Here is a 144,179-nt window from a genome sequence, read left to right on the forward strand (position 1 = left end):
CTGAGGGTCCCTAACAAAACAATGAACCAGAAAACAATAAATTAAACATCATCCTTTTCCAAAGTCTGAGTTAAATGGATGGCTTCAAACAACCCAGCCAGATGGGCCTTGAGCTGGTGACCCCTCCACCAGCCGGAGTGAGGATAGGTTTCCAATGCCCCCGCTGCACCCAGCTTCCAGCCTCCACGCCAGTAAGGACATCCACACATTTTCCAAGAGCGGGGAACAATTTTCAGAGACTCTGAACACGAAATCTTCTTTAAAGATGAAACATTTTCCTATAGAAAACAATTGAGAGCTGAAGTCCCACACGCGATGAAGACAGTTTCTTAGGTTATTGTGATGATACCGGAGCCACTTGGAAAGGTGGGCTCTGAATTTCTGCATTCTAGAATACTTGCTTTTCCTTTTTATAACCAAATATTCATCGTAGCGTCTTCCCAGAACAAAGGAATATTGACCCCAGAGGGGAATATTTGTCCCCCCCATTTTATAATATGTCAAACAAGGAAAGCTTTGAAAGTACCGGTATATTTTTTTCCCCAAGATTTGAAAGATCCCGAAACAAATTCTTTGTTAGGGCTCAAGGTCAAAGAGTTATGTTCCTTTCCCCTGGGAGTCTCTGCAAGAAGGTTGTTTTTCCCAAGCCTATGGCCTAAGGTGAGGAGCCTGCGTCAGATTCTGGTAGTTGGATTGCAGAGATCGGTGGTGGGAAAGGCATGGTGAGCCCCAGGCAAAGTCTCAAATATGGGCATTCCAGCAGCAGGTGCAGTGACCATGGGTCAGGGCCCCGACTCCAGTGCCACCTCCCCCAAGGGCTCTGGGAAGCTATCACCCCGAATCCCACTCCTTTTTCAGTCGTTGCCTATAGACATTACCTCCAGAGCTCTGGGGGGATGGGGGGACCTCTCTGTGTATCTGTGTCCACGTTCTCACTCTTCAGCTACAAAATCAGATATGGCAGGAACCACATTCCTGTCACCCCCTCTCTGTGCTGAGAATGTCACGTGCAGAGCCCTAGGATGTTAAACTAGAGGGGACATTAGAGTTCCTCAAATCCAACCTTGTGGTCCATTCAGATAAATGAATTGAGGTTCCGGAAGTAAACTTACGTTGCCAAGGTTGCGTTGCTGATTTATCCCAGAGCTGGGACATAACCGCGAGGGTCCTGCCTTCTTGTCAGAGGTTCTTCTCCTGTAGCCAGGTTTTTTGACGATGGCGATAGGATAAAAGATCGGGGGAAATCCTACGGATTTTATCATTCGGAAGAAGCCCCCTAAGTGTCTCCTGTGTTGTTGTACTAGGTGTGGGGAAGACAGGTATCAGTAAAATAAGATTCTGCTCTTAAAGTGCTCGTGGTCTGGTCCTTGAGGAAGAAGGTGATGGTGACTCAAAAAATAAAAGTGCCGTGACAAGACATCCCGGCACCAAAGAGAAGCACCTTCCCAAGCTGAAAAATACACTCCCATTCTGACTTTGACAACATCCAGAGAATTTAGAGCTTCCTGGCATACTTAAGGAATAATTCAGCTTTCGGGAAGCTGAAACACCACCTGCTTTTTTGGGTAACGCGGCGGTGATGGGCTGGGAGTTGGGGGGCGGGTTCCACTGCTCCCACTCCTTCAAGTGCTGAGTTTGTGCTTGTCCCAGCAGCCGTCAAGCGCACCAGGTGTGTTCAAGCCCAGTGACCTACACCCAGGCACTGTGCCAGCCTCGGGATGGACCTGCAGGTCTCCCCCTTTGCAAAGAACCTGTTTGTGCAGCTCCTGGTGGGGCAGCATCTCATGATAGCAGAAGCCAGGTGGTGCTTAGTAAGGTGACACTGCATTTTCGAGGCCCAGCCTTGGCACCAGGACACAGGCAGGTGAGGACTGCCCAACGCCTCTCCCGAGCGAGGGCCACAGGACACTCTTTTTTTTAATTGAAGTATAGTTGATTTACAATATTGTGCCAATCTCTGCTGTACAGAAAGCAACTAGAGATTATCATACTAAGTGAAGTAAATCAGAAAGAGAAGGACAAATACCATATGATATCACAGGGCACTCTTAACCCAGGCTTCCTGGGAGGCACATTCTTGAACTAAGGCCAGGCCAGTAGAGGAGCCAGGAGTCTGGCCAGGGAAGTCCCAGGCCAATCCACAATCCAGGTGCACCCTGCAGAGAAGACTCCACCCACACACTTGGTCAGCCAACCTCAAAGCCGTTTAGCTGCTCAGGGAGCTCTTTACCCTGAAATCAGCTCCCTAAAGAGAGTCCCTGGGTGCCTATGTGTGGCACCCACTGAGACAGATAATGGGAATGGGGGCCAACTGAGGGGAAAGGATACGAAAAGCACAGCACAGGGATGTTAAGAGCACAGCTCTGGGGCCGGATTGCCTGGGTTCAAACCCTGGCTTCAATTCCTGCCCCTGTAAACTTGTGTAGGTGGGTCAGTATCTGGGCTGTAGTCTTCTCATCTGTAAAATGGTGATAATAGAGGTAGCTACCTAATGGCATTGTTTTGAGTATTAAATGTATAAATACATGTACAGTGCCTGGTCCATAATAAGTACTCAATAACGTTAGCTATTATTAAAGCTTAAGACATAGTCCTTATTACCAAATTCCTTAAAGTCTAATGGGAAAGATGAGAAAACCGCCTGTGAAACAACAGCAAAAACATAAGACAGCATGTAATTCCGTTCTAAACTGTGTGGTTCAGACTCTACAATCAGTGAGAATTAGAACAGAATCCACCGTAGATCGTTTCTGGAGGAAGCCCACCTGTGCAAAGGGAGCGAATGGGGAAGCATTATGGCAGAGTGGGGACTTGAGGGACAGATAGCCCTGGGTTTGAAATCTGGCTCCACCAACTACCAGCTGGGAGATCTTGGGAAAGACGCTGTGATGGTTCATTTCTTGGGTCAACTTGACTGGACCACAGGGTGTCCAGATATTTGGTCAAAGATTATTCTGGGTGATTCTGTGAGAGTGTTTTTGGATGAGATTAACATTTAAAGCAGTTGACTGAGAAAAGCAGACTGCTCTCCCTATGTGGGTGGGCCTCATCCAATCAGTTGAAGTCCTAAATAGAACAAAAAGTCTGACTCTCCTCTCAGTAAGAGAGGCTTCTTCCACTTGACTGCCTTAGGCCTGGGGCATTAGCTTTTTTCCTGCCTTTAGGGTGAACTGAAACATTGGCTCTTCCAGGGCCTTGAGCCTGCCAGCCTTAGGACTGGAATGATCCCATTGGCTCTCCCATAAACCATGGATTTTGAGTGATTATGATTCAGACTCAGACTGGAACTAAACTGTTGGTTTCCTGGGTCTCCAGCTTGCCAACTGCGGATCTTGGGACTTCTCAGACTCCATAATCACATGAGCCAATATCTTCATAACAAATAATACGCCTTCTCTTTTTCTCTCTCCTGTCTCCCTCTCTCTCTTTTTGGTTCTGTTTCTCTGGAGGACCCTGAACAATAAGATGCTAATTCTAAGCCTCAGTTTTATCACCTGTAAAATGAGGATGAATAGTACCTACTCATTGAGCTGCTGCAAAGATTCAGTGGATTCTTGCCTCTGAGCATTGACATGGAGCCTGACACATTAGAGTTAATAAATGTTAAGTATCAGGGAGTATCAATGCCCTCCAGCCAGAGACCACCAGGAACACTCCGATAGTTGAACAAGTTGGGTTACTTACTCACTGCAGTGAAGGAGAAGACGCCACAGTTAACTGTGGACCACATCTGTAAGAGAGTGTTAGAAAAGGCACGGAAGACTTAAGTTTGTGTTAGATATTTTGGAGAGAGTTAGGAAAGTGAGGCTTTGCCCTGGACTGGATGCCGTAGGAAGCTGGAATAATTCTATGGTTAGGGATCTGTAGTGGGTTGAATTGCAGTCCCCCAAAAGGTAAGTCCAATTCCTAATACCCAGTATCTGTGAATGTTACCTTATTTGGGTAAAGGGTCTTTGCAGATATAATTAAACAAAAGGCTCTAGAGATGAGGTCATCCTGGATTAACCATGTGGGCCCTAAATCCAATGACAAGAATCCTTAAAGGAGAAAGGACACAGAGACGAAGAGGAGAAACATGGGGGAGAAGGCAATGTGACCATGGAGGCCGACACTGGAGTGATGTGTCTACAAGCCAAAGAGCACCAAGAACTACCAGCAGCCGCGAGAAGCCAGGAGGTAGGCATGGGATGGATTCTCCCTCGGAGCCTCCAGAGGGAACCCGTCCTGCCAACACCCTGACTTCAGACTTCCAGACTCTAGAACTGTGCGACAATAAATGTCTGTTGTTTAAGCAACCCCATTCGTGGTAATTTGTTATGGCAGCTCTGGAGAACTCGTACAGTATCTCAATATATCTTCTCTAGAGGGAGGGCAGACCAGAGCGAGGCTAAAGCTGTGATGGGTAAGGAAGCAGCAGCCACTCCTATCGGCCCGGAGAGGGAGGTGCTTGGTGTCTTGAACAATGTTCAAGTTCTGTCTGTGTCCAGACGTCATTATGAAGTGCGCTTGTCTCTGTCTTGATCCGTCAGGATCACAGAGTGGCCTTCTCTCATGTTGATGTTCTGTGAAATTGTTTATGTTCAGCGAGGGAACACGAAGACCCAGCTGTGAGTCTAGGCCAGCTCCAGGATGCCGGGGGGCTACTTTTCTCTTTCTCAGGAGCTTCTAAGAGAAATCAATAATTTTCTAAAAGCCCCTGTCATACCCAAATTGCCTTCTGTGGGTGGAGGGGTGCTATGAAAAGCCGTCAGTCTTCCATTTTAGCCTTCCTTTGCTACTTATTGAGGAGTTACTATTATCTGTCAGATGAGAAAATTTATGTTTACTTCATCCCAAGGAATACATCAGTACGTGGTTCAGAACACACAGGCAGCACGTTTATCCTGCCACAAATGAATTAAAGTGTGAGCAGTTCCAAGCGTCAAGAGCGTTTTCGTCATTCTGCTTGCTGTCAAAGGAGCTGCTGGCAGTGTGTTTCCACCACAAGCCAGGTGGTTGGTGCGTATCCAAGAGGCCTGTAGCTTTGGACCACTCTCTGGGGACCGCCAGCCCAAGCCAGAAAGTTCTCTCTGGCAGCCAGAGCTGTGTGCAGAGAAGTTCCTTTAGTATCCCATAGATGAACCATGGTCAATGTGCCTTCCTTCTGGGTCACCAGGACTGGGTGCTGCAATAATGGAGACCCTACTTTCCCCATTGGATTCCATCCCTGCTGAGGTACACACATGCATCTTCTTCCCAAATGCTGGGACAACCTCACTCTAGGCTTTCAGATAAAGATCTGAACCTTTGCATTTTCCTTCTGGGCTAAAAAAGCCTTGGAGAGAAACAACAGTGGCTTTTAGTCCTTGACTCCCTTATTTTGAGCTCTTCAAAACTGAGGTCAGTTCAGGTGCTCCTAAGGAGGCTTCCTTTGCTGTACTAACCAACATGGACTTCCCAAAGGCAGTTCACAGCTTAACACACGTGCCTGAAGCCTTACCCATCCAGAAGTATGCAATAGTTTTGTCTCCCCGATGCCAAAGGTGTTTTTCCCCTTTAGTACGCACTTAGTCATTTGTTATTTCTTATTCTTAACTAATATTAAGAATAATGACTTGCTATAAGTTGCAAGTAAGAGAAAATTCAACTGAAAGTGACTTGAACAAGGAAAGAAAAAATTCTTTCACATGACAAGAAGCACAGTTAGCCAAGTTCCAAGGTAGGTTAACTCAGCAGCTCATAATACAGTGAACGACACAGATTCTTTTCTCTCTGTGAAAAAACGCCCGTCAGCACGCTGACTTTCCCTTTGGACTGGCTCCCTTCATGGTGGACAAGATGGTGGCTGCAGGTATCACACCCTCACATAGTATCCAAACTACAGGACAGGAATGGAGAACACGTCTTCCTTGGAGGCCTATCAGAAAGACAGGAAACTTTTCCCAAAGTCCCACATCCGACTGCTGGCCCTCATGCACCAGAATTGTGTCACATACCAACTCTTGAACCAAATATTGACAAAAAGGATGAACTTTGATTCATTCACTTAATCAAGAGTCACCTCCTTGGGCCAAAGAACTGCCTGGTCTCCCAATGAAGGAGAGGATCACTAACTATTGATACATTAAAAAAAATCAGAGTCTCTTATGAAAGAAGTAAGGTGGGGAAGGACACCTGGGTAGGCTACAAATGGAACCTAGCGTACCTAGAGGTTTCCGGAAGAAAGCACAGGTCCACTAGTGGCTGCACACACGTCACAAAGCAATGTGACATAGGGCCCCCCTTGTGGAGTTACCTGCTTCCGTCTTAACTCACAAACACACAGATTTCGCCTGGAAGCTGCTTGCAAACCCAACACAAAGGATGCCAGAGACGAGACAAAACGAAACAGCAATCTTCTTTTTTTTTTTTTTTTTTTTTGTAGTGCAAGCTATAGAATGTGTTTCTGGAAGAAATATAAACTGGGCATTAAGTAAACATGGATTATTTGAATTGTGTTTCCTTGAGGATTTAGCATACAAGGCTATAGCATTTTAACTTTCTTGTAGTACATTATAGTTGATGTGCTTATTGTAGTGATATTTGATTGAAGTCTGATTTTTCCCAGGGTTCAAGGTACATACAATTTTGGAGGGAAATGAAAGAGTCATTGGAGGGAAAAAAATGTCTGGCTCCTCCATAGCCAGGAAGTAAAAGGATTCTAAGAATTGATTTCATTAGGTGTAGGGAGCTGAGAGCTGAAGATGGTGAAGGGATTTTATTAGTTTTGGTAATGATCCTGGGTCTTCTTTCTCCATGCCAGACTTCTCCTAGTGATGCTAGAAATCACTAGCATCTGACTGTGAGATCCTTTTCAATCTTGACTAGGTATAAGTTACCTCTTATTTGAAGGCTAGCTTTTCCAAGGGTGCTGAGTATGCCCAGAGCATCTACTCTGGGGTTCTTATCACCCAAAACTTTCTGCACTTACATAAAGCACTCACCATGGCTGCAACCAGATGCTTAGAAGCATTACGTGTATATGGGTCCTTGCCCTTTGTTCCAGTTATCTATGCCACACAACAAACCACCCCCAAATGCAGTGGCTTAAAACATAATTTTATCTCACTCACAGTTGTGTGCGTCAGGAATTCAGGAAGGGCTCAGCAAGGTGCGTAGTCTGTGGTCCACACAGCATCAGCTGGGGCAGTAGGGCTGAAGGATCCACCTTCAATATGGCTTCCTACTCATGAGTCTGGCACCTTGGTGTGTGTCTCTCTCTCTCTCTCTCTCTCTCTCTCTCTCTCTCTCTCTCTCTCTCTCTCTCTCTCTCTCTCTCTCTCTCTCTCTCTCTCTCTCTCTCTCTCTCTCTCTCCCCCCCTCTCTCCCCCTCCCTCCCTCCCTCCCTCCCTCCCTCCCTCCCTCCACACAGTACCTCATCCTCTAGGGCCTCTCCACATGGCTTTGGATTTCTCACAGAATGGTGGTCTGAATGTACTCCTATTTCTTAAATGCTGGCTGGCTTCTAAGAGGCAGGAAGCAGAAGCTGTCGAGCCAGTTAAGCGCTATGCCCAGAAGTGGCACAGCATCATTTATGCTGTATTCTGTTGGTCAAAATTAATCACTGGTCCCATCTAGATTCAAGGAAGTTGAGAGAGAGAATCCAAGTCTTGATGGGATTTGACAAGACAACACTGTATGAGAGCGTTTAGAAGATAGAGTTGTGGCCATCTTTAGAAAGTACAGTCTGCCACCTCCTCTTTGAAAAAAAAAATTGTGACATTTCTCTCTTCCTTAACTTCATAGGGCTCTCTTGAGGTTAAACCACATGTGTTGCACTTAATGAAAATCTCTAAATACACTGTGTCAGGTGTTACAAATAGTGAGTCCTCAGTAAGTCCCAACCAACTCAAAGGCTTGTAATCAAGTGATTAATTGATGAGTCAAAGAAGTTTTAATAATTGACTCTGATCCACAAAATATTCTTCAGTCCTTCCCACCCTTGCTGTTAGTATATAGCAAAACTACACTGCAAAGGCCTTCATTCCTTTTAGGACAAGGTAACTGCCAAGACTTGTGGGAGTTCATGTTGAGTACAAAATCTAGTCGGGGATGGACATGAAAAGGTCAAGGGGAGTGATAAGACAGAAGATAAGGAAGATGAGAGAAAGGAAGACACAAGAGGGTTTCCAGCTCAATGAATAATATATACATAAAATTTACAAAACAATACCTACCTTTTTACATGCAATGGAATCTGTATTCTCTATTCTCTTCCATTACAAAAAATGAATGCTGATTACAACCCACTAGCTGGATTTCATGCCTGTGAGGCTTTCCCTCCCTTTTCCCTGAGTTAACAGTGCCTTCGTATTGTCTGAATTCTGGGAGTCCTAATGAGTCATAAAGTGGGAACATAAATTAAAACTTTCTTAATTCACGCCCTTGTCATTTTGCAAACAAGGAAACTGAGGAACAAGAGATGTGGTGATTTGCCTTTGATTCCTTTTATCCTAAGAAGTTGTTTGGTAACAGCCATGCAAAGGTTGTAAAATAAAGTCATATTCTCCTCTCCTTAGACATTTGCCTTTTAAAGAGGTGACTTCTAGAGAAGAACAGTTTAAGCTCAAGAAAGCCTGCCTAAGGGTGGATTTCAGGCACAGCTGCATCTGAGTGAGGGAGCCAGACAAGGGCAAAACCTTGGACAGCATCTTCTCATCCGTCTGCACTGAATTGCATGTCTGAATATAAGATCACTGCTCTTCCCAGAATTGATATGCTGGTTACTTGTGGCCAATTTTTGTTTCCTTCTTGATGCTTGTGCCTAGTGTAAGAGCAGCTCTGTCTTTTGTTTTCTTGTATTGTCAGTAACTAGGAGCTGGAGTGATGCCCCAGAAGACAGGTCTTTTAGCCAGAAACGGTTGCATCCAAAAGTCAGGCAAGAGGCCGAATGGGTGAATGGGGACGCAAATCCCACCCTTCACTCTTCTGAAGTAGAAGCATTTGGAGTGAGTCTACCCAACCCTTAGCTTCCTGCATGCAGATTCTGCCCACAGGGACCCCTCAAAATATTGTAAGGAGATGTTACAATGGGCACTGATCAGCAAATGAGATGGCAGGTCATGGACAGCTCTGTGCAGACTGACCTTCTAATGGTCTGATCTATAGCTTTTTTCACTCTTGAAGGCAACTTGGCACCTCAGTGAAATGTGAGAAGTGAACAGCTTTTATCAGAAAAATTTTGTTTGCATGCCTCCTCTGATTGATTGCACTGAAGCAAAACAAAAACAAAAAATAGAAACAAAACACAAAACCTCGACCCTTAAAGGAAGTGTGATTCCACCTCAAAAATACCTAAAATACCTACCATTTGGCAAAATGGTGAATTAAGTTTCTAGTGAAGGTTTGGGTCTCTTCTGAATTAGCTAGACCAGAAGACACCTTCACTCTAGGACAATTTTCTTTCTTTAGAAGAGACGTCACGGTACAATGAAAAGAGTTAGTGCTTTGCGGTAGGTAGCAAGTCTGCATCTCCCTAGCCAAAATAAACTCTCAGAACCCAAGTTTCCTCATCTCTGATTAATGGAGCAATAATCTCTACCTTTCAGGTTTATTATGAGAATTAGAGATAACGTATGCAAGGTGCCAAGGCCAGTACCTGATAAGAAGTAGTAGCAATCCTCAATATTAAGGTATTTAGAAATATCTTACCTGTTCAATAAGATTCCTTCCGCTAAAACTGCAAGAAAAAGCGTCATAAAATGGAGAATTTGCTCTCTTGATATGAGGCTTAAATTCTGTCTCCCTTTTTCAGAGCACTGTCAAAAATAGCATTATGCTGATAATTTTCGTAACGTAAAAACACTCCAAATTTTAGATCATACCACACAATTGAGGAACCATCCCGTCTCAAAGCCAATTATGTCTGAGTAAGAGAACTCAGAAAAGTAGAGAGATTGTATATTTTATAGAACTGACTAGCTCTTTCCAGCCAGAGCTCGTATGCAATGCAAGTGTCCTATGATTATCCTAGCAATTCAGAGTGAAAATGAATAGAATGTTTAATGCCAAAAGTTTTGGTAAATTTTTAGTTTGTTTTTGCATTAGTCTACAGAGAAGGATATTTATTTTCCAGCTTGAAAGCTGATCTTTATCTTTCTTGGCCCTGGGTTCTTTCTTCCTTTAGGAAATTCAGACCTACTGTGCAGTGGGGGTGGAAGTGCTACACCCAGCTTCTCTTGGTTCTGGGCATCAGGAAAGGCTCTTGGGGGTAGTTCTAACCTTTATGAGCTGATATAGAACTGAAGACCGTTCAGGAAACTCCTGGAGATTTGCAAGTTCTGAAGGTCCTGCTGGCTCCAGAAAGGCCTAGACCTGAAGCTCCCCCAGGCATGCCCTGATGGAGTTGGAAATACAAGGGATATCTAAGCATTTGCCTTCCACTTGCATTCAACCTCGAATATTCCAGAGTCCCTCGAAGCCAGAGTAGAACTGGCCTCCCACTGCCTTGGCCTGCACACTGCCCTGTGTCCTAAGTGTGGTTCAGAAATGACTGTCCAAATATCTCCGTACCTTTTTCTAGCGGATGGAGGACCTGGCAAAGAGCCACGCCTGGGTGAGATGCCAGAGCTCTTGTTATGTAAGAAACCTGTTTGACGGGCTCACGCTAGAGTAGTGGTTTCAAAATGCTGTGTCATTCCCCTGTTATAAGTGACTTGTAATTTAGTGGTTTCTGAAAGTGAAATTAGAACATGCAGAAGACACAGTCTCAGATCTGCAGAGGTCATTTTCTTAGTTTCTTATCAACATGCTCTGGAACCCTGTCTTACACAAAGTGGCTACTCTGTCTCACTTTATGAGTGGCTGCCCTCAGGCTGGTTTACATTCCTCCATGGTGGACAGCATGACCAGTAAACCCGAACTGCTAAATATGACTCTTTTTTTTTTCAGATCAACCTTTTCATAGGGATATAGCGAACCCCCCAAACTCATTGAATTAATTGGAGTGAGCAGTGAATGGATGATAGCTAACAATAGAAACTAACATTTACTGAGCCCTGTATAGTGTCAGGCGCCGTTCTAAGTGCTTTACGTATTTATGCTCATTCAGCCTGGCAACCACTCATTAGACAGATATTATTACTACCCCCGTTTTAAGATGAGGATGCCGAAGTGTGGAGTGGTTAAGTCACGCATCCAAAATCATACAGCTGGGAAGTGGTCAGCTAGGAGTTGAACCCAAGAAGACTGTACTCAGAGTCTCTTAACCGTTACACCATACTGCCTATCCTAGAGTTAGGGACCTAGGATCCAGCCCCAGTTCTTGATATGTTTCTGAGATCAACAACCTAGGCAATCACCTAGTCATCCTAGCCAGAAACCTGAGGGTGGGACCAGATTCCACGCTCTCCTTCTCTCCCTCTCACCCTTCACAACCAATAAATCATCAAGTCCTGTTATTCTGGGTTCAAAAGGCACTTCCTGTCAGTGCCCATCTAGTCACACATCATTACAATCCATTGTCCAAGCTCTTTTCTAATATTCATATGGGTCAGGTTACTTCCTGTCTAATTAACTATAGAAGAAATTTGTCATTTTTGACTGAACCCCTTTCTGTGTTGAAGAAACTGCCATTGCTTGAGTCTTAGTGAGGGTCCATTTACTTGTTCTCTTGGTCCCCTGGATGCTAGGGCTTGGGTGCTAGACCTGGATTTGGCCCATCAGCTGCTTCTCCCTGAAACTGAGTTTAAATGGTACAAAGAAGTAGGGAATGTTTAGGATTTATACCTGTGGTAGGAGTGGCAGCCAGGCTCCGGGAGAGGTGGTGGTAGTACTTGTGTTAACATTGTAAACAGATTCTGCTTATCTCAGCTGCCCAGCCTCCATTCCTGTCCATTTTCTAAATCCAGTTCTCTGGTCTTCTCGTGATCTGTAGGAGCTAGCAAATATTCAACTAATAGAGCATTTTTCCTTTTAAATTAACCAGAGTGTGTTTCTGGGTTTTGCAACCAAGAACCCTGATGAAAGAACTTGGTTCCAGGAGTGGGTTGCAACCAACAAACATAGAATGTGAGACTGGTTCTCTGTCTTAGTTGTTGAAGACAACTACAGATCCCATCACTAACCAGAGATGGGTTAACTGGCAGCCTAGGTCATGTGGGAGAGGGGCTGCTAACTGAATTAATATCTGTGGTCACCAGGAGTCAAGTATCCATTGAAGGCAGAGCTTTGGGGAAACCAGATTGCTGCCATCATAAAATGGTTTGAAGGACATGAGAAATTTGAGGATGATGGAATCATTTAAGGACTGAGAAGCTTAAAGAAAGGGAATGACAAATGACTGAGTTCAGTTCAGTTCAGCTCATGCCTTGAACTGAAACTAGGGACTTTCTGTGACTGTGCAAAAAAGAAATTCTTATCCCTCGCAACTCTAGAGCAGAGGGAGCTGCAAACTAAAAGCATGATTTGATTCTCTGGATTGCCGAATTACCTTGCCATTTGAATTCGCAGCCTTGCCAGATCTTTTGTGTGAAATTTAGGGCATCAACTCTCATTTCTGTACCTGCAACACTTAGCAAGGAGCCTGGCCCTCACCCAATAAATCCTTGTGAAATGAACTAACAGATGATCAAATTTTTTAAAAAGGTACTGATGAACCTAGTGGCAGGGCAGGAATAAAGACGTAGACAAACATCTACAAATGGAGTTGAGGACTCGGTCGGGAGGGGGAAGCTGCGGCGAAGTGAGAGTGGCATGGACATGTATACACTACCGAATGTAAAATAGCTAGCTAGTGGGAAGCAGCCGCATAGCACAGGGAGATCAGCTGGGTGCTTTGCGATGACCTAGAGACGTGGGACAGGGAGGGTGGAGAGGGAGGCTCAAGAGGGAGGAGATATGGGGATATATGTATACATATGACTGATTTACTTTGTTGTACAACAGAAACTAATACAGTATTGTGAAGCAATTGTACTCCAATAAAGATCTATTAAGAAAAAAGGAAAAGAGCTTATGTTAACATTCTTCTTGCTTTTAAAATAGCAAAGCAGTAACGATGCAATTACTATTATGATCGTGCGCCGTATATTTTGCCTTCAGTGGCATTAAAAATTAGTGACTCTTCTGATCCCATTGCAGTTATCTCCAAAACAGAAAAAAAAAAAAAACTAGGGATGTGCCTTTTATTGTAGCCCCAAAGCAGAGCTCCATCCTGCTGCAGTTGTCTCCTCGTTGAGAATTGTAAGCGTTTAGTAAACTGTCACAGAATGATTTGGCCATGACTTTTAAGAAATGAACAGGGAGGGCTGCAACATTTCAGAAGACAGTGAGGTCTTCCTGTGGCTACATACAGAGGATGGCTTAGTAATCCCCAGAGTGGTGGTCTAGTCACGAACCCTCAGGGTATATGTCCTCCAAGATCCAGATGGGCAAACAATAGAGGGAAGGTCAGTCAAAAGGGCAGACCCTCTCTTTCTTTTCATTGATGGAAAAATGAGCCCAGTCTCTTCACTGGAACCTCACTTCCTGGCTCCTGACAGGTGACAAGAGTTTATGTGGCCCCTTTCCAGACTTGGAGTATCTGGGCAGGCACACCTTGGACACCTGTTCTTACTCTGAATGCTGGTGAGGCTCTGACCCCTTGCCCTTACCAGGTTGCTGTAGCGTTACTCCAGACCCCTCACTGTCAACGTCCCTGTCCTGTCCTAATCTGCAAGTCTGGGCATCTCATTCAGAACACACTTAGTAGTTGCTTTCCGTGCCAGGTCTGGATTAAATCCTAGACTGCCCATTTCGTAGCATGACCTAGTGTGACCATGGGCAAGTTACTTAACTTTTCTGTTCCTCTGGTTCGTCATCCATAAAACAGGCATAATGATACCTCCTGCTGGAAGTATGGTGAGAGTTCAATATTATAATTTATGGAAAGCATGTAGCGCAGTGTCTGGTTCATGGTCAGACCTCACCGTTATGATTTTTGATACTGATAAGGTGGTTTGACTACCTTCAGTCTTTGTTTTCACACCTCCACACTCCTCAGACCTCCCCTATATGCGGGAAAGCTGTGTGACCCTAAAGTTCTTTCATAGGGTGTGTGCTGTCAGGCTGGTGGATAGCAGAGATCTTCCCCCAGCCTGGGTTCTTTCCAGAAAACTGCAACTATTGTTCCTGAAGGATAGGAAAGGAGTCGGGTCTTCTCTCTTTATAACAGGTCGACTCTCACCTGAACTGATTGAGCTCTGCTTCTCTTTGGTGCTTATTCCACTGATTTCCCCAAAGACAGCTTTTCCTTTGAAGGTCTCTCCTTAAGGGTACATTAAATCCTGTGAATAATTGTTCCTTTCTTTGCTGTGGCTGCTGGAAAGAACAGGACCCTCTCTGACAAACAGAACTTAGGGGCTGTCTGCCTTTTGCTGAAAGATCTTACCCTTACACTGTTTCTAATTGAATGAGCAATTCCACTTCTAAAATTTATCCTACAGAAATATACACAAAACTGTAAAAATATACATGGGTGGGCTTCCCTGGTGGCGCAGTGGTTGGGAGTCCGCCTGCCGATGCAGGGTACACGGGTTCGTACCCCGGTCTGGGAGGATCCCACGTGCCGCGGAGCGGCTGGGCCCGTGAGCCATGGCCGCTGAGCCTGCGCGTCCGGAGCCTGTGCTCCGCAACGGGAGAGGCCACAACAGTGAGAGGCCAGCCTACAGCAAAAAAATAAAATAATAAAATAAAAAATATACATGGGTAAGACTGTTTCATTAGAGCACAGAATGAGTTGGGAATTATTTCCTCTTTACTTTTCTGGAAGAGCTTGAGTACAATTGATATTATTTCTTCATTAAATATTTGGTAGAATTAACCAGTGAAGACATGGGGTGCTGCAGTTTTCTTTGTTGGAATAGTTTAACTGCAAGGTCAATTTCTTTGACATAGATGGAGGTATTCAAGTTTTTCATTTCTTCTTAAGTGAACTTTGGTAGTGTGTCTATCAAAGAACTTGTCTGTTTCATTTAAGTTGTCAAATGTTTTGAGATAATGGATAATATTCCCTTTTTATCTTTTTGATAACTAGGATCTGTAGTTATGTTACCACTTTCATTCCCCATGTTGGTGATTTGTATCTTCACTTTTTCTTCTGATCAGTCTGTCTAGAAGTTTATCGACTTTATTGACCTTCTCTAAGAATATGCTTTTGGTTTCATTGATTATATCATACTATTTTTCTGTTTGCTAAGTCACTGATTAATTCTCTAATCATTTTTATTTCCTTTCTTCTGCTTACTTGAAGCTTAATCTGATCCTCTTCTAATGTCTTAAGGTTCAAGCTGAAGTCAGTGATTTGATTCCTTCTTTTCTAATATGGGTGTCTAGCCCTATAACTTTTACATTAAGTTCCGTTCAGATGCATCCCACAGATTTTGATATGCTGTATTTTCATCTTTATTCAGTTCAAAATTGTAATTTCACTTTTGATTTCTCCTTTGTCCCATGAGTTATGTAGTAGTGTGTCAGTTTTTAATATCTGGGGCTATTCCACATAGATTTCTAATGATTTCTAATTTAATTCCAGTGTGGTCAGAGTATATATTTAGTATAATTTGGATCATTTTAAACTTATGAAGACCTTTTTATGGCCTACAACTTGTTCTACCTTGATAAATTTTTTGTGTGTGTACTTGAAAAGAATGTGTAATCTGTTGTTGTGGGTGATGGTTTATAAAAAGATCAATTAGGTCAGTTGGGTGTTAGTGTTCTATCAGTTTTTTCAGGGGATTTTGAAATCTCTTGCTGTATTGTAAATTAGTCTGTTACTCCTTTCAGTTCTATCAGTTTTTGCTTTATGCATTTCTGAAGCTCTGTTTTAGGGTGCATAAGTATTTACAATTGTTATATCCTCTTGATAACCCTTTTATCATAGCCACTTTAATATAGCCACTTTAGCTTGAATTGAATTAATGTTAGTATGGTATATCTAATTCCATCCTTATACTTATAACCCATTTTATATTTTGAAGCTTAACATGGGTTTCCTCTAGGCAGCATATAGATGGATCTTGCTTTCATATCCAATCTGACAATCTCAGCCTTTTAATTAGAGTGTTTAGATCATTTACATTTAATTTGGTTATTGATATAACTGGGTTTAAATCTATCATCTTGCTATTTATTTCCAATTTTCCCATCTGTTCTTTATCCCCTTTTCCAATTTTTCTGTATTCTTTTAGATTGAGTATTTTTATGAATACATTCATCTCAGTTGTTGGTTTACTATCTATAATTACTTGTATTAATATTTTGTTGTTATTGTTTAAGGGTTTACAGTATCCATATTCAACTTCCTTCCACAGTCTACCTTCTAGTGATACTGCACCACTTCACTCACAATATGAGAACCTTTTAAGAGTTTCTATTTCTCCTCTCTTGGCTTTCTTGTTTTCGTCATACATTTACTTCTATATGTTAGAAACCCTATGATCTATTTTTATTATTTTTGCTTTAAGCAGTCAGCAACCTCCCAAACAAATTTAAATAATGAAAAGTCTTTTCTATTTATTCACCTAGTTACCATTTCCAGTGTTCACGATTTCTTGGTGTAGATCCAGATTTCCATTTGGCATTCTTGTCTTTTCTGCCTGAAGGACTTCCTTTAAGATATCTTCTAGTGAAACACTGTTGGAGATAAATTCTTCCAGCTTTTGTATATCTGAAGCAAAGGCTTTATTTTACCTTTTTAATTTTTGAAAGATCGTTTTGCTGAGTACAGAAGTCTAGCTTGTCAGGGTTTTTCTTTCAATACTTTAAAGGTACTGCTCCGTTGTCTTCTCCCATGCATTATTTCCAAGGCGTCTGCTGTCATTTTTAACCTCACTCCTATATATATATGTCTCTTGCTCTGGATGGCTTTAAGATTTTCTCTTTATCATGGGATTTAATGATACAAGGTTAAAATGCCTTGGTGTAATTTTCATCATGTTTCTTATACTTGAGGATCATGGAGCTTTTTGGATCCATGAATTTATAGTATTTATCAAATTTTGAAGGGCTTCCCTGGTGGCGCAGTGGTTGGGAGTCTGCCTGCCGATGCAGGGGGCGCGGGTTCGTGCCCTGGTCCGGGAGGATCCCGCGTGCCGCGGAGCGGCTGGGCCCGTGAGCCATGGCCGCTGAGCCTGCGCGTCCGGAGCCTGTGCTCCACAACAGGAGAGGTCACAATAGTGAGAGGCCCGTGTACCGCAAAAAAAAAAAAAAAAATTGAAAACATTTAACTGTATTTCCTCAAATATGGTTTCCTCAAATTTTCTTTTCTGCTCTCCCTCCTAAATCTGGGGACTCCAGTTACACTGATGTTAAGTCTACTGAAGTTTTCCCATTTCTCTGTTTATTCTTCTTTTCTTTGCATGTTTTATTTTGGATTGTTTATGAAGCTTTGTTTTTTTATAAATTTATAATTTTATTTTTGGCTGCATTGCTGCACGCAGGCTTTCTCTAGTTGCTGTGAGCAGGGGCTACTCTTCATTGCGGTGCACAGGCTTCTCATTGTGGTGGCTTCTCTTGTTGCAGAGCACGGGCTCTAGGTGCATGGGCTTCAGGAGTTGTGGCACGCAGGCTCAGTTGCTCCGAGGCATGTGGGATCTTCCCGGACCAGGGCTCAAACCCGTGTCCCCTGCATCGGCAGGCAGGTTCTTAACCACTGTGCCAACACGGAAGCCCTGTGAAGATTTGTTTTTAAACTTATTAGTCTTTTTCTCTGCAATGTCTAATCGGCTGTTAATTCCATCCTGTGCACTTTTAATCTCAGTCGTTGTAATTTTCATCATTTGAAGCTACATTTGGATTGTTTTATGTCTTATGTAATGTGTTTAATCATGCCTCTAGATTTGTGAATTTATAGAATATAGCTCTAATAGCTGTTTAAATATCCCACTCTACCAATTCTATCATCTGTATCAATTCTAAGTTGATTTCAGTCCATTGAATTTTCTCATCATTATGGGTCATATTTTTCTCATGCCTAGTGTAGCTGGCACAATTGTAAGATGACTCCAATGCCCCACACCATCTTATAATCCCCTTGCCTGATGAAAGAATATCACTCTTGTGATTACATTACATATTGACGGAGATGAAATTTAAGTCCCAAATCAGTTGAATTAACCGAGAGATAAATTGTCTTTTGTGGGCCTGACCTATTTAGGTGTGCCCTTAGAAGGAATCTAGAGGGCAGAGACAAAGGAAGTCAGAGAAGTGTTGTTTCTGATGGCCTTGAAGAAGTTGAAATCTCAATGAATTCTATAACTGCAAGGAAATGAATTCTGCCAGTAGACAAATGAATGTGAAAGAGGACCCTAAGCCCCACATGAGCCAACAGCCCTGGCCAACAAATTGCTAATTTGTAAGATGGTGAGCCAAGAAGTCAACTGAGCCCTGCCCAAACTTCTGACCTACATTACTGTGAGGTAATAAATGGGTGTTGTCTTAAGCCAGAAAGTTTGCAGTCATTTGCTGTGCAGCAATAGAAAATTAATACACCTGCCAGGTAATGTTAATTTTAACTTGTTTAATCTGTGTTCCTATAAATATTCTTGATCTTTGTTCTTAGACACAGTTTGGTTACTTGACAACAGTTTGATCCTTTCAGGGGTTGCTTTTAAGCTTTCTTAGGTGGAAGCAGAGCAGTGTTTAGTCCAGGACTGTTTTTTTCCTGACTTCTGAGGCAGATGTCTCCACTCTCCCGGCTCCGAGTTCTCAACTCAGGGAGCAGCTGGGTTCTTTCTGGCTTCTCTTTCACCGCACCATTGCCTAAAACTCTTTGACAGTTACCCGGGGTAATTGTATGGCTTATTTCATTTGTTTCCCATCTCTTAGAGGTGGGAACTGCCTTTTATTTTTTGATACCCGATGTCTTGATGTTACATTATATTTTTTTCTAGCTTTTTACTTTTTTTCAGGCATTATAATAATATTTTAGTAACTGCTCTAGGATTGCAGTATACATCCTTAAGTTCTCATAGCCCACTTGCATTAATATGGTACCACTCAAATAAAATACAGAAACCATGGAGCCATTAGTTCCATATGCCCTCCATGATTTATTATACATAACTATCATACATAATACATCTCCATTTGTTATAAATTACACAAGACACCATTCTCTTTTTTTCTTTAGTTAGGTGATTCATATAAACCAATTAATAGGAAAACAAAGAAAAATTATTCCTTTAAATTTACAGTTTTTATGTTATTCATTCTTTTGTGACTACCCTCAGCCTGAGGAACTTCCTTTAGCATGTGGAAATCTGCTGGTGATGATACTTTTAGTCTTAGTTCATCTAAAAATATCTTTATTCTTGAAAGGATATTTTCTCTGGTTATAGAATCTGAGCTGACAATTTTTTTCCTTTCAGTGCTTTAGAGATGTTGTTCCACTCTCTTCCATTCTCCATGGTTTCTGTTGAAGACTTAGCCATTAATTAAATTATTGATCCCTTGTAAAGAATGTGTTGTTTTTCTTTTGATGCTTTGAAGACTTGCTCTCCTATCTTTGGTTTTCACCACTTTGACCATGATATGCCGCAGTGTGGGATTGTTTATGCTTATTCCATTTATGCTTATTTATGCTTATTCCTCTGAGCATGTTCTATATATACATTTCTGCCTTTTATCAAACTGGGGGAAATTTTTTTGTCATTTTTATTGAACTTTTTTCTCTCTTCTTCTGGGATTCTTATTACACATATGTTGGAATACTTGATATTTATATAAAAGGTTCTGTTGTTTTTTTCCCAGTCTTTTTTCTTTCATTCTTCACGTTGGAAAATTGCTATTGTTCTTTGAGTTCACTTATTCTGTCATCTCCATCCAGCTGCCAAGACTGCTCAGTAAATTTTTTTTTCAAATATTGTATTTTTCAAAAAATACTGAATTTTTTCATTCAAATATTGTCCATTTGGTTTTGGGGTTTTGTTTTTCTTTTGCTTTTGAAATTTTCCATTTTTTTATTTATTGAGCTCATACTTTGTTTTATCTCATTGAAAATCATCATAATATCTGTTTAAAAGTCCTTGTCTGCTCACTGTAATATCTAGTTCCTCTCAAGTTCTGATTCAGTTGATTTTCTTTTCTCTTGAGGATGTATTCCATTTTCTTGGTTAGTTTTGTTGGGAAACTTTGGATTTACCCTGGACTTTGTGAATGGTTGTGTAAATTCTTGATTTTGTTGTTTTACTCTAATAAGTGGTTTTCTTTTGCTTATGGAACTCTGTTTCTTGAACAGCAACTCCAGACTCAGTTGGGATCATCTATCTTTAGCTAAGATACCTTGAGTCTGTTTCATGCGTCTGTGGTTCAGGAATTAGTCAGAGAAACTAGTAGAATTTGGGAAAGTCCTCTCTATCTCTTTTTCTTCAGGGAATCTCCGACTCTGTCCATCATCTGTGGATTACCCCATCAGAGAGACCATGGGTTTTCTCCTGACACCTTCACCAACATGTGCTGGCCATGCACCCAGGCTAAAAGCCACAGATACAAGGAGCTTACCATACAGCTCCCCTCTTCCAAGTATTTATTTCTCATCAGTTTCTGTATGCTTCTCTTCTCCCTCCAGTGCCTTCAGGTCATTGCTTTTTGCTTTATGTCCAAGTTTTATAGTTGTTTACTGCAGGGGAGTTTTCCAGGAGGGTCTTATTCCATCATTACGTGAATCCAAAATCCCTCTCAGTTACCTTTTAAATTCAAGCATCTTGTCATTTGAAGGCAAAACACTTTCTTACAGAAACTTGTTCAACTAGTCCACACGATGAAAAGTATCTGCTGAGAAGGCTACTTTCTGCAGCCCCTGTTCATCTTCAAAGCACTTAGTAAAATCTGGCCAATTTATCTTGAAAGCACTTCTAAATTTCACCTATCAGCTCAAGAACTCTACTGAAAACTCTTCCTCTGGTAAGCCACTAAATTTCTATGTATAGCAGAATATGTGGTCTTTGTCCAGATTTTCCCACAGTTTCAAATATTCTCAAGTTAATTAGCCTTTATATATCAAAGCCATCTTGTAGCATCATCCAAAACTTTCTTTCATTTTATCTCTAAGAGTGTTTGACAACAGTACTTCTCTGGGAAGAAGGCAGTGTGTTGTGACAATGCGAGGAAATTTTAACAAGATACCAGAGCGCTCATAAAACCATCCATTGAGGGGCTTCCCTTCCCTGGTGGTACAGTGGTTAGGAGTCCACCTGCCAGGGCAGGGGACACAGGTTCGAGCCCTGGTCCAGGAAGATTCCACATGCCGCGGAACAACTGAGTCCCTGTGCCACAACTACTGAAGCCCACGCGCCTAGAGCCTGTGCTCTGCAACAAGAGAAGCCACCACAATGAGAAGCCCGCGCACCGCAACGAAGAGGAGTCCCCACTTGCCACAACTAGAGAAAGCCCACAGGCAGCAATGAAGACCCAATGCAGCCAAAAATACATAAATAAATAAATTTATGAAAAAAAAAGATCAAAACCAACCATTGACAAGGCTCCATCAGTTCAGAAATCAACACTGTTCTTCCAAGACAGACCTTTTGTTTATAGATATGAAGGCCAAATATTATCTGTGTCCTGGCCTTTGATTTTTATGGGCAATTCTTTGTGTTCTTGAATTTCACAGTTATTTGTAAATCTTACCAAGGTTGCAGTATCACATTTATTGGTGAAATTTGCGGACTCAGTCTAGATAAAGAAGCCATGTGGTCTTTCAATTTGTTTCACGAAACCTCTTCAAGATCATGTAACATGTCATCAATACAGTCAGCCCTCCACATCTGTGGGTCCCACAGCTGTGGATTCAACCAACCGCAAATCAAGAACATTTGGAAAAATTTCCAGACAGTTCCAAAAAGCATAAATTCAATTTGTCACTTGCCAGCAGTTATTTGCATAGCATTAACATTGTATTTATAACTATTAACATAGCACTTCCTTTATATTAGGTATTATAAATAATCTAAAGACGATTTGAAGTATTTGGAAGGTTGTGCCTAGGTTGTATGCAAATATTACACCATTTTATATAAGGGACTTGAGCATTTGTGGATGTTGATATCCATGGGGAGGTCCTGGAACCAATCCCCCATGGATACCAAGGGACAACTGTACTTCAACTTATCACACTGTTTGACAGTGTGAAACCTTTTTAATTTCTCGTACTGCATTTTGTCCCAGCATTTTTCTTACAATAATTGTACCTGATTATATTATCAGGGTCTCACCAACTATGTAACTTCCTGTTTGGGGCAACAAGTTCTGCTGTGAAATAATTCATTTTCTGGTTCTTTTTACTGAATGTGCCTGCTTTTAGCAAGACGTTTAATGTTGATTTTGAGATTCTGATAGCTGTTTAATCAGCACCTTTGCTTCTCAAATGGCTGTGACTTGTATTTAAATGGTTTTTTTTTTTTCAATTTTGTTGGAGCTGTTGCTGCATTTGTAAGGTCTTTGATATAGCAGGGGTTCGCAAACTACAGTCCATGAGCCAAATCCCACTAGAGGCCAGCGTTTGTATGGCCCTCAGAGCTAAGACTGGTTCTTAAATTTTTAAAGAGTTGTAAACAAACAAAAACAAAGAAGAATATGTGACAGAGACTGTATGTGGCCTGCAAAGCCTAAAATATTGACTGTCTTTAGTTGGGATCTGTTTTGAACCACAGTAAGAATATGGAACTCTTCCTTCCATTTCCTCTACTGACTTTTTAAGACAGTTGGGAGGGTTAGGAGTATTGCCTGTGCCAATGCAGCAGAGTTTTTCTGTCTCACAGCAAATGAAAAGCATCACGGAAGTGAAAAGGGAATAAAGCCCATGGATCTCAGAGTGGTCAGGCTTGGCCAAATTCTCATTAATGTCTCATTTGGATAAGCAGAGAGCTTTGTATAACTTTTGTGTGGTGCTTCTGTAGAGTCAGAATGAAAAACTCTATGATATCCAGGCAAAAATCCCCTGACATCTGACATCACAAAAGGTGTCAGTTGAGTAAAGAGTTGATAAAACTAGAAAATAGCAAAGGGTTTCAAGGGTTGAAGACGTAAGTTTAAATTTTTGGATTCAGAGTTAGGAAATCCAGTTGATATTTGGGTTACATGGTTGAGGGTGCAGGCAGGAGCTGACTGCCAAGAGCTGGCTCTTTCAGCTTATGATGGCTTTAGTGTTTATTCTAGGTGGTTAAGCTAAGGGCAGGAGAATAAGAACGGAAGCAGGGATTCAGGACCTTTAAGTCTGCCTATGTATGATAGATGTTCTTGGTGACTTACTTAGATCCCATTTACTGGGCAAATGCACAATTTCCCCAGCTGCTGCATCCTTCTTCAGAGAACTGCTGTGGTACCCCCCGCACCCAGAAATGACTGAGAGGTCACGCGCTCCCTCGGGGTGATCCGCAGCCATTAACTGAGAGATACAGGGATACAACACCCACCCCCAGGCTCAGTGTTTGACAATTCTGTGGTGCTGCCCTCACTCCCATACAAACTTCACTAGAGGTCACTCCCTCAGTAAATCACTTGCGCACGAATCCCTCCTGAAGGCTCTGCTGTGAGGAAACCCAGCCTAAGAACCAGGTTTAAATAAAGTACAAATGCCAATAGCATCTATTGCTCTGCATTTTTCAGACACCATGCTGACCTCAGGTAGAGTGCAGGGGTAAGAACCCCACCAAGAACTGATTTATACCATGAATATTAAACATTAGAGTCTCTTAAACCTGAGAGAAAAATCTAGGAGAATTACGAGGATTTGGGGGCAAGTCCATAACAATTATAAAGACAAAGGGGGTGTGCCATGGTGATTATCTCCTACTTTTCAAGATTAGTTTCTGAAGGACTAATCCAGACCATTTTCAAACAAAATATTGATCTGTTTGCATTACTGGCCCTATGGGACAGTTTTATGGTTTTAGTATGTCTCAGTCCTATCCAGTTTTTTTAGAGTGTTAAGGAACACTGTATAATAAAATAGATACTGACACCTATGTTTGATGCTTCTGTCATAAAAGAAAATACATACAGGGCTATATAATGTCATCTGCCATGGAATACCCAAAGAGTTCCCAGGAAGCTTTAAAGTAAAGATTAAAATGAATCTAAGAAATTAAAAATCAATTATACTTCAATTTTTAAAAACCCAGAAACCAACACAACATTGTAAATCAACTATACTTCAACTTAAAAAAAAAAAAAAAAGCAAGAAATTCACACATTGGGAGGATGTCTATTCCTGGAGGAGAATATATCAAATCTGAAATCATAGCTTTTTAATCCTCTGCCCAAGCCAATAGCCAAGGAAAAAGAATCAATAGAAGAAGGATTTTTAAACTCTCTTGGAAAGAGCTTTGGGGATAACATTCCTCTGTTAATTATTAACTTTGATTCACTCCTCTTTGAGTGGCATGCCATCATTGCTTTGTAATTTTTCTCATCATTTTTTTAACCAGATGGGAATTTCTTCCATCTTTGGGTTCAAAGCATAGCAAGTGTAGGCAATTGCCTCAAACCCCAAGACTGACCCACTCAACAGCTTTTCCCACCGCCCACTTCTGGCAACTGGGCTGTCACTGGCCCTAGGGAAAAAAAAGAGGGTTCCACCAGTTGATAGTCTACACACACACACACACGCACGCACGCGCGCGCACACACACACACACACACACACACGATCATCATCAAGACAAAGCCAGCTGGGCTTCCAGTTCCATCATGTACCCATCTTCCATTTAATACGTATTCATCAGGTCTACCTTCAGCTGCATAGAAATGCTAGAGAGGTACAGAATCCATCACAGCTGCCGGCCCCAAACTAAACACCTCCCGAGGAGTGGCCCCAATCCTTGCCACTTACTACTAGCTTTTTATATTTTCCTTTTGGTAAGAACACTGAAGTCAGTAAACCTGGGTCTGGAGTTGCCACCAACTCTCTGTGAGCCAGGGCCCTTCACCTCTCTGTGCTTCAGTTTCCTCGGCTTCAAAAAAGAGAGATTGTTTTTGATTTTGATCAAAAACACTGTTTCTGCATCAAGAAACAATGGTTTAGGGGTCCCGTACAAGATGGTGGCATAGGAAGACCCTGGACTCACCTCCTCCCACAGACACACCAAATCTACACCTACATATAGAACAATTCCTCCTGAAAGAGAACTTATGGCTGATTGAATAGCTTCTGCACAACCGACAATAGAGGGACCACAGAGAGATGGGTAGGGTAGACAGAGGCATGGTATCTAGGGGAACCCCACCCCCAACTTGGACAGGTATTACTGAGGGACCCACGCACAGACCCACCCACCCTGAGGGTGAAAGCAAAATTACAGTAGTTTAAAGGGCACCTAGACTGTACGAGAATGAAATACATCTGCCAACAGGGCAGGGAACTGCTGGAACTCTCTCCAGGAGTGGAATCTGTAAATATATGGGATATAAAAAAACAAATCAAACAGAACAGAAACAGACTGATAGATACAGAGAACAAACTGGTGATCACTGGTTGAGGAGGCGTGGCGGTACAGGGGGAGATGGATAAAATAAGTGAAGATGATTAAGAGGTACAGACTTGCAGTTATAAATAAGTCGTGAGGATATAATGTATAGCATAGGGAATATAGTTAATAATATTTTAATAACTTTGTACAGTGACATGGTAACTAGAATTATCTCAGTGATCATCTCATAAAGTATAAAAATATCAAATTACTTGTCGTGTACCTAAAACTAATATTGTAAGTCAATTATGCTTCAATAAAAAGAAAGTAAGAAACACTGGTAGAGAGGAGACGACTTTCACACAAAAAGATTGTATGATTATAAAAATCAGAGATCACCACGAACTATAGCCCCCTACTTGAGGAATTCCCAGTATATTGAGCATAATAAAGGCTTTCATCGATAAATAAATATGTTTGAAATTGTTTAAACAAATAAGTGTTGACCGTGGAAACTTTTTGGGTGGAACACGTACTAAAAATTCCATGCAGGGCTTCCCTGGTGGCGCAGTGGTTGAGAGTCCGCCTGCCGATGCAGGGGACACGGGTTCGTGCCCCGGTCCGGGAAGATCCCAGATGCCATGGAGCGGCTTGGCCCGTAAGCCATGGCTGCTGAGCCTACGCGTCCGGAGCCTGTGCCCCGCAACGGGAGAGGCCACAACAGTGAGAAGCCCGCGTACCGCCAAAAAAAAAAAAAAAAAATTCCATTCAGTCTGTCTTTGGCAGAACTTATTCCTTTTCAACTTTCTGGGTCAGTGATTGTAGCTGGTCTGGTCAAACACCAGTCTGGTTGTTGCTCTAAAGTTATGTTTTTAGAAGTGATTAACATTTAAAGCAGGAGACCTTGCGCACAGCAGACTCCCTTGCCACAGTGCAGGGGAGCATCCTCCAGCCAGCTGGAGGCCATAAAAGAAAGGCTGAGCTTTCCAGAAGAAGGGGTTTAGCCTCAAGACTGCCAGTTGAAGCTTCTCTGAGTTTCCAGCCTGAGTGGCCTTCCCTGTATAGCTTATACTTAAAACTGTATCAGCTCCTACCTGAATTTCCAGACGGCCAGCTTGCCCTATGGATTTCAGACTTGCCAGCTCCCACAGTTGTGTGAGCCAATTCCTTAAAGCCAACCATTCAATTTCAATCTTAGTCTCTCTCTCTTTCTCTCTTTCTGTCTCCATATTTATATATATGTATATGTGTATATATGTATATATGTGTGTGTGTGTGTGTGTGCCTGTGTGTGTGTGTGTATATATATATGTGTGTGTGTGTGTGTGTGTGTGTGTATATGTGTGTATATTTCTATGTACATATTCCTATTGGACCTGTCTCTCTGGAGAAGCCTAATATGGGGGCATTGTGTTTTGATTAAACCAAATACCTGTATATAGTTGTATAAATTTCCATTTTCTGATTTTTGTTTTCTCGTGTAATCTGAACCCTCGCGAGAGTTTTTTAGAAAAGAAATAATTCGCTTCTGGAGGAAATGAGGAACAGTGTGATAGTGCAGCGAGAGTACCGTATTAAAAGACAAGATAAAGACAAAATAATTAAAAGGTCAAGGGGGGATAGTGACCCCTTGATCACTCAGGGCCTTGATTGTGCCACCGACAGCAGTATTACAGTGGTGCCCTGCTTGTCTGAGACAGTGACCTATTGAAGTGATTTGTGTTGGTCCTTTCAAGTTCTGAAAGCTGTGTTTTTCTGACTTAATGGCTAGTGTGCTCAAGAAATTAAATCTGGATGGTCTCCTGACAAGCCTTTTAACAGCTCCATCAGAACCAGGTCTGTTTAAAGGAGAGGATTCCATTGTTAACCCAAGTTCCTGGCACAGCTTCTGGTTCAAGTTGGCCCTCACTGAATGCCTTTCCACGCTAATGAACAGTTTATAAAAGCTACTTAATGGTGATCTTGGCTTCATATACTGTGTAGTTACTTTGGAATCCCTAGAGAACTCTTATTCTGGCATAGATATCCCATCTAAATAGTCTCTTGCCAGAAGCAATTGGTACAAATAGGATGGAATCCTTTATAATTCCTAAATGGGCAAGATGTTTATCCTCTCAAGGACTCAATTTTCCTGTCTATGAAATTTTAACGATAAGAATTTTTACCCTTTAAAATTATTATAAATTTTGAATATAATAATGAATTTTAAGTCCTTAGCACAATGCTTGACACAATAGAAGTGCTCACGAGTTATTATGAACAGAATAAGCAACAGTTTCTTAGATTTTCATTACAGATTTTAACTGAATATAGTTGTGTTTGCAAATACATTGTTTGCCCGAAATATAAAGTGATGTAATAACAGGTAGCCATGTATGAATCTCAGTCCAGAAATTCAAATGAGCACAAAATATACCTTCATTTTCTATATTGTTCCATTTAATTTCTCTTTCTGGCTTACATTCTGTAGATGGGGGAACCTTTCTCTTACCAATTGAGAGCCTCTATTCCCTAAGGTTTGTCTGAAGTTCCAGGGGCCTCCGATGGAGCCAAGGCATTGGGTGCGCTGGTGGAGGTGGTGGCATCTTGCCTGCCAGTCCTATCTCCACACACGTGCACAGAGACACCTGTAGTTACGGTCGTGGGCATGGCCTTCACAGGTCAGGGCTGAGATGCCCTGTTCCTGTCCTTACAGGCCCCTTTAGGTCCAGCTGTCTTCTGTTCTACTTCCTGACGTGAGTGGGGGACATTGGCATCTTTCTGCGCTTTCCTTGCCTCTCTGGGGCATGCAGATCTCAGCAAAGATGTCTATGGCTGCCTTTCTGCCCAGACACACCATTTCCACATTTTTCCTGGGGTCTTGCCACCTCTCAGGGGCTCTGCCTGGTAAATAAAGTTTCCTCTGCTTCTGGATCCCTCGGGGTGAGGTGGGGTATTCCTACTTAGCTTTGATACGTTTCCCCAGAAGCACTTAATATCACCTCCTTTATGGGTTCAGCTTTTTACATATGCAAGACACGTAGCTTTTGTCAGAATACTGCTGAGGTTTTGCTTGAATAGGAGAGGGGAAATACTTAGATTAAAAAAAAATAAAAATCCCAAACAAGTGTTTTCCTGCCACATAAGCAACATGTCAATGACAGTCAACTGTAATTCAACGTTTATGAAAGAAAAGTTATTTCAGGTAAATATTTCAGTTAGAAACATGATCTGAGGAGGTAAGTTTTTGCAAGAGTATAAATTTCTAACTGGCAGAGGGGATAAAATGCTTTATGTAGGGGATGGTGCTAGATCTCAAAGCCTTACCCACTAGAAAGCAGGGCTGGTTGGTGCTGTCACACCCCCTCAGCATTTGTTAGACTCCAGTTGCCAGTAACAGAAAGCCAACCTGAAATAGCTTATACCAAACGAAGGTTAAAATGTCTGCTGCAAAGCAAGGGCAGAAAGAGCTGGAGCCAGGGACAGGAATGCTTTCAGTATCTCTCCATCTCATCTGTTTCTTTCTTTCCTCTCTCTCTTCAGACCATCTACATCTATTTCTTCCATCCCTATAACAGCAAAAATAACCCACAGAATTTTACATGTTACTGGTAGGTTCAGCAATCTGGAAAGAGACTGATGTGAGTCTCAAACCAAAGTCTAAATTCCCTGGGATAAATGCTATCGACCCAGGCTGGATCTGCTGTCCACCTCTGGACCAATCAGTTGTAGCCAGTGTCTAAACTACACTTGAACTAACATGGCTACTCCGAAATCAACCATGTGTTTAAACAGGAAGAAGGGATAGCTTCTAGAAGGAGAAGGCAATACACAGAAAAGGAAGTGGGTGAGTTCTGGGCACACAAAATAATGGAATCTAGTCAATAAACCAGTGGTAAAATCCTTCTCTAAGTCCAACCTGCCTTCATATCCGCTCAAGGACTTTCTTCCATTGCTGGTGAAGACAAGTTGGGGAGAAATGAAAAGTAGAAAGTGTTCCTCATGAGAAAGTTTAGATCTGAAGCATTGTTTGGTAGTGAACTTTTGAAAGAGTAACATTCTTTCCCATAGTAGAGGAGAGAGGGAAACAAGAAAGAGATAGATCCCACCAACTTGAGTAAGGGACAAGCTAAAATTTTTCTCTCTTGATATGTTGTCAGAAAAACCTTTCACCATGGTGACTTTGAAGATTAATAATATTGGAGAGGGGGATGGAAAATAACTTGGAGAGTTCCTGACCCAGTACAGTAATATTTGCTTTATTGTTTCTTCATGAAAACACTGTTTGTTACATTGTGAGCTATGCTCCCTCGGGACAGAGGGATAAAGAACGCAATGGTAATGGATCACTGCCTGCTCAGGGCTAATTGTACAAGTCAGAATATGGGAGATCAAAGCAGAAAGGCATAAAAGGGAAGATAGGGCTATGTCCCTCCCCCCCCCCATAAACACAGAAAACAATGTTAGTAATCACCACATTCTTAGGAAAATGGAAATGAATTGAGATTTCATTGTTCATACTTACACAAAAGATTAAGAAAGGATAGAGGCGAAACAAATAATGCTGGTTGCCTGTGGGAAAACTGGATGGCCAGGCTACAGTGGGGAGAGGGAGACTTTTCATTGTATACTCATATTTTTTTACATTTTGACCCATATGATAACTAATAAAAAATAAAATGCATTAAATCATTTAAAATGGTAAAATCATTAATAGATAGCTGGAAAAAAGAATGAATGGGGAGGGCTTCCCTGGTGGCGCAGTGGTTAAGAATCCGCCTGCCAACGCAGGAGACCTGGGTTTGAGCCCTGGTCCGGGAGGATCCCACATGCCGTGGAGCAACTAAGCCCATGCGCCACAACTACTGAGCCTGTGCTCTAGAGCCTTTGAGCCACAGCTACTGAAGACTGTGCGGCTAGAGCCTGTGCTCCGCAACAAGAGAAGCCACCGCAATGAGAAGCCCACGCACTGCAGTGAAGAGTAGTTCCCGCTCGCCACAACTAGAGAAAGCCTGCGCACAGCAACGAAGACCCAATGCAGCCAAAAAAAAATAAATAAGTTTATATTAAAAGAAAAATGAATGAGTGGGGAACAAGTTTCTGGCCAGACTTTATGTAAATTTTATGATAAAAAGTTTTATAATAAAAATGAGGTTATTTTTCTATAAGGGAAAAGAATCTGAAAAAGAATTTATATATATATATATCAATATAGATATATATTTATATAGATATATATACCTATATTACTGAATCATTGTGCTGTACACCTGAAACTAATAGTTGATATTGTAAATCAACTATACTTCAATTTTTTTAAAAAAGAGCTTATTTTGAAAATGCAGAGTTTGAATATGAGAATAGTGCAAGTTAAAATCATAGTCCAAATGTATCTTTCCAGAAACACTTCCGGGAGGCATGTTAATAGTCAGTTGTGTGTTAAGGGCAATGGAATATGAACAGAAGTGATGCAGCTGTATCCAGCAGAGCCTTTCAAGAACACTGCAAAGTTCAATCACTATTCTTTTACTTCTGCAGTAAGATCAGTATGTCCAGAGAGGGCCCGTATCTTCCCCCCGGGGACCTGGAATGGATAAAATAAGAATCAGAGGAGGGGCTGACCCACCAAGGACAAGTAGCGCAAGAAAGAAGGAAACATGTTTCTGAAAGCCGCGGAGCCACTGAGGGGCTGCTTGGTGCTCTACAGCAGCTTAGCAACAGCTGACTAATAATACCCAAGACTGCTTTCCTCGCGTGTTGAGCAGCTCGCAACGGGCTGATTGAATTCTCTAGGTCTGGACAAGTGTACTGCTGACATCTGAGAGTCCTACAGAACGGTTTTGACCTGGAACATTTCAGGGCAGGTGTTGCCAGTCGGCTGTGCTACAAACGAACACGACTTCTGCCAAACGTGGTTTTGTGCAAGCTGGTCTCCTGGTTGGGGCCCCAGAAAAGGTGAGTTGCACGTTGTGCTCCCTGACAACCGAGTGAATTGGCTTGTTGGATGGAGTTATTTAGGCCAATCCATTTTGCTTTGTAGAGTTGCTGTCACCTATCCTTTGGGTGGCAGTTTTCCAATTTTAGTTGTTTCTAGATGCCCTTTGTGCCTGTAGTGATAAAGCTATGCCTTTATATGGAAAAAACAGTAGGTTCTGCCTTTCTCTTTGTAATGAGTACCATGTGAAAAGGAAAATGTCATTTCGAACGCTTCCCAGCTTCTGCACCCTGCCTGACTCCCATGTGGTTAGAACTGATGCCCGATGAAGGGAGCCATTAGCTGTGTGGTCATCAAGACAGGCCTCTCCATCCCCCCAACATGGAGAATCATCTTTGCTCATCCGTGCCACAGACACAGAAACATACACTACAGAATCAAAGATTTACAGACAGCCTTCTGTGTGCCAGGCACTGTACTATACGCCAGAGCACACAGATGAACAAAACACAGGGGAATAAAATGTAAGTTTCTCCCGAGGAAGGACATACTCTGTCAGGGCACGTAACAAATAGCCACGTTTTGGCACAGTGGTGCTAAAGCCTATTTATTTATGTTATTTGCTGTTTAAGATACTTATTCAAAAAGAAGAGCCTCAGGCTTCCCTGGTGACGCAGTGGTTGAGAGTCCACCTGCTGATGCAGGGGACGCGGGTTCGTGCCCTGGTCCGGGAAGATCCCACATGCCGGGGAGCGGCTGGGCCCGTGAGCCATGGCCGCTGAGCCTGCGCGTCCGGAGCCTTTGCTCCGCAACGGGAGAGGCCGCAACAGTGAGAGGCCCGCGTACCGCAAAAAAAATAAATAAATAAAATAAAAAATAAGAAAAGGAAGAGCCTCAGAAATAACCAAAGCTCAGTCATTTCCTTACCAAAAAAGAGATCTGTTCCTTAACACTACCAATTTCAAAATGAGAGCAAATTGCATTAGCATAGTTTGTTCTTTGGGGACTTTTTTATGATGCAAAAAACACTACTACAGCTTGTTTCCGTTTCAGAAGCAGAAACCCTACTGATCCTCTTTAATTTTCTCCTGATTTTTCATCTTCCGGTGTCAATCGTAATCACTTTATTTCCTTTTCATATTTGGCCCTTTCAGGTGGTCTTTCATCTTGTGTGAGCTTTCTACAGCCTTTCTTTTTTCCATGGATCAATCAAAGAAGGGAAGATTTATTTCCTTAATTTAATAGATTTCTTTTAAGGTGGCAGGGAATGGTAGCTGTCTTAAAAGATGTAAAACATTCTTATGTCAGAAGAAACATCACACAAGACACAGAAAACTGTGATCCGTGGGTGCAGTTATAGACAGGTAGATTTCAGCACAATATAAATGTCTAACCCTCCGGTCTACCTAGGATTGACACAGCTGCCTCGAAAAGTGTGGAGTTCCTCCTTGCTCTATGAGTCCACACAGAGACTGGATGCCCACTTCTCAGGAATATGAAAAGGAAGGGTTGCGACTCAGAGGACGGCCAGGGCAGGACCATTACATCATCTGTTGGGCCCAGTGCAACGTGAAGATATAGGACTCCTTGTCCAAAAGTTATTAAGAATGTCAAGATGGCGGCAATAGAGCATTAAACTAAGTGTAAGGCTCTTCTGAGCATGGGGCCATGTGTGATTGCACACGTAACACCTCAAGAAGCTGGCCCTGGGCTTCCCTGGTGGCGCAGTGGTTGAGAGTCCACCTGCCGATGCAGGGGACATGGGTTCGTGCCCCGGTCCGGGAGGATCCCACATGCCGCGGAGCGGCTGAGCCCGTGAGCCATGGCCGCTGAGCCTGCGCGTCTGGACCCTGTGCTCCATAACGGGAGAGGACACAACAGTGAGAGGCCCGTGTACCACAAAAAAAAAAAAAAAAAGCTGGCCCTGGGTCCAAGAATTGATGATGAACTCAAGGAGGATTAACAGTCTTTCCACAGCTGGGGAGGTATGAAAGTTGTATCAAAATCAAGTCTCCTCGACCACAGAACTTAGAGGAAGAAGACAGAGAAAGCCAGGCGTCCAGGAATTTTATACCTGGACTTAGAGGCCATAGCCCTGATATCATGTGGAAAATGTGCGTATCTGTGCATCTTCTCTGGGAAGAGCGTCCAGAACTCTTGTTTGATTATGAAAGAAGTCTGACAACCTCCCCACAAGAGTCAGGACCCTCTAACCCAACTCGCTCATATTGTCCACGAAGAAACTGACATTCAGAGGAGGCAAAATAACTTTTATCAAGTTGGAAAGCTAGTTCCTTTGGAATATTTTAGACTTCACATCTAAAGGGGATTTTTTTTTTATTACTATGACTTAGTTGATCAATTTAGTTGCAGGCTTTATCCATTTTATCCTTCTATTCTCCTAACCCTCTATTCTCATTCTTCAGCAATAATCTCATTCATATTTTATACAACATTGGCTCACACTTTGTAATTTTAATTTTACAGCTTACACTTCCAAAATACTTATATGATTTCTCAAAAAAAACATTGAAGATACATTTTTGGAATTCTGAAGTGTTGGCAATTGGTTCCAGTCATGGGATCAATAGAGTAAAGCTTCAGTCACAGGCATTTTGAACCAAGAGGAGAAGCTGGCACCATTTCCCACCCTCTCTTATTACTCAAGCATGAGTGCAAAAATAAGTAAATAAACAATTTTCATCAGAAATACTAGCATATGTGAAAAGAACAACGGATTTATGACATAAATGTTATTTTCACATTTCCTTTACCGAATTTCTGTGTATATTGCCCTTAAAGCTCAACATGGTAAAACTTGGGTAATTACTTTCTCCACCCATCTTCCTCTTCCATCTCTTCTCTCTAGCATCTTCCTGGCTTGGCCACAGAATTATTTCCAGTTCACACTGGTCTCCTCAGGGTCCCTCAGCTCATTCTGGTCTTCCGTTCTGTATTATATCTTTGTAATATAGTCTTTTGAAAAACTCCCCATTTAATCCTTACAAATACCCCACAAAGTGTGGCCAATGGTATTTTCAAAGACGGCCACACCAGTGTATCCCAACCACGTGTTCTTCTTACAGTATGATGTTGCCACTCCTCTGTCTGTGTTTGCTCCTCTTGAATCTGGGTGGGCCTTGGACTATGGTGGACGTGACTCTGCATGATGTATGAGGCTAGGCCGTAAAAAACGTTAGAGTTTCTCCCCAGCTCTTTCTCCCTTGGGGGTCTTCTGCTGCCATCTAAGAACTTCAGCTATCCTGAAGCTGCCATGCAGAGATTACATGGAGAGAGGGAGGGAGGGAGGGAAGCAGGGACAGAAGGAGAGAGACAGGGGAAGAGAGGAGGGAGGGGGGAGGGAAAGAGAATTAGAGAGAAAGGACTCCCAACTTCTCCAGTCCCAACTGTTTGAGCCTTCCCAGACCAAGCACCAGACATGTAAGTGAACAAGCTTTTAAATAATTCCAGCCTTCATTGTTCAAACCACCACAGCTGAATACCCAGTAGAGAAGAAATAAGCTACCACCTTCATTCCTTGCCCAGACCGTGGCAAAATAAATGTTTTCTTCTTTTGAACCATGAAATTTTCTTGTTTTAAACCATCCTGTTTGGGGGTCATTTGTTACACAGCCATAGAAACTAGCCAAGACATCATTCTACTTTTAGGATTCATTTCGGTACAGTTGAAAAGTCAGTTTATACTTGTTTAAGCTTAAAAACATATGTATCAACTTATATAACTGAAAGGTCCAGAGCTGTTGCTGATATGCTTTTAACAAGGACCATATATGATGTCCCCAAGGCCCAGATCCTCTGCATCTCTCTACTGTGTCCATCCTACCCATGCTTTCAGTCTGTGAATGTGCAATAAGGGTTGAGCAGCTCCAGATATTTACGCTGTCAGATTCAGTTTAGCAGCAGCAAAGAGAACTCCACTTCAGTAGTTCAAACAAAGGTCATAAGCTTAATCCCAGTGACTAAATTTGATTTGTCCCCATCCCTAAACCATGGAATGTGCTGATCAGCCAGGCTTGAGGCACACATATGGAAAACCAGGAATTCATTCATATACACCAGAAGTATAGGAATTGAGGAGGCTATTTCCCCCAAAGAAATCTCTGGATACATAGTCCGGGAATAATTGGGTATTTGTTTTTTACTAGCTAATGTTCACTGACCCCAGCTAGTAAAAAACAAATACCCAATTATTCCTGGACTATGTATGAGAAAACAGATTTCAACAGTGTTCCTCAGCTGTAGCGCTACAATTAGATGAATAACTTTGGCATTTGTTGCTCCACGATGAGCTGAGTCAGGATTTGCACACAGGTCTGCCTGATGCAGAACTTTCTTTGCCTCAAACAATGATGAAATAGCATTTCTACTCTCCTTTCTTTTCTTCTGATTTCTTGTACTTCACAAAGAGTAAGAAATTTGAGAAATAAAATCTTTCTGTTGAGAATAGGAATGTTCTGTGACATCAGAGAGGTAGTTTTCAATTATACTGTTTACCTTCTTCCTTAAGCTTCCTCCAGCTTTCTAGTGTAACATCAAGCAATACTTCACTGTCAGCCTGCTGTCACTAGCATGGCTTGAGATTCTATGCAAGAAAATGTCTTCAGAACTTGTTTTTAAAGAATTTATTCTATACCAACAGAACAGCATGTTTTCTTTTTTATAACATCTTTATTAAGGTAAAATTCATAGGTGATACAGTTCACCCATTTAAAGTGTACAATTGAATGGTTTTGTTACATAAACAGAACTATGCAACCATCACCACAATCAACTTTAGAATATTTTCATCACCATAAAAAGAAAGCTGGTACCAATTAGCAGCTACTTACATTCCCCTCCTCTACTTCACCAGCCCTATGTCTCTACAGCTTTACTTCATCTGGACATTTCATATAAATGGGATCATACAATTACGTAGTCTTTGTGACTGGCTTCATTCACTTAGCATAATGTCTTTTTGTTGCAGCGTGTATCAGTACTTCATTTCTTTTTATTGCCAAATAATATTACATTATATGGATATACCACATTTTGTTATCCATTTATCAGTTGATGAACACTAGGGTTCTTTTCACTTTTGCAATGCTTCTGTGAACATCCATGTACAAGTTTTTGTGTGAACATATGTTTTCACTTCTCTTATCCAAGAGAAGTGAAATATACCTAAGATTGTAATTCCTGAATCACATGTAACATTTTGAGGATCTGCTAGACTGTTTTCCAAAGTCGTTGTACCATTTTACATTCCCATCAGCAGGGTATGAGGGTTCCATTTTCTCCCCATCCTCGCCAACACTTGTTACTGTCTGTCATTTTGATTATAGCCATCCTAGTGGGTGTGAGATACTATCTCCTTGTGGTTTTTATTTGCATTTTCCTGGTGGCTGATGATGTCAGGTATCTTTTCATGTGCTATTGATCATTTGTCTATCTTCTTTTGAAAAATATCTTTTTATTCTTTGCCCACTTTTTAATGGGGTTACAGTATTTGTCTTTTTATTATTGACTTATAAGTGTTCTTTATGTATTCTAGGTATGATTTACAAATACTTTCTCCCATTCTGTGAGTCAGATTTTCACTTGCTTGGTGGTGTCCTTTAAACTACAAAAGTTTTAATCTTTGATGAACTCCAGTATACTATTTTTTCTTTTGTATTTTTTCTTGTGCTTTTGTTGTCATATAAGAAACAATTGCCTAATCCAGGTTCACAAAGATTTATGCCTGTGTTTTCTTCTACGAATTTTATAGTTCTAGGCTCTTACATTTAAGTGTTTAAAATAGGTTCCTGGACCCAAATCCAATGTGGGTGGCAGGGGGGAGGTCCCTACACACCAGCAAACAATTATCAGACACCAGCAGGGTGCCCAAGAATTCACCTCAATTCTGATATTATCTACCCAGAGATAGCATCATATTCCACAGCTTGAGGGTTCAATTCTCTAATACTGCCCCACCCACCCACTTCAGATGCCAGTTGTAAGCCCAGGTTATTACTTGTATTTCTGATTGGCTGGCTATAAATCAGAGGTTCCCACAACCACCTCCTCCTCAAGTTCGATTAATTTGCTAGAGGGGTTATAAAAATATGTAACTCAGGAACACCCAGATGGAAAAGATGTGTAAGGCAAGGCTACGTGGGAAGAGGCTTGGAGCTCACATGTGCTCTCCAAGCGCACCACCCTCCCAGCACCTCCATGTGTTCACCAATCAGGGAGCTCTCCAAACCCTGTACTTTCTGGGTTTTAACAGAGGTTTCATTACATAATTGTGATTGATTAAATCATTGACAATTGGTGATTGATTCAACATCAAGGTTCTCGCCCCTCCCAGAGGTCAGGGGGTGGGACTAGAAGTTTCAGCCCTCTAATCACATGGTTGATTAGCAAACAGGTCCCATCCTTAAGTCAAAAAGTCACTTCAGTAGCATAACAAAAGATACCTTTACTGTTCTCATCACTTTGGAAATTCCAAGGGTTTGAGGAGCTCTGTGCCAGAAACAGGGTGAAGACTATTTCTTACTATAAAACATAATATCACGGTGTTCCATGCATTTTTAGTTAATTTTTTGCATATGGTATGAGGTAATTGTTCAATTTCATTCTTTCGCACGTGGCCATCTGGATGTCCTGTCATCATTTGTTGAAATGACTATTCCTTTCCCATTGAATGGTCTTGGCACCCTTTTCAAAAATCAGCTTACCGCATGGTTTATTTCTGGGCTCTAAATTCTATTCCATTGATCTAAATGTCTATCCTTATGCCAGTACCACACTGTCTTGATTACTATAGCTTTGTGGTAAGTTTTACAAATTGGAAGTGTAATCCTTCAAATTTGTTCTTCATTTCCAAGATTATTTTGGCTATTCTGGGTCCCTTGAATTTCCATATGAACTTTAGATCATCTTGTCAGTTTCTTTATGACTGTCTTTATGTTTGTTTCCATCTATTTCCATGCATAAATCTTGTTCATTATAATAGAGACCACCATTGATAACTTAAGCAAGTTCAGATGTAATTTTTGCCATAGATTTGTGGTTGCCTGTTTGATCTCATCCAGGATGTTTTCTCAGGTAAAGTGGCGTCTCATTTATAATCAAAATCTTGCTTGAATCTTAGTCATCAATTTCACAGTCTGAATCATTATCAGACCAATCAGTAAATGTGTTTTTTCATCCTCCTATTTGTTGCATCTCTTCAGCAAATAAAAGAAAATCAAGTCTTGTTCTTCTGGAGGATTCAGTTGATTTAATGCCTCATCAGGCACAGACGTTGACTCCTTCAGTTTCACTGGAGATACACAGTGTCCCTCTTTTTACTTCTATCCGAGGCTTTGAGTCTAAGTCAGCCAAACCAGAAGATAACCTCTAGATATTGCTTGAATATTAGTTGTTTCAGTATTTTTCTTTGGACTCAGTAGACTTCCAATTCTTGAAGAATTTGGGGCAGACACTATATATGAACCAGAGACTTGGTCTGATATGAATGCAAAACAGCAATTTTTTTAAGGTCTTCCATCAAGAAATAAGTTCCTTGCAACATGTGAAACTATTTTTTTTCTTTTTTTTTTTTTTTTTTTTTGCGGTACGCAGGCCTCTCACTGTTGTGGCCTCTGCCGTTGCGGAGCACAGGCTCCGGACGCGCAGGCTCAGCAGCCATGGCTCATGGGCCCAGCCACTCGGTGGCATGTGGGATCCTCCCGGACCGGGGCACGAACCCGTGTCCTCTGCATCGGCAGGTGGACTCTCAACCACTGCGCCACCAGGGAAGCCCTGAAACTACTCTTAATTAGAATAAAATAAATATCTGCTCAACCTTAACCCTTGCATTAAACAAGTGATTATAACAGATGAAAAAGAAGATTTTCATCCTTCCCATGTCACTAACATCTTCCCTCCAGAAGCGCTCCACTTACTGCTTACTAAACCGATGGCCCATTCATCAACTGACAGGATACCGCCTTAAACAAATGTGTCTATTTCTGACTCAGGAAATGGAAGCTTCTAGAGTGGAGGATCTCAATCAGTGGCATGGCTAAAGAGTAGAAGTTCACTGCAGGAAAACCACATTTAAAGCATTGTCAAAACACGTGTGTCTGCTCACTGTTTCCCGGGCTACCCCACTCCTGGAATACAAGGATAAGGGTAGAAGAAATAGGAAGGTGAGAAATATTTATCTGGGAAAATTTCACAGGTCAATCTGATAGTCACTGTTCTACAGTCATGCAGAAAGAAACAAAAGTTTCATAAGCCACCAGGAGCCAATCCTCCATCCCTGGGGGAAGAAGAGAGAGAGGAAAAGGGGAATGGGCTTAAAATCAATACTTTGTTTAATTCAAATCATACAGAAAACGAGAAGCAGAAATGGGCTACTCAGTCTTTTTGTAAGAGCTTCTTTATTTTTATACAATTTTTTTATTTATTTTTTGATTTTTTTAAGTCTTTCTTGAATTTGTTACAGTATTGCTTCTGTTATATGTTTTGGTGTTTTTTTTTTTTTTTTTTTTGGTTTCTTTTTTTCATTGCTTCTTATTGCTTTATTTGTGTTTTGGTTTTTTGACCACGAGACATGTGGGATCTTAGCTCCCTGACCAGGGATCGAACCCACAATCCCTGCATTGGAAGGCAAAGTCTTAACCATTGGACTGCCAGGGAAGTCCCTATACAACTTTTAAAGGTTACACTCATTTACAGTTATTACAAAATATTGGCTATATTCCCCATGTTGTACAATACGTCCTGTAGCCTATCTTATATACCCAATAGCTTGTACCTCCCACTCCCCCACCCCTATATAGCTCCTCCCCTTTTCTTCCCACTAGTAACCGCTAGTTTGTCCTCTGTATCTGTGAGTCTGCTTCTTTTATTCACTAGTTTGTTTTATTTTTTAGATTTTACATATAAGTGATATCATACAGTATTTGTCTTTCTCTGTCTGACTCATCTCACTTAGTACAATGTCCTCCAAGTCCATCCATGTTGCTGCACATGGCAAAATTTGATTCTTTTTTATGGCTGAGTAGTATTCCATTGTGTGTGTGTGTGTGTGTGTGTGTGTGTGTGTGTGTGTGTGTGTGTATACACCACCTCTTTATCCATTCATCTGTTGATGGACACTTAGGTTGCTTCCATGTCTTGGCAATTGTAACTGATGCTGCTCTGAACATTGGGGTGCATGTAATCTTTTTAAATCAGTTCTTGGGTTTTTTTCAGATATATAGGTAGGAGTGGAATTGCTGGGTCATATTGTAGTTGGGCTACTCAGTTCTGCCAACCAAAAGGGCAGAAGCAATGAAAGGACCATAAGAGTAGAGCAAAAAAGTTGAAAAAGATAAAGAAACATATATCAGAAAATAATTGATGACATGAAAAATAAGAAGAATGGTAGAGCAGAGAGAAAAGAGAGAGCAAAGAGCTTGTCCTAGGGAGTCAGTCAGGATATGAGAATTTACGCAAGAGACCACAGATTTAAAATGGAATTACAGACACAGAACCAGGGAAGAACCCTTGGGGAATGGCTCTAATTTTATTTTTGAAGAAGTGAACAAGGATTTGAGAAGAAGCAAAAAAGAATAAGTAGCAAATTTAAGGAACTCTTTTTAGAAGAGAAAATAAACTTTGGAGAAAGAAAAAAATGAAAGAATAGCATAAAATGTTCAGCATGAGAGGCCCATTCAGTTTAAGACATCTTATTTTCCAAGTACATGAGGCCAACCTGTCTTTGATGGAGACTGTATAAAGTTAGATCTATAAACATCAGAGTTGTATCTGGCAGGGAGAATAAGAGTGAAATAAGGCAAGCAACCAATTAATTAGCCTCCAGTGCTCTTACATAGAATTTCAAGAATCTACCGGGTAAGCCACTTTTTAAGGAGATGATGTAGGAGACTTTTTTAATATTTCCCTGAGGGAAGAAACAGATCAGTTAAGGAATACAGCCAGACCAAAGGCACTGCTGAATTTTTGTGTGTACTTTCAACTCAGATAAAATCATGAGTGCTGTGTTTCCAATTTTCTTATTAGGTACTATTTGCAATACTTTAAATTTTTCTTTTCCAGTTCCACAGATGTTCTGTTACGCAGTTAGCCAACAGGAAGTGATTTTTGTAACATGTTTTGTTTTTTACAACATCATTTTATTTTTTATTGACGTTTCAGTGAAATTATTCATCACTGTATTGATTGGTCCACCTAGAAACTAGGGAGATTTTGGTACTGAGGAGCTGGAGTGAGATGGTTCCAGGTCCAAACCCTACTCTATCACTTGCTAGATGTGTAATTCAAGACAAAGTATCTCATCTCTCTGTTCTAAGGTAATCCCACCTCAAAGGAGTAAATTAGGCAATTTTTATAGAACATTCATTACAATGCCTTGTACATAGTAAATGCTCAATAAATAGCCATTATTGTTATTATTATTATTTTTTGGAACAATCCTTGTCCTAAAAACAAACAAAAAGCCTATATTCGAAAGAAAAGGAAGGAAATAGACACTTAGTAGCATTAGGAAGAAGAAACGGGCTTAGTCTCTTATTTTAAAGTAGGGACAATAAAAACACTTAAGTGGCTGTGAAATGGAACAGCGCATATGAAGTACCCCACACAATGATCGATCAGTGTACTTAATGACAAGCACCTGGTTAGTGCTGTATAGAAACGGGCCTTTTCACCGCTCTAAGTTGAGAAGGGTGATCGTGCTATATCAATAACCAGCAGAGGAGTCTGGCCACACTGACACCGGGTCAAAAATGGTAATCTTACAGTAGCACCATGACCATGTCAAAGTACTGCAAAGCCAGCCCTATGTTAATGCAAAGATTTGCCATTATTAGAACGGAGACTCAGATCAAATATACATAATTGAAAAAAGAAAACCTTTTGGGTGAGTGGTTTTGCTTCCAAGCAAAAAGATCTTGGAAACTTGAGATGGAAGAAGCGGGCACCGAGGAAGGAGAAAAGAACCCAGAATGGGGAGATTCGAAGCCCGTGTTGTCTATTTCACAACTGAATCAGTTTACTCGAGCATTTGGAATCAGGGTGTGGAGAAACAGTGTGGTTGCCTCCAGGCAGCTGAGTGAAGCAGACTTGGAAGGGCTTTGGCACTGGGCAAGTGAGGGAAAGGAAGCCAAAATGGAAGTGGACCTGAAGGGGGATGGAGGAGAGGCAATGCTCTTTACAGTTGAGCTGACCTGAACATCAGGAGAGGTGTTTTCCTGAAAAACAGAAAATTTAACCATTAGTCGATGAGCTTTATGCCTGGATTTGGGCTTTTGTTGAGATGCATTGGTATCACATGGAAACATCTGACAAGTCCCTTCTCATGACCCAACATGGGAAGCCAGATTGATTTGGAAGGTTATGCTGTGGTTTGGAGGCTATTCAAAGTTTAGTATTTTGTTTTATCAGCGTATAGAGCTCCAGACTGAAAGGTTTCTCAGTAAGTCCAACATAACCAGTCTTTCCATTGACATACGGACAGGAAGGGCCACTGCACGTGGGGGTGGAGGCTGTGCCTTGCCCACAGAAGGTCTCCAGAGGGGTGAGTGGGAACAGATCTAGCCTGATCTTTTCACCAAGATGCAGGACAGGAGCTTTTTAGCAACTCATACAGTCGTTCTACATGAGTTAACAGTGGGTATGGGAGTTGATTTCTGTTGATTCGCTTAAGCCCAAGGTACGTTTGTGTTTAGGAGCCGTTTGGACCTAACAAACAAACAAATGAACAATCAAACACTAGAATCATACTTGGCACAAGATGAGCACAGTATGAGAGGCTTATGGACATGGGACTGAAACTGACAGAGGGAAGGGGAGATTCATGTCTCTCCTTTCATCTCACACTTACGTCATGGGCCTACAATCATCCCTGGGTGGAACGTAAATGGAATTCAAGGTATTGCCTCACTCTCTTTCTCTTGATGTCAGGATACTAGCAGATACTCTCAAAAGAGGTGACTGAAGAGAGTTTAATGAAGGGACCTTCTACAAAAATGTGGACAGGGTTCAGGGAAACCAATAAAGGATGGTGATTCCCCATGGTTGGTAATCTGTAAGTCAGAAGTGACAAGGGAAGGAGTAGTTACCAGAATTTCCAGGGATGAGCTGCCCTTCAGGAGCCATGACCTTTTGTAGAGAAGAAACACAGTCACAACCAAGAGTGCCTTTCTTCCTTATAGTACCGTCGTAATAGCCCCTATGCCACTCAAAGAAGAATGTTCTGGAGTCAAGGTCAAATGGATTCTTCTTCCTTTCCACCAATATTCAAAAAGCTTTACACATTTTAAAGTGCATATTGAACTCTGACTTTCTTTTATAGTTTCTTGTTTTTCTATTATTTCTGATTGCTTTTAATTTTTCTTGTAGAGAAGCAGTACCTCCCTTCTTCTCCATGTTATGAATGGATTCCAGCTTCTTACTCATGCTAACTATTACATGGAAGTCATTCCATTTTTATTCTTCTTAAAGAACACTGACTCTCCCTTTTAATTTGGATTATTGATTTCTAGGCCTGCTGAAGAAATGTTGTTCTGAGACTTATTTGTAAAAAATGATAATAAGAAGTATAAGTAATTGTATTACTGGGTTAGCTTATCTTTTCCTTTATCCCACACTTTATCCTAGATTTTCACCCTTGATTAGATGAATAATATCACTTAGTGATATGCAAAAGAAGATATGAGTGACATCTGTTTTTTTAAGTGCTAGGGTTTTTTTTACTTGATTCTAATTTATTTTATTTTTTTATTGAAGTATAGTTGACTTACAACGTTGTGCCAGTCTCTGCTGTACAGCAAAGTGACCAGTTATACACATATAGACATTCTTTTTTTATAATCTTTTCCATTATGGTTTATCACAGGATATTGAATATAGTTCCCTATGCTATTCAGTAGGACCTTGTTTATCTATCCCATATGTAATAGTTTGCATCTGCTAATCCCAAACTCTGAGTCCTTTCCTCCCCCACCCTCCTCCCCCTTGGCAACCACAAGTTTATTCTCTATGTCTGTGAGTCTGTTTCTGCTTTGTAGATAAGTTCATTTGTGCCATGTTTTAGATTCCACATATAAGTGATATATGGTATTTGTCTTTCTCTTTCTGACTTATTTTACTTAGTATGATAATCTCTAGTTGCATCCATGTTGCTGCAAATGGCATTATTTCATTCTTTTTTATGGCTGAGTGGTATTCCATTGTACATATGTACCACATCTTCTGTATCCATTCATCCATCAATGGACAGTTAGGTTATCTCCATGTTTTGGCTATTGTGAATAGTGCCGCTTTGAATATAGGCGTGCATGTATCTTTTTGAATTAGAGTTTTGTCCAGGTATATGCCCAAGAGTGGGATTGCTGGATCTTATGGTAATTCTATTTTTAGTTTGCTGAGGAATCTCCACAGTGTTTTCCATAGTGGCTGCACCAACTTACATTCCCACCAACAGTGTAGGAGGGTTCCCTTTTCTCCACACCCTCTCCAGCATTTGTTATTTGTAGACTTTTTAATGATGGCCATTCTGACTGGCGTGAGGCGGTACCTCATTGTAGTTATGATTTGCATTTCTCTAATAATTAGTGATGTTGAGCATCTTTTCATGTGCCTACCGGCCAGATGTATGTCTTCTTTGGAGAAATGTCTATTAAGGTCTTCTGCCCATTTTTCAGTTGGGTTGTTTTTTTGTTGTTGAGTTGTATGAGCTGTTTGTATATTTTGGAGATTAAGCTCTTGTCTGTCGCATCATTTGCAAATATTTCCTCCCATTCCGAAGGTTGTCTGTTCATTTCTTTTATGATTTCCTTTGCTATGCAAAAGCTTGTAAGTTTGATTAGGTCCCATTTGTTTATTTTTGCATTTATTTCTATCTACTTAATTCTAGAATGGCTTATCTGGTTAATGTGGAATGGGCTTTTATATTTCTTGCTGGCTGCTAACTGAGAGAATACCAACCTTCAGCTACAGGTTAGATCATCTTTAGATGTAATATAATCTGAAAACCAAGTCTTTAATCACCTTGAGATAAGATAAATTCTTGACTGTCATGAGTATTATTCCAACTGCTAACATGCTGTTGGTTTCACCATTTGGACCTATGCAAAAACCACTGCCTGCAGGGTAGCAGAGTGACATGAAGTATGGGGAGTGCCAGGGGGACCAGCACCAATGATGAAAAGTGAGAACTGCCTGTACCTCGTCTTCCTCACTTATCTGTGATTTGAACCAGACCTTAGGCAAAACACTGAAGCCCACAAAGGGAGCTAGGGGAGATGTAAAACAATCTTGGCAAAGAGTCCTTGATATGAAGGGCCTCATCGCCTAGAAAGCACATGCCACAAATGTATTTTAAAAAGAAAAAGGCTGGGCTTCCCTGGTGGCGCAGTGGTTGAGAGTCCGCCTGCCAATGCAAGGGACACGGGTTCGTGCCCCGGTCCGCGAAGATCCCCCATGCCAGCGGAGTGGCTGGGCCCGTGAGCCACAGCCGCTGAGCCTGCGCGTCCAGAGCCTGTGCTCCATAACGGGAGAGGCCACAACAGTGAGAGGCCCGCGTACCGCAAAAAAAAAGGAGCACCTCCTTAATATTGCACCCAAAGCACCTCTCTTTCCACACCTTAGTCCCAGCCCTGATTTTAGGTTTTGTGAGTCACGCAGTCTCTGTAACAATTTCTCAACTCTGCCATTGCAGGGTGAAAGCAGCCATGGATATGTGAATAAGTGAACATGGCTGTGTTGCTATAAAACTTTATTGATAACAGGTGACAGGGTGAGTTTGGCCTGAGGGCCATAGTTTGCTGACCCCTGCCCCAAGCTCAGGAGCCACAAATACAAGGAACACAGTTGGGCAAGAATAAAAAAGACCACAGTAAATAGAGCTGGACCAGAGGAGACCCTCCCATTCAGGGTGGTTTTCCCTACTCCATACTGAGCAGTGGGCAGCAGTGGCATTTCCCAAGTCCTGCAGAATTCGTGACGTGTTCCAAAATGTCTTTTTTGTTTTGTCTCACATTTGAACGTGGTCACATTTGGCTGACTATAGAGTTTTGGTGTAAAAATAGTTTCCCCTCAGAACTAGAGACACTGTCTGTTGTCTTTCAGTATCTTGTATTGATGATGGAAAATTCATTGATATTCTGCCTCATATTTTTTTGTCAGTAACCTCTCTTTTTTCCTCTGGGAACTTTTAGGATTTTCTCTTGATCTTCAGAGGGAAGAGAAAAATCCACAAGAAAGAATAGTGAATGGGAAACATTAAAAAAAAAAATGTCAGGACAGGATCCAATAATATGAATGAATTAACTTCCTTTATCAACAAACAGAAAAAACCTATTTTTTAAAAAATCCAGTCATATGCTTTTCATAAGAGCCGTATCTAAAACAAAATGACCCAAACAATTGAAATAAAGTTTTCCAAAAAAGATATCCAGGGTAAATGCTAGTAAGAAGGAAGCAAGTATGGTGATGTTAATTTCACATGCAGTAAATTTCAAGATGAAAAATTTGGAAAAAGAAGAATATTTATATTGATGAAAAGAACAAGCTACAAAAACAGAACAGTCAAAACTTTTACCTGACATAACTTGGAAAGTACAAAATAAAAATATTAATACAAAAAGAATTTGACAAATGCCCAAACACAGTGGGAAACTCATATATATCAGAAATTGATAGATCAAGTAAACAGAACTTAAGAAAGAATGAAAAGAATTTGAATAATATAATTAACAAACTTGATCAAAAATATATTTTAACTCCCCTCCAAAAAAAAGAGAGCATGAACATTGTTTTCAAACACCAATGAAATAGCTACAAAAATTGAACGTAAACCCAGTCAAAGAGAAATATCTCCAATTCCAAGAAATTCTTGAAAGCAGAAATCATAATCTTGATTCTCTGATATCAATGAAAAAAGTTAGAAATTAAAAAGATGACAAAAACGCTTACAATGTTTCTGAAAAACTCTTAAAGAGGAAATTAAAACTAATATTAGAAACTGCTTCTAAATAAACTAAAAATGAGAAAAAAAATTATCTAAAACTTAAGTAATATACCCAAAGTAATACTCAGGGGATAATGTATCAACTTAAATAATATATTAAAAATCAAGAACAATTAAAAATAAATTAACTCAAAAAAAATAAATAAATAAAATAAAAAATAAATAAATAAATTAACTCAAGACACTAGAAAAAGAAAAACAGAATAACTCAAAGAAAATAAAAGCAATTAATAAAGAACTAATATAAAACTTATTAAATAGACAGTACAACTTGTTCAGTAAGATCACAAGTTATTTCCTTGAAAGAGCAATGAAATAGATCTTTGGCAAGTGTGATGATGACAAGAGAGAAACACCAAATAAACCACATAAGGAAGGGAGACAGCTGTAGAGATGAAGGAGGTTTGTTTTAACTTCTGGAGGTTATTGAAGACCAATATCTCTATGAAGTGAATGATCTTATTGGAAAATATACATAACAAAACTTTTAAAGGGAGACAGAGAGAGAAACTATATAGATGAAAAAAACAAAGTTAGAAGGTATCTAAAAATCTTATGCAAAAAGACATGCTCCGGGGAAAGATGACAGTGACAGCATAGTTTTAAATCTCCACAAATCCCTCCCAAGAAACAGAGCAACTAGGATGGAGTTGAAATCTGCAGGAGGAGTAGGAATTAACTAGGTAAACTTGGGGAAAAAAAAGGCATCCGGGGAAGAGGAATAATTTATGCAAATGCCCTGCGACAGGACAGATCGTGGCATATATTGGGAATTGAAAGAAAGGCCAAATGCCCTGTGTGATCCCCATCTCTTGAATATGGGTGGGAACTGGGCTTTCTTCCACCTAATAGAACATGGCAAAGGTAACAAAGATGGGCCTGATTACATGTGCCTGATTTCATTCCATAAAATTGCAACCCATCTTTTTTTGAATTTATTTTATCTTTATTTTTGGCTGTGTTGGGTCTTTGTTGCTTTGCATGGGCTTTCTCTAGTTGCAGCTTAAGGAGCTAATTCGGTTCTCAAAACAAATTGTTTTCCCCAAAAGAACTGTATGATTTGTATGACAAGTATACCCTATAATTGTAAAATAACTTGTTAAATTTCTGTTGTTTGACCTAATTTCACCAATTGTTTACTTAACAACTGATTATGTGGAATCTACGTGGAAAAAAGATGCTCACTGAATAACTCACAGGCAAAAAAAAAATTGTGTAAAGAATTTCTCTATGTGAATAAATAATTTTGATTTTAAAAATTGTCCTAACTGGGAAAAAAAAAAAAAAGAAACTGAAATCCTTGGTTCAACAGTCAGTCCAGGAAAATGGACAGCTGCCAACAGCCACATGTGCTTGAAAGTGGATCCTTCCTCACTCAAGACTCCTGTGAGACGGAAACCCTGACCAGTTCCTTGATTACAGTATCATGAGACCACGAAGCTGAGGACCCGGCTAAGCCATGTCCAGACTTCTAACCCACAAAAACTGTGAGCTAATAGACACGTGTTGTTCTCAGCTGCTCACTTGTGGTAATATCATTATGCAATACATAAATAAGTCATGACCAGAAGGCTAATCATCACTCCCATGAGGGAGAGGACTGTGGAAGTGATGGTGTGTGACTGCCAAGGCTAGGTCTTAAAAGGCAATGCAGCTTTTCATCTCACTCACTAAAATACTCTCTCTGGAAGCCTTCAGCCACCATGTAGGCAATCTGGTTGCCTTAAGGTTGACACATTGAGAGTTTTCCAACCTAGTGCATGTAGAGGGACCACATGAAAAGGACCTGAGATACAGAAAAGGGAGAAAGCCCAGCCATCCTCAGTTGTGCCAGCCCTCCACTGATCCAGCTCCAGCCTCCATCTGAGACCCTAAGCCGAGAGCGCCAGGTAAGTCCTTCCTGAAGTCCTGACCCACAGAAACTGAGAGAAAGAACATTTTTTTAAAGCTCGAGTGATTTTTTTTTTAATATACAGCAATGGGATAGCTAGAAGAGATAATAATAATAAAACGTATTGGTCTAAGTTGGAGAATACTAGAAAATCAACTCATTATTTTGAAAACTAGCTAATAAAAAAAGCAGAATCAAGCATTTATTTTGCTTTTCTTGTATGAACTATATATCCAGATACCCAAATAGTCTATGATGGGCAGTTTCCCTCTATAGACATATTTCTGCTAAGAGCTGAAAAACAGTGATCGAATGAGTTAATAGAGTGAATGACCCCCAGATGAATTAATAGATGTAAACATTAAGCTTCCATGGCTGTCAACATCACAAAAGGAGTGAACACAAGACATACGTGCCTCCTGATGGAAGAACATACCACCTATGACGTAGTCTTGCCAAGAGACTAAATAAAACATTTAAGGATCAAGCCTCTAGATTTAAAGGAGCTACCAATTGACAGGAAATACAGAGTCTAGAGGAAGACGGGAACCTACATCACAGGGATGCATTCAGCAAAAGCCAGACCTGTGGTGTCCAGTACTGTTGCTATGAGTCACATGTGACACTTTGAGCAATTGAGTCCAAATTAAGAAGTGACATAAATGTAAAATGCAACACTGGATTTGTGTCCCCAAAAAAGAATGTAAAATAGCTTGATAATTTTTATATTGATTACATGTTGAAATGATAATATTTTGGACATACTAGATTAAATAAAATATATTATTTAAATATATTTCACCTGTCCCTTTTTACATTTCTTATTGTGGATACTGGAAAATTTAAAGTTACACATGTGGCTCTCATTTTATTTCTATTGGATAAAACTAATTCAGACCACAGGAAACTATATGGCAACCTAATTTCCTCAACAAGTAAGTTGAAAGAATAAAAACTATAAAAGAAAAGCAAGATTAAAACAGACTTTAAAAATATATCAGACAGCGTTTCCCTGGTAGTGCAGTGGTTAAGAATCCACCTGCCAATGCAGGGGACACGGGTTCGAGCCCTGGTCTGGGAAGATCCCACATGCCGCGGAGCAACTAAACCCACGTGCCACAACTACTGATCCCGCGTGACTAGAGCCCACGCTCCACAACAAGAGAAGCCACCACAGTGAGAAGCCCGCACGCCTCAGCAAACAGTAGCCCCTGCTCACCGCAACTAGAGAAAGCCCGCGAGCAACACTGAAGACAAAACACAGCCACAAATAAAAATAAATTAAATAAATTTAAAAATATATATATCGACAATTCCAATACATGGATCTTATATGTTTTTTTAATGTTTGTTTTTTTTAATTTTTAATTTTATATTGGAGTATAGTTGATTAACAATGTTGTGTTAGTTTCAGGTATATAGCAAAGTGATTCAGTTATACATATACATGTATTCTTTTTCAAATTATTTTCATATTTAGGTTATTACAGAATACTGAGCAGAGTTCCTTGTGCTATAGAGTAGGTCCTTGTTGGTTATCTATTTTAAATATAGCAGTGTGTATATGTCAATCCCAAACTCCCAATTTATCCCTCCCCACCTCCTTTCCCCTTTGGTAACCATAAATTTGTTTTCTAAGTCTGTGAGTCTGCTTCTGTTTTGTAGATATGTTCACTTGTACCATTTTTTTTAGATTCCTCATATATGCGATATCATATGATACGTATCTTTCTCTGACTGACTGACTTCACTTAGTATGATAATCTCCAGGTCCATCAATGTTGCTGCAAATTATTTCATTCCTTTTAATGGCTGAGTAATATTCCATTTTATATATATACCACATCTTCTTTACTCATTCATCTGTCAGTGGACATTTAGGTTGCTTCCATGTCTTGACTATTGTAAACAGCGCTGCAGTGAACATAGGGGTACGTGTATCCTTTCGAACAATGGTTTTCTCTGGATATGTGCCCAGGAGTGGTATTGCTGGATCATATGGTAGCTCTATTTTTAGTTTTTTAAGGAACATTCATACTGTTCTCCATAGTGGCTGTACCAATTTACATTCCCACTAACAGTGTAGGAGGGTTCCCTTTTCTCCACATCCTCTCCCACATTTATTGTTTGTAGACTTTTTCTTGATGGCCATTCTGACTGGTGTGAGGTGATAGCTCACTGTAGTTTTGATTTGCACTTCTCTAATAATTAGCAATGTTGAGCACCTTTTCATGTGCCTTTTGGCCATCTTATGTCTTTTTTGGAGAAATGTCTATTTAGGTCTTCTGCCCACTTTTTGATTGGGTTGTTTGTTTTTTTGATATTGAGCTGCATGAGCTGTTTGTAATTTTGGAGATTAATCCCTTGTCAGTCACCTCATTTGCATATATTTTCTCCCATTCTGTGGCTTGTCTTCTCATTTTGTTTTTACTTTCCTTTGCTGTGCAAAAGCTTTTGAGTTTAATTAGGTCCCATTTGCTTATTTTTGTTATTTCCATTACTTTAGGAGACAGATCGAAAAAGATATTGCTGTGATTTATGTCAAAGAGTGTTCTTCCTATGTTTTCCTCTAAGAGTTTTATAGTATCAGGTCTTACAGTTAGGTCTTTAATCCATTTTGAGTTTATTTTTGTGTATCGTGTTAGAGAATATTCTAATTTCATTCTTTTACATGTCACTGTCCAGTTTTCCCAGCACCATTTATTGAAGAGACTGTCTTTCCTCCATTGTATAGTCTTGCCTCCTTTGTCGTAGATTAATTGACCATAGGTGCGTGGGTTTATTTCTGGGCTTTCTATCCTGCTCCACTGATCTATATTTCTGTTTTTGTGCCAGTACTATGCTGTTTTGATGACTGTAGTTTTTTAGTATCGATGTGGACCTTATTTGTGATTCAAACAGACAAATTGTAAAATGTCATTTAGGAGACAACTGGAAATTTGAATACTGATTTGATTATATTAAGGAATATATTCAAATAGCCAAGGAATTATTGTTATTCAAAGAATAATATTCCTTGGAATATTCAGGCAATATATTCAAGGAATTGATATATTTTGTTTGATAAATGTACTGTGGTATGTTTTCATAAAGAGTTTTTAATCTCTTAGTGATCCATATTGGAATATTTACACATGAAATCATGTAGCATCTAGAATTTGCTTTGAAGTAATATTTAAAATTCAAGCATACCTCATTTTTTTGCCCTGTGCTTTATTGCACTTCACAAAACCTTTTACAAATCAAAGGTTCATGACAACCCTGTGTTGTCAAGTGATAATTAGCATTTTTTAGCAATTAAGTTTTTTTAATTAAAGTACATACATTTTTTTTTAGATATAATGCTAATGCGTACTTGAGAAACTACTGTATAGTGTAAACATAACTTTTATATGTATTGGAAAACCAAAATATTCATGTGACTTGCTTTATTGCAGTTTTTGCTTTATTGCAGTGGTCTGGAATGGAACCTACAGTATCCCTGAGGTATGCCTGTACTAGATTTAACAATTGACTGTCAGTTGACAATTGTTGAAGCTGGGTGATGGGAGCATCAAGTTACATTATGTCATCCTCTCTATTTTTGTATATGTTTGAATTTCTCAATAATAGAAAAGTTATTAAAAAAGAATGAAAATGCACCAGGCCAAGTCCTTTCACAGAAGAATTCTAACAAGAAATTATGTTGTATGAATTTTCTAGAACATTGGAAAATATGCAAAGCTTCTGAACTCATTCTTGGAGATTAATATAACTCTAATATTAAAAGCAGACAAGGGGGGCTTCCCTCGTGGCGCAGTGGTTGAGAGTCCGCCTGCTGAGGCAGGGGACACAGGTTCATGCCCCGGACCGGGAAGATCCCACATGCTGCAGAGGGGCTGGGCCCTTGAGCCATGGCTGGGGAGCCTGCGCGTCTGGTGCCTGTTCCCCACAACGGGAGAGGCCACAACAGTGAGAGGCCCGCATACCACAAAAAAAAAAAAAAAGAAAAAGAAAAAAAAGCAGACAAGGATATAGTATTAAAAAAGAAAAGAAAACTCTAGGCTAATATCATTCCTGAACATACCTGTGAAAGTCCCACGTATAAGAGTAACAAATTGAATATGGAAATATATTAAAGAATAATACAACATGAGCAAGGTAAGGTTTATTCTAGGTAAAGAAGGTCAGTCCACTATTGGCTAATCACTCTGTGTAATTTATGGCACTGAAAAATTAAAGGAGAAAATAGTATTTTAGAAAAGTCAATGCTCATTCATGTTTAAAAAACAGATTTATATCAATAACAATCTAGAACATAAAAATCAGCTTATACTTTTTACCCTAGTTACTTCTGAATTCTATAAATGTTCTAGATAACTTATGTGTTCAATACTTGTTTAATTTTAAAAAGTTTAATTCATGTACAAAAGTTATATGATCAAATGTATGGCATAATTTTCCAGCTCTCCACTTTTATATTTCCAGCAGCACAGCCTTTGTTGCAAGATCAAAAATAATATAAACTTCTTCTAAGTGGGTAAAAACAAATAGGATAAATAAGTGTGAAATGTATAAATTTATTTCCTCATTGATTTTGAACACATATCCATTTACTAATTGGAATTCAAGGCGCCCATGGGGTATTTATTCCCTCCCAATTTATGTAAGTCATCACATTTCAGTAGATTCACACACATCACTAATTAGTTTGAATAATTTCATTGAGAAGAGCCTTGTGAATTCCTAGTAAACGTAATGATTGTGGCACACAGCTTTAAAGTCATTCTTTTTTTTTTTTTAATTAATTTTTGGCTACGTTGCATCTTCGTTGCTTGCCCGCGGGCTTCTTCTAGTTGCAGCGAGAGGGGGTTACTCTTTGTTGCGGTGCACGGGCTCTAGACACGTGGGCTTCAGTAGCTGTGGCATGTGGGCTCCGTAGTTGTGGCTCATGGGCTCTAGATCGCAGGCTCAGTAGTTGTGGCTCATGGGCTTAGTTGATCCGTGCATGTGGGATCTTCCCCGACCAGGGCTCGAACCCGTGTCCCCTGCATTGGCAGGCGGATTCTTAACCACTGTGCCACCAGAGAAGTCCCTAAAGTCATTCTTAAAAGTTGAATGTTGTTGGCACATGAAGGACTACACTAGAATATCCAGAATGTGGGTGTAGAATAAGGAAAAAGTCATCACCTGAAAGTGAAAACAGAATGTAATCATAATACCAATAGCTGAAGAGACAACTTACAGATGTGTTGTTGGTAGAGTTGGAAATGACCAATCCCTGTGTCAAGAAGACATGGCTCAAATGCCACTAATATAAAATGAAACTGTTCCTTCTCTCCAACTGCACTGTAGCTTGCCTGTCACGTTGAAATGGTACCTGTGGAATTTGTCACTGTTTTCCAATACTCTCCAAGAGGAGGCTGCTTTGATTCTAGAAGACCAAGAGCTCTAATCTGGATAAAAGTATCCTCAGAATAAAGAAAGCTAATTTCCCAGACTTAGATGACTTAATGGAGATATCTTTTGAGAGCATCTAACACTCTGTGTCCTATTCTGTATCTGTCAAGCAAATTATTAACACGTAAACTGGTTTTAGAGGGAACCTGCTGTACAGATAACAGGATCCCATTGTTAAGTCGGGTTTATTTCACATGGCAATGTATTAAATTTTCCCTTGAGGAGACCAGTCTATTGTTTGTCGGTTTAGTTAGTGTTTCACAGTCCCCTATAGGTTGATCAGCTTTCAGCAACCTAATGGAACTACTTTTGGACCAGCTCTAGTACCATGGAGATACCCTTAAGCTATTTTTTTTACATAAAGATCATTGTAAAGCAATTATACCCCAATAAAGATGTTTAAAAAAATGGAGCACGAAATTAACAACAGAAAGTCTATATAATGTAGTTGATGTACAGTGAGCAGGTCACAGATCGTTGGGAAAAAAAAAAAAAACATAGTAGCTTCTCTTTTGCCTCTCTCTTCATCTGCAATAGATATTTATTCTCAAAATAAGAAAATATCAGTAGTAAATATCCAACTTACTAATATTTATTTAGTGTTTGGACATTTTCTAAAAATGCATTTTATTTCTTTGCATATGCCAACAAATGAACAACACCAAAAGAAGAAAATTATAGACGATGAAATTTTGCAAGAATTGGAAAGAAATTGTTTCTTTTCAAAAAACGATTTGTCTATTCCCAACAGCTTGATTTGTGTAGACTTGGTCTCAAGTTACCCTGTGACTATAGAAACACAGGATCAGAACTCACTCTGGGGACAGGAAACCAGCACCAGGCAGAATGAAGCTGAGGAAACTGAGATCTACAAAGACTGGTCTGAAACAAATGGCCAGGAAACCCCAGAAACAAAACTGAAGAACGGAGAGCAACACAACTCTTTCTAATTATGGAAGCATTTGGGGACCAGGTATCCATGTAGGTATCAGGGCACAGGAAGGAGAAATCCGGATAGTAGTCAAAACTCAGTAGGCGGGCCTTCCCTGGTGGCGCAGTGGTTGGGAGTCCGCCTGCCGAGGCAGGGGACACGGGTTCGTGCCCCGGTCCGGGAAGATCCCACATGCCACGGAGCGGCTGGGCCCGTGAGCCATGGCCGCTGAGCCTGCGCGTCCGGAGCCTGTGCTCCGCAACGGGAGAGGCCACAGCAGTCAGAGGTCCGCGTACTGCAAAAAAACAAACAAAAAAACTCAGTAGACAAACGGGTCGTCTCATAATTGTCTAATAGAAACCTCAAGCTTTAACTGCCTAAATTTAACTCTTACTAATTTGATTCCCCTAAAATTTTTTCTGAAGTTGTCCACAACTCATTTAATGGAACCACCCAGCAGTTAAAGCCAAAGCCTAAGAATCATCAATTCCACTCTTCACACAGCCCTCAACCATCTCCTCCTCTCTTGCACACACATCTTATGTCTCAACAAGGCCTGTTAACTCTACTTGCAGATATCTCAGATCTGTCCATTTCTTTCTCTTTCCATTCCTGCGATCTCAGTCCAAGCCACTTCCATTTCTCATGTGTACTACAGTGGTCATTTAGTTGGGTTCCTCACTTACTCTCTTACCCCTTACAGTCTGTTCTGCATACAGCAGCCATCCAATGCAAAGTTGATGAGCAGAGTTGAAATAGCCAATTCAGACCATGGGATCAAAGCCTCACGTTGAGGATGACAAAACAAGACAGAGCGTGGATTCCTGAACCATTCTATCATCTCTGCACTGCTTATTCTCAGAGAAAGAAGTAAACTTAAATATTATTTAGGCCATTGTGTTTGTTTGTTTGTTTCTGTTACAGCCAACTAAGTGTAACTGCATCCTAATACAGATTTTATATGGGATGATGTGCTCGACAAGGGACATGGATTTAAAGAGGTAACGTCTGTCCAGTGTTTCTCTGCCTTCCATGGAGGACCCTGTAGACAGGGTACCATCAGCCCACAGGGGGCTGCAGCCTGTGTATCCTGGGCCCTAAGAACAGCAGGTAAGCAGTGGTTCAGGGTGGGATGTCAGCAGAGCAAGGCTAAAGTACGGTTTCTGAAGTGATGTGAAATGACCTTCAGAAGGAGGGAAAACTAGTTCTTGGGTTTCCCCATAAGATTGTTTGCCCCTAGAAGGCAGAGTTTCTATCATATTCTCTGTAAGCCCACGAAGATCTTGAGTATAGTAAGTACTCAGGAAATGGAATAAAGGCCTTTCTAAGATGCAGCCATCTCTTTGAGCCCAGGCTGAGCTTGGTCTCCTTCTTTATCAGTGAAAATTATGAATATTTACATTAACTAAATCAATTACAATTCCTATGTTTACTATTCAACCTCTAGGCAAAAGGTATTGCCTTCTTTTGTTTATATACTAGCTAGAATAGTACCACATGGAATGAAATGCTTAATAAATGCTTTGAAATGATAGTGATAACAATTTATTGAATAGAAACTCTTCTTAATTTTTTAAAGTCTAAGCATTAATACATTTAAAGCATCCAGATGGTAACTGAAAACTATTATTGACAATATAAGAGCCAATACTGTATTAGATTCAGTATAATGATACAGTGAGCACATAATGTAAGATTATAAAGTAATGAGAGTAGTTGAATAAATATATATGAGAGTAGGTCATTGTTTAGTGATTACTCCTTAGAAATACTCATAATCACTCTGGAAAAAAGTATAAACATTTTTTGCTAGCCAACACACATTTTTCTGAGCCTGCATAGGGAATAAATGTGGCTTTGCTTGCTTTAAAGTAGCAAAACTGGGGAGGGTGGGGGAAGGATGGGAGGATGGGTGGCAGAAACAGGACTTTAACCTACATATCCTGCTTGGGTTGCTTCTGAGTACCAGGCAGGCCACTAGGGTTCCACTGACGTTAAGATTGCCTCGGGCTGTTGGAAGAAATTATGACGAGAACTTTAGGAATGATGGAACTACTTGGAATGGTGAGATTATTACCCTCTAATAAGGAAGGAGACAGAAGAGGCAAAGTCTAGGTACAGATTCCTTCATGTAGAGAGAGAATGAATTCACTCTGTGACGGGAGATCCCTGAGGCACCTGGACTTCTAGCAGGTAGTGATAAGGAGATTATTGTCATTACCCACGCAACAGTCATTTCTTTTTTTTAATTTTATAGGAGTATAGTTGATTTACAATGTTGTGTTAGTTTCAGTTGTACAGCAGAGTGATTCAGTTATACATATAATACATATATCCACTCTTTTTGAGATTCTTCTCCCATATACAGAGTATTGAGTAGAGTTCCCTGCACTATACAGTAGGTCCTTATTAGTTTTCTGTCTTATATATAGTGGTATGTGTATGTTAATCCCAAGATCCTGATTTATCCCTCCCCCACTCTGTGTTTCCCCTTTGGTAACCATAAGTTTGTTTTCAATATCTATAAGTCTGTTTCTGTTTTGTAAATAAGTTCATTTGTATCATTTTTTAAATTAGATTCCACATATGAATGATGTCATATTTGTCTTTCTCTGTCTGACTTACTTCACTTAGTATGATAATCTGTAAGTCTTACTTCACTTAGTATGATAATCTGTAAGTCCATCCATGTTGCTGGAAATGGCATTATTTTTTTCTTTTTTATAGCTGAGTAATATTCCATTGTCTATATGTAACGCATCTCCTTTATCTACTCCTCTGTTGATGGACATTTAGGTTGTTTCCATGTCTTGGCTATTGTAAATAGTGCTGCTATGAACCTTGGGGTGCATGTGTCTTTTCAAATTATGGTTTTCTCTGGATATATGCCCAGGAGTGTGATTGCTGGGTCATATGGTATTGATAGTTCCATTTCTAACCCCCTTCTTCCTTGACGGTGGAGCTTTCCTCCTATTCCAGAAACTGAATATGCCAACATTCTCACCTTTGCATTCTCCCTTGCATCTAGGGTGTGGGCATACATCCAACTCTGGGCAGTAGGGCCCAAGGGAAGTCTGTTGGGGGCTTCTGGGAAAGATTTTTCCATCTAATAAAAAGAGAGACGTGCACATGAAACAAAACCTCACTTTCTTTTCTCACTTCTGCATGTTTTTGTGTGAAGTCATGATACCTGGAGCTGTGGCAATCATCTTGTGACTTGTGTGACAAAGACACTTCTTTAATAATATTGAGGATAACAGAGGGGGAAAAAAGAAAGAGCCAGGAATCTCGATATTTTTGAGTTAGTGAACCCACCCTTGAAAAACCTACCCCAAGACTTCCTGTTGTAGATGAAATTAAGCCCCTATTCCTTAAGCCACCTTTAATAGCAATAGTGTCACTCCTGGCACCGAAAGTATCCTATCTGAGAAAAGTGAGGGGAGGTCTGTTTATTGAAACAGGGTGGTACCATCCCAACACCCTCTATGTAAGCCCTTGGAAAGTTGTCCCAAGTATTTGAGATGAGAGGACAATGAAAGCCAGAATTCTTTTTAAAGGTGTATTATGAGCTGTAATCACTAGTGGGCCAAGAGCCTTACCCAGCACTACCATTTACAGAAGTACAAAGCCACTGCATGAGCACAACTGCAGGGCATGTGGCTGCAGAAGGATGACAAGCAGGCTAGAAGAGGCTACCATGCGTCAGAGCAAAGAGCAGAGAGAATGACCCCCAATCCAAGAGTGGTCAATGCATTGAAATGAGTGTCTTTGAAACCTTGGGAAGGGAGGAGCTGTAATAATTTGGAAGGGGAAGAGAAGACTGTAAATACTAAACCATTTTGTTTGTTTCCCAAGTTCTTGATTATCCCACAAGGTTGGTATGACTTGGAGAAACAAAAGGAAATCTAGAACAATGACTTCTTATACAAGCGTCTAATGTATCATAGGTGTGGCTCAGCAGAACAGAACACTTAAAAAGCCTTGGACCTAAGGAGATGGCGGGGGGAGGGGCAGGAGGTGGATCCAGAGCATAGGTGAGGGAGATTAGCCCGGGCCAGAGAGAAGGGCATCTTTCCCAGAGCCTGGAGAAAGAAGAAAACGTGTGTAGAAGCTTATATCTGTCAGGATAATCCTAGTTATGCTGTGGTGACAACCTCCAAAATCATCACGGTTGACAACGAGAAAGGTTGATTCTCACTCACATTACACGTCCAGCACCTGTTGGCTCTGATTTGGTTCGGTGTCACCCACATTTCAGAATTTAGGATCATGGCTCAGCCCCCAACTGGAACCCTGCAGTCTTGGTGGCAGAAAGAAAAGAGAGAATGGCAACGACGCCTGAGTTAAAGCTTCTGCAGGGAAGTGTTGCCTATCAGCTCAGTCCACATTTCATGGCTAAAGCAATTCCTGTGGTCATGCCTGAGTTTAATAGCACGACGATGTGGAAGAGGGACTTTGAATACGGGTGAACAATGCAAAAGAGAGGGAGTTTGAACATGGGCAGATGATATAATCTACCACAAGGTCCATCCTACTTTTGCTGGTGATAGAAATAGCTCCATTCAGCCAGTAAATATTTACTAAGCCCCTGCTGTGTGCCTTGCACTACACGTGGCTCCGAGAATAGACTTCTAAAAAAGACAGACCACTGCTCTCATAGCTATGGTAGTTTAGGGAGTTCCTATCGATGACCTTGGTTTTTCTTACATAGGGGACTCTATCGTCTGCTAAGAGGGAGACAGTTGTTTGAGGGTAAAGAGTTTGAGGAAGGAGGTAAACATTTCAAAACACTGCTGAGCAAAATGGGAAAGACTGCTGAATGGGGGTTATAAAAGGACTGCCAGGCAGCACCACATTGTCCTGCTGTGGATGACAGATTCATGGCTGTGTGATGTTTCCTACTGGTGCTCAGCAGCCGGGATACTCTAAGGGCAAAAAAGGTAAGGATCTGAGGGCCAACTAGGAAATAAGGGGGCCACAGATGATGCTGACGCTAGAAGGAACAGGGCTAGGTCTAGATAAGGAGGAAAGTGAAGTCTTATGGCCAAATGCTGAGCAACAAAGTTCCAGGAGGAGAGTGAGTGAGTGAGTGAGAAAAGCAGGATATACTGACCAGAGAAAGCAAGGCTGCAATGTAAAGTTTCACGGGTGGAGCAGTTCTTGGTAGAGAAAAAGTCCAGGGTGTGGACGTTGGGTGGAAGGTGGTTGATCTTTATCCAGGCCTTGATTGTTCCTTACAAGTTGTTCCTGTATTTAAGGGTCATATCTATATGCAGTTTTACCTCGATTTTACAGTCCAATGCTGAATATACTAGGAATTATGAATCAGCTACCTGTATTGTTTTATTTCCCCCAACTCCAGATCCCAGTCACTTCATAGCTGCTTTGGAAAAGAACAGAGGACAAATGTGACATTTCTTTTTGAAGTCTTCATGCTTCTTTGTACATTACTATGTATATACTAGGTGTTTTTATATTCCTATTGAACTTAATTGTATTCCTTTTCCTGCTTCCTACTCAATAGCAAGAAACTCCTTTTGACATTGGGCTTCTATAAATGTTCAGCAACTTCAACACAACTATCCTTTCTTGTTTTTTTTTAAATTTTTCTTTGAGTATAGTTGATTTACAATGTTCTGTTAATTTCAGATGTACAGCAAAGTGAATCAGTTATACATATACATATATCCACTCTTTCTTAGATTCTCTTCCCATATAGGTCATTACAGAGTATTGAGTAGAGTTCCCTGTGCTCTACAGTAGGTCCTTATTAGTTATCTATTTTATGTATAGTAGTGTGCATATGTCAGTCCCAATCTCCCAATTTATCCCTCCTTTGCCCCCTGGTCATCATAAGTTTGTTTTCTACATCTGTGACTCTATTTCTGTTTTCTAAATAAGTTCATTTGTACCATTTTTTTTGGTTCCACATATAAGCAATATCATATGGTGTTTATCTTTCTCTGTCTGGCTTCACTCAATATGACAGTCTCTAGGTCCATCCATGCTGCTGCAAATGGCATTATTTCATTATTTTTTACAGCTGAGTAGTGTTCCATTGTATACATGAAACACATCTTCTTTATCCACTCCCCTGTCCATGGACATTTAGGTTGCTTCCATGTCTTGGGTATTGTAAGTAGTGCTGCAATGAACATTGGGGTGCCTGTATATTTTCAAATTATGATATATGCCCAGGAGTGGGATTGCTGGATCATATGGTAGTTCTACATTTAGTTTTTTGAGGAACCTCCTTACTGTTCTCCATAGTGATTGTACCAATTTACATTCCCACCAACAGTGTAGGAGGGTTCCCTTTTCTCCACACCCTCTCCAGCATTTACTGTTGATTTTTTTTTTTTTGATGATGGCCATTCTGACAGGTGTAACATGATACCTCATTGTAGTTTTTTTTTTTTTTTTTGCAGTACGCAAGCCTCTCACTGTTATGGCCTCTCCCGTTACGGAGCACGGGCTCCGGACGCGTAGGCTCAGTGGCCATGGCTCACGGGCGCAGCCGCTCTGCGGCATATGGGACCTTCCTGGACCGGGGCACGAACCCGAGTCCCCTGCATAGGCAGGCAGACTCTCAACCACTGTGCCCCCGGGGAAGCCCTCATTGTAGTTTTGATTTGCATTTCTCTAGTAATTAGTGATATTGACCATCTTTGCATGTGCTTTTTGGTCATCTGTTTGTCTTCTTTGGAGAACTTTCTATTTAGATCCTTCACCCATTTTTTGATTGGGTTGTTTGGTTTTTTTTTTAATATTGAGCTGCATGAGCTATTTGAATATTTTGGAGATTAATCCCTTGTGTATCACTTCATTTGCAAATATTTTCTCCCATTCTGTGGGTTGTCTTTTCATTTTGTTTATGGTTTCCTTTGCTGTGCAAAAGTTTTCAAGTTTAATTAGGTGCCATTTGTTTACTTTTTTATTTTCATTACTCTAGGAGGTGGATCAAAAAAGATCTTGCTGCGATTTATGTCAGAGACTGTTCTGCCTATGTTTTCGTGTAAGCGTCTTATAGTATCAGGTCTTACATTTAGGTCTTTAATCCATTTTGAGTTTATTTTTGTGTATGGTGTTAGAGAATTTTCTAATTTCATTCTTTTACAGGTAGCTGTCCAGTTTTCCCAGCACCACTTATTGAAGAGACTGTCTTTTCTCCATTGTATATTCTTGCCTGCTTCATCATAGAGTTGTTGACCATAGGTGCATGGGTTTATCTCTGGACTTTCTTTCTTCTTCCATTGATCTATATTTCTGTTTTTGTGCCAGTACCATACTGTTTTGATTACTATAGCTTTGTATCAGTAGTATAGTCTGAAGTCAGGGAGCCTGATTCCTCCAGCTCTGTTTTTCTTTCTGAAGATTGCTTTGGCTATTTGGGGTCTTTTGTGTTTCCATACAAATTGTAAGTTTTTTTGTTCTAACAACTATCCTTTCTCTAAGGAGAGCAAAATGGTGCTTATCTCCAAATCGTGTAAAGTAAAATGGGAACATGGAAATGGAAACATAAGAAAACAGAATGGGAAAAGAGGGGGAAAATATTTTAAATGATTTCAAGAAAACCAGTCTTTAGTTTTCTTGAGATATAATATATACACAATTCACCAATTTTAAGTATAGACTTCAATTAATTCTGACATATGTGAACAGTTGTGTAATCACTATCACACATATCATTTCCTTTACCCCAAAAAGTTTCCTCATGCCCCTTTGCATTCAGTCAGCTTCCCTTAGCCTCAACCTCTGACAATCACTTTCTTTCACACTAGTTTTGCCTTTCTAGAATTTTATATACATGAGATCATACAGTATGTAGCCTTTTCTGTTTAGCTTCTTCAAGGAAACCAGTCTTCTGTTGAAGATATGAAAGCAGCTGACAGGTTAGGAAAGGCAAGGAAAATAACAAAGTTCACCAGTCCAAGTGCCCATCAACTTTGGCTTCATCCTAAGTAATGATTCCCAAGAAAAAAATTGAGTTTTGTGTGCTAGTTACATTTTTCTAAAACTCATTAAAAATAAATACATAGGGCTTCCCTGGTGGCGCAGTGGTTGAGAGCCCGCCTGCCGATGCAGGGGACACGGGTTCGTGCCCCGGTCTGGGAAGATCCCACATGCCGTGGAGCAGCTAGGCCCGTGAGCCATGGCCGCTGAGCCTGCGCGTCCGGAGACTGTGCTCCACAACGGGAGAGGCCACAGCAGTGACAGGCCTGCGTACCGCAAAAAAATAAAATACATACATAATAATTGAAATAAAAATGCATATCTGTGTACCACTGATATGTACCACATACTACCATCAGTGATAAAAACTCTCTTAGGGAAACGCTGCATGAAAGTATCTTGACAGTCTTTTATAGTCCTAACAGTCTCATTCTCTCAGTCATTGATTGTGGCCATTGAGTCTAAAAGTGGCCATCAGCAAAATTTATAAGTAATTATGACATCCAAATCCCCACTCATAGCATCATAACATGTACACATTTTCCTTACTTTGCCCAGGAAAATAGTTGGTTAGAAGAGTGTAGCACAGTCAGACCACAAGACCATAGAAAGTGTACCAGAACATTTTGTAATGGAAGGTCTATGAACAATCCATGTATGTGTGCTAATTCTTCCTGTATGTGGGTTACATTTACTGTATCATTTCTATACTTTTAGACGAAGTCTCAGCAGTTTTCTGTGCGTCTCTATGTGATCGTAGAGGACCCAGCAAACTGAATCAGGGGTGGGCAGCGCTGATAATCAGATTCACAAAGACCCATGTCTTTCTGTAGATGAGACCTTTTCCTTACAAAATTAGAACTCTGGGGTGTCCCCAAAGGGCCATGGAAGTTTGAATAAGAAAAAGGTTCAAGTTTAATTTAAAAATTCCTCTTTTACATTTGTCTTCGTGACAGCTTTTGCTCCTTGGTTAGGCTAGAGAAAGTTATGTAGGGTAATGGATAGGACCATTGTCAGGCGTTCCGGGTGGGTGAGTCCCACACCTACTTCTCCAGTGTTATTACTGAGGTGAACTCAGGTTTGATTAGAATATCCGAGGCAACTTTGAAATACAAAAGTGTACCAAAGGCTGTCTGGAAGGGTGTGTGGAAACAGGGTGGTGCAGGAAAACCCACTTTGATCAAATGTATGAGTCACAGGCCTTTCATAGCTCTCTGAGGAGGATAGACAAGGAGCTGGATGCCCAATTCACCAAGCTTGACGGGCTGTTTGGTAGGAGTGGCAGATTAATCCAGGACTTTGAACAAAGTGAGGGGGCCCATTTGAGTCTGTTTTCGTCATTATTTGTCAGGTTGCGGGGACCTATGAGAAACAGTTTCTCAGATCTTTTATATGCTACTAGATAAACATACTAAATGCTAGCTGTTAAATTGTCCTTCGGGAAGGCCATTTCAAAATGAAACCTTGACTTTGTATTTGGTGATAATTTCATAGTTGTAAATCCTGACTAACTCAAAATTGTTCCTGCTTAACCATGTAGTTACATATAGAGTGTGTCTAATTCTACCTTAGACAAATGGTCATTTTCTATTGGTAACATGCCTTCATTTTCCTCTCTGGAGGCTGCTGTGAGGGTTTAAGTTGCTAATATGGGTGCAGGCTTTATGAGTTTCTGCGTTTAACAAGCAGTGTAATATTAACATTTTTATTTGCACTGATATTAAGGCTTTTCACCTTAAAACTGTAACTTCAGCTCAAAGAATGCAGTTCAAATTTTATTTTGCTTTTTTAAAAAAATGCTACCATAAACAAAGCCCTCTTTGTAATCAGAATTCTTTTTTTTTTCCTGCATAAGGTGCATAGAACAATAGTCAGTTATATACATACATGGATTCCAGGAAGCTAAGCAAAAAGCATTTATCATTTAAGTAAAGTAGGTTATAGAAATTTAAAATGAATGAAGGAAAAAAAGCTCCAAATTAAGAGGAGCAAAAAGGATTATTTTTCTTCTTTTAATGGCACTGCTTAAACTAATGTAACAGAATCTCCCCTAATAAAATTTTTTATATTTCAATTATTTAAATAGTTTTAAAAGTAATTTCCCCTAGTAAACACACGTAAGGTCAACCAAAAAAGCCTCGTTTGTCTTAAACCTTGTTGTTGAAAATAATTCTAAATGCATTAGCATTTTTCACTACCTTGGTGAGTGTCTAGGGGATATCTCACTACCTTGTTGAGTGCCTAGGGATATCTCACTACTTCTGTGATCTTTGCTTGTGCTGCATCTACCTATAGATGGAGGCATTTGTCAGGAATCTGTACTGACTCCGTGACATTGTCTGGACTGAAGTTGCTTTTAATTGAAGCGGTGTCAGTTTTCGGGCAATGAAACTCTCAATTCACAGCCTCCACCCCGACCCCCCCACCCCCATAAAATGAGACTTTCACTAATTTGAATGACAATCTGTAAAGTTCCCGTACTGGTTTTCATTAAATCGCTTTTTCCCAGCTACTTGTATCTTGTAAAACCTAAATCTTAAAAAAACAAACAACAAAAAAACAGCTATTGATCATGGGGACAAAGGGAATCTTAGTTTTACGCAAAAATGCAACCACGTATGAGAACTGCGCAAATAGATGGTCCGCATTTGGCTGAAGTCATCCGACGTCGTTTCACTCGTTTTTTTATTTCCAGGTTGCCAACCCGTTTCCCAAGATTGAGCGATTACAACGATGACAAACGTCAGTCTCACACCCTGTCAAAGACTTGGCTCGTTGCCGTTTACTTCTCGGCAATATTAGATTCAACTAGGTCTTGTCCTTTGATTATCTGTGAGGATTGAATTCAACCCCCGACTTTGGGCGCAGTCTATTTTCTCGGGGACAGTCTAAACATCCTCAAAGGATCAAGAGCTCAGCCATAGAGCCGGAGGAAAGCGGAGTCGATGCGTCAGATTAAAGGGGACCCCCAGACCTATTCCTCACCGCCGCTCTTCAGATTTTAAAGCGAGGGTTAGGAGGACCAGGAGGGACACGAGGGATGGAGGCAAAAGGCTCGATCCTTAATCCGAGCCAGAGACAAAGGTGAGTACGTGCGCGAGGGGGACGGAGAGACGGGCAGAGGGAGGCTCCTTGTCCCCTAGCCGGGTGGCGTGACTTCAAGAGGACTCAGAAAACGGGCCAGGACTGGGTAGGATAGGAAGGTGCCAGCGGGGCGGGCGAACCGGCTAATCGCAGAGGTGGCGAGGCTGGGAACGCCCCCTCTCGGCCCCGCCCCACTGCGCCGGGCAGGGAAACGAAAGCCAAGCCGGCGCCCGGGTCAAGGGCCGGGGCGGCCTCGCAGCCTCAGGCTTCCCGGGATGGGCGTCTCCGAGAAGAGAGCGTGCCTCACGTCCTACCCGCCCCGCCCCCTGCGCGCTGCGCACGCGCGGCCGCGCCCCGCCCCTCGCGTCCCCGCCAGGGCGATGGGGCGGGGGCGGGGAGTCGGGGTGAGGAGGCCGCCGGAGTCCCTAGACTGCGAGCGCGCGCGCCGCCTCCCCCGCCGCGTCACGGCTCCCAGGCCTGCCCTCCTCTGGTCCCTCCTCCCGGCTCCGTTTCCCCCTCCTCTCACCCTCCCTCTCCGACAGAGCGGTGACTTAAGCAACGGAGCGCGGTGAAGCCCATTTTTCTCCTTCCTCGCAGCCGCGCCGGGCAGCCCGCGGCGCGCGGCCCCTACACTCCGGCCCGAGATGAATGCTGCGGCAGAAGCCGAGTTCAACATCCTCCTGGCCACCGACTCGTACAAGGTAGAAGCTCGGGGCGGGGGCAGGTGACGGAGGAAGAGAGGGCGCGTCGGGGACCAGCGCGAGGCTGCGGGGCAGGGGCGGCCGGGCTGGGGTCGTGGCGCGAGGCGGCCCCGAGGGAAGGCGCGGCGGCGGCGGCGGCGGCTACTAGGGGCAGGTGAGGCTGGCGCCGCAGTGGGGAGGAGGCGGATGGAGGAGGGATGGAGGGATAGACGGCAGGAGGCGGGGCCTGGGGGTGCGTGGTTGGGGGGGGCGCGGCGAGGGGCTGAGGCGGGCCCGAGCTGGTGCCGCTCGCCTGCTGCCCGGGGCTCGGGGCGGCTCAGCTCGGCTCAGCGGGCCGGCGGCCGGGGTGGCTAGGGCGTCACCGGCCGAGCTCACGCCTTCCGCAGGAGCACGGCCTTTTGGCCCCGGGCCGGGCTGAGCGAGGGCTCGCCCGAGGAGCGGGTCAGTTAGGTAACGGCCCCTGGGGTTCCACGGTGGAAAGACTGAGCCGGGTTTGAGAAGTGGGGTTTCCCCCGCGGAGCTGAGTCGAGCGCGCTCACGCCTTAGCCGGCAGGTACGCCCCTTCCCGAGGAACGGGTGGGCGAAGTCCTAGTAGGGATGCCAGAGCAGCCAGCCACGTTCCTGTGCCTGTGGCCCGGCTGGATCCCCCGTCCCATTCCACTGGCCTCCGTTTCAGACTCCCTTGCTCCTGGTGATCACTCACGCTCCGTACCTCTTCTTGGAAAGGCCGATCTGCCCTTATTCCATTAGGATCCCTGGGAGGTTTCTGTGAAAAGGAAAGTGAAACACGAGGTGTTAAAGGAACTGTAGTTAACCTTGGAGAACTTGTTGAGAGAGAAGCGACACAACATTCTCTTACTATGGCTATTGGACGCTTGCATGTATAGCTGACCCGTTAATTTTATTTGAAACTCACACACATTAGTAAAGGGAAGAGTGATTAAAGAGAAATCCGGCAAATATCCTTTCCCCTAGTTTCCAAATTATATGAAATAAACTGGATTATACTTTGCTAACAAGCTTTGTTAGCCAGGACACCTAAAAGATGACATGTCAGACTGGAAACTCCACTTTCACAGAATAAATTTTCGTTTTTACTTGAGCAGCATGGTAGTTTGGAATATAGTGATTAAAGCATAATGTTTTCAGATTTTGGTTTTTGTTGTGGTTTTTGTTGCTTTTTGTTTTTTCTTAAATATTCCAATAAAGTATTTTGGAGAATCCCATTTTACTTAAGTTCTCTGTTGAACTTTCCTTCCCAGCTGGTTTAAGATTCTACTTATGATAATTTAGGTGGGTTATTATTTAAAGTAGAACCAAGTTTCTTTAACAAGTGGTCTTTTAAATGGAATTTTAAAGTGGAAATCTACACAATTGCAAGGATATCATAGTGCTATCAAGGGTATTTTTACTTGTGCTCCTCTTGTGGTCTCTTAGTTCAATTATAGTGTTTTGAGTATTTTTAATAGTGATTTTAGAATGGTCTCATGCATAGTTTTCTAGAACTTTGTCCTTAACTAAATCTTTAAAATAATTTTCAGATTTTTTAATGTAGTAACTTATTTTATTGAAAATGGGAAATATAAACGGAGGTTGATTGGTCCAACTTTTAAAAAAAACAAAACAGACGTTTAAAGTATATATTCAGGGCTTCCCTGGTGGCACAGTGGTTAAGAATCCGCCTGCCAATGCAGGGGACATGGGTTCGAACCCTGGTCCGGGAAGATCCCACGTGCAGCGGAGCAACTAATCCCATGGGCCACGACTACTGAGTCTGCACTCTAGAGCCCACGAGCCATAGCGGCTGAAGCCCGTGCGCCTGGAGCCCGTGCTCTGCAGCAAGAGAAGCCACCGCAATAAGAAGTCCGCGCACCGCAACGAAGGCCCAACACAGCCAAAAATAAATAAATACGATAAATAAATTTAAATAAATAGATATTCATTTCTGTAATCTCATACTTTATTATACATAATGATGAACTAAGGAAATAGGTAAATGTGGTTGTTTCTTCTGTTTTTATCCTGGGTTCTTGTTATAAATGAAAAGGACACTTAAGTGTTAACCATTTATATTTTCAAAATGGTTTAAACATTACAAAACAGTGTGCAAGCTTCTTTCGTTTGTAGTTCCTCTAGCCATTATATATAAGGAATGTAAATTGCTTTAACATCAATTTCCTGGGATGAAAGGTAAGAGTGGTTACCTTAAAGTTTTCTAATTTGCTAGCAAGGCATACTTAACACCACTATCAGAATTTGCATCTATTTAGTAAAGTTTATTCCTGTACATTTTCAGGTCAGACTGGTGTATTTTATCCCATTTCGAATATAAAACCTTTTAAGAAGATTATCACCTGCGTAAGATATTTCATTTCCCTCCCTTCCCCACAAAAAAACCCTCAAGAGGATTCAGTCAGGATGATATGTTTTATACCAGTGGTTTACAGCAATACAGTAAAATAAGTAGTGTATTGCACACTCACAATTTAGTCGTTTAAGTTTCATTTTCCTTACACTTTTAGTGGTCCTTATAGCCTCTTTAGTATTTTCAGCTTTTTATCTTCTTAGATGAAGAGGAGACAGAAATGGTAATCTTGAGTCTAGAAGTAGTGAAATTACACTTTTATTAGGAAATTACATGAGAATGTTACATGCATATCCTTATCAGTACTTGCATACTGTTGGCCAGTTAAAGTAGGGAGCTAACAGCTTTAGATGTATTGGTGGAAGAGAGCAGGATATTGTTGATTTATTTTTTCTAGAACTGAAGCAAGGATAATTGGCTGTCTAGGCACTAGAGAAAGGTGTTTTGCAAGTAGATGGGATAGTGTCCAAGTGCATGACAACACGTGGGAATTTTGTTTTCACTTGTATCCTTTCCAGAGGGATCAGGACAATTTGGGCCAAAGGAGAGGCATTTAAGATACATACTCATTTCTGTAATCTCATACTTTATTATACATATTGATGAACTAAGGAAATAGGTGAATGTGGTTGTTTCTTCTATTTTTATCCTGGGTTCTTGTTACAAATGAAAAGGACACTTAATCTTAAGTGTTAACCATTTATGTTTTCAAAATGGTTTAAAGTAAAATTATCTACTGTGTTATATCTACATTGTGCTAAGCCAGCTAGAGAAAGGTGCGTTTGGGCTGGCCTTAGCCATTGCAGTGCTTAAAAAGCATTTGGAACGTTTTTTTGTAAAAGAGACAGGTCATTTTTTTCAGTTATTTCTGGGATAGCCATTGATCAGTTTCAGAATAACCGGATCATTAAAAGATTCATTTCTGTTCCATTCTTCCTTCCCCTTCTATGTAGATAATGTTTGTAACAAACTACAGCAGAGAATCATTTTAACATTTCTGAACATTTTACCTGTTAGCAGATTAAAATGGATGATGTTGTCAATTGAGCCCTAGTTGGAAAAGATAATGTATAGCACAAGAAAGTAATCCCTAAGCAATTTACAGTTTAAACCACATCACATGTTAGTTATGAAATGTGCCGTCCAGTGTGGGTTGCTTCTCAAAAGGTCATTTAAAAATGGTTATCTAGAACTCAGCACATTTTCATGCATTAATTTAATAAATATTGGAGACCTACTACATATTATAAAATATGAAAGATGTCCCTTACAATCTAAGATGGGTGAAAGTTGATTTTAGAAAAGTTATAAGAGGCTGTATAATTCATGTATGATGATTAAGCACCCAAGTTAGCTTTTTTTAAAGAAGAGCTTGCTTCCTCATTAGTAGTGGAATAACAAATCTTAATTTGGGGCTTTTTGGAGGAAAAGATTTGGGGATAGATGAGAATCTTATGGGCAAGTTAGTCCTGCCTTGGACTTTTAGCTACGCAGTGTCTTCCTCTGAGCTGTTCCTATTTTTCATAGTTGCTTCTCTTTCACCGCTTCTGAACAGGCACTTAAGTATGGTCACAGCAGCAGCCTAAGCCTTGTGAGACACGTGGTCCTGCTGCAGTTTGTATGTCAGAGAGTACCTGTTCATTCTTAGGATAGAGTTTTTCCAGTAAGTTTTATATTATAAATTATAGGAAAAACTCAGGCAACAGAAATAAAATCCTGCATGTAAATCATGAACATACCTCCTAGGAAGATTGGATTAGGTCAGTAATGATTGTAGAGTATCTTGCAAAACAAAAATACCAGAAACTGGTATCCTTTTTGTCAGTTTATGAAATCTCTCTTAAAGCTGCGGCAAAAAAAGGTACAAGTTGCCAGGAACTCTGCCCGATTTAAGGGAAGAGGCAGCATAATGATAATGGCTGGTTTTACAATTTATCACCTTCACCAAAATAATGTAATCCAAAAATCCTTAAGTTGTATTTTGAAGTTATTACTTCAAAAGCCAAATAGCAATGAATTATTTTCTGGGGCAACAGAAGTCCAGGGCTTGACAAATCTTGAATAATATTGAAAAGAAGAAAGAATCAGTTATGATTTTTGCTGTTTCTGACACATCACCTTTGAAGAGGCAGAGAGTCTTAGCCAATGGAAGTTCCTCTTATGAGTGCCCTTAGATATTACATAGGTAACATAGCTTAGTTTGTGACTTTGAGTCTGTTATTCCACGTGCTCTTCCATACACATGGTGCTGTTAAAATGTTGGCTTGTGATTATTTCTTAGTGATTAACTGTAAAAGGTGGTTAGTAGTAGTTGCCTTTGGTCGTGTGATCCCATTGTGGGAGGAAAGCTCTTGGAAATATATCACGTCACCCTTATGGGAAATCCAGAGAAGCTCAGGAGAAAATTATACTTCGCTGTCACAGAAAGATTCTATGCAACTTAAATATTTCTCATACCTCTCTTGAACTGTTATACAGGGATATCTGGGATTGCAGTTTTTAGAAGCTTATTTTTTCATGAAGTAAATCAACCACATAACTAACTGTGAAACTAAGTTTTATTAGAAGAGCTACATTTTCCTGTGTGCCTCTGTTCTTACCACACATATATTTAAGTACTGGCAGTACTCTGTTAGTTGCAGGAAGGCTATGCCACTTGAGGAAACATTTTTAGGGGTAATGTTAGCTGAGGATATTATGAGAAATTTGTTTTTTTTCTCTTCATCTTATAAGTAATTTTAAATTTATTGTACAACTATTTTCTCTAGTAATGTAAGTCAAAGCAGTGCTGAAAAACAACATGATTTAAGGGCTCCCTTTTGGCAGGTCACTTTAATTTTGAATATTATGAAACTTTTTGTTAGTGTTTACTTAACATATTTAAAACTAAGCTCTTGATTTCCTTACCCAGTCCTTCCAATGGCTTTCCCCATCTCAGTAAATGGCACCATTATTCACTCAGTTGTCAAGCCAAAAATCTAGGAGACATCCTTAATTCCTTCCCGTCTTTATTCCCAAATCTAATCTATCAGCCTACTTCTCCAAAGATACTGAGCCAGTCTCTCACCTAACCTAGTCTTTGGCAGTAGCCTCTTAATGCTCTGTGTCCACTCTGGTCACCCCATAATCCATTCTCCATCTCTGCCAAGCTGATCCTTGTCAGAGGTGAATCAGATCATATTCACTCCAGCTTAAAGCATGCTAATGGCTTCCCACTGCACTTCAGGTAAAATTCAGGCTCCTTGGTAGCCTGTGAGCCTTACATGATCTTGTCTGTGCATCTCTCTCTCTCTGACCTTACCATGTGCCGCTCCCCATTCTCTAAGCACCAACCACAGTGGTCTTCATTCTCTTCCGTCCCTGAAGTCAAGATATTTCCTATTTCCTCGTCAGTAAATCTTGTTCACATGTTACTATCTCAGAGAAGCCTTCTTGGCCTCCTCTTTAGTCTCCCAGGCCCCTTCTAGTCCATCATTTTCTTTTAATTTTTCATAGCATCCATCTAGCTCAAATTATTTTGTTTATGATCTCTCAGCCCTCACTAGCCCTATGGGAGGAAGGCCTAGTCGGTCTGTTTTACTTCCCCATCCTCAGCATCTGAAGCAGGGCCTGATACACAGTTGGTACAGACTATATATTTGTGAATGCAGGAACTATTTATAAAATAACAATTTATTGATTTGTATTTCTGCTATAGTTTCTCTGGTTTTAAATAATTTCAAGCTCTTTTTATCATAATTTACATTCTATTCTTCTGGTATTTTCTAATTCAGGTATTTTCTCTTTCATATAGGTTACTCACTATAAACAGTACCCACCCAATACAAGCAAAGTTTATTCCTACTTTGAATGCCGTGAAAAGAAGACAGAAAACTCCAAAATAAGGAAGGTGAAATATGAGGAAACAGTATTTTATGGGTTGCAGTACATTCTTAATAAGTACTTAAAAGGTATTGTTTTTCCTAATATGTTTAAAACACTGCTTTTATATACCTCATCATAGTTTTCCTCCTATATTGTTGTATTATTTTAAGTACCTTTTTGAATAGTCTAATTTTGATTTTTTTTAATTTATTTTTGGCTGCATCAGGTCTTCATTGCTGCACGCGGGCTTTCTCTAGTTGCGGCGAGTGGGGGCTACTCTTCGTTGCGGTGCGCGGGCTTCTCATTGCGGTGACTTCTCTTGTTGTGGAGCACGGGCTCTAGGCGCGCGGGCTTCAGTAGTTGTGGCTCACGGGTTTAGAGCGCAGGCTCAGTAGTTGTGGCTCACGGGCTTCGTTGCTCCGCGGCATGTGGGATCTTCCTGGTCCGGGGCTTGAACCCATGTCCCCTGCCTTGGCAGGCGGGTTCTTAAGCACTGCGCCATCAGGGAAGTCCTAGTTGGATGTTTATTTAATTACCCTAACTATTTTAGGGGTTGTTTTGGAATTTTTAGAAATCTGTTAATTTGAAAGCATTAAATTTTATAATTTGACTTATGTGCTTGGTGTTCTAAATAGGACAAAGATTTTCTGAAACTAGTAAGATGGGGAATAAATTTAGAAAAGTGAATAATTTTCTGAGGCTAATCTGGTTTGTTAATAGACGTTAGTCATTAATTCAAAATAAAGGATTTGTTACTGACCTGGGAACTCATTTTGAATTGTGGTAGCAATTATAATTAGAATATGTTTTGCTAGTCAGTTTTACCTTAAAGGCCTATTTTTCAAAACTACCTGTAACGGTGGACTTAGTCTCAAATGCATTTTTTTTTAAGTTTTTGGCCACACCCCACGGCATGTGGGATCTTAGTTCCCAGACCAGGGATCGAACCCTTGCATCCTGCATTGGAAGGCAGAGTCTTAACCACTGGACCACTAGGGAAGTCCCTCAAATGCATTTTAAAGAAGAAAAAAATCCCTGAAATAATTTCTGTGCTTTCTTATTTGAAAGTCCATTTCTAGTCTTATTTTGTAATGGTATTTGGAGGGGGGAAACAGTGCCCAAGTTTTTTATACATTTTGGAAAATTTCATTTCTAACCTTTGCACATAAAAGTAATCTCAGAATTGAATACAGAATAACTTGAATTTTATGCAGATGATGACGTTTTTCTGTAACCTTGGCAATTTTAAGATCAGATAGTTCAGATATGTTATACTATTGAAAACCTACTTGGATATCCAAAGTACTTCATTGCAACAAGATTACCCAAGATATTTTCAATGAATTTACTAGCGATCTTATTTAGAGAAAGTTACCAAAGACTAATGTCACACTTCAATTTTCTACAGCTTAAAAACTTTATAAAATGTTATTAATTACAGCTAAAATATATTGTGTGTTATAGGCCAGCATTATTCTAAGTGCTTTAATTCAGATGTCTTAACTCATTTCGTCCTCACAACCACTCTAAAAGTAGGTACTCTACTATTATCTTCATTTTACAGATAAAGTTAGCTAAAAGTATATTTGGGGGGCAAAAACTTAGGCATTGTAAAAATTATTGGATTATCAGCCCCAAAGACATCCTTTATGAATAAAGTGAGCAGATTCACCTGGAAAGCCAGCTATCAAAGGCTTACTCTCAAATCTGAAGACTGTATAAATTAATAGAGATTTTTAAAAAATCTCCCAAAAGTTAATTTATTACTGTGATTTTTTAAAAATACTATACATGTAATAATCTCTTCTATTGCAAATTTGCTTTTCAAATAAGAAATTAACATTTATGCTTAGAGCGAGTGGTTAGAAGTGCAAATTCCTTTTCTGACTCTGCTGTTGACTCTGGGTGAATCATTTAACCTCAGTTCTTGTTTTTTTAATCCACAGAATGGGCGAAATAGCTAGAGACATTAATCCTATGACAACTCAGCAACTCACAGCATGCCTTTAGAAATGTAAACAGGAGATGTTTATTTTTTTAGGTAAAGTAGTGACCAAAGAGAAGATCCAGGAAGCCAAAGAGGTGTACAAAGAGCATTTCCAAGACGATGTCTTTAATGAAAAGGGATGGAACTACATTCTTGAGGTAAAAAATGGTTTCATGTTTTGACCTATGTATTTTGGTTTTGCTTTTAGTTCAGAATTTCTTGCCATGGAATTTGAATAGAAGATTAGACTGTACACAACACGGGTATTCAAACCTTGAACAACACAGGTTTGAATTGCATGGGTCCATGTACATGTGGAGTTTTTTCAGTAGTAGATACTGCAGTACTACACAATCTGCAGTTGGTTGGATCCGCAGATGCAAAATCACAGATGCAGAGGAACCACAGTTACAGAGGGCTGACCATAAGTTATACATGGATTTTTGACTGTGCAGAGGAGGGTGGGTGCCTCTAACACAAGCATTGTACTAGGGTCAACTGTAATTGTAACTCTTTTCTGTCTGTGACCCTATAAATATAATGGCTATTTAGACATTCTTGTGAAAAGTTAATGTTTAATTTTTTTTTCCTGGTAACACATCATTAGTATCTAAAATCTATAGCATATCTAAGTAATTTGTTGTAATATGTATTATAATTTAAATAACGTTTTTCAGAAAGGTAATTTAATCCTTTCTTTGAAAATACATTATAATTAAGAAAGAGCATGATTATTTGGCAATTTGAAAATTTAAGCCTATTTTCTGGACTGTACATTATCTAAGAAAATAGATGCTGTGAGTCTGTCTCTATGCAATACTTCTAGGACATTTCCCTTACTGAATAGTTAGAAGAATGGTTTGGTGCAAATCTATGAAGTTAATTTTCATTCTTTATTGTACTGTAATATTCCTACCTAACATGTTTGGATTCCTTGCTTAAACTTTTGGGCATCCAAAGACATGGGAATTGAGTCATAAGTGTTGAATGTCCCCTGGTGGTTTTCTCTGTTACAAAGATAGGTTGGGAATGGGATCTATTGGCATCTTGCTATGTTAAGTGTTCATTATCTTTAAAATGAATGTCTTTTTCATTGTAAACTATCAAACACAAAGTAATTAGAAATACTTTAACTTTCCTGCCTGTATCGTAATATTGAATTTTACTGTTTGGTAATTACTGGTCTTTGAAGAAGTTGAGTAAGCACGCTGCTAGTTTTCCCATATCTTGAGTAAGGTCAGTAAAATATGTTGGCTAACATATTTTGATTATGTTGGCTAACTCATTTGGTTGACACTTAACCCATTTGGTTTGTTGTGAGGATTATAGTTATAGGTAAGTTAAGTGCTGTGCTTAGTAATAGAATTCTCAGTGGTCAGGGTGGTAAACCTTTTTATTTTATATTCAGAGAATCTTAGGAATTCATAGATTCCCTAGAGATAATCTTGTGTAACCCCTTTTACAAGCATGGAGTCTGAGACCTTGCGATTCTAAATTACTTGCCCACAGTTTCCTACCTGCTTTTGCATCCAAGCTAGGATTTTAAGGCATTATTCTTTCTGCTGTAACGTGATTTTTTTTTATTCTAGTTACCTTGTCCCAAATCACATAAATAAACCTTACTAGCCAAAAGTTAGCCACAGCTTTTAACTTTAAAAAGGGGGAGGCGTAATTAAATATCTAGTAACATACCATGTAGCCACTATATCCTCAGCCTAATTTGGGAGAGAATTGTTGCACTTGGATATTGACTGCCAAAGCTCTAGAAAGTATACTTATGATTGGTCTGTCTACTACCAAAATGGTATCAGGTCTACTACCAGTATAGAGAAAACCTATTTAAGATTCTTCTACTGGCAAGGAGTGCTCTCTTTTTCTTATTTGTTTGTTCATTTTGTTGTGCTCTCTAATAGCAGTCCATTATTTTATCTTTCAGTCTTTAGCCTTTCTTTTATGAAAATGACCTACTTAGAAGAGAGATAGTCCTCTTAGAATATGTTGGAATAAACTCTTTTTTCGGAAGGAATAGGAAAACAACTTTTTTGTTTTGAAATCAGTTTGAAATTCTCTTCAAGTGACAAATTTTCTTAGCAGAAGTACTTTTACAGCATAAAATTTAAAAATTAATGCTAGTACTAAACTGTTAATCATTTTAGCTAATTTTATTTCAGGAGGATAAGGATATTCTGACCAGATTACTAGCAATATAATAAGATCTACAATTGCAATTTCTATGACAGTAAGTTTAGCTTCTGTAAAATATAAAGAACCTTATTTAAACAGGTAATGGCATACCACCTGCTGAATTAATAATTTCATTATTGTCTCTTACCAGAAATATGATGGGCATCTTCCAATAGAAGTAAAAGCTGTTCCTGAGGGCTCTGTCATTCCCAGAGGAAATGTTCTCTTCACAGTGGAAAACACAGATCCAGAGTGTTACTGGCTTACAAATTGGATTGAGGTGAATTGTTTTGTTTTGTTTTGCTTTTCACTTTTACTTAACATTAATTGTAGATGTAAAAACCATTCAACTGGGATTCTAGTTTAAAAAATGCTACCAATAAAGTTATGTAACCTCCTAAAATTTACTAAACCTTTCCAGGCCTCAATTTCCTCACCTATAAAATGACAGTTGGACTAAATAATCTTTAAGTTTCCTTCCAGTAAAATCTAGTCTTCTGAGATCTTAAAATCAAATTGTAAAGAATTATTACTGTTAAAGCTCAGTTGGCCTCCATCTTATTTGTTGCAATCCTAAATATATACCATCATAGAGAAAGATTACAAAAACAGCACAGGTGTATTTTTAGTAACTTAAGACATTTTATGGCTGTTCTGTTCCAGTTAGACTAAAAGAATTTTGTTCAGCTTCTTAGTAACTGTTTTCTTTATTCTTACCTAATCAGTTTAGGGCCTAGACTCTACCACCTGGTATTTCTCATTTAAATATATTCAAGATTCACTGATGGTTTTAATTTCTAATCTCAAAAGGAGAGTACATTATAGGCTGTGAGTTTATATTACAGGGCTTTGTTTGCTTTCCTGGTATCTGTACTTAAGCAATCATGTTTTCACAGCCTCATCGCTTTGATATTAATAATCTAATTAGATTATCAATAGCTTAGATTTTTATCTATAAGAAGAAATATCCTAGGAAGTAACCGTAGAATAATGTCACCCCACTATCTGAGAGGTGTTTACTTAGTGCTTGGTACTTTTTGTCTTATTAATGTATTGGTTAAACTAATTTGTTCTATTATAAAATAATACATTTGAGGTTCATTTATAAAGACTGGAAAAAGTTTAGAAAAAGTAAGAGGTCAGGAATATTTTTGAAATACATTTTTGCTAAGTCGACAGGAACTTTCTTTTTAGACTCTGGGTGGGCCATCAATTTATAATAGCCTAACAGGCTCTGAAACAGTGAACAATTAACTAAAGTAAAGATTTAAAATAGTTTACTTCTATGTCTTAAAACTTTGAATTAACTCATGAACTCAGAGTAAAAGGAAACATATTATTAACAGTTCTCATGCTATTTTACTGGCAGATGTTTTATTTTGAGGGGAAGGCATTATAAAGAGTAGAAGAGCTCTGAACCGCATCATCTAGTGTATCCTTTACGCTCAGTGCCAAAAGGTCCCACACAGATAAATCTTATTTTGAAAATCATCATTTGTGAATCACCTTGCTTCACTTTTTTTTCTTTTTAGTTTTCTGATTGAGGATTTAGTCAATAAGTACTCTTCCCCTGTGTTGAATTGGAGTTTCATAAAGCAGATGTTCAGCAGAGAACTAGTTCCAAGTCTGCCTTGCTTTTCATGTATGTTTTACTTTATCCTCTTAAGAAAGTGAAAAACACTAGCCTTAAAAAAAGTTTTTTTTTAACTACCTGTTTTAATAATCGTTATTTTGGTGTATTTCACTATAAAAAAACCGTAAAGTAAAAAAGTTTATATACGGCCATCTTAACAGCAGTTTGTTAGCAAATAGAAAAATATTTTTAGTTTAAAAATTATTAAACATAAAATCCAATATGAGGCTGTTAGATTTTGAAGAAAAAAAATGCCCTGTTTTCATTTGCTTATTGAGTTTACCTCCTATTCTAATGTATATTATTTAAATAATTTCATTCCTTGGTAGGTATTTTTATCTAAGGCACAAAAATGTATGTTCTGAAACAATCCCTTTGTGATAGAGCCTATGTTTTATAAAAAACTGTGTGTAATCTAAATACCGAGTCTCCAGAAGCCGCTTTCTCAGAGTCACTTTGCCTCTTTCGTGGGTTTCTCTGTGGGGTTAGAGGAGGTTCATCTTCCTCTTATCCATCTCCAGCCCAAGTTTACCACCTCATAAATGGAATCTGTTACCAAATCCAACAAACTTGTTATTTAAAAACTTGAGATTTTCTTCAGGAAATCCTTGATTTAAAACATTTTAAATAACAGTACTAAGTAGTATTCCTTCCAGTTCCCTTTGCCAGTATGTGTAAAGTGTGTGTGTGTGTGTGTGTGTGTGTGAGAGAGAGTGTGTGTGTGGTGTTTTTTTGTGGGTTTTTTTGGCCACACTGCGCAGCTTGTTGCATCTTAGTTCCTTGACCAGGGATTGAACCCAGGCAGTGAAAGCGCTGAGTCCTAATCACTGGACCGCCAAGGAATTCCCGGTGCAAAGTTATTAATAACATTCTTTGATTCACTGTACACTGAATTTTAAAATCCACTAAAATTATTGAATTGCTTTATCAATTTCAGTATCGGTGCTAGAAGAAACCTTAGCCCTCAAATCAGATTTTAAAACATGTTTAAGAGAGTCTAAGTGTTCTTCAGAGGTGTCTCAGACTTGTGAGGGGCTGAAGAATGAACATATTGGGCTAAACTTAACCATTTCTTCCAACCAAAAAAACAAAACAATACCTTTTTGCTGTTAAAAAGAAGACTTTAAAAGTATTACATTGATCAAATGCCCTCATTTCACAGATGAGGAAATTGAGCCCTGAGAGGTGAACAGGCTAGTTAACAGTGTAGGTCCAGTCCCCTTTCGACTATACCACACCATTTCTTATTCTTTAAAATTCCTTATCCTGGACAGTAACGTTATAATGAACACTTCTTAAATAAAACTTGCAGGTTCATTTACTTTAGTCTTAGTTTTCAGCTAAAAATTTTATCTTGATTTGTGTGGGCAAATTGCTGTTTTGCAGAAGTTTCCAACAAGGCCACTTTGTTAGACCTTGAATTAACCCAAACTAACTTGCCTTTTTTTCCCTTGCTTACACCTACAGTGATCTTTTTTAAAGGGGAGTGATTTTATTAAGAGTATAATTTAAGCTGATTTTGTTGGACTATGAAAAGGAAATGGTGATGTGAAGGATCACTGTGTCTCATAGTTATTTCTCTCCTTCCCTGGCATTTTTCGAGGGGTAAGGTCAATCTTCTACCTTTATAACTCAACTAGAGTTTTTCACATTATGTTTTCTATCTTTCTCATACTCCTAGATAATATCAGTCTAAGTTAAATTAAAAATGTGAGAGTTGATTGAATTAACTTCAGCAAATGAGTATTGATTACAGTTACATATCCAAAAATTGCTGGGCACAGAAATTAGAGTAAGTTATATCTCACTTAAGGGCCTTTGGAGGAGGAGCAATTTATTCTTAACTAACCACTAATATAAGTAAGAATGCTGAATTGGTAGCAAAAATAGGGAATTCTGTCTAAGATATCATGAAGTGGAAAATAAGCTTTTAATAAGGGACAGGAAAAGGTGAGGTATTCTTAGAATGGCAAGTAGCCCAAGGGAGACTATAGCATAAAAGTGGAAAATACCATAAGGGATAAATCTTTAGATGGTAAACAAGGCAAGTTTGTAAAAGCCCTCAAATTTCAACACGAATTGGCTGTCTTCCTCTGTGGACAATAGATAGCCATTAAAGGATTTTAAGGAATGGCAAAACCTGAATAAAACTCTTAACTTTAGAAGGATAACCAGTGCAGTATAAAGAGTAAGTCAGAGAAGCTAAAGATTAGGAGCAGGATAATCATGGGCACTGGCAGTGGAATCACTGCAATTACGAAAGAATAATTTCAGGAGCGGAATGCTTAGACAGAGGTGATTTGTCATAGAGTTCAAGTTAGGAGTTGCGTCAGTTTTCTACTGTTATGTAACAAACTACCCCAAAATAAAACAACTGCTATTTCTCATGATTCTGCGGTTGACTGGATGGTTCTCTGCTGGTCTTGCTTGGACTTATATGAGTCTGCGTTCAGCTGAGGGTTCAGCTCGGATAAAACAGTCTGAAATGGCCTCACTCCCATGTCTGGGCCTCAGCTCAGGTAACTGGGACTGCTGGACCTCTTTTCATGACTTAGGCTTCTTTATAACACAGCAGTCTCGAGGTTCTAAGAAAATGAGAGTAGAAGCTATAAAACCTCTTGAAACAGAAGCTTGGAAGTCATAAATATGGCTTCTGCTACATTCTGTTGGTCAAAGGCAAATCAAAAGGACAGCTTGGAATCAAGGGATGAAGAGATAGATTCCATCTCTTGATGGGAGGAGCTGCAAAGAATTTGGAGCCATAGTTAATCAATCATAGGAATCCAATGCTGCAGTTTTTCTTAGGTGACTGAGTTGGGAAGTCCAAGGTTAAATAATCTTTTTGTTTGTTTTTACTTATTTTATTTATTGGTCACTTAGCTGGTATTCAGCAAAAGATTGTTTTGTAAAATTTAATTAAGGAAGTAAATAGCTTTTTGAGTGAGCACAGATGTTGTTGTCAGCTTAGCAGCTCTTTCTAAAACAAATTTGAAGCTGCTTGTAATAGCAGACTATCTGGTTTACAAAATAAAAGATAGAAAATTACGATCCTAGAATGGAGGAGTGAATTCCTAAGCTATAATAATTAGTATAGTTGCTGTGATTAAGCATCAGACTTTCTTTGGAGTTTCCTGGCAGCCAAGGAAAAAAGGGAAAGCAAGGGACAGTTCTTAGCAGAAAGTAGGAACCCAGCAATTCTTTCATTTCCTCACTTGGGAACCTGTGTAATAGGAACTGAGTTACAAAATAGACAGCGACCTCACAAGTTTATAGCATATGCAGAAATGTTTCCTGTGGCTCTCTTATAATGACTTTTGATAAAAGCCAAGGACATAAAGCATAGCTCAATGAATAGAATTGTCTAGTGCTACACAAAAATACCTCAAGTACATAACCTACCAGTAGTCATGTTAGATCCGAGGAAAAATTAGATCCAGTACTACCTAGAGGAGTAAATAAATAACTTATTTAGATGTAGACTATTTAAGATGTAGACTATTAAGACCAGTGCTGGTCCATGAACTGTTTGATGCAGGTCCACATTAAATACGGAAATCAAGGATAAGCGTTTAGAAACTTTGATGGCAATTGCCTCAACATCCAAGTGTGAGTATATTTTATAAAACTATTGGTCCACAATAGATTGAAAATAAAAAAATACATTGGTCCTTCATCACAGATAGTCTTTCCAAATATTATTTGCTACTTTGGAGCTTTGGATGGAAAATAGGTAATTTGACATTCTTTACTGTTAAGGACCGAGTTTGCTTATCCTCTGTGTTGCGGATTTGAGAGCTGAGCTCGGCACTGTATCTGAAATGCATGTGGTAGGCGTCCTGCCATACAGTTGAAATGTCCAATTGGTATTTCTAGTAGTATGGAAGTCCAGGACATACCTCCAGAGAAAGCTAGGATTTTCCTCAGAAAGAACCCAATTTTTTATGTATTAATGTTTGTGGTTGATTTTATTACTACAGACTATTCTTGTTCAGTCCTGGTATCCAATCACAGTGGCCACAAATTCTAGAGAGCAGAAGAAAATATTGGCCAAATATTTGTTAGAAACGTCTGGTAACTTAGATGGTCTGGAGTACAAGTTACATGATTTTGGCTACAGAGGAGTCTCTTCCCAAGAGGTAAGAAACTGAAGTGAACTTCAATTAATAAAATGTGGATTGTCGGTTAGGTTACGGTTACCACTGTAAAGTTTTTGGGAAGTTACTGGGATTGATCTTGCTTCTAAGCAGGCCACATTTTGAAATTCCAGAGATTCAATCAGAGATACACATTAAATACCTAAGATGTGTTAGCCTATTTTAGAAATACCTGAAATACAGCCTTCAGTAAACATCCTTGTCCTTTACGTATTGGATGGATGGATGGACAGATGGATAAACAGATAAAATAAATATTAGCAGATGTCAGATAATGCTACAGGGAAGCCAAGGCAGAGTAAGGGAAAAGGAGGTGATGGGAAGTGGGGGTGGATCGCTATTAAATAGGTCTCTTTGAGGAGGCAACAGTTGAATCCTTAAATATTTAGGAAAAACTGGATCTTTGTCATAAGAAACTATTATCTCTGATAATAGTTAAATATCTCTTTAGGAATAACTGAAGACGATAATTGCTTTGGGGGCTATGCTCTGTACCTCAAGTATGGGTCTTTTCTTTTTCTTTTTTTGGATTTTGGTTTATGGTTTATTTTCCAGACTGCTGGCATAGGAGCATCTGCTCATTTGGTTAACTTCAAAGGAACAGATACAGTAGCAGGAATTGCTTTAATTAAAAAATACTATGGAACGAAAGATCCTGTTCCAGGCTATTCTGTTCCAGCGGCAGAACACAGGTAAAATTCTGTTTTCATCCTCCTATTATCTAACCTTGGTTTTCTATAACTAAATTTTTTCATTCTGGTAACTCAGTGATGTTTTAACTACAGAGCCAGGTAGTACAGTAAATCTTCATGAATTTAAGCAATACTAATTCAGTATTCATACCCTGTATAAAGACTGGTCTTGGGGAGGTAGAGAACTTGTAACTGTCCTAATAGAAACAATTTAGGAGCTTTTTTCCAACTCATATATATTGCTCTGTAGGTTTTATTGTAAGGATTTTTTTAGCTTCTCTATTGCCGTGTGCAGATAGGTTGTATTCATTAAGTCTAGAAGCCCTCACTGTGAAACCTGGTCACTGTTTTCCCTTTCCCTGCTTTCTACATGACTTCACTTACCTTTGTTCTGGAAGTTATCTTCTGAACCCAGTACCCTCAATTATAGATGAGCAAGTTAGCCCCTTTTTTTTTTTTTTTTTTTTTTTGCGGTACGCGGGCCTCTCACTGCTGTGGCCTCTCCCGTTGCGGAGCACAGGCTCCGGACGCACAGGCTCAGCGGCCATGGCTTACAGGCCCAGCCGCTCCGCGGCATGTGGGATCTTCCTGGACCGGGGCACGAACCCGTGTCCCCTGCATCAGCAGGCGGACTCTCAACCACCATGGAAGCCCGCAAGTTAGCCCTTTTGTTGAAAGGAAGAGTGTTAGAGTCTTCTTACGCTTCCTTATCTGATTTTACTAAAGCATCTCAAGTTAAACTAGAAGACAATTATGATCTAGGCTATAGCTGCTCTGATCCTAGAGTTAATTTTATTGAAAGTTAGTGGAGTTTTTAAAATGTATGCCAAACCTTATTTCTGGTTCTTATAACAAAAATTATTTAATGTAATTAATTCGGGGCAGTTTATTAAATTCTACTCATACTTGAATATTGCAGGGTGTTAAAACCAGCAGTGAATAAAGCTGAGCTTTGATCTCAGGCAGTCTACTGGGTGCTACAAGGGATAGAAAGATGTAAAGAATTAATCCTATCTTTTGGATTAAAAATAGTACACTAGCAGCGTTCTGCTCTGTTAAGTGCTTTTAAAGAGGTACAATTAAAGTGCTCTAGCAGTGCAAAGGAAGGAGAAGTAGGGTCATGTGCCACTGATAGGGTTGGATCAAGAAAGGTTTTATAGAGATGGTATGCAAATCTTGACTTCTTGAACGATTGGTAAAATTTAATGGCAGACATTAGATTATTCATTCTCTAAGTATTTATTACATGCCTACCATGTGTTAAGCATTGTCCTGAAGGAGCAAGAATGAAAGAGGCAAATATGGATGTGTTTAGGGAATAAGGGCTGAAATGTATTTTGTAGGGACATTTTGTAGGGAATGTAGGGTAGAGTGGAAAGACAGGTTAGTAAACACCCTCAAATTTATTTTGATATTGAAATGTTAACTATTTGCTCATCATGCTAGATTATTCTAATTCCATTTTCAAATGGGAGTGGGCATTGAAGTTTTTGAGCAAAGAAGTGATGTCATCAGAGAAATACTGTCGAAAGAGTAATAGTGGGCTATCTTATGAATTGAAAAATAGAAATGAAAAGTTAGGAGGATTTATAGGAAGCTGTTGCAATAAGTTTGACAGATGATGAGGTTCAGATCCAAGTGGCTAAATAAATGGAAAGAAGGGGATAAACATGAGCATTGGCTAGGGAGATGAAATTGCTGGAACATGATGATTTGAATTGGGGCTCAGTAGAGGGTACATTCAGCTAACATATATTAGCATTGCTTTATTAGTAGGGACATGAATACTTTCACATGTAAGTTTCAAGACTGGTGAAACTGGGAAAATAAGAGTGACATTAACAGACCAGGATTTTAGGGTTGCAGTATTTTTATTTTTGGTCTTAGATATATGTACACCTTTTAAAAAACTTCTTGTAGTACCCATATATTAGACTCTTCATTGATGCTTTTGTTTCAGAGTAATAATATCATGAGTATGATACTATACATCTGAGAATAAAGGTGATATCTTCTTTAGGGCTTTATGTTAAAACAGGTTGAAAATCTATTGTATTTTTATAGTCTTGTAATATTTACTACACCTGCAAATTTGACTCTTTAATGTGTCAGATGTTCTTAAATAGACAGGTCGTTTAAACAATAGCAAAGTATAGTGAAAAGAGCTGTAGACTGAAAGTTGGGAAATCTGAGTGACCTTACAGCTGACATACTGGGTGGCCTTGGGCAAGTCATTTATCTCTCTGTTCTTCAGTTCCTCCATGCAGGAGGAGCTAAAATTTTACATCTCCTACATCAGAAGGTCATTGAGGGAAAATGAACTAACATCCAAGATAACTTTAAAATAAGAAAACACTAAAATTTAGAACATTGCCATTATTGTTATAAATATTTTCTTAAAGAATATATGAATCTGGACTTGAAAATATTCAATTACATAACTCTTCCTCAGACTTTGGAAAGGTATCAAATTAAATTAAGTAGAATTCATTGAACAAATATTTATGATCTCCATATACCAAATATTATACTAGATGTTATTATGATTAGATTATGTGGAGGGTGCTATGGGGAATGTCTGTGGGACGATGAGATGAAGAAACTCATTTTCCTCCCTAACAAAATGGATCTGTATTCCAGAAAAAAAAAAACCTGGGCTAAGGTACAGATTTTGGAAACTCTCAGTACAAAGGTATTTTTTAAAAGCTTTTGAGTGTTTTTCACATAGGGAGGTATAGAGAGAGACCAGTGCCCCAGGTCACATTGAGAAAGGAGAGCATCTAGGGGAAACTGAAGAGGACCCATAGAAGTATGGGGAAAAAAATCAAAACATGGGATATGTCATTGAAGTCATTGGGAAAGAAAGCTTCAGGAAAGTTCACATGCCAAAGAGCAAGTAAGATAAAGACTAAAAATGAACCATTAAGTTTGCTAGATGTGATACACACAAATAGCAGAGTTAGTTGACTGTATTGATACAATGCTAGTAAAAAATAAGGGCATAAACAGTGACCTCTTAACTCTAAGAGTTTGTTCTTACATTGCAAAGCTCTCCAGTGTTGGTACTTTTTGAGCTTAATTCTCTCCCTTATAAAGGGGACCATAGCAATTCTTGATATGAAGAAGGGGCTTCTCTTTATCCATGTGTTAATTTTCCCTTTAGCCTGCAGATACTTGCATTAAGTGGAGAGTTGGCATCATAGCTACTTTGTTCACTGTAAAATGAGTTTTATATAAATATGCTATCTCTCCATTTCAGATGAGAGTAGTTCTGGGTAGCTACGTCTTTACACCCCTGAAATGTGCATGCTCTGCCATCCCCCGCATAAGAAAAGTTGTTTACTTCAGTCCTTTAGAAAAAAAATAAGAATAAAACAACAATTTCAAAAATAAATTAGTATGACTTTTCAAACAGTTTTGAGATAATCTTATATCTGCATGGGGTTAAATGAATGGGTTGTTTTACTTTCCATCATTTTACTTCGGAAAATGGGGTAGAGGCAAAGACTAGCAAATTAGGGAGAAAGAAAAACTACTTGGCATGAGAAAATGGTAACAATTCTAAAATTCATTATGAAGTTTTCTTTAAGAATTTAAAAAAATTTTTATGTTATATATTGGTTAACCAGCAAGTACTTAGGTTACATGTCATTAATCTGTTCAAAAAGAACCACCATTATTGAGGACAGTGTAAAAATCACTATAATACTACTTGCCTAATGGAAACTCACACGCTTTATTTCCCATCTTAATTATGTTTTGCTGAAACTAAATATTATAATTCTTATTCCCGGAGCATATATTAAGTACTAGTGGATAATCTGTAAGTGAAATAAATGACTACCTGTTACTGGCCAACTGAAGATATAACAGGTAAAGAGTTAGTTTACTGTATCTATGCATGGTGTAGTATAAATAATTGCCTAAGTAATTGCTTTTAAGTGTAAGATTTTGAAATGTAAGAAAGATAAAATGTGTCCCTTCTATTATTGGTATATGGTTTTGAAAATGCACAGAAGGGAGCCAAATGCTTGCATGGCCTAGCAGAATAATGGGAGTATGTGTTCATTCCTTCTAACATCTCAGTGTAACGTAGAAAGTGTCTGCAGCAGGTACTTTTTAGCTCACTCATTTTAAATGGGTAGGTTCAGGAGGTAGGTTCAGGAATACTAAAAAAGAAGATAATGTAGTTTTATAGTTGGTTGAACATGACTTAAGAGTCTAAATAACTATTGGAGAGGAATGAGATTACTTACAGTCTTAAAAATTGGCCAAGGAGTGGTTTGGCTCAGATACTCAGTTAACCTTTTGATGTGCATTTATTAAACTAAATCACTCACCTTCTCTGCAGTGTTGAAGGTGTAGTATAGTAAACATGAGATATGATTCAGGAACATATAATGTGTCTGCCTAAGTAAATCTGTATTTTCATTTTGTTTTCTAGTACCATAACAGCTTGGGGGAAGGACCATGAAAAAGATGCTTTTGAACATATAGTAACACAATTTTCATCAGTGCCTGTATCTGTGGTCAGCGATAGCTATGACATTTATAATGCGTGTGAGAAAATCTGGGGTGAAGATCTAAGACATTTAATAGTATCAAGAAGTACAGAGGCACCACTAATAATCAGACCTGATTCTGGAAATCCTCTTGACACTGTATTAAAGGTAAATTTTAATACGTAAGTTGACTATTAAAGTGCCTATAGACCAGCTGCATCGACACTACTTTTAATTTCATTTATACACACACCATTTCAGAACTCTCTGGACTAGTCCCCTTATTTTAGAGTTGCAACCCAGAGAGTAATAGATTTGCCCAAGGTCACGCATTAATAACAGAAAGGATATCCAGAGTTATGGATTATTTATATACTGTCAAAGCAACAGTTAAGTACTGTTGAATAGATATTTTCTTTTTACCTTCAAAATTAATTAATAGTGTTAACATTTTAACCAGTCCTGTGATTTGGTTACCAAGTTTGTGGGTTCTTTCTTTTTCCTTTATCATTGCAGTACCTTTGAAGGTTTTAGTGCAAAGGAAATATGTGCAATGTAATGTGGAATAAAAATAATTTGGAAATAGTTTTCAAGTAGAGATTCATTACAGATACTGTTGATTCTCAATATAGCCTTGTTGCATTGTTTTTAGTGTTTAGGACTTGGTTTACCTTCTCTGAAAAGCACTAATAAGAGCAGGTTATTGATGCTTACTACTAGGAAAGTATTGTGCTGTGCGTGCTTTGCTTTAGCTGTGTCATTATTTAATCTCTATGAAAATCCTATGATCAATATTACAATCTCTTTTTTATAGACAAAGAGACCAGCTTAGAGAGGTTAAAATAAACTTGCTTCAGGTCACATGACATGTAAAATAAGCCAAGTATCCAACGTAGGTCTTTGTGGCTGTCACCTTCCCTCTTTACCACACTGTTTCCCAGCTGATGATTAGGTGATGAATTACCCCTTAAGAAAGTGGGATGTAGAATCAAGGAGGTCTTTTCCTATCCTGTTAATAGGCCATCTGAAGGTCTGATCTTAGCCTGAAATGTGAACAGATTTGGTTTTAGCAAACTGAACAGGTTGCATGTTTTTCCTGTTACCTAATAAAAATATCCAAACCTAGTTTCAAGAATCAACAAAGTTATCAGTATGGAATGTTTTCATTGTTAGAACAATTTATTTAGGAAAAGGGAGTGATTGTTGGGTAGATCTTTGGAATCTCTGACCAAGCTTTCTGAGAAATTTTCAGTCAGTGTTGAGGTATTTCAGCTGCTCCCAAACTTGCAGTAGTTAATGAATAAGTGGGACAACTTGGCATATTAAGCAATTTGGTTTTAAAAATGGGTGTCATTGTTAAGTGAGAAGCACCTCAGAGAAACTACGGGTTATATATGCTTCATTTCCAGCTTTATCTGTGTATCATGATTTCTTTGAACTTTGTAATTCAGGTGGATTCGTGTCAGACAAATTATTTATGTCAGACAAATTAAATTATTGGGCACAAGCAGAAAAAAATCCAAATCAAAAGTATAATCATCTTTTTTAAATGATGTTTTATAATCATCTTTTTTAAATGATGTTTTATATACCTTTGAAAAATATTATATTTACCACTGTAAGCTCCTAATGTTAAACGGTTTTTTTTTTCCTGAATCTACTTTGAAAAATGTGAGGGAAAACTACTTGTGTTCTGAGCCACTTTACAGTATAAGTTGACTTGGTAGAAAATTGCATGCCTGTTTCTAACATAATCAAAAGGAATTGAGACAAAATTTTAGAAGGCTTATACATAGTATTGTAAAATTTAATTTGATTAATTTTTATATTCTCGACCTTGCTTTGCTAACAATCTTGGGTTTTTTTAAACTCTGGAAAGCTTTAACACTTTTTTTTCAGTATTAGTTATTTTGTGTTTGGCTGTGTATTTTTCCATACAGGTTTTGGATATTTTAGGTAAGAAGTTCCCTGTTACTGAGAACTCAAAGGGCTACAAGTTGCTGCCACCTTATCTTAGAGTTATTCAAGGGGATGGAGTGGATATTAATACTTTACAAGAGGTACGGATTTTATATTAAAAGTTTCAATAAAGCAATCCTTATAATTAAACTTTTTATTAGTTTGATAAAGAACACATTAATAATTTAAGTACAGCTGTGATTCTTTTAATAAGTGTTTAAGATGGTTTATGTCTTTTCTGTTAATTGCTTAAAATTTAAAATATAGAAGTATATTTAAAATATATTAACTTAAAATACAGAAGTACCGGCCAAACCATACTGCCAGTCCTCATTGGCCGCCCTGGATGATGAGCCCAAAGAAGTGTCACTAGGAAACAAGAAAATGCCAGTCAAGGAATATTTTTTGTATATACAACAAAAAGTCTTGACACTGTACAAATAGGTCTCAGTTTTAATAGAATGGAGCTTCATTCTAACAGTGTGAAACTTGAATGATATTCATCTGTGCTTTTTCAAAAATTATTGAATGGTTTGTCACCTCTTCTAAATTTTAACATTGACTGTTACCACTATTAGCCAAATAGCGTATGTTTTATGCAATTTAAAACTTTTTCCTCTTTTGTTTCTCGGATAAGCTTCTAAGGAACTCAATTTTTATGGAGTATTTTGGGTATTAAAGACTATCAGCGATACCACGCTGTAGACTGTCAGCTACTATAAAGCACTGAAATTTTAATGTATATAGTTTCAGATGGAATCTTCTGTTTGAAAGAGTGCAGTGTGGTTAGATTAAGGTCAGTACCCAAATTATAAATAGTTTGTTTTCCAAAGATTCATTTAGAAGTAAGAACTATTGGGACCTCCCCAGCAGTCCAGTGCTTACGACTCCATGCTTCCACTGCAGGGGCCAAGGGTTCCACCCCTGGTCGGGGACATTGCACATGCCGCACAGGGTGGCCAAAAACAAAAAAAAATTAAACTAAATAAATAAAAGTAAGAACTATTGCATATCACTATCAGTACTTCCGTGGCGATATGCATTTAGAGTTTGAAAATGATGTCTGGAATAGATGTCTTGCAATAACAGAAATGAGGTTTCTTCTACCAACTCTCCCAAACTGCCTTGCCTAAGAAAAGTAGAAACTTCCCCAGCTCTTCTAAGGCTTTGATGTGAAAAGGAAGGAAGAAAAATATGCAGCAAGGAAGAGGACCTGAGCATAGAAATCTCAGCTGGCATGTTTAATTGCAGTTGTCCTGTCGCTCAGCTGAATTGAAGGTTTCTGACCTTGGTATCAGTTAAGAACTAGTACGCATACCTCCATTGTAGCGGGTACCCTCACACATACTTATCCCCCTTTCAGATGAAGAAATGTGGGCAGGGTACTGTATATCAGAATACGCATTAGCCCAGTGCGCTTCCCGTTGCTTATACCTACCCTTACTTGTTCTTAGGGGCAGCTCTTTAAGTTCGGTTGTTCCATCAGGTATTTGAACTTCCCTTTTTTTCTTTTTGTTTTCTTTTTTAAAGTTGAGAATCAGTTCAGAACTCGAACTTTTTTTTTTTTTTTAAACTCCATGATCAAGAAGTTAAGTTAAATATTGAGACAGATATTCTCTGGCATTGGTGAAACCTTAAACAGAATGGTCAGAGAATAAATAGTTGGTATTAATGCAGATGCACTCTTTACCTAAAGGGGGTAATACCTGCTACCTGCTTTCTTCATACTGTAGGTGGGTCAAAGTAAGTCTTTAGAAGCAGGAAAAGGAAATTCATATAGCATTTTTGCTATGTCTAGTCAGATTTCCTTCTGATTTGTATGTGCAAATATTTTTAAACAGTAATTTTTACTCTAATTCCATAATTTCCTGTAACAATAGAAAAATTCACTTAAACTTTAAATTGTCTAAATTTCACAACTTTTGGCAAAGCTATATGGGAAGAATATCTTATTGGTCCTAAAATACAGAGAGATGACATTAGGTGATACTGTTCTTTGTGATTTACTCCTTCTTGTGCTTCTGAGGCTTACCTAAAATCAGGTGACAGTTCTGAAACTATTTTCTCTATATATTTTACCCAAATCTCCTTACCCTCCATCTTTATCTGTTTCCATTTCTTCTCCCCCATTTTTTTTTCTTCTCCCCCATTTTTTTGTTCTACTCCTTGTATTTCTTCAGTATTGAAATGCACTTTTTAGAACATGCCTTAATTTTGTGTTGTCTTATAAGGTTTTTATTATTATTTTAGTTATACTTAGTTTACAGTTAGTTCAGTGAAAAATAAATCTGAATTCAGGGCCCTTGAGTACTTTCGGGTTCAGGTATAGTAATAAAAGACATGAGACTGGGTTTATGTACAACCTAAGGAATCACTTTAAAATAAATTGTATATGTTTCCATCTTGATTCCTGACATATACCAGGAGAATTAGATGGCTGAGATATTTTTTTAAGTGTGGGCTTGTTAAAAGATGAAGGTCCTTGGAGTTTATCTATCTGTGTCTTGCAAGGTTGAAAATAAGGATAGATAAAAGGTCAGTTTGAGACTTTTGGTATTGGGGGGAATATGGCAAATTTATATTAATGATTCACTTAAAACTATATTAGACTTGCTTACGGTTTTCTGATCACTTCTGAAAGTTCTGTTTAAATAAAATGAAACGGGACTTTCCAGTTACTTCCTTTCGACTATTCTTATAAAATTAAAAATGGTTATTAAATTTTATTTGCCACCTTCTACCATAAAAGTGATGGAATATGTTAAATAAGACAGATGCTAGGTAAATAAGTCCTGCTTAGGAAAAAGAAATACAAATGATGATAATAATGTAGATTAATAAATTAATGCAACTTTTAAATTATGTGTCCCTTAACTATTCTAGTTGCTGGAACTCTCTGTTCATATAGGTCTCTCTTTCTGGCTTTTAGATGATCATTCTCCCAAAAATGATCCAATGATAAATCTTAACACCCAATCAGTTCATAATTTTGCTTACGGCACTGGAGTACCAGCCAGAGTAAGATGACTGCCAGTGTCTCAACTGTTACGCAGGAGAGGGTGTTTTATACTGTTTTACCACCAATATCCGTTGACTTTTAAATGCCCCATTACATATGACATGTGATAACATGTATTGAGATTTATTAGTGATGAGGAGTGTCATTTCTAGAATCTAGTAATTTGGGGCAAACATCCAGGCCCCATTGCTTGTGCTACTGGCATCTGGGCAGTAACTGCAAGAGGTAGATGAGAGTTTACTCAAGTAACCTTAGGTATTTATAGCTATTATTTTTCTCCCTCTCATTTCCTCCATTCCCCCAACCTAAACCACAATCACTGTGACTACAACACAAATTCAGGAACTTTGAATGAAATCCCCTCCTTCTACACTTATCCCTTGGGCTGCCCTTTTTTGGGGTTGGTGGGTCTTTTAAAAGAAAAGAGTGGAATGTAACTTTGTGTAGACCTTATTCTTATCTCATTATTTACTGTGTTATAAAACAGCTTTGGATGGTTTATTCATCAATATGGCTCATGGATAATTAGCTCCTTCCTCTTCCAAATTACTTGGCTTAAATTTATTTATTTATATCTTATTTTTAATCTAGATTGTGGAAGGCATGAAGCAAAAAAAATGGAGCATAGAAAATGTTTCCTTTGGTTCTGGTGGAGCTTTGCTACAGAAGTTAACAAGAGATCTCCTGAATTGTTCCTTTAAATGTAGTTATGTTGTAACCAATGGCCTTGGGGTATGTCATTGAACTTTTACTCTTGTGTTGTTAATATTTATGTGTGTATGTTGAATGTACTTATTGAACACAATAGTCCAAGTATAATATGGTCCTGAACTGTTACTGTATTGTCAGGTACCCCTGACCTTGAGGCAGAAACAAAGAAGGAAAAGAGACAGGGGGTGATAACTTGACTTCAGAAAAAAATGGAGATTTGGGGAAATGAGAGATTATTTAAGAGAGATGATGCAGGTCAATTCATTTCCACTACTTCAGTATATACCTTTGAATCAAAAAGTTGACCATATTTGAACGAGAATGTCAGCTAACCTAGCCATCACGTATGTAAACACTGTCAAAGAATGTTTTAGGAAGGTGAACTATGACGTGTGAGTTGTGTTACTAGAATCGTGTTCTGGTAGCCTTAAAACAAGGGAACCCAAGCTGCAAGCAGCTGAACAACAGTCTCCCTAGCTCTTCATAAGCTCTTGAGAGTCTGTGTATTAAAGGGTGTGTGTAGGGGATCCTAAGAACACAGGGGTTGGTTCCCCTACCTTAGTTCACCACCATCTTTCTTTGGCGAGTTCTGGGATTGCCTCTTCTGCTTCTCTTCTTATAGCCATCTCCAGTTGCTTCTTCCTTTCTGATCCTGAAACATTGTGCTCTAGGTTCTCTAGGTCTTCTTTGCTTCTGAGAGTAACAAGGTAATAGAATAAAAAGTAACAAAAGGGAAAAGGTTATGAAATAGGAAAGGCTTTATCATAGTAAACTCCTCGTTCCCTTGCCGCAGATTATATAATTGAGTTGACATAGATTGATTTTTCAGTAACACACACGTGCTGTACTTAGATCAGTTTAAGGGCAAGGCATAATACAAAAGGAGATACCTTAAGGGTCACATTGTTAACCTCAAAGACTTTATCCAAGATTTGGATTTTGTTCATACCTTCTTCATCACAGAGGACTCTGTCCTCCAAAACAGGCTAGAGTCTTGTCTCTAAAAGCCAGGTGTGGATTGGTTTAATTATACGTACAAAGTGCCTTAAAATTTATATAAATTAGGTACACACTTTTTTTTTTTTAATGGGTGTTGAGTGAACATTTCTGATGATTAGTCTTGTATTTCTCCAACTTTCTTAATTTGGATTCCAGATTAATGTCTTCAAGGACCCGGTTGCTGATCCCAACAAAAGGTCCAAAAAGGGCCGATTATCTTTGCATAGGACACCAGCAGGGAATTTTGTTACACTTGAGGAAGGAAAAGGAGACCTTGAAGAATATGGTCATGTATGTATCTATGCTGATTTGGGTTTTTTTTTTTTTGGTTTGGTTTGGTTTTTAAACAGTAGTAGGTTGACTCTTCAAATTAAGAAAGGAAGCTTTTATGTTTTATTTAAAGTGTTTACAGTTGCTGACCTAGCCTTCCAAAATACGATGAAAAGCAAGAAATGGCTAGATAGTAAATATGAGACTTTCACATACATTGGGTGAAATATTTTGTAACATTCCAAAAAAAATTATGGTTTTCTACATAGTGATCAGCAGGGAGTGATTGGTGAGCTTCAGTGAGTTTGCATATATTTGATCTTACTCTTATTGCCAATTAGCAGTGAATCGTTTCTGAACGGGAATAGTTAAGAATACTTAAAGGATGTTCTTCTTAGACTGCTCATAGCTATTTATGTTATAGTAAAACTTTGGTAATTTTATTAGATAAAAGAAGGGCTATCCAAATTCTAAAATGTTGTTAAAGACAATTCCCTTTTTCAAAACAATAGAATCCAGTTCAGATGGTTTTCTTTAGTCTCATTTGATTCTCCCAGCAGCTCTAATGACTAAAAAAGGCAAGTTACGTTATCTTAGTAGTGTAAGATGTGAAAACAGTGAGACTTGATTCAGATTATATAACTAATAAATGGTGAAACCTAGACTTAAACAAGTTTTCTGATTTTAGTCAACCAAACTAGAAACATTTATAGTATGCTAAAGTAGTCTCTCTGCTCGTTAACATACAAAAGTACACTTACATTCCTGAACTCAATAGTTATAAAATTTCTGTTTCTAAGCCACCAGATTGAAAAAGAAAATACTTTTTTAGAGGAAAATTACTCATGAATATTCATATTCTCAGAGGAGGGTTTACACTAAACAAAAATACACTAACTTATTACTTCAGATGTTTTTTAACTTTTGATCCTTTATACCACATCACATATTTTACTCATGTTACTTTTATTATATTCTTTTAAGATTTTGAGCCAGAATTAATACAATATGATTTTTCTGTTTAATGAAAAATATATATAAGTCCCTAAAACTTTTAGAATTAGATTCCTTTATATAGCCTGTTATGCAGTTCTTTGCATAGCCTTCACTTAACTCTTGTACTACCAAGACTTTGCCGAATTGGCAAAGTGACAAAACTCACTTTAGACATGCTCATAACTATGAGTAAAACAAGGCATTGATTTTAAGAGTATGTGAGTGATACTCGAGAACATTTGAGTCACTAATCAATTTATGATCATCTAGATCTTTTGATTTAATAGGAACCACCTTTCCTCAATAGACTAAAGTTAAATTTATAAAGAAAATGTCACAGCAAGAGCAGTGTGATTTGAAGCAACACAAGGACAGATAAGATTGTTTCAAGATGGTGGAGTGGGAAGACCCTGAGCTCACCTCCTCTCACGGGCACACCAAAATTACAGCTATTTACAGAGCAAATACTGACGAGGAAGACCAGAATCTACCAGAAAAGATCTGCAACTAAAGCTATAAGGAAGGAACTATGACGAGGCAGGTGAGAGGGGCAGAGTCACAGTATAGTCAAGACCCACACCTGCAAGTGGGCAACCCATCAACAGGAGAAGAATATAATTTCAGAGTTTCTTCCAAAGAAGTGAGGGGTCTGAGCTCCACCTCAGCCTCTCCAGCCTGGGGCAGGTCCTGCACCCGGAAGATAAGCCAGCAGGGCTTATTTCGGGACACCCAGGGGGCTGTGGGAAATAAGAGACTCTACTCTTAAAGGGCACACACAAACTTACACATGCTTTGAGACGCAGGGCAGAAGCAGTAGTCTGAAAGGAGCCTGAGTCAGACCCAGTAGCTGACCTTGGAGACACCTTGGGCCCCTCAGCTAGCTGCTCTTGGATCCAGCCCCACTCACTAGCAAGCCAACACAAGCTTCAGGACACCCTGGACCCCACAGCCAGCTGTTAGCAACTGGCCCTACCTACCAGCAGTCTGACACCAGCCCTCAGGACTTGGCTCTGCTCAGCAGTGGGCTGACACTAGCCCCGGGACACCCCCAGGATTCCACAGCTAGCAGCCTTATAACTCAGCCCCACCAACCAGCCGCGAGCAGTCTACACACAAGGCCTGGCAACCAACGAGACTGGGGGCCAGCCGCATCTACCAGACTGCCTGCTGTAGTCAGTCTTCCACAACAGAAGGACCCAAGCAACCCACATAGGAGGAGCCCTAGAGCAGCATATAGCTCTGGTGACCAGAAGGGATTCACTGCTGGGACACAGAGGAGTTCTACAAAAGGCAACTTCTCAAAGGTCAGAAAACATAACCAGCCTACCACGTACAAGAGTTCAAGATAACGATCTTAAAAATGATCAAAGAACTCATGAAAAGACTGGCTAACCAGAGTGAGAGTTTAGAAGTTTGTAACAAAAAGTCAGAAAATATAAAGAACCAGAGATTAAGAACACAATAACTGAAATTAAAAATACACTAGAAGGAATCAACAGATGAAATGATACAGAGGAATGGATCAGTGAACTGGAAGACAAAGTAGTGGAAATCACTTAAGCTAAAGAGAATAAAGAATTTTAAAAAATGAGAACAGTTTAAGACACCTCTAGTACAACATCAAGCAACTAACATTTGCATTGTAGTAGTCCCAGAAGGAAGAGAGAGAAAGGGGCAGAGAACATATTTGAAGACACAGTAGCTGAAAACTTCCCTAACCTGGGAAGGGGAAGCACAGAGAGCCCCAAAAGGATCAAATCCAAAGAGGACCACACCAAGAAAGACTGTAATTAGATTGTTAAAAGCAGCAAGGGAAAAGCAACAACTTACAAGGGAACTCTAATAAGGCTGTATAATCTGACTTTTCAGCAGAAAGTCTGCTGGCCAGAGGGATGGCACAATATATTTAAAGTGATGACAGGGTGAAACCTACAACCAAGAATACTCTCTACCTGGCAAGGTTTTCATTCAGATTTGAAGATATCAAAAGTTTTACAGACAACCAAAAGCTAAAGGTTCAGCATCACCAAGCCAGCTTTATAAGAAATGTTAATAGGAGTAAACATGATAATTACAAAAGGAAATACCTCATCAGTAATGGCAGTTATATAGTAAAGGTAGCAAATCAAGCATATACTAAGGAAGTTTAAAAGACAAACAGTCAAATCACCTATAAGTAGTTCAGGGATACACAAAACAAAAAAGATACAAAATGTGTCAAAAGCAGTAATGAGCCTAAATGTAAGACATGATACCGTGAAACTCCTAGAAAAGAACATAGGCGAAGCACTCTCACAAAAATCATAGTAGTATTTTCTTAGTCTCCCAAGGCAAAAGAAATAAAAGCAAAAATAAACAAATGGGGCCTAATTAAAAGTTTTGGCACAGCAAAGGAAACCGTCAATGAAACAAAAAGACAGCCTACATTGATGGGAAAAATATTTACAAATGATATGACCAGCGAGGGGTTAATATCCAAAATATCCAAAAAGCTAATGTAACGTAATATCCAAAAAACCAATCCAATCTAAAAATGGGCAGAAGGACTGAACAGACTTTTTTTCACAGAAGACATCCAGATGGCTAACAGGCACATGAAAAGATGCTCAGCATTGCTAATTATTAGAGAAATGCACATCAAAACCACAATGAGGTTTCACCTCACACCTGTCAGAATAAATGGCCATCATCAAAAAGTCTACAAATAACAAATGCTGGAGAGGGTGTGGAGAAAAGAGAACCCTCTTACACTGTTGGTGGGAGTGTAAACTGATACAGCCACTAGGGAGGACAGTATGGAGATTCCTCAAAAAACTAAAAATAGAGTTGCATACGACCCAGCAATGCCACTCATGGGTATATATTCAAAGAAAATGAAAACATTAATTTGAAACCTATATACACCCCAATGTTCACAGCAGCATTCTTTACAATAGCCAAGATACAGAAGCAACCTAAGTGTCCATCAACAGATGAATGGATAAAGAAAATGTGGCACATATATACAATGGAATATTACTCAGCCATTAAAAAAAAAGGAAATTTTGCCATTTGCAACAACATGGATAGACCTGGAGGGTATTATGCTATATGAAATAAGTCAGACAGAGAAAGACAAATACTGTATGTTATTACTTGTATGTGGAAACTAAAAAATAAAACAAATGAATATAACAAAACAAAAACAGTCTTACAGATACAGACAACAAATTAGTGTTTACCAGTGGGGAGAGGGAAGCGAGGAGGGGCAGGGTAGGGGAGTAAGAGGTACAAACTACTGTGTATAAAATAAATAAGCTACATGGGCTTCCCTGGTGGCACAGTGGTTGAGAGTCCGCCTGCCGAGGCAGGGGACACGGGTTTGTGCCCCGGTCCGGGAGGATCCCACATGCCGCGGAGCGGCTGGGCCCGTGAGCCATGGCCGCTGAGCCTGCGCGTCCGGAGCCTGTGCTCCGTGACGGGAGAGGCCACAACAGTGAGAGGCCCACGTACCGCAAAAAAAAAAAAAAAAAAAGAAAGAAAAAAGAAAAAAAGAAACTACACATACTGTACATCACAGGGAATATAGCCAATATTTTATAATAACTTTAAGTGGATTATAATCTAAAAATAATAAATAATTATGTTGTACACCTGAAACTAATATTGTAAATCAACTATACCTCAATAAAAAAAATTTTAAATAAAAAATAAAACATAGGATAAAAAGGAAACAACATAATGACAAAAATGTTAGATAACGTTGTATGCTCCTCACCTTCCGATGAGATGGAAAACTTCGGCATAGTAGATTACTTCTGTGGATTTTTCAGGAAAAACTAGAGGCAGATAATTCCTTAGTGAGACAGGGATGGCTTTACCAGACTCGAAAGGGAATTTAGTCCTAATTCTCTTAGTTGGTCTTTGTTTTATCCTTGTGTGGATCAAATGGATTACACGTATCAGTGACTTCCGGAATATACACAGAGTTTTTAAAATCAGTGGCTGTGCATTAGTCAAGAAATCAATTTATGCTTCTGTTCTGGGTTTGGTTGCTTGTTTTCAGTGTTGGCTTTATTTGCTTGCTTGCTTCTTTAAGGCCAAAACTCGTGATTAGAAAGTTTAGTAAATTCCAAATTGAGAAGTTTAATCGGTGTTGAGTCTTGGCTAGGAACGAGGGAAGGTCTGGCAGGCTTTCCTTGCTGATCTGTCAGTCATGCTTATCAGTGACAGCCATAGTTCTTCTGGGCAACCAAAGCAGTAAGCATCTTCCACCTGAAAAAAAAGAGATGGGTCAACTAGGTTTTTTCATTTTTCCTTTAAGGAAAACTGTTTTAAGAATGTACTACGCAGATCATTCCTTTCCATAAAAGTTAAATATCTCTACATCCCATTTTAGATCATGCCTGCTCTACCAGCATTCTTTGTGAATAAAATCATTTCATAATTTGAACAATATCAACATCTCTGTGTATTTAACTAACCTCATTCATCAAAGCATTACTTAAGAATTTTGATAGTCTAATATCATTAAACTTTAATATTGTTATATTTGTGCAGGATCTTCTCCATACTGTCTTCAAGAATGGGAAGGTGACAAAAAGCTATTCATTTGATGAAGTAAGAAAAAATGCACAGCTGAATATCGAACTGGAAGCAACACCTCATTAAGCTTTGTTTTATGACTGGGTATGTGTGTGCGTGCCTGCGTGTGCGTGTGTGTGTGTTTACGTGCATGCACACACGTATACACCTGTGTGTGTATGTAATACATAATGTTTATTGTACAGATGTGTGGGGTTTCTTTGTGTTTTATGATACATTTCAGCCACATTATTTGTTGGTTTATGGACATACTGCCCTTTTCATTTTTTCTTTTTTCCAGTGTTTAGGTGATCTCAAATTAGGAAATGCTCTTAACCATGTAAAAGATAATTGCTAAAGTAAGCTTTTTAGGGCCCTTTGCCAATAGATAGTAATTCAATCTGGTATTGATCTTTTCACAAACAGAACCAAGAAACTTTTATATATAACTGAAGATCACATAAAACAGATTTGCATAAAATTATCATGATTGCTTTATGTTTATATTTAACTTGTATTTTTGTACAAACAAGATTGTGTAAGATATATTTAAAGTTTCAGTGATTTAACAGTCTTTCCAACTTTTCATGATTTTTATGAGCACAGACTTTCAAGAAAATACTTGAAAATAAATTACATTGCCTTTTGTCCATTAATCAGCAAATAAAACATGGCCTTAACAAAGCTGTTTGTTTTATTGTACAATTTGAAAATTATGTCAGGACATACCCAATAGAATTACTAAACCTCACTGCCCCTTGTAGAATATGTATTAATCATTCTACATTAAAGGAAATAATGGTTCTTACTGGAATGTCTAGGCACTGTACAGTGATTATACACGTTGGTCATTGTATTGTACCAGTGAAATGCCAAATTTGAAAGGCCTGTACTGCAATTTTATATGTCAGATAATGCCTGTGGCTCTAATATGCACCTCAAGATTTTAAGGAGATTTTTAGAGAGAATTTCTGCTTACACTCTAGAATATATACATAAATGTAAAATATTGACAGAAATGGAAGCAGTGTATTTTAAAGTAATTACACTTCTGAATTTATTTTTCCTATTCTATAGTTGATATGACTTAAATGAATTACTGGAATGGGTAGTGAGTGTACTTATTTTTAATGTTTTGATTCTGTTATATTTTTCATTTTTTTCAAAAATTAAATTGGATATTCAATTTTATGGACATCATTTATTAACTTTAAACTGAATCCCTCAATAAATAATGCTCAGGCAAGTTCTTAAATGAAGATAAATTATCCCAAATGAAAAGCATGATGACATGAGTTTGAATAATCCGAACCAGAAGCGGAAAGTTGGCTAAATTCGGTGTTCAACGTCAACGTGTTCTAGAGTGATTAAACTGCTAGATTCTGAGTCAGTCATCACATTGGACTAGAGACCAGGATGTTTTAGATGTCCTTTCTGTTCTACGGCAGAGATTGGCCAGCTGTGGCCTGCAGGCCAAATTCGGACTACTCTTTCTATAAATACATATTGTCTATGGCTGCTTTCTCACAAGAACAGCAGAACTTGAGTCATTGCAGTAGTGACCCTGTGACCCCCAAAGCCTGAAATGTTTATTATCTGGCCCTTTACAGAAAAGTGTGTCAACCCTGTTGTAAGAAAAGGAGTGTGCCTTGAGACGGAGTTTTTCGCTCTTTTGTCTTTTCTCATTTAAGAACCTGATATTAGAAGAGTATTTAGAAAAGCTTTAACAACATGACATTAAAAGTGAAATTTTAAAAATGGAAAAGCCATAAATCATTTGGCCTAAACAGTTACATGAGAAAATATTTTATCACTAGAGTAATCTAATTAGAAGCGAGTTATCTTTATTAAACATCTTTTATATGCATTATTAAGAAGAATATGGGATTTTGCAGATGATTCTAAACACCTGTCTAATGAGAACAGTAGGCATCATTCACACTTCTAGTAAGAGTTTTCATCCTGTAATCCCTGGTAGAAAATAATTTTAAGCTGATTTATTATTTTTTAAATCTAAGTAAAGAGTAGGAGTATTAAGAACACACCTTTCTTCACAAAATATGCTAAGGGGCTTATAGAGAAGAAAAAGAAACTATTACCAATAACAACTTTGATAACCACCCATAATTTTGATTTTGCTGAAACACTGCAATTATACTGCAGATAACAGTCTTTATACACTGAATTTCAGCCGTTTCAGAGTAGCTAGAGGAGTTTTATTTTAAAACTTTCAGTGAATGCTAAAATCTGTACATTTGTACATGGCCATAGATTGGGGGATGGAATGATTAACTCTGTTAGCTCTTAGCCACTTGGAATTGATGAATCCTGAATCTCCATCACGTAAGCACTTAGTATTTGGCCATCCCCATTCTGAGTAGAAACTGGGTGACATGGATATCAAATAGGACTCTGTTGTGTCACCCTTAAATTAGCCTGACTCTTGCAGACAAAAGCAAATGGCATGTGTGGGTTTGCTCAAGTCATTAGATTTGCAGTTTACAACAGTCAGTCCCCCTCAGTTCATAATATCCTGAAGTATTATTTGTATTTTAAATAGGAGATAGGAGTTCTGCGTTAAGACTCTTTATTTGTACTCTATACTTAAAGTAAAATGGTTTTAATGATTATCCCTTATTTCCTTTCTTGAAATAAATTGTCATGAAAAACATTTTATAATGAAATCCATCTTGGAAACTAGAAAGAGAAAAATGGCAAGGTAATTATTGTTCTGTTTGCCATAATTTAGAATTCAAACTTAAACGAGTATTTTGTAGTTTTACATTCCTTTTTAACCCATCTAATGGAGAATGTCAGCTTTTCTCCCAAGTTGTATGTTAAATCAATCTAATATGTATTCAACATCAAAGATAAACATGTAATAAACATGGAAATAAAGTTTAGCTCTATTAGTGAAATGTTAAATTTGACTGTGTGCTTCAAATAATGGCATTTACAGAGTTACCTTTTTTAGGTATTCTTCCAGTTCAAAGAATTAGAGAATGAAAGAGGGAGAAACATCTAGGATGCCTTACTTTCTGCCTTGTGCACTCTATGGCAGTGCCTTTTACTAAGGACACTGGAGGAAGATCAGATTTGGGGGCAAAGAGCACAATTCCTCAGGTAAGATTTGAGATGCCTTTGAGACATTTAAATGTGGATTTTAGGTAGCTGGAGATACTGATTTGGATATGAATGTGATGTATAGATGGTCATTGGAGACTCAAGAGAGGATGCTTCTCTAGGCAGAGTATAGAGTATGGCATGGGAAACCACAGGCTATAGGCCAAATCCAACCCACCATCTGTTTTTGTAAATAAAGTTTTATTGGAACAGAGCCATGTCGATTAGTTAAACTATTGTTCATGGCTGCTTTCATGTCACAGTGGCAGAGTTGAGTGGTTGTGACAGACCTTATGGCCTGCAAAGCCTAGAATAATTTATTATATGGCCCTTTAAAGGAAAAAAAATGTGCGGATCTCTGCTATAAGAAGAGAGGGCCCAGGGCAACACCATAGGCACTCTCAAAAGTTTTAAGTGGCAGATCAGCAGGCAAAGGAGACTGACAAGCAGTAGCTAAAGAAATGAAAGGAAAACCAGGAGGAGGAAAGTCATGGAAGCCCAGGGAAGGGCTTTTTTTTTTTGCGCACAGGTGTTGAATACTGCTGAGAAATCAAGTAGAGTGAGGGATTTGAAAGCATCTATTGGATTTGACCTCCTGGAAATAACTGGCAGCTTAGAGACATGCCCTTCCAGGTAGTAGAGGAGGTAGATGTCAGAAAGAAGCTACCCTTTGCACAGCTCCCAAATGTTGGAAGTGTGAAGGAGGAGAGAATGAGGCAACAGTGTGTCTCCCTTTCCCTTTTTAGGTACTGCTTTATCTCTGAGAAGGACCCAGGAAAAAGGGAGAAGTGGAAGACCAGAGAGTCAAAAGAATCAGCATGGTACTGGGTTCCAAAGAAAGTGGAGGAGGATGGGGTCCAAAGGATTGGCTTCCGATGGACAGAGTGCTTTTAATCTAGAAGAAAGGAGAGGCTAGTGCGTATGCAGGCTTTGGTTTTCTCTGAAATTTGAGACCAGGGCAGATGGTTGAAAATGCAAGTTTTAAAACAGTTATTGTGGAGAGTAAAGTGCCCAGAGGTGTTGGGTCCTCCACACCATTCTGTAGTTCCCCAACTAGTTGGTGATTGAGAACTTACACTGAAAATTTGCCTCTGGTGGTTTTATTTTTGTTGCCCTCCCTAGTAACACCCTGATGCCTAGGTACAGACGCGCAGAAAAGAGAGATAACTTGGAGTTTTGCCATATAAGTCTGACTAGAACAAAGGACAATAACTGAATAATTTTTAAAATTGAGTTGTTGAAAAGGGTCCTACGGTAAGGACGTCAAGGCAACACACAGTGTTGGGAAGACAGTAGACAGCCCAATGGACAGTCTGACGACAGCTCTGGTCTACTGGGAGTTGTTGAGCAAGCAGCTTGGGAAGGACAGAAAATGCTAGCCTGAGACCAGGATGCCTGGATTAGTGATCTGAGAAGAGCAAGTTCGTGGTGTAGTACGATCCAAGGCGTGACCTTGCAGTGGCTACATGAAGTTAAGGAAGATCACTGGAGACAAAACAAGATCACAAAGCCTAAAAAGACAAGTGGGTTGGACGGGTGGACATTAAGATCATCCAGAGTCATAGTGGAGAGGAAAACTAAGTCAGGTGGCAGTGTGTTCAGTGAATGAAGGGAAGGGAGCAGGGGGCAGCAACAAGGAGGGGTGTGAGCCTCAAAGGGATCAGGCAGTGGAGACCGCTGACGCAGGCAAGCCTGCAAGAGGAGGAGCTCTGCCTCCTGGAAGGGTCCAAACATGCGTGGACGAGTAACAAACTGATTAAAAAGTGCTTTGTGTATTGCCAAAGGCTTGATGTCCTTTACCAGATGCTTAAGCACTATTTGTTGAGTTAATGAATAGACGGAAGGAAGGAATGATCTCGGTTTAAAATTTCTTGGTTTTGCTAGCTTGCTGCAGCATCCCCTTTCAACTGACATAGGGCCCAGTGTTCCAGCCTTTAAATACATTTTTGAATTTTTGTTTTTAATGTTTTACGAGTCACATTTTCTTTTTTAAAGAAACCAAAGCATTCTGCGCCAGTTAAAATCGGTCACCTCTTATTCAGGTTATTCCCACCTCAAATTATTTTATTTTATTCAAAAGTTTCTCTAATTATTATTTATTCCCCCCAGAGACAACTCTATCTTAATTGGTTCACAGTTCTTCATTCCATTAAAACTTATTTATTTGTTATTCCAGCAAAGAGAAATATATTCTTGAATGGAATTTTAGACTCACTCCAATTACCAACTTCACCAAAATTTTTTTTAACTAACATGAAAATGGGTCCTTGGTAATCGAGAATTTTGCCTGCGTGCTCTCACGTGGGCTGACTGACCCCTCACCTTATTGGTATATACAGGACTCTTGGTGACTTAGTTGGTATATTCACAAGGGATCTTTTTACCACTTTTCAGGGCTCATACTGTTCTCTTGGCAAGTAGAATAAGCTGCCAATTGACTTTTCTACCAGTTTATAGCATAATCTTTGCAGAAAAATACAATTTTGGTTTACATTGATTTATGTTCATCCCAAAGAAGCATCTTTCTTTTGTTGGCAGCAAAATACTATTAAAAATATAGTTATCCTGACTTACTTTATTTTCTTATCTAATTATTATAATTGCCTACTGAGCTGTTACTTCTTTGAGGTAAACTAGGGAAGACGTTCTGCAGTTTTTATTAAGATGGATGGATCAGCTGTTGGGCTGAGGAGCCCTCCTGATGGACTGACTACGAATTTAGTTCTTTTTAGCTCTTCCTAAGTAGCCTGAACTCTGAGCCTGGGAAAAAACAACTCTTAATCTTCACCCTCTCCCTTTCTAGTCCTTCCTCCTCAGCCAACAAACATGTTCCTGTTTCTCCAGTCCTTAAAAAAAAAGTCACTCCCTGATAGCACCAGCTTAGTCGCCCTTCTCCCTTTCATATCCAAACTCTGTGTACACTTCCTCTCCATTTACTGCCTCACTTGCTGTTCATCTCCCATCTGGTTCTCATCCCTCATTAAACAAAACAGACGCCTCTTGATTGTCAAACGAATATGTTTAGTTCTTATCTTACCGGAGGATCTCCCCTGCATTTGCCACTGTTAGTAATTCAGTCCTTGAAACTGCTTCATCTTGTGCTGGAACAGTTCAGGTGCCTTCTCTCTCTGGGGCTCTTCTTCACACACTTACCTTTTCAATTTTGGCGTGTCCTGCTTATCTCCTTATTTATCTCGGCTGATCTCAGCCACTCCTGCTCTCAGCAATCACCTGTTTATTCAAGCCTCCACGCATTTCTCTCTCTAGCCCAGACTTTTCTACCTGTGATGCATTTTCACCCAGATACCTACTCACATACGACGAGGCCAAACTTATATTCCTCCTGATTCTCCACCTCATTTGGGGGTTCAGCCAACCGCCCGAGCGAGAGTTCCCTCTCCATTACCCTGCACATGTCCTCAATTACACATTCCTATTGATTTACCTACTAAATAATGTTATAATCTGTCTTCTCTCCCACTCCCACTTTAGGCACACAGATCTCTTCCTGAAGCAATACAAAACATATCTAACTAGATTTTACATCCTTAGCCGCCTCCCCCCGCTGCTGTGTACTGCCAAAAAAGTGTTCTAACAAAATCGAATCATTTCAGTCCCCTGCTTAAAGCATTTGGTGTTGTCTTTAGCCCACGATAATGCTCAGAATCCAACCTAACCCACAAAACCCTCCCTGATCTGGCCCCTGCCACACACGCAGCCTCATGTCTTGCCCTCTGTTTTCTGTGCCAGCATCACCTACTTGCTCTGCCTACACACACTCCTGCACGTGCACACACATCACACCATTTCCCCACTCCTCTCCTTACTTACGCTGCATTTGACTAACTCATTTTAGGTGTTAGGTGGTAACACCCCCAAGAATCATGCAACAGCTCGCTCATCTGCCATCCCCACCCCACATGCCCTTCCTCTGGCCTCCATAGGTACTGAGTGTATTTCTAAAACAGCTCTTACAATCCATGGTTCTGGGTCCTGCATGAGGAATATAGAATGGTGTTTTATTCATCTGTATCTCCTGCATTCAGTACATTTAAATGTTTGTTGAATAAATGTCATTAAGATGAACACTTTTCCACAGTGTTTTGGTACCCTTTGTAGTACCCTGAACACTTTAATAAGTGTTGAAAAACAAACAAACAAAAAAAAACAAGTAGAACGTTTTACTAAGTTGTTTTTTTAAACACGGATAACTTTTTCAAAGCATGTTCACATATTACTGTCTTTTTGGAAAACCCTTAGAGTAAATTCATGAAGTGTTTGTTTCATCAAAATATAGGTTAGAAAACTAACATATAAAGAGGATAAATTATTTGCCTAAGATTTCCTTGTATGTACTTAAGTAGTTCATAACTTTCCTTGGACCTTAGACCTCTGAGACTGTGCTTACAGCTGTGGGCCTTCTTCAGAGAAAAACTCTTATTTGCAAATAAAACATTTTGCATATAACTTAAGGGGGTTGCTACACAGACTCCACCATGAGAACTCCTAGTTACGGGCAGACGTCGGAGATATTGTGGGTTCACTTACAGACCACCTCAAAAAAGCAAACGTCACAATAAAGCGAGTCTGGCTCACTTTTGGCTTTCCCAGTGCCTATAAAAGTTATGTTCAGACTATACTGCAGTCAGTTAAGTGCGCAGTAGCATGTCTAAAAAGACAATGTACGTACCTTAATTAAAAAATATTTTATTGCTAAATTCTAACCATCATCTGACCATGTAGGGTTGCCACAAACCTTCAATTTGTAAAAAAACAAGCACAGGAAAATAATGATGTATGCCTGTAATTGCAGAGCAGAGATTAAGGGTGATCTCTGCCAAATGCCCTTCCCTCTTTATTTGAACGTCTACTTGTGCTCTTAGAAATTTTAAGGTTTTAATCACCTTAAATTGTTTTTGTAACAAGGCAAAGTAAGTAAATGTGATTTCAATTCAACTCGCAAGGGGTTCTGCAGACTTCATTGATGCAGATTCCAAAATTGGTGGCTATTTTAAATGTCTCTTTTACAGATGGAGAAACAGAATCTTCTTTGTAAACCAAGCAACACCAAACTTCTGACAAAAGCTTTCTCTGTATTTTTATAACTAGACGATTCTGTTTCCAGAAATGTAAACAGACTAGGTAATTCTGACTGCCTTCCACTAAAAGCCAACAAAAACTAATGGGTAACTTTTTTTTTTTTTGTATTGAACTAACAAACATCAGCAAGAAATGACTAGGTCAAAATCCAAGTGAAAATGGGATGTGGAATAGAGAAGCAAGTACGGAAGGTACTTTTGTCCCGGGGCATCTACCAAACCTGAGGAGTATGAGCTTCAGTTTCCAGGGCCCGACGGGACATGTGAACAGAAATCAAAGACCCTTTATAAAGCAGGTCCTGCAAAGGGCTACTTACGGATGACGGTGAACCAGGAGTAAACCTTTACCCCAACACCACTAGGGCACTGCAAGAAAAGTTGCTTTAGCTCTGGGCAGACCGAGTTAAGAAAAACCTCTGACAGGGCTTCCCTGGTGGCGCAGTGGTTGAGAGTCCACCTGCCGATGCAGGGGATGCGGGTTCGTGTCCCAGTCCGGGAAGATCCCACATGCCGCGGAGCGGCTGGGCCCGTGAGCCATGGCCGCTGAGCCTGCGCGTCCGGAGCCAACGGGAGAGGCCACAACAGTGAGAGGCCCGCGTACCGCAACAAAAAAAAAAAAAAAAAAAGAAAAAGAAAAACCTCTGACAAACTGTCACTGCAAGCTAGCCCTTGCACCTAGTTTCAACCCAAATTCACACCCCGTACATGTTATAAAAGCCTCAAGCTGTAAATTTAGATTAAACTGGACTGGGGGAATTCCCTAAATGCTGGCCAGAATGCAGATCCTCTGAAAGGATACTGTTTCATCCTAAGCCTCAAAGGACTCCCAAAATAATATTCTAAGGAAAATGAGCAACTCAAAAAGTAATCACACAAGGAAACAGGACACCATGAATGAGAGTGACCAAAAAAATCCAAAAGTTTCAGATACGGAAATTATGAGACATAAAATATGCATAATATTTTTGTTAATGAAATAGCTTGAAGCTACTTGGAATAGGAAATCTTTTTAATAACAGATTTGAAAAAGGGATTAATGGAATTTGTATAAATAAAAAATACAGAAACAGATTATCAGATTAGACAGCCATAGAGGGAACCAAAGGGAAGACAGGTCAGAAGGAATTATTCCGAACGCAACACAAAACAAATGGACGAAATCAAGAAGAAGGTAAGCAACATGGGAGAGGGGAAGGGCCTAAGGTATGTCTAATCAGAGCTCTAGAAGAAGAAGAAAGAAAATGGGGTAGAAGCTATATTTCAAGATCTGAGGGTTCAGGATTTACCTGAACTGATAGAAAGCAACAAGTGAAAGATTAAAGAAGCTCAGCGAATCCCAAGCAAGATACACTTTAAAAAGCCACACCCAGACATGTTACAGTGAAAGTGCAAATCAACAATAGTACACTAAGTGTCTTAAGAGCAGCCAGAGAAAAAGAGATTGTGGGAATTCCCTGGCAGTCCAGTGGTCAGGACTCTGTGCTCTCGTTGCTGAGGGCCCAGGTTCGATCCCTGGTCAGGGAGCTAAGATGCCACAGGCTGCAGTGGAAGCCAGGAGACAATGCGATGACCTAAGAGGAAATAATTACCAACGTAGAACCCTACTCCCATGAAATATAATTTTCAAGAATGAAGATACATTTTCAGATCACCAAACTCAAAGGCTGTCCCTAGCATACCTTCACTAAAGAAAATTCTAAGAGATGGATGAAGAGCAATAGAAGTAGTAAATATATATGGGGCGACTAAATAAAATTGACTGTATGAAACAACGATGGTGTCTTATGGATTTAAATTAAATATTTAAAATCTATAGGCATAGCATAACTCAGGAGCAAGGTAAATGGAATTCAGTGTTCTACGGCACTTGAATCGTCAGAAGGTGGTTAAACTTACTGATCAATTTTAGACTTTGGTTAAGTATGTATATTGAATTAGTAGGAATAGGAACAAAGTATGTTACTTTCAAACTAACAGGAAAAGATCAAAATTTTTCGAAAGGTGGCCAAAAGTGAGAGAAAAGGTAACAAAAACAAGGGGGACAAAAACAGCAAAAGAATAATAATAGGATGCATGCTACATACATTCAATATATATAACATGTCAATAGTACATAAACATATCCTACACAAACACACAATCAGTTAAAAGAATGTTTTTTTTAATCCAACTATTTGCTGCTTACAAGAGACATGTCTAAAGTATAAGATGCCAAAAGGATGAAAATTTTTTTTTAATTCAACAGTTTACTGAAAATAATTGCTGCCATTTACCTTTAAATCAGAGGACTTGTTTGCTTGGGATTTCTGAACAAGGCGGGCTGAAACTACACATTACATCACCGGGCTCCCAAGCCGTGCCAGCCAAGTGTGGCACAAGGAGGAGAGCCTCCCTGCTCTGGCTCAGAGCTGTATTTACCAAGCTTTGGGGATAATATGTACCTCTGGCAAAGAGCTGGCTCCCCTCAGATTATGCTGATGCCCGGGAAGCCACATTTAGGGATGTCAGTGGACGCTTTACTGCAGGAAAAGATGCATCTGAGAAATAGTGCCTCCTGTTTATTTTTGTCCTGAACCCTTTAGCTTCCCATGTTTGTATTTTTCAACTCTACTGTCTGTATCTTTGAGCAGTGTTTACATGCATTCCCCTTTGCATCAGTAGGTGGAGTAGGAGAGGGTAGGGTAAGAGTTACCTGTGGGGCTTTTCTGAAACATACACTTACTCCTGAACATCTGATACGTTGCTGGATATGACAGGTACAAGTGTCTGTGTAGTTTGTTTCTTGTTTTGTTTTTGTTTGTTTCTAATTTTTTTTTATTGGAGTATAATTGCTTTACAATGTTGTGTTCGTTTCTGCTGTACATGAAGTGAATCAGCTGTAAGTACACCTATATCCCCTCCCTTTTGGACCTCCCTCCCACCCCACCCCCATCGCATCCATCTAGGTCGCCACAGAGCACCAAACTGAGCTCCCTGTGCTGTACAGCAGGTCTGTGTAGTTTGGATAAACCACCAGAGAATTCGTAAACACCCATCATCTCTGGTTGAGACTCACTGCTCTATATAAACCACTACCCAAATATTGATGCAGAACTATAAGCGCTTTACAAACCTTATTACCTCCATCCTAAAACTTCACCAGCAGTGTCCTTTCTGCTTAGAGAACAAGGCACTGTGAAAGATGGCCAAGAATGGTTCTGTGAGGTTTATACAACTTGACACCACCCTAGCCTGCCTGAGGAAACAAAGGTCACAGCATTTTTCCTACAGGGAGGAAAGAGGACAATGACTTCAAACCACCTCCATCTAGTAACAGCAAAACGTGTCCTTTCGCAAGTGAAACAAAAGTAAAAATAAACAAATGGGACCTAATCAAACTTAGAAGCCTTTGCACAGCAATGGAGACCGTAAACGAAACAACAAGACAACCTACAGAATGGGAGAAAATATTTGCAAATGATGCAACTGAAAAGGGCTTAATTTCCAAAATATACAAACAGCTCATACAGCTCAATAGCAGAAAACAAACAAACCAATTAAAAAATGGGCAGAAGACCGTAATTGACATTTCTCCAAAGAAGACATACAGGTGGCCAGTAGGCACATGAAAAGATGCTCAACATTACTAATTATCACAGGAATGCAAATCAAATCCACAATGAGGTATCACCTCACATCAGTCAGAATGGTCTACAAATCATCTGTCAATACAATGCTCATCAGAAAGTCTACAAAAAATAAGTGCTGGAGAGGGTGTAGAGAAAAGGGAACCCTCCTACAATGTTGGTGGGAATGTAAATTGGTGCAGCCACTGTGGAGAACAGTATGGAGGTTCCTTAAAAAACTAAAACTACAGCTACCATATGATCCAAAAATCCCACTCCTGGGCATATATTAACAGAAAACTCTAATTTGAAATGATACATGCACCCCAATGTTCATAACAGTACTATTTAAAATAGCCAAGACATGGAAGCAACCTAAATGTCTGTCAACAGATGAATGGACAAAAATGTTATGCACACACACCCATATACACACACAGACACAATGGACTATTACTCAGCCAGAAAAAAACACTGAAAATGCCATTGGCAGCAACATGGATGGACCTAGAGATGATCATACTAAATGAAGTAAGTCAGAGAAAGACAAATATATGATATCACTTATATGTGGAATCTAAAACATGATACAAATGAACTTATTTACAAAAGAGAAATAGAGACATAGAAAACAAACTTGTTACCAAAGGGGAAAGGGGGTGGGGGAGGGATGAATTAGGAGTTTGGGATTAGCAGACACCAACTACTATATATAAAACAGGTAAACAAGATCCTGCCGTAGAGCACAGGGAACTATATTCAGTACCTTGTAATAAACTATAATGGAAAAGAATCTGAAAAAGAGTAGATGACATATATAAAACAGAATCACTTTGCTGTACACCTGAAACTAACAACATTGTAAATCAACTATGCTTCAATTTTTTTAAAATGTTCTTTCCTCTCCTCTTCACATATGATAACCTGGAAAAAATTAACCTCTAAAGAGGTTTCTAACAATAATTTCCATGTACAAAAGAGATCTAGGTCTATGCTATCTATGTTCTCCACAAGGGGCAAGTATTGCTGTTGTTACCAAGAAATGACAAAAAGCATTTCTGATAAACAGAATTACAAGTGCTGGCCTCGTCAGCCAGGACAGCGAGGTGCCCAGGACTCCTCTGGAAATGAGTTTTTACAGCCGCTGAAGGTAGGTGAGGAGAGCTTTCTGCCACTGGGAGTCACTAGCCCATTGAAAAAAACAGGATCCCAAAGCTCACAAGCAACTTCATTTAGCATTGTGTACGTATGTGTACGTGTGTGTGTGCACGTGTGTGTGTATGTATATGCACAGAGAGGGAGAAATACCTCATTCCCTGTCAGCTAGTTTTGAAACTAGGAACAGAGAACAAAGTAATATATGTGCCACAAACAGTTAAAAAGCTATTTCAGTGCCATGCTATATCCAGGGACACATTAACTCTTAATAGGCAAAAAATATAACTCATTGGAATAAATAACTACTTTGGCAGGCCCTTATCTGTTTCCCCACTAGATGCTATGCTCTGTGCTGGCAGGCACAATGCCTGACCTTCTGGCCGCGCATGCCTGTCTCAGGCCTAAGTTGGGGCCTGACCCCCGGAAGACATTCACCAGGTACCTGCTGAGCGAATGGCGCTTCATAATCCTACAGCACTCACTTCTTCCTCCCTCCATCCCTCATGGTCCAGCCACATCTCACCCCTCCACCTGCCTCTCCTACTCCATGCCCCCAGGTCCTCGTTACCTGGAGCCAAATACTCATGCTTTTGAAGGCAAAAAGGTCAGTGGGAATGGGTCAACCATTCAAGGAGCCCTCATTCATCTGCATCTTGTGGGGAATTCCAGACTAGAATTTCCAGCTGCTTTATGCAAAAAACGGTCAAATGAGATCGTTCCCCAACAGACCCCCAGATTACTACAAATGGTACAAAGATCTCCGCAGGAATTCACTGGTCAGAAGGCCTGAACTCCCAGGGTAGTCAGAACTCCCTAAATAAAATCTCTGATCCTCCACACCATAATTTTTGCCTGTTTGTTTTTTTCTTTTTGACAACAACCTTCAGTAAGAAACACATTTCAGGGCTTCCCTGGTGGCGCTGTGGTTGAGAGTCCGCCTGCCGATGCAGGGGACACGGGTTCGTGCCCCGGTCTGGGAGGATCCCACATGCCGCGGAGCGGCTGGGCCCGTGAGCCATGGCCGCTGAGCCTGCGCGTCCGGAGCCTGTGCTCCGCAATGGGAGAGGCCACAACGGTGAGAGGCCCGCGTACCACAAAAAAAAAAAAAAGAAACACATTTCATACTGCAACTCCGTCACGCACGTATACGTATGTTACTGAAACCCTTACTTGGTGCAGTGCCCTCTGATACAGCCAAATCTGCTGTTTGGTTATATCCTACTCTACTGGGTTTCTTTAATGCTGGTTCTAGCCCACAGAATTGGGATCTTGAACCACTAATGGTCATGACCTGCAGTTGAAAACCACTGGCCTAAATGGACCCAGTACAGCATCACCCACCCCGGTCTTATATGCACAAGATCATAGCTCTCCAGGAAGCCCCACATCATGGGGGCTCCTAAGCCAAACTTAGGGGCCCCAACTATAACCAGATGAGCTTCAGGAATGTGGTGAGTAAACAAACTTTCTCACTGTGCCATTTCCTAGGTGAAGAAAGAAATGAAAACTTACGCTCGCTAACTCTATGTTATGCTAGGTACTCTATGTTATGCTAGGTACTTTGCGTGAATGGCCTTCCTTAACCCCCTCAGCAGCTCTCTGTGGTAGTCATCATCCCCACTTTGGAGGTGAAACAACTGACGAAAACAAAGAGAAAGTAACCAGCTAGTAAGGAACAGAGTGAGACTTCCAGCCAGGGCTGTGCGACTCCACAAGCCACCATGCTCACCTTCCTGACTGCACTACATCAGCCACGACGAAGAGTCCTTCCTTCTTTCCCTCACCCCTGTGCCTGTCCACGTGCAGCATCTCACTCCAGATCTGGCCTGCTATCATTCCTCCAGGAAGGCCCCTCCAAGAGCCACTCTCCGCCAAACTCTAGACGTACAACTGCCACTTTATTTTTCCACGAGGTTCTGCAGTGCTTGGTCAAGTGTGTGCAGTATGGGTGTGTGTGAATGCGTGCGTGTCTACTGCTCTTCTGCTGCCAGAATCACACACCGGCTTTCCATCAAGCAGCGCCTGCAGGTCTCAGGGCTGTACGTCAGTCTCTATTACTTTTCTTCGGGTGCCTCATCTGACCCAGCTACTTGAGGATGACTAGCTAGGGCATTTCCATCTGTTTTTAGTTCCTTCTGACTCTGACCTAGGCTGTTCACTGAGGAGCCGGTCGGAGCTGGGAAGGGCTGTATCAACCTCATCGAAACAACTTCTCAGGCAGCTGACTGCCTGCAGATTTGGGACAAGGGGTGAAAAATAAGAAATCATGTGCAGAGCTTTCCAAGTGGGGAAAGAAAGAGCAGGCAATCCAGAAGGTCCACCAACAATCCAGACAGCTACCTCAGCCAGCTCGGGCTGTGGGTGAAAAGAGGGCAAAGAACATAAAGAGGGAGGTGAGGGCACCCTAACAAATCTGCAACCAACCAACCCGTAAGAGCAAAACCATGAACAGAGCCAGAGGTGGGCTCTCCACCCTGACCTCTTCCTTAAGCTCTCAAAGGTTTTCCAGTGTACGTGGTACCGTGGGAAACTGGGAGCAACCTGTGTAGACTGTGCACTTGGAGATCCTGCACTCACACCCCGGTAAAGGGGGCTGAGCCTATTAGACACAGGACAGATCCCTTTGATCGGAATATGTCCTTCCTCAGACTGGAATACTCAAAGCAATCTAACTGCCCAGGTGCCAATTCAGCACATATCCTGATCCAATCTCATTTTTGAAAACTTTTCTAAATTGACTGGTTTAAGAATATGCAGAGAGAGTACAGATATACAGAGATATATGGAATATATAGAATATTCAAAGAGATTATACTTAACACTTTCACTCTAAGAGACCCACATTAGGAGTGATAATTAGTACTTTGCAGAAAAACTGTCTTTCAGTGTATGAATTTACACATTTGCTTAAAGAAGCTCTAGCCCGAAAGACCAAATGAGGTCTTTCCAAATAATTTGAACTAGTATTTCTGTTTTGATTTAAGTAGACTAAAAAGAACTAGTTGCTCAGCCTATCTCTGTTTTTCAGAGTAATGTGAGAAAGATAGCATTCTATAGCATAGTCGATGACTTCTTTTTTGTTTCCACAGCTTATCACATATCTGAAGATTTATATGTTTGTGTTCAGAGCTAGCTCCTTTTCAAAAGTTTTTGACACTTAAATAACCCATATATCTATAAGCACATTTCTTAATGAGGAATAGTAGCATCTATTCCAAACAAATTTTTAGCATAATCAATGAGCTGCTTCCTATGATAGAATATCAGAATTGAGAAGGAATTCATTTTCACCCCGTTCTAAATGAAACCCACATTTCATTGTTTGTAATATATTTCATTACAGCTAAAAATAACAATGTTTAATATCATCAAATACCTATCTAGTCAGTGTGCAAATTTCCTCAATTGTCTTGTAATTCTTAAAAGTCTGTTGGAGGGAATTCCTTGGTTGTCCAGTGGTTAGGACTCTGCGCATCCACTGCAGGGGGCCTGGGTTCAAATTCTGGTCAGGGAACTAAGATCTCTCAAGCCACATAGCACAGGGGAGGAAAAAACAAAACAAAACAGTCTATTGGAAGCACATATGGAACATTCTTCAGGATAAATCCCATGCTAGGCCACAAAACAAGTCTTGATAAATTTAAGAATACTGAAATAATGTCAAGCATCTTTTCTGACCACAATGGTATGAAACTAGAAATCAATTACAAGAACAAAAGTAGAAAATTCACAAATATGTGGAGATTAAACAACATGCTACTGAACAACCAGTGGGTCAAAGAAGAAATCAAAAGAGAAACCAAAATATATTGTGAGACAAATGAAATTGAAATACAACATATCAAAACTTATAGGATGCAGCAAAAGCAGTTCTAAGAAGGAAGTTCATAGCGATAAATGCCTACATTAAGAAATGAGAAAGATTTCAAATAAAAAGAGAAAGAGAGACAATCGAAAAGAGTGATGAAACTAGGAGTTGGTTTTTGGACAAGATAAACAAAATAGACACACCTGTAGCCAAACTCACCAAGAAAAGAGAGAGGACTCATATAAATATCAGAAATGAAAGAGGAGACATTACAACTGATAACCACAGAAATACAAAGGATCATAAGAGACTACTACAAACAATTATATGCCAACAAATTGGACAACTTAGAAGAAATGGATAAATTCCTAAAAACATACAACCTACCAAAACTGAATCAGGAAGAAACAGAAATTCTGAACCAACTAATTACTAGTAAGAAGATTGATTTGGTGATCAAAAACCTCCCAACAAAAGAAGTCCAGGACCAGATGGCTTCACTGGTGAATTCTGCAAACATTTAAAGACAAATTAATACCAAACCTTCTCAAACTCTACCAAAAAATAGAGGAGGAGGGAACAATTCCAAACTCATTTTATGAGACCAGTATTACCTTGATACCAAAACCAGACAAGGATACTACAAGAAAAGAAAAGTATAGGCCAATATCTCTGATGAACACAGATGTAAAAATCCTCAACAAAATATTAGCAAACGAAACTCAACAATACATTAAAAAGATCATACACCATGATCAAGCGGGATTTATTCCAGGGATGCAAGGATGGTTCAACATCTCCAAATTAATCAGTGTGATACACTGCATTAACAAAATGAAAGATGAAAATCATATGATCATCTCAATAGATGCAGAAAAAGCATTCAACAACATCCTTTCATGATAAAAACTTTCATCAAAGTTGGTATAGAAGGAACATATCTCAACATAATAAAGGCCATATATGACAAATCCATAGCTAGTATTATACACAATGGGAAAAAACTTAAAAGCTCTTCTGCTGTGATCAGGAACAAAATAAGGATGCCCACGCACCACTTTTACTCAGCATGGTACTGGAAATCCTAGCCAGAGCAATTAGGCAAGAAATAAAAGGCAACCAAATCAGAAAGGAAGCAGTAAAACTGTCACTATTTGCAGATGACATGATATTTTATATAGAAAACCCTAAAGACTCCATAAAAAAACTGTTAAAAATAATAAATTCATTAGAGTTGCAAGATACAAAACTCAATATACAAAAATCAGTATGTTTCTTTACACTAATAATGAACTATCAGAAAGGGAAAATAAGAAAACAATCCATTTACAATTGCATCACAAAGAATAAAATACCTAGCAATAAATTTAGCCAAGGAGGTGAAAAATCTATACTCTGAAAACTGTAAGACATTGATGAAAGAAATTGAGGAAGACACAAATAAATGGAAAGAACATCTGTGCTCATGGACTGGAAGAATCTGTATTATTAAAATAGTCATACTACCCAGTGATCTATAGATTCAATGCAATTCCTATCAAAATTCCAATGGCATTTTTTCATAGAAATAGAACAAACAACCCTAAAATTCAGATGGAACCTTGAAAGACTGAGTAGCCAAAGCAATGTTGAGAAAGAATAACAAAGCTAGAGGCATCACACTGCTTGCCTTAAAACTATATTATAGGGGCTTCCCTGGTGGCGCAGTGGTTAAGAATCCGCCTGCCAATGCAGTGGACATGGGTTCGAGCCCTGGTCCGGGAAGATCCCACATGCTACGGAGCAACTAAGCCTGTGCACCACAACTACTGAGCCTGTGCTCTAGAGCCTGTGAGCCACAAATGCTGAAGCCTGCGCACATAGAGCCCATGCTCCGCAACAAGAGAAGCCACCGCGATGAGAAGCTCGCGCACCGCAACAAAGAGTAGCCCCTGCTCGCCACAACTAGAGAAAGCCGGTGCACAGCAACGAAGACCCAACACAGCCAAAAGTAAATAAATAAAATAAATAAATTTATAAAAAAATAAAGTGAGATTTATTTTTTAAAACTATATTATAAAGCTATAGTAATCAAAAAACGACGGTATTGGCACAAAAAGAGACATATAGATCAGTGGAACAGAATAGAGAGCACGAATATAAACCCATGCATATATGGTAAATTAATTTATTACAAAGGAGCCAAGAACACTCACTGAGGAAAGGACATTCTCTTCAATAAGTGGTATTGAGAACACTGGACAGCCATGTGCAAAAGAATGAAACCGGGGTACTATCTTCCACCATACACAAAATCAACTAAAATGGATTAAAGACTTGAACATAAAGCCTGAAACCATAAAGCTCCTGGAAGAAAACATAAGCTCCCTGATGATGGTCTTAGAAATAATTTTTTGGATTTGACACCAAAAGCAAAGGCAACAAAAAGCAAAAAGGCTACAAAAGCAAAAATAAACAAGTGGGACTACATCAAACTAAAAAGTTGCTGCACAGCAAAGGAAACCATCAACAAAATAAAAAGACAATCTAAAGAATAGGAGAAAATATTTTCAAATCACATATCCTATAAGGGTTAATACCCCAACTATATAAAGAACTCATATAACTCAGTAGTAAACAAACAAACAAACCCCAAACAATCTGAATTTTAAAATGGCAGATGATCTGAATAGACATTTTCCCAGACATACAGAGGCTCAACAGGTGCATGAAAAGGTGCTCAACATCACTAATCAGGGAAATGCAAATCAAAACCACAATGAGATATCACCTCACACCTGTGAGAATGGCTATTATCAAAAAGATTAGAAATAATAAGTGTTGGTTAGGATGTGGAGAAAAGGGAACCCTGGTGCACTGTTGGTGGGAATGTAAATTGGTACAGCCACTATGGAAAACAATATGGAGGTTCCTTAAAAAACTAAAAATAGAACTACCATATGATCCAGCAATTCCACTCCTGGGTATATATCCAAAGAAAACAAAAACATTAATTTGAAAAGATATATGCACCCCACTGTTCACAGCATTATTTATAATTGCCAAGATATGGAAGCAACCTAAGTATACATCAACAGATGAATGGCTAAAGAAGATGTGATATCTCCCTCCCTCCCCCCCACCCTCCGCCCCCACACACAATGGAATATTACTCAGACATAAAAACGAATGAAATTTTGCCATTTACAACATGGATGGACCTGGAGTGTATAATGCTAGGTGAAATAAGTCAGACAGAGAAAGACAAATACTGTATGTCATTTCTTATGTGTGGAATCTAAAAAAATAAAACAAACGAATGTAGCAAAACAGAAACAGACTCATACAGAACAAACTAGTGGTTACCAGCGGGGAGAGGAAAGGGGGGAGAGGCAAGATGGGGTAAGAGATTAAGAGGTACAAACTACTATGTATACAATAAGCTACAAGGATATACTGTACAGCACAGGGAATACAGCCAATACTTTATAATAACTTTAAATGCACTATAGTCTATAAAAATACTGAATCACTGTGTTGTACCCTGCAACTAATATAATATTTTAAATCAACTATATTTCAAAAAAAGCAAAAATAAATATATAAAAATAAATAAAATGAATTATATGTGTTTATTTGCTCTTGTATTCAGTATAGTTTAATCTTTATTTCTGAAATGATTTTAAGTTTCCAATACTTGTCTGAGGTAGTTCTGTCACCTTTATTTTCATATATTCCTATTTTTCCAAATACTTCACGTATGAGTTTCTGTACCTTTGATTTATATTGTTCTTCCACGCTTCTATCATTTTCTTATTTCATTTTAGCTTTTTTTTAATTTAGCTTATGGTTTTCATCTCTTTCGTGACCATGTCCTTCTTGTGTGCTTTCATCATCTGAAGGAACGTTATTCTGCTCCTTATATTTTTTCTTATAAGAACTTTGTATGGACATTGACCACAGTCTTTTCCAGTTGCTCCTATTTAAGTGAAATGAATTTTCCTTTTACTCTCACAAAGGGTGGCTGCCAATAATCATTTTTCTAGCCTCACAGCTCTAGAGCTCATTTTGTTCTTTTGGAATAAGGAATATGGCCTTAATACTTTCTAAATTATGCTCCTTAATACTTTCTAAACTATTTCTTACCCTCACCCATTTTTTTCTGCATTCCCGCTTTCCTTTGTCCCTATTTTCCTTTTTCTGCTCAATTTTGATCCTACTCCCAGTACTTTTTCCTCAGTGTGAAAGAAAGCTTAGTAGGAGAAGAAAAAGAAGGTGCAGCAGTGATTTATGTAGCCCATAAAGCCTACTATACTTACTCTATGGCCCTTGAGAAACCAATTTGCTAACCTCTACTCTAGAGTAACTTTTTCTCTGGAGGGTTCCTCCACATTCCATATAGTCTAGGTGGTGCTGTCAGTCACAGTGCACCATCACAGCAATGAGATGGGACCCAAGCAGGGTTAATAAATGGAGTCTTCCATAGAATTAATAAGCAGACATTAGAAGAGAGGTCTTTCTTTTAGGGTACTTGGCTATGGGTTTGTGAATCTCAGGCCGCTTGTGGACACTGCTTTTAGCCACATGGAGGAAGCCTATGTCCAAGGAGAGAAAAGAAGGCTCAGATTATGAAGGAAGTTGGGGTGATTCGAATTCTCTGAATCAAGCTGACACAGCTGCATCCCTGGACTTTCCAGTTCCATGAGCCGATAAATTCACTTTTCTGCTTGAGCTCATTTGAGGTAGACTCTGATATTGCAACCCCAAAAGCCCCAGGCTAACACAGTTGCATGCATGAAAACACATGTACATGGCCACTTAAAGGATTTTTCTCAAATTATTCACTCCTCTTGTTTTTCTTGGGGTTTTTTTGTTTTGTTTTTAGCTGGAAGAGGATTAAAGACAAAAAAGCTTAACAAGGGATGAAGGAGAAATTACTTTGTGAGCAATAGAATTCCTTAGCTAAGATTTTGTAAATTAGTCTATATGTTTTAAAAGTATGCAATAGAGACTTCCCTGGTGGTGCAGTGGTTAAGGCTCTGCCTGCCAATGCAGTGGACACAGGTTCAATCCCTGGTCCAGGAAGATCCCACATGCCACGGAGCAACTAAGCCCGTGTGCCACAACTACTGAGCCTGAGCCCTAGAGCCCACGAGCCACAGCTACTGAGCCCACATGCCACAACTACTGAAGCCCATGCATCTAGAGCCCATGCTCTGCAACAAGAGAAGCCACCACAATGAGAAGTCTGCCCACCACAATGAGGAGTAGCCCCTGCTCGCTGAAACTAGAGAAAGCCCACACGCAGCAACAAAGACCCAACACAGCCAAAAATAAATAATATTTTTTTTTTAAAGTATGCAATAGGGCTTCTCTGGTGGCGCAGTGGTTGAGAGTCCGCCTGCCGATGCAGGGGACGCGGGTTCATGCCCCGGTCCGGGAAGATCCCACATGCCGCGGAGCGGCTGGGCCCGTGAGCCATGGCCGCTGAGCCTGCACGTCCGAAGCCTGTGCTCCACAACGGGAGAGGCCACAACAGTGAGAGGCCCACGTACAGCAAAAAAAAAGTATGCAATAAATAAGTTCAACTTATGGTTTATAACTAAAATGAAGGGAATTAATTGGGTTAGTGAGAACAACTAACAGCACAAGGGCCAGTGCTGACACAGTTTGAATTTAAAAATATAAAAGACTATTTTGTGGAATGGAGCCTATCAGAATCATCAGTGGAGTTTTTAAAGAACAGATTTTGAAAGGCTATGCCAAGGAGCTACTGCAGTAACCCTGATAAATAGAAAAGTTTGGGAATGACTGATCTAATATGGGCACCTTAATCTTTTAAAAATTATGTATATATTTTGCTTACTTTAGGGTTTTTATTTTAATGATAAAGGTTCAAATTCCTTAGTTCTGTCATCTCCAAATATACATTCATACCACTACCAGGTGGTTTCACCAATGCTACGTAACAAGTTTTCAGCTGATTACACGTAGAGGTAATAAAGATTTGGGTAAATTTTGTAGATTTTTATACCAAGGTCAGGTCCCAAACAAAAATTAACAATCACTAGGGTATCAGAAAGGCACCGAGCAAACATGGAAGATTCGTTAAGAGGTTTTATGATACTATCAGAGCAACAGTCTCTTTATCTTGAATAAGAGAGTGAACCAAAATCTGACCCAGATAAATAATTTAGGAATGGCTTTAACTAGCTCCTGATGTGATTCTCCGGATACTAAAATCATTCGTGTGTAAGCATGACAGATGCGAAGCCCTTGGGCTCTTGAAAGCAACCTCTCTTCTCTCTTCATTAGAGTTGCTGAAAAGACCACCAGATGCTCTCTTAGACACTACAGCGACAAGAAGCCCAGGATGGCTGCAAACTCACCCTGCAAACCCCAAGGATGAAATAACGCTCAGTGGTTCCATGGAAAGGACCCAACTGGCCATCAGTGCCACCAAGTGGGAGTCTCTGAGCCACATCCACGAGGCAGGGCCCATTCAGTTCTGTTGGTAAGTGCACTGTAATCTGTCCACACAGAGTTCTGTTGTTCTGCTTCACGCCAGAAGAAAAATGTGTGAAAAAGAGGGCCAGCCAGGAAGATACAAACCCCTATTATTTTCTTTTGTGATTTTTTTTTAACAAAAGAACTCATTTCTGTACCTTTTTTCTTAAAGTCTCTGAAATCAAAGGGAGCTAGCTCTTGATACGGATGAGGGAGGGGATCAAAAGGATGCTAGTCATCCTGTGTTTTGGTTAATTTGTTCCAAAACAGTGAATGCACTTCTCCCAGGTTTGATCTTCTAAGAACTGAATTTGGCCATTTCCCAGACAGCTCTAGAAGTTGGCTAACAATCATAACTTGGGTCACAGGTTGGAAATCATTCTTTTTTTTTTTTTGGAAATAATTCTTTGAATAACCCTCCTGGCTTTCCCACACATCCTGTCCCCAACCACTTCCTATAAGCTCACGGTGACTTGCAGCAAAAGTTTTTCATTTACTTCTGCTGTTAACCCAGCCTAGAAAGAGGAACTCCTGCCAGGCCCTTTATAGTAGCAGCAGCAGCAGTAGTTACTAGCAACAACAACAACAAAAATTGACAAATACTATCACCTTTGATTTCACAGCAGTCCCATGAGGGAAGGTAAGTACTATGATCTTTTCTTTTTATAAATTTATTTATTTTATTTATTTATTTTTGGCTGCACTGGGTCTTCATTGCTGTGTGCGGGCTTTCTCTAGTTGCCCCAAGCGGGGGTTACTCTTCTCTTGCAGAGCACGGGCTCTAGGCGCTCGGGCTTCAGTAGTTGTGGCACACGGGCTCAGCAGTTGTGGCTCATGGGCTCTAGAGTGCAGGCTCAGTAGTTGTGGCTCGCGGGCTTTGTTGCTCCATGGCATGTGGGATCTTCCCGGACCAGGGCTCAAACCTGTGTCCCCTGCATTGGCAGGTGGATTCTTAACCACTGCGCCACCAGGGAAGCCCCCAGTACTATGATCTTCTGAGATTCAGAAAAGTGAATCTAGACAGGAAGAAAGCAGGCCCTTTAAATTCAAGTCTTTTAGCTGTAACTCAGTTCAAGGATGTGGACCCTGATGTTCAAAGAGGTTATATCACCTACCCAAGTTACCTCAACTAATTAGTCACAGACCCTGAAGCTGACTGGTTAAATAACTAGTAGAACCAGAGAAAACTACCTCTCAAATGTTACGAGGAGTCTGAACCTGCGTAGCTGGTGTTGCTTCCAAGGGCTTCCCATGGGAGATGCAATGGCTTCATTCTGTCACACTCTAGAGAGCTCACTGGCGACAGAATGGGGAAACGGATTTTAAATTGACATAAGAAAGAGATATCTAATATACTTGAGAAGTGGAGAGATGGTCATGCCCAGCCTAAAAATATAGGCCGTTCGAGGAGACCCAAGCCACCTCTGGGCTCAGAAAACATCTCAGGTCCCTTCCAGGCCCAAGGTTTCTGAGTCCCTGGAAAAGCGGGGAGGAAGAAGAGAGGCTTTGAAAGCAGACGTCATGATTCAGTGAGAATGATGGCTGCATTTTTACTCTGCAGGGTGAATAAAGAACAGATATTCCCTAATTTTCTGAGATCCAGGTAGGGCGATGAAGGAGAATGGAGTAAGAATTAATGCAATGAGAGCTGGAGACACAAAAGAATGAGGGGAACAAGCAAGTAGGGAGGAGAAGAAAAAAAAGGAACGCGTAAAATTTCCTCAGAGGGAACCATTTGAAAGGACACTGCATCTCAAACCCGATAATACCTGACAAACTCAACTTCAGGTATATTCCAGAGAAATAAAAAAAAAAGGTATCACCTAATTGAAAAAATTCAAAAACCTATTTTTAGTCCACTTCTTCATTCCTTCCATATAGAAATATTTAACCACGTATTGTGATTGCTGTTATGGGCTGGCGGAATTGTGTCCTCCAAAAAAGATATGTTGAAATCCTAACTCCTAGTACCTCAGCGTGAGACCTTACTTGGAAATAAGGTCTTTACAAGGGTAATCAAGTTAAAATGAGGTCATTAGGGTGGGCCTAATCCAATATGACCAGTGTCTTTATAAAAAGGGAAATGTGGGCATAGAGACAGAGACACACAGGGAGAATGCCACATGAAAATGAAGGCAGAGAAGACAGAACGCCAAGGACTGCTGGCAAGCCACGAGCAGCTAGGAGAGGGGTGTGAGACAGCTTCTCCTTCAAAGCCCTCACAGGAGCCAACCCTGCAGACACCTTGATCTTGGACTTCTAGCCTCCAGCACTATGAAACTGTAAATTTCCATTGTTCAAGCCACCCAGTTCCTGGTACTTTTGTTATGGTCTCCCTAGCAGACTAACAGAACTGGCTCTTCTGAGTTTCACCTTTCCTGGACACACACTTTCCAGTAAAGGTCTGGAGTGCTCTGAAATTATGAAGCTCAAAAGCAAGTTAGAGCAGGAACTAATCATAGAGGTCACTGAGTACAACTCTTGTTTCACAACAAGAAAATCAAAATCCAGGAAGGGTGAGTGACTTGCCCATGTTTTCACAGTGGCAGAACCATGACTAAAGCCCAGGCATCCTGAATTTTTTTTTAATAGATTTTGTTTACTTATTTATTTTTTGGCTGCGTTGGGTCTTCGTTGTTGTGCGCAGGCTTTCTCTAGTTGCGGCGAGCGGGGGCTACTCTTCGTTGCAGTGCGAGGGCTTCTCATTGCCGTGGCTTCTCTTGTTGCAGAGCACAGGATCTAGGCACGCAGGCTTCAGTAGTTGTGGCACGTGGGCTTCAGTAGTTGTGGCTCGCGGGCTCTAGAGCGCAGGCTCAGTAGTTGTGGTGCACAGACTTAGCTGCTCTACGACACGTAGAATCTTCCTGGACCAGGGCTCAAACCCGTGTCCCGTGCGTTGGCAGGCAGATTCTTAACCACTGTGCCACCAGGGATGCCCCAATGTCATCATTTTGATTTTATAAATAAGAAACAGGCTCAGAGAAGTTAGGTGTCTTGTCCAAGGTCACACAGCTAGGAAGTGGCAGAGTTAGGCTTTGAACCCAGCTGATATCCAGGTTGGCTCTTTCCACTACTTTGTATTTATACCGGGGTGTGCACGTCACTGCCTGCATGTGGGTTGTGACATTTGCTATTTTTTGGCTGTAATTGATTTCATCAGTGTAATTGCATGACTTTTACTTTATGACATCTTTATCCAACCCTCCATCCCTTACGGCCATGTCTGGCTTTTTTTATAAATTGTGGCAAAATATTCATAACCTAAAACTTACCATTTAACCATTTTAAGTGCACAGTTCTCTGGCATTAAGGGCATTCTCATTATTGTACAACCATTCACTGCTATCCATCTCCAGAACGTTTTCATCACCCCTGAAAAAATACAGGATGTTTCCCGCGTTGCTGTGTCATCCTTGCACACGGGCCACACTACTTGTCTCTGTATTATTCCATGTGCTGCCCAAGTGAGCACAGCGGGCGTGCGACTCAGCCGCTGGTTTTCTAATTCTTGGCTCCTCTCCAATTTTTCTTTCTTCTTTTTCTTTCTGTGACCTGCTGCCTGCTGCTCAGTAATGAAACGGACTGTCCTATTCATACATGTGCCTGTTCAGAGTCCCGAGCCAGACGAAGGAGAAAGCAATGTGATTGTCTGTAAAATGGCCTGGCTTGGACCCTGCCTCACCAATCCCCAGGAGCAAACAAGGAACGAGGAAAAGATTCGCAAACTGCCTAATTCAAATCTGAATCAGTTAGTGACTCTGATTTGCTCTACTTTGGGATCACTGGGGTGAGACTCCGAGCGCTGCCCAGTGCTAGGCTGGAGGAAGAGATGGGGTTCATCAGGTCTGTGCCCCCCTTGATTCACAGGTAAGACCAGTGAGGATCCAACAGGCAGGACTCGGGACCCTACCCAGAGCTCCCTCCATCTTGACATCTGCGGGCAAGTCTCACCCAATACCCTCCCTTTTCCTCTTAAGTCTATTTGAAAGCCTTTCTCTCCCTAAAAGCCTCAAGCCCCATCAGCTTCTCACACAGGCCATTGACCCCTCTGCCCCACAGGCCCAGTGCTAGGGTGCTACGAGAAGACCTTAAAAAAAATGGCACTGTCGTGGATGCTGTGTTTTCCTAACTAGATCTCCACGTCAGGACAACAGGGTTGTTTCCCCAGCTACTGGGAACATCGTTGACTAAAGCCCTCAGCTGCTGGCTCTCTCTGGACAGCCCCCTCCCAGGGCAGATGGCAGCCTGCCTCCAGCGACCGGCACCCCAAACCGGACAGCATGAGGACCATCCTTGCTCCGAGCTCTCTATGCGGCTGCTGAGTCCAGCCTCTGTCCAGTGTGGCTCCTTCCCCTCCCCCATGGGTGCTAGCCCAGCATCTCCTCGAATAAACCTCCCGCACACTAATCACTCATCAGAGCCTGCCACCAGAAGCCAACCGGCCACAGCCCCGAAATAAAAACGAGGAGGTTTTAGCTAATAAACGTTTAAAGGACAGTTTACAGATGCCACTTAAGTCAACTCCATTAATTATTCCCTTTCGTATTATGAGCATCTAAAGTGTCATTACCTCGAATAATAATCTGTAGGTTACAAGTTCTCAGTTTACGTAAATTCCCAGCCTCTATGTAGTAGTTGCAGAGAAATCTTAGCTAATGGTAAATTACGATTTATTGATTTATTGATTTATTTTGGCTTGCAGGATCCTAGTTCCCCAACCAGGACCACTGCAGTGAAAGCACCAAGTGCTAACCACTGGACCACCAGGGAATTCCAAATAATGGTAAATTAAAGGCAGAACTTACAGCCAAATACTTTCAAAGACAAAATTATTAGACTGAACAATATGAAATTGCTAATGTGTGACTGCTCTGGGGGTCTGTAAAAATGGCAGTTTCCTATGGTTCAACGTAATATCCTGTCAAAAATGTTTACCAAAAAATTATATTTAATTTGGGATGTAGATGTATTCTAACGAGTTTGCCTTCCAACAGGAAGCATGTACGAGCTATGAAGATGTTAAAAATGGCCTTGCCCTTTGGAATATAGATGCTACAAGCAGAACATAGAGATGAAAGTCAAGATAATGCCAAGATCTGGGGGCAAAGAAAGGAAACTGACCCACAGACCTACGTGTCACTCTATGACTCATGGTCCAGTTTGAAGTACTCACTGCCTCTCGGGGTTTCATCCTCACTACCACCTCCCATGTCCTCTCTCCATTTTCTCCTTTCCCTTTCTATTCTCACTCTCTCTGCTAGAGGCCTTCCTTGTCTGCAGGAAAGCATGGCAAGGAGAAGAACCTATGGTTTAAGGGGAGGAAACACATTTTGCGCTAGTCTCTCTCCTTTCCATGAAAGGCTTTTTCATGATGATACCAACATTGAGTTTCCTATGTTCATTACCCTTTCAGGCCCTTATGACAATTCCCCAAATCTCTACAAATAAATGAGCTGATTCACTTCTCCAAAAATGCTTTGTCCCCACAAATACTTATTCATGGGAGGAGGCTCTGGGGTTAGTCTGTTCCTCTCAGACTATTTTGTTTATTGATTACTTTATTGTGCTGAATCGACATTAGTAAGCATTTGGGCCTCTGATTTATACTTTATGCAACTTTGAAAGTCTAATGATTGGTACAGAGAACTCAAGGCTCTTGCGATGTGGGTTCCCATCACCATGCTTACCCGAACCTGGACCAGCTGCCTCCCCTTCTCCCTCACCCCATGTGGGGTGCCCATGAGAGTGCAGGGATCAAGGGGCACAGGGCCAAGAGGCTCTCATCTGCCCAGGACACCCTCCAGGACCTGGTGGGGGCACCCTGAGGCTGGGCGAGCCAGGCCAGAGGAAGAGGAACAGGATAGAGGCCTAGGCCTGATCCTTGAGAAACTAAAATCTTGTAGGCAGGAGCATTCAACAAGAAAACCTACACCTGCTATCAGTAAGTAGGTGAGGTCCTTTAAAAAAAATATGAGTCTGCAAGTGTGAAGGCAATGATTGGTGGAAAGTGGGGCATCAAGAAGGAAACTATACACACACACACACATACACACACACACACACACACACACACACCATTCCAATCGCACAACCCAAATAATCCCACAAGTATTTAACTGCTGTAAATATTTCTTTAATGTTGAATCATTATGTTGTATACCTGAAACTAATAGAATGTTGTATGTCAAATATACTTCAATAAAAAAATAAAATTTCTAAAAACTTCTCTCATTTCGTTTTACTTGGAGTTAGCAGAAAAAAAGTGAACGGAAACTAGAGGAGTGGCTGAATTTTATACATACATATATATATGTATATATATATATATTTCTTCAAAACAAGACCTATTAGTTACTAAGGAACACTTCAAAAAGATTACGAAAATATGAGTCTGACGTTAAGGTTAATGGGTATTTTTTTAAGCTTATGCTTCTTCACGTCCATAAGTTTAAGTTTCCAGATGCTGAGCTTAAATGACTGTCCAATCAAAATCCAAAGTCCTCAGGCTCCCTGACTTCAGACTATATGACAAAGCTACAGTCATCAAAACAGTATGGTACTGGCACAAAAACAGAAATATAGATCAGTGGAACAGGATAGAAAGTCCACAGATAAACCCACACATCTGTGTTCACCTAACCTATGACAAAAGAGGCAAGAATATACAATGGAGAAAAGACAGTCTCTTCAATAAGTGGTCCTGGGAAAACTGAACAGCTACATGTAAAAGAATGAAATTAGAACATTCTCTAACACTATACACAAAAATAAACTCAGAATGGATTAAAGATCTAAATGTAAGACCTGATACTATAAAACTCTAAGAGGAAAACATAGGCAGAACACTCTCTGACATAAATCACAGCAACATCTTTTTTGATCCACCTCCTAATGCAAATAACAAAAATAAACAAATGGGACCTAATTAAACTTCAAAGCTTTTGCACAGCAAAGGAAGCCATAAACAAAATAACAAGACAACCCACAGAATGGGAGAAATATCTGCAAACGAAGCTACTGACAAGGGATTAATCTCCAAAATATACAAACAGCTCATGTACTCAATATCAAAAAAAAAAAAAATCAAATCAAAAAATCGGCAGAAAATCTAAACAGACATTGCTCCAAAGAAGACATACAGATGGCCAAGAGGCACATGAAAAGATGCTCGACATCACTAATTATTAGAGAACTGCAAATCGAAACTACTATGAGGTATCACCTCACATCAGTCAGAATGGCCATCATCAAAAAATCTACAGGGCTTCCCTGGTAGCGCAGTGGTTGAGAGTCCGCCTGCCGATGCAGGGGACACGGGTTCGTGCCCCGGTCCGGGAAGATCCCACATGCCGCGGAGCGGCTACGCCCGTGAGCCATGGCCGCTAAGCCTGCGCGGCCGGAGCCTGTGCTCCACCACGGGAGAGGCCACAACAGTGAGAGGCCTGCGTACTGAAAAAAAAAAAAAAAAAAATCTACAAACCACTGATGCTGGAGAGGGTGTTGAGAAAAGAGAACCCTCCTACACTGTTGGTGGGAATGTAAACTGGTAACAGCCACTGTGGAGAATGGGATGGAGGTTCCTTAAAAAATTAAAAATAGAGCTACCATATGATCCAGCAATCCCACTCCTGGGCATATATCCAGAGAAAACCATAATTCAAAAAGATACATGTACCCCAGGGACTTCCCTGGTGGCGCAGTGGTTAAGAATCCACCTGCCAATGCAGGGCACACGGGTTCAAGCCCTGGTGCAGGAAGATCCCACATGCCACAGAGCAAGTAAACCTGTGTGCCACAACTACTGAGCCTGCGCTCTAGAGCCCGCGAGCCACAGCTACTGAGCCTGCACATGCTCCGCAACAAGAGAAGCCACCACAATGAGAAGCCTATACACTGCAACGAAGAGTAGCCCATGCTCATCACAACTAGAGAAAGGCTGCACGCAGCAATGAAGACCCAATGCAGCCATAAATAAATAGATAAATAGATAAATAAATAAAAGATAAGGTAAGATACGTGCACCCCAATGTTCATTGCAGCACTATTTACAATAGCCAGGACATGGAAGCAACCTAAGTATCTATGGACAGAGGAATGGATAAAGAAGATGTGATACGCATATACAATGGAATATCACTCAGCCATAAAAAATGAATGAAATAATGCCATTTGCAGCAACATGGATGGACCTAGAGATTGTCATACTTAGTGAAGTAAGTCAGACAAAGAAAGACAAATATCATATGATATCGCTTATATATGGACTCTAAAAAACGGTACAAATGAACCTATTTACAAAACAGAAATAGAGTCAGAGATGTAGAAAACAAAGTTAAGGCTACCAATGGGGAATGGTGGGTGGAGGATAAATTGGGAGATTGGGACTGACATATACACACTACTATATATAAAATAGAAAGCTAATAAGGACCTACTGTATAGCACAGGGAACTCTACTCAATACTCTGTAATGACCTATATGGGAACAGAATCTAAAAAAGAGTAGATATATGTATATGTATAACTGACTCACTTTGCTTACCGCAGAAGCTAACACAACATTGTAAATCAACTATACTCCAATAAACATTAACTTAAAAAATAAAAAATATAAAATAGACAATAAATATAAGCTTTGACATGAGAACAAAAAAACAAATCCAAAGTCACCAATACTATGTTAAAAACCACAAAATCATATTTCTTTTTTTTTTTTTTTTTTTTTGAGAGGGAAAGAGAAACAATGAGAACAAAATTTACACCTAAATTTATTCTCTGGGTGATTCTTCAAAAAAATTATTAGGGAAAAGCTGATATGTAAAGAAAATATGCTACAAAAATGGCAAACCACTTTCAGGAATAAAAAAGCACACTCAACACAGGCAAATGTGTATACCGAGTACCCATTACAAGTTCAAACAGATTGTATCGACAGATTGTATTGCTATTTAATTCAGAGGGTGTATCACTATTTCTTATATACACTAACTGCTCAAAATCTGACTTGCTTCATATTCAGACCATGACTTTCTTGTAGAGTGTTTCCTTTTATTTCTCAGAATATCTAGTGGCCATTCTTTTTCTTGTTGTGGAGGGAGAAAAAAAAGACTTCTGCCACCATCTCATTGATCGAAGGCTGTGGTGAGACTTCTAGATCCTAATCACAAGACTTGTGTTATATTACCCACTTTCTTCCTGAAAACTGTTTCCATGGAGCCCTCTGACTTTCTGTTCTAATTTAGACTCACTGCTGTCTAGGTGTGCGACGCAACTGTCATTGTCTTGGGATGTCATGTCACTGTCCTCCTAGACTGGTTTCTTGGAGCCCATGTTTTTCTCTTTCTTGGGTTCCTTTTCTGCTTGGCTCTAGTACAGCGCTGAGTAGCTGTTCTAGAAAAAGGATAGAGAAGACAATCTTTCAGAGTCCTTGCCTGTGTCTGAAGGTATTTTTAGGCTTCGCCTAGCTGGGGTATATTTATATGTTCAAATCATTTCCCTCAGAACCTGGAACTTGGTGCTCCCTTTTCTTTAACGTCCAGTGTTGCTGATTGGAGTCTTCTGAGCCATTGTGGCTTTAGTCAGGCGATTTTATGTTTTCTTTCTGAAAACTTTAAGGATACTCTTTTTTATCCCTGTAGGGCAGAAGTGTCACCAATATGTATCGAGATGGGCCCTTTCAATCTGAAGACCAAGTCATTTCTCTCTTTTGAGAAAAGTCACATCCTCTCTCCGTGTTCTCTTTCCGTCTTCTGAGATTCCTATTAGAGGAATTGGAGGGCAAACTGCTTCGATCTTTTCCCAACCTTCTTTTATCTCTTTTGACATCATGTCTCTAAGTTTCAGAAGATTTCTTTTTTCAACTTTATCTTCCAGATTTCGAATTCAGTCCTTGGCTGCATCTATTTTATTTTTCAGACTTTTGTGGAATTTTGAAAATTTTTTTGGCCACATCACACAGCATGTGGGGTCTTAGTTCCCTGACCAGGGATCAAAACCACACCGCCTGCAGTGGAAACATGGAGTCCTAACCACTGAACCGCCAGGGAAGTCCCTGAAATTAATTTTGATAATCATATTGTCAAGATTTCAATTTCAAGAATTCTAGTTTTCTGACTATCCCTTTCAATGGCAACTTGCTTTCAGTTTATGGATATAATGTCCTCTTGAATCTCTCCCATCTCTACTGAGACCACCTCAAAAGTTCTCTTCCTCCCCAGCATTATCTCGTTTTCCCCTAGCAGAAGGTTGTTCTGCTTCTTCACGGTTCAACTCCTCCTTTGCACTGATGGTTCCCTTTAATTACCTGGTTATCTTTAGCCTTACACATTGACAAATGGACAGCCAGTTTGTCCTGGGCTTCCCCTGAGCTGTGTTTTGAGTAGTATTTTGCACGAGGTGAGGACTAGGGATTGGGAAAGTCTGGGTGAAGCATCCCAGGTTGATTTACGTGTGTTTTGTGTTTATCCCCTCCTTCAACTGTGCGTCCTGTTAATAATAGGTACTGTACGGGGCTCCAGGTAAGTGTCACTGCAGTAGGGCCTCTATTTTAATACTGTTCCTAACACTTCATTGCAGATTTGCATAAGTAAGCAAATCACAGTCAAGACCAAGAAGTTACCATGACTAGGAAAAGAATGTCATGCTGGGGATAAAAGAGAGAGAGAGATGAAAATGGAAGGTTTAGAGTACGTGTAAGATGACTGACAAAGGGTTTTTAATGGAGGGAGAGAGAGGCCAGTCTGATGGCAAATGAGAACACTACCACTCCCACCATCTGCTGCTACCTTCCCTAAGAGAGACTTGAAGACTCACTTCCATTTTTTACTTGCCTCTCCAAGGAACAGAAATATCTGCTCCTGCCTCTTCACGGGGTCCTGCAGAACTGAGAGAGAAGCTGTGAAGCAATCGGAAAGAAAGGAGGCCCTACTGTTCAGGGTCCAAGGACCCAGCACAGCCCTGGCAGGCTGCTCGTGCTCTGGCTCAGCGCCCACGTGGGCGGCTGCACTATTGCTCAACATCACCATGAGGAGGCCACGTCCCTTCCTAGCTGACCTTCGATGTAACATCTCTGTTGCTTAGCCAACTCTGATTAGGACAGCAACTTTGATAAGCTTCACACGCTATCAGAACTTTTTCTTTTAAGGTTACTGCTCATGGAAATTTTCAAACATATTCAAAAGTAAGGAGAACAGATAATGAATTCTCGAGTGCCTATCACCCAGTGTCTTAGTTCATTTGGGCTACTGTAACAGAAGAGCATAGACTGGGTGGCTTACAAACAACAGAAAGGTATTTCTCACAGTTATGGTAGCTGGAGGTCAAGATCAGGGTGCAAGAACTGTTGAGTTCTGGGACTTCCCTGGTGGCACAGTGGTTAAGAGTCCACCTGCCAAGGCAGGAGACACGGGTTCAAGCCCTGGTCTGGGAAGATCTCACATGCCGTGAAGCAACTAAGCCCGTGTGCCACAACTACTGAAGCCCACATGCCTAGAGCCCGTGCTTCGCAACAATAGAAGCCACCACAATGAGAAGCCCACGCACCGCAATGAAGAGTAGCCCCCACTTGCCACAGCTAGAGAGAGCCCACTCACAGCAACAAATATCCAAGGCAGCCAAAAATTAATTAATTAATTAAAAAAAATAAGAATGGTTGAGTTCTGGTGAAAGCCCTCTTCCTGGTTCACAGACAGTCCTCTTCTCGCTGTAACCTCACATAGGGGAAGGGAAGGGGCTAGGGAGCTCTGTGTGGTCTCTTTTATAAGGGCACTAATCCCATTTAGGAGGGATCCACCCTCATAACCTAATTACCTTCCAAAGGCCCAATCTCCTAAAACCATCACACTGGGGGGTTAACATTTCAGCATATGAATTTCAGGTGGATACAAACATTCCATCTATAGTGTTGGGAGGAGGAAATTCCCCCTCTACCCCTCTTGAGTTCTTGTGGCTGGACTAATAAAATTGGCACAAGACAGATTAAGAGAAAAGAAACTAATTTTAATTGTGTGCACAGAGGTCTCATAGAAATGGAACCTAAGAAGTAGCCAAAGTAGGCAGCTTTTATACTTTTTAGACAAAGAAGCAACAAATTTGTGAGGAATTGACACAACAAAGAAACTTGGGTTTGAGGTGCTCAATTAGTGAAAAATCTAAACAGAGTTTGGGCTTGGGGTAGTAAATTAAAGAAGTAACAAGATTTACTTTTACAGGCTTCTGGGCCCAAACTCCCTACCTCTGGAAATAAGGGTGTCCTTCTACCTGCAGGTGTAAGGAGTACACCTTTCACATGAGAGATTGATCTCCTGCTTTGGAGGAGACAGCAGAGGGTCACAGTGTCCCTCTTGCATTGGCCATTTCTTAAATAACTTTCATTCAAAATTATCAGTATGCCATTGAGGCACATCTTGGGGCCACCTACTAGGCCCCAATAACAGCATCCAACTTCAACAACTATATCAACATTTTGCCAATTTAAGAACCTGCTTTTGGGGTGGGGATGGGGGAAACAAAGAACCTACTTTTAAGAAGGACTCATTTTTCAAAATGAGACTCTCCTTTTTCATAAGCATGCATCCAAGCTCCACTCCTGGAAATCCTATGATCAAGCCCAAGAAAACACAGTTTTAAAGTGCTTCATAAGTGATTCTGATGCCCACAGAAAATTGAGAGCCATTGCTGTAGTGAAATGAGAACAAGAGTATGACTCTAGGATATACACGGCACTCAAACATCTTTGATAAATAAGAGAAGACCCAGGAGACATAAAAGAAAAATGGTTACATCACTCTATATAAAAAAATGTAAATGGCAGTATAACAAAAGATCACAAGAGAAAAGGAAGACAAATAATAGGATGAGAGACATATTTTCAACACAGATAATATCCTTAATTCATGGAGATTTCTTATAAATTAGTAATATTTGTTTATTCAAAATAGCAGTATTTGTAAAATCCCATAGACAAAAGCTGTGAACAAACACAGACTGTTCAGATGTAGAAGAGTCCGAAAATGGCCAATAAATCTACGTATAGATGCACTGTCTCTTTAAAGATCAGGAAAACGCAAATTAAAATAATAAGAAACCGTTTCCACCCATCAAATTAGCCAAAATTGAGATGATTCCTTATCTCCCAATGTTGGTAAGGTTTGGAGAAGAAGGTTACTCTGTTCGCTAATTAATAGGACTATAAATTGCTGCAAACTTTTTAGATAGTAACCAGACACCATGATTTAAAATGTGTAATGCCGTGGAACAACTAAGCCCGTGTGCCACAACTACTGAGCCTGTGCTCTAGAGCCCGTGAGCCACAACTACTGAAGCCCGCGCACCTACAGCCCGTGCTCCACAACAAGAGAAGCCACCGCAATGAGAAGCCCGCGCACCGCAACGAAGAGTAGCCCCTGCTCGTTGCAACTAGAGAAAGCCCGTGTGCAGCAAAGAAGACCCAACGCAGCCAAAAATAAAATAAAATAAATAAATTTTAAAAATAAATAAATAAAATAAAACGTGTAATGCACACACTCTTGAACCCAAAAATCCTACTTGGGGGCATCCAGCCAGGAGAAATAAAAGTACAAGTATATTAAGACCTACGTTTCATAATAGCATCTACAGCTAACATTTACTGAGGACCTACTATGTGCTGAGAGCTGTGCTAAGTGAATTACAAAGGATGCTTTAATTTATCTGCATGACAACTTTATGAGATAGTTCCCATTATCTCAGAAAAAGACTAAAATTTAGCAAACTTAAATATGTTGCCAAAGGTTTAAAAGAAATGTGCTACTAAATGTTGGAGTTGGGGGCTTCCCTGGTGGCGCAGTGGTTGAGAGTCCACCTGCCGATGCAGGGGACACGGGTTCGTGCTCCGGTCCAGGAAGATCCCACATGCCGCGGAGCGGCTGGGCCCGTGAGCCATGGCCGCTGAGCCTGCGCGTCCAGAGCCTGTGCTCCGCAACGGGAGAGGCCACAAGAGTGAGAGGCCCACGTACCGCAAAAAAAAAAAAAAAAAAAGGTGGAGTTGGAACTTGAAACCGGTAAACATGACTGCAGAGTTCACGCTCTTGGCCATTGCAATGTGCTGCCAAACCGGAAACAAATAACGAAAAAAAAAAACTAACCCCAATGCCCTGGAGAGAGGAACAGTCTTTCCAATGAGCTCAACCATTAGAAACGCAAAATGTCCCACTTTGGTATCACAATTAAAATCCACTTTGGGGGCAGGGAAGTTGGAACAAATATATTTTCCATAGACACAGAAAGAAGAAGTTGTGATGAGGAAGGAAGAGACAAGTATGAAAGTCTTCGTGGATGGGAAGAAATTTCCCTGCAAGGCAACCTCAACTTCTCCCTGTAAATGCCTGGTTAGACTTCTAACCAGGCCACGGGCAAGATGCATTTCCCCCAACTGCCCTTCAGAAGCAGCTGTGCTGGCCTCACCCCAGCTGGCCCTCCCAAGGAAAAGGGTTGAGTGTATGAGCAACTTTTTTAATTGGCACATGAATGCTGAGTATGAGGATTCTCAGGGCACTGGAAGCATGGCCTCAATTTTCCTGGAAAATGACCACTTGTTTGTTTCATCTCCTTGGAATGTGCAGAGGAGGTCATGAATACTCTGTCTTTACCAAGCCCCTGGCTGACCCTGCCCTGAGACCTTAACCCCTGGTGGAAAGGAGACAAGCTTCTTACTAACGGCAGGGTCACTGCCCCCAGCCTCTGGGTTTCAGGGCTGATTCTCCAAAGCTACTTCCTTCTAGGTTTTATGTCCAGAATGTGGGAAAAGATTCCACAGATAAACCATGCGCCAGAGCTGTAGCTCTGGGTCCAGAGTACCTAGAAGCACTAAACTATGCTTTAAAATAGAATTATTTAAAACAATGATCAGTATAAACAAGTCGCAAGGACCAGTGCAGTGTGTTATAAAGCAGTATTATATTAATCCAATTCTGTGCACCTGAAACCAATAACAAATAATATAAAATAAACAAGTAGTAAGTATTAGCCTGATAATCTATTTAAGAGACTGTGACAACCACGGTCCCAGAGTTGTTGTTTTTTGCTTATCATCAACTGTTATTGATAGCTACTTAACCTAACCTTGTTCTCTCTTCAGACTCACGGGAGTAAACACGCCTCTAACTGGTCCAAACCCCTGCCTTACGGTGAAAACCTTTGAAGCGTATTTACTGCTCAAGCCCCAATAATGTGGTATTTCCAGACAGACTCCCCCCACACCAAAGTCCTTGTAAAAGTTCCTATTAAGTTCTTCCTTTTCTTGTAGGAAAAGGTGGCTCATTACCAGCCTGTCCGAGAAGGTATGATGCTGCTCCCGTGATATGCCCAAGAGCCCTGAGTACCCTGAATGACACACATCTTCCCAACCTTTGACCAAAACAGAATGAGAAGAGATTGGCCTGCAGCATTAGCTAGGTGAGAAGTGCCCAGATTCGGGGCGGAATACTATTTGGGTTCAGATCCCAGCTCTGCCACTTAACTAGCTATGTGAACCTGGACAAGATACTTCACTTCCCTGTGCCTTGGTTGTACCATCTATAAAATGGGTTTCTCCTTCACAGATTTAAGGAACAACTGAGAAATTGTATGTAAAACATATAGCACTATGACTACGCAGAGGAAACCCTCAGTAAACGTTATTTTTAATTGTTTTTCTCTCAACTCTTTCTTCATCTAGAAAATCTGAAGCGACTGTATTTCTCCACTTCTTAGGGTTGTCAGGAGAATTAAATGAGATGATGCATGTACTTTTCAATGCCTAGCACATGGTAAGTAAGTCATCAATAAATGTGAGTGGCTCATTTTAAATTTTATACTTTTTATTTCAATTTCTGCTTGAATCAAGTACTTAGAAATTAGAACACAACTGATTTCCCTATTAAGATTCGCAGGTTTACTGCAGTGTTATAGTCAGTCCTTTTTTTCTTTTCTTTCCTTCTTTTTTTTTTTTTCTTGAGCAAACCTTGACACTGTGAAATGCTAGCCCAGTGATCTCAAGAAATAGCAGAATCTCTGGTTTCCTAACTGTGTAATCAAATAAAAATGTCTTCCTTTTAGAGTATTAAGATTTCCATAGGGTAATGAATGAAACATGCTTTGTAAGCAATAAAACAACGCAAAAATGTAAGACTTCATCATTTTCCCAGGATCAATGAGGACTTAATAAATATAAACAGAGCATAATACAGACCTATAAAGTGGTTTCTCCATTGACTAGAGCGGGTTTTTATTTCTGAATAAGTTTTAAATGGTTAAGAATCTCGCGGTTGAAGCTAAATAGGACAGAATTCCATCACAACCATCAGTTAATGAGTGTGTGTGCTTTGGGAAAATGGTGCCAAAAGAATAGGAAATAGATGTGCTTTCTTCATATGGAGAAAGGGGCTAAACCTTACCTCTAAGTGCCAGGCCAAGTCTTTTGGCCACAGATTAAGCTTTGGCGTTTTGTGGATAATATTTGCTTCTTGCTAATTTTTATTCTAAATCTCAATAAACTCTCTACTGTAGATAAGGAGCTAAATGTCTGGCGGTCTCTGAGTCTAACTTCCTCTCTGTTTCTCCCTCTCCCTAAAAATAAATCCACAAGCATCAACAAAATGTGGTAGGCACGTGTTCACATTTCTACTAAAAATGAATATTAATTAAGTCAAGGAAAAAAATCCATTCTTCAAAACTGTAGTTGGTAGGGATTTTTCTTGTTCTCCCATTTTTCTTTAAAGCATATACTTTTTTGGTCTATTTGAATTTATGAATTATGTCTGAGAAAATTAAAAGAAATCCAGGATGCAAGAAAAATGAATCTGTTTTACCTTTTCCCCTTTACCTGTATGCAGGCAGTAGCATTGGTAACCCAGATAGCTAGCTATTAGGATCTCCGTGTTAATCCACCCCTAAAATATTCTACTATTAGTTCCATACCAAATGCATTTGTGCTGATGAGGAAGATGCTTGGAGCAGTCAAAATTTTGATAAAACCCATGAAAAAGGAAGAGGAGGAAATGCTTTCGTCTCACGATGAGCGCCCTCAATGTGCAAAGAAACTGAAGCCTATAGCCCTCTGCAGTCAGTGTGAGATCAGAGAACCTCCTCCTGCTGTCTGAATCTATTCTTAATTGCCCTACTTAAAAGAAAAAAAAAGAGAGAGAAATATAAATTGGGGGGTGTGTATGTAAACATTTTTTTTCACTGTGTATTTACTGATTGTCTACTCTAAGCAGAGCACTGACAGGCTTAGGGCACTAGCCAGCACACAAGGAGAAATGCTCTGCTCTGTTGCAGAGATTTCCTTCCAGAAAAGCGGTTTAGACGGATTAATGGGCCCTTATCCCCACCCACCCACCCCTGCCACCCCCCACCTGCAGACTGTAATCTGAAGCAGGTCGTGGATCCCCTCCTTCAAAACCTTCCATAAGGGTTACAGAGTCATCCCTGGCTCTTCACAGTTGGAATCCAATCACTGCAGCACACCCCGCCCACACTGAGTTCTCTAGCATCCCCCAAATAAACCACATGTGACTGTACCCAGCCCTATCTCGAGCTCTCTTCTTTACTGCTAGAATTGCTGCTGCTTTTCCCCTCCCACCTGCACCCTGCACTTCACCTTCCCCAGGGAGTTTTCTCTATGCTGGGCAGACTTGTCCCGCCAGCCTCTGCCGCAGCAGGGCTCCGCTCCTGCCTGCCAGCCCAGGAGACACTGTCTCTGCTGCTGTGTCATTTTCCATCATTCTCCCTGGCTCTACCATGAGCCGAGGAGGCAAGGACCGTGTTTTTAATCCTCTGTGCCCTCAGAGCCGAGGGCAGAAATATTCAAGAAATCCGCGGTCTTGAATTAAGTAGAATACAATAAGGCAGCCCGGACTTCCCTGGTGGCACAGTGGTTAAGAATCCACCTGCCGTTGCAGGGGACACGGTTTCGAGTCCTGGTCTGGGAAGATCTCACATGCCATGGAGCAAGTAAGCCCATGCACCACAGCTACTGAGCCTGCGCTCTAGAGCCCATGCTCCGCAACGAGAGAAGCCACCGCAATGAGAAGCCCGCGCACCACAATGAAGAGTAGACCCTGCTCGCCGCAACTAGAAAAAGCCTGCACACAGTAACGAAGACCCAACGCAGCCAAAAATAAATTAAAAAAAAAAAAAGGCAGCCCTGCTGACTGCCTTCAGAGGGACCGCTAAAGAGTCACCGAAGTCCAGTGGAAGGAGAGAGGAAACAGTCTTTGAAGTTACAGAAAGGATTCTTTCCACCAGCCTTAAGAACTGGCGGTGCCAACAGATCAGCAGATTCTCGAATCTCAGAAATGCCCAAGGATAAGGGGCACACGCTCCCATCATTGCCAACAGAAACCCTTAGCTAAATAAACAGTGAAGTAATAGTAGTAAAATCAAAACAAACCTTTTTAAAAACAAATAGTGTGTGAGCCACAGCTTTAAGCTTGTAAACTGATTTTTAAAGAGGCATAGGACAGCGGTTAAGAATCATTAGGAATGTCTACACTGTGAAGCAACAATGTACTGGCTAACCACAAGGCCTCTGAACTAACACAGCTTTAGCTCAAATTCTGGTGCTGCCATTTGGTAGCTGTTAGAATGGCTACCATCAAAAACACAAGAGGGCTTCCCTGGTGGCACAGTGGTTGAGAGTCCGCCTGCCGATGCAGGGGACACGGATTCGTGCCCCGGTCCGGGAAGATCCCACATGCCGCGGAGCGGCTGGGCCCGTGAGCCATAGCTGCTGGGCCTGTGCGTCTGGAGCCTGTGCTCCGCAACGGGAGAGGCCACAACAGTGAGAGGCCCGCGTACCGCAAAAAAAAAAAAAAAAAAAGACGAGAGATAAATGCAGGTGAGAATGTGGAGAAAGGAAACACTTGCGCGCTGTTGGCGGGAATGTAAACTGGTGCAGCCATTATGGAAAACAGTGTGGAGGTTCCTCAAAAAAATTAAAAATAGAACTGCCATATGATCCAGCAATCCCAATTCTGGGACTATTTCCAAAGGAAACAAAAACACTAACCCGAAAAGATATCTGCACCCCCATGTTCATAGCAGCAATATTTACAAAAACCAAGGCATGGAAACATCTATCAAGAGACAAATGGATAAAGAAAACATTATATATCCATATATATATATCCATATATATCCAATAATATTCCATTGTGTGTACGTATATATATGTATACATGTACACAATGGAATATTATTCAGCCATTAAAAATGAGGATATCCTGTCATTTGCTACAACATGGATGGACCTTGAGGGCATTATGCTAAATGAAATATCAGGCAGAGAAAGACAAATACCATATGATCTCACATATATGTGGAATCTAAAACATACAAAAAAATAAAAACTCAGACTCATAGAAAAAGAGAACAAATTTGTGGTTACCCAACCCTGGGGTGTGGAGGAAGGGGGAGTAGGAGGAAGGCTGTCAAAAGGTACAAACTTCCCGTCTACAGGATAAATAAGTACTAGGGGTGTGACGTGCAGCATGATGACTGTAGTTAACACTGCTGTATGATATAGAGGAAAGGCATTGAGAGTACATCCTAAGAGTTCTCAGCATAAGAAAAAAAATGTTTTTTTCTTTTTTTGCTTTCTCTTTTCATATTTTCTCATTTTGCTGTATCAGATGATGGATGCTAACTAAACTTCCT

General features: G+C 40.0%; 1 protein-coding gene, 3 long non-coding RNA genes and 2 pseudogenes across 4 annotated transcripts; 3 read left to right on the top strand and 3 right to left on the bottom strand.

Annotated features, from left to right (window-relative positions):
- Nucleotides 1-38,232: 38,232 nt before the first annotated feature.
- On the bottom strand, nt 38,233-43,755 carry LOC137229572 (la-related protein 1B pseudogene; annotated as a pseudogene).
- Nucleotides 43,756-67,078: 23,323 nt separating this feature from the next.
- On the top strand, nt 67,079-104,151 carry NAMPT (nicotinamide phosphoribosyltransferase). Its single transcript, XM_067745958.1, has 11 exons — nt 67,079-67,328; nt 73,487-73,643; nt 75,599-75,702; nt 77,880-78,008; nt 83,339-83,497; nt 84,071-84,207; nt 88,652-88,877; nt 90,650-90,769; nt 94,279-94,419; nt 95,554-95,688; nt 101,203-104,151. The coding sequence occupies exons 1-11, from the start codon at nt 67,272-67,274 to the stop codon at nt 101,311-101,313; spliced, it is 1,476 nt and encodes a 491-aa protein (XP_067602059.1). The 5' UTR covers nt 67,079-67,271; the 3' UTR covers nt 101,314-104,151.
- LOC137228881 (uncharacterized) lies at nt 67,772-69,301 on the top strand. Its single transcript, XR_010945394.1, has 2 exons — nt 67,772-67,881; nt 69,023-69,301. It is a non-coding gene; the product is annotated as an uncharacterized lncRNA (long non-coding RNA).
- Nucleotides 67,875-101,052, bottom strand: LOC137228883 (uncharacterized). The gene is made up of 4 exons (XR_010945396.1): nt 100,421-101,052; nt 94,956-95,091; nt 69,843-69,928; nt 67,875-68,094 (listed from the first exon to the last, which is right to left on the bottom strand). It is a non-coding gene; the product is annotated as an uncharacterized lncRNA (long non-coding RNA).
- A 20,426-nt stretch (nt 104,152-124,577) lies between the features above and the next one.
- On the top strand, nt 124,578-130,675 carry LOC137228882 (uncharacterized). Its single transcript, XR_010945395.1, has 3 exons — nt 124,578-125,145; nt 128,076-129,288; nt 129,500-130,675. It is a non-coding gene; the product is annotated as an uncharacterized lncRNA (long non-coding RNA).
- LOC137229630 (U6 spliceosomal RNA) lies at nt 127,882-127,977 on the bottom strand (annotated as a pseudogene).
- Nucleotides 130,676-144,179: the final 13,504 nt, after the last annotated feature.

This window comes from Pseudorca crassidens, chromosome 8, assembly GCF_039906515.1.
Source record: "Pseudorca crassidens isolate mPseCra1 chromosome 8, mPseCra1.hap1, whole genome shotgun sequence".
Taxonomy (NCBI): Eukaryota; Metazoa; Chordata; class Mammalia; order Artiodactyla; family Delphinidae; genus Pseudorca; species Pseudorca crassidens.

Excerpts from the sequence above, each read along its gene's own strand:
- NAMPT (XM_067745958.1), top strand. The coding sequence starts at position 67,272 with ATGAATGCTGCGGCAGAAGCCGAGTTCAACATCCTCCTGGCCACCGAC. Across the intron at positions 73,644-75,598 it reads TCTTAATAAGTACTTAAAAG|GTAAAGTAGTGACCAAAGAG; the intron begins GTATTGTTTTTC and ends TTATTTTTTTAG. Across the intron at positions 84,208-88,651 it reads GTTCCAGCGGCAGAACACAG|TACCATAACAGCTTGGGGGA; the intron begins GTAAAATTCTGT and ends TTTGTTTTCTAG.